This window comes from Lampetra planeri, chromosome 27, assembly GCF_965212315.1.
Source record: "Lampetra planeri chromosome 27, kcLamPlan1.2.h2, whole genome shotgun sequence".
Classification (NCBI taxonomy): Eukaryota; Metazoa; Chordata; class Hyperoartia; order Petromyzontiformes; family Petromyzontidae; genus Lampetra; species Lampetra planeri.
The window spans coordinates 4,709,415-4,853,593 of NC_136133.1; the positions used below are offsets into that span (position 1 = coordinate 4,709,415).

The 144,179-nt window shown below is 46.3% G+C and overlaps 2 protein-coding genes across 7 annotated transcripts; both read left to right on the top strand.

Annotated features, from left to right (window-relative positions):
* Nucleotides 1-29,801: 29,801 nt before the first annotated feature.
* Nucleotides 29,802-78,163, top strand: LOC144728055 (CUGBP Elav-like family member 1). 6 transcript variants are annotated; one of them, XM_078607283.1, is made up of 14 exons: nt 29,802-30,203; nt 56,039-56,251; nt 57,526-57,608; nt 58,196-58,244; nt 59,903-60,034; nt 60,545-60,624; nt 61,185-61,349; nt 62,505-62,571; nt 63,746-63,850; nt 66,833-66,940; nt 67,277-67,453; nt 70,066-70,209; nt 70,925-71,072; nt 77,240-78,163. In XM_078607283.1, exons 2-13 carry the CDS (start codon nt 56,068-56,070, stop codon nt 71,050-71,052), a joined length of 1,422 nt encoding a protein of 473 aa, XP_078463409.1. In that variant the 5' UTR covers nt 29,802-30,203; nt 56,039-56,067; the 3' UTR covers nt 71,053-71,072; nt 77,240-78,163. The 6 variants fall into 6 exon arrangements, with proteins under 6 accessions (XP_078463409.1, XP_078463414.1, XP_078463413.1 ...); XM_078607286.1 differs by lacking the exon at nt 29,802-30,203 and adding an exon at nt 30,705-30,798; XM_078607285.1 differs by lacking the exon at nt 29,802-30,203 and adding an exon at nt 31,301-31,404.
* Nucleotides 78,164-87,229: 9,066 nt separating this feature from the next.
* On the top strand, nt 87,230-113,863 carry LOC144728056 (C-Jun-amino-terminal kinase-interacting protein 1-like). The gene is made up of 12 exons (XM_078607290.1): nt 87,230-87,509; nt 97,332-97,437; nt 98,144-98,524; nt 99,119-99,200; nt 102,126-103,484; nt 104,472-104,541; nt 104,743-104,912; nt 107,001-107,110; nt 108,712-108,858; nt 109,563-109,633; nt 110,277-110,375; nt 113,328-113,863. Exons 1-12 carry the CDS (start codon nt 87,442-87,444, stop codon nt 113,398-113,400), a joined length of 2,736 nt encoding a protein of 911 aa, XP_078463416.1. The 5' UTR covers nt 87,230-87,441; the 3' UTR covers nt 113,401-113,863.
* The last annotated feature ends 30,316 nt before the right edge of the window (nt 113,864-144,179 follow it).

Sequence of the window (144,179 nt, forward strand, 5' to 3'; positions counted from 1 at the left end):
ACAAATAACTCAACCCATTTTTATTTTAACCAGGTAATGCCCACTGAGCTATGTAGCTCTTTTTCAGAAGCAACCTGGCCACAAATTAAAGCTCAACGAAGTGGCTTAACACGTACAAATTTATATCAGCCAAAAAGTATAAACGCATGTTGATTCTAAATGTGTGTGTGTGTGGGGGGGAGGGGGAAATCGGAGAACCCAGAGAAAAATCTATGCAACCACAGAGAGAGAGAGACACGCAAACTCCAAACAAGGCCCGATTAAGATTGTGTAGGCCCCTGGGCTGCAGGTACTGTGAGGCCCCCAGTAATATTTTCAAAAGGGAAACAAAGTTAAAGACAATTTTAATTTATTTTTACAAGGCTAACAACAAATAAAATTCACCATTCACGAACGAAACACTTTTCACTTAATCCGGTCCTGATTCCAAATTAACAACAGGCATCGGGATCGAACCCACAACCTCCTGTATATCTCGCCACCGTGGCGCCCTCCTTAAGGCTTCTCCTTAAAGAGCCTAAAGGAGCCTTAAGTCTCGGGCCTGGAACTTCAAAATGATGTCGTGGGCAAAACAATAAAACAACTATTTGGCACCTCTTCAAGGCAATGCTCTGGTAATAACACTGTCAAATGCGAGCATGTTATCTATCCATCATGGTATTTACGTGAGCCATTTTATGCATGCTTCACGAAGAATCGTCCGTGAAATCGGGTTAAAACCCATTAAAACAAAGTGCGCTCGTAAATTATAGTCGGCGGTGCCCCTCGAGAGAGAATTTTGCACCCCAGGCACCCACCCTGATTGCCACACCCTCGGTGACCAGGCCTGGACCAATCACTCGATCACTGCAGGTGCTGCTGCATTTAGTAAATCAGACCCCCCCCCCCAACCGCACCCGACTGGGCTGTCCTCGCGAGGGCCTAGAAACGGCTTGATTCCTACCCCAGTGTTGTCCAGAGGGGCACGTGGGCTTCCTGCCGCTCTCACCCCCCCCCCCACCTCGTTCACCACCATCCATAAGCTCCAGTGACTAGCCTAGTATCGAAAGGAAGAACGTTCCAGACGGCCGCAGAAGTGCATCTGACAGCGCACCTTACGTAGCCAACCGTGCAAATCGGAGGTGTAACGGGCGGACAACAAACTAAACACAAAAAGCAGTTGAAAATTAGTTTTCAATCGCTGTGATTTAAAAAGAGTTGGAGACTGCACTTTAACACCATGGGGCCTGATGCGCGTTTGGTGTTGTGAGAAGTGACCTTGTGGCCCACACAAAGTGCTTGCCACAGATGAACCACAACACCTTGCCGACCTCGTCAAGGAGGATAAACCATCATCACGCAAACTCCGGTCATCCTCGCAGCAGCAACGGCTTTTGGCTAAGCCATCGAACAAAGGCGGCGGTCACCGCATCGCGCGGCGCTTTCAGACGCGCTTCTGCGGCCTTCTGGAACGCTCTTCCTTCCGACATTAGGAAGCCACTGGAGCTGTTAAATCACCCAAACTGAAAACTCGCTTCTTTCGAACTGGCTTTTTTCTTATTAGTTCGTTGCCCTTTCCCCCGCACCTCCGATTAGCACGGTTGGCTACGTACGGTGCGAAAGAAGTTCAACGTGCACACTTACAATGCGTCGTAATACCTTCCCATTTCCACCACTGACGATAGAAGCTTTGGTGGATGAGGTGCTGTACTCTCACCTATCTCATCCGTAGAGCAGCCTGCAGCTGTCACCATGAATAGCCCTCCTCGCTCTCACCCACGTAGGATGGAGAGAGAGGCCAGGAGAGGGTTAGGGGAAGGGTCAATTTGAGATCAATGCACTGCTGGGAGGGAATTGTGCTCCGATCTTAATTAGTTATGAGCGCTACACAAGAAGCGGTTAAAACAACCGGATTTTGTCCCATTTTTTTTGGGCAAATTAAAAAAAAACATTTTCGTTTAACCACTCGGTCGGCCTGTTTTTATTTATTTCGATTTCAGATTAAATTTTCCCATTTGACAGTTTACATTTCCGTTGGAAGGATTAATTAACCATGAATGCAATGAAACGTTGCAATTTCGGTTCAGTGGTGAAACCACTGATCTATTTTTAACACGATAAAATTAAATATAATCATTTACCAAATACACTACAATACGGCACAACACAATGATTACATAATAATACATTTTCTAACGATGGTATAAAATAAATAAAAATGTACCATACAATGCGGCACGATATAATTACCTAGCACAACACTGCACGTGCATCGGAGAAGCATGTCAGTGGAGGCCGTAATTAAACACTTTTTTTTGGTCGTCCCGGTTGATGCTTCACGTGGGTTTTATTGTAGCGTGTGCGAGTTTTTTTGGGCCGCCACCTTTGCCTCTGTAGGCCAAGCACCCGCACGTGACTCTCAAGTCAGCACTTGGGCCTATTGTCGTGCAGTCACTCTGCAATGAAATTTCAACCCATTACCGGCATCGGATCTCGGTCACAATTCAATATCCTGCGGCCACCTGAGTACGGATGCCAATTCTTCCGAAGTGTCCGGGTCTTGCCACCCGGACTGGTGGCATCCCAGAGATAGGATGAGACCCCCCCCCCCCCCCCCCCAACGGGATTTGAACTTGCAGATTTCCAAATGTGAGACTCGCACTCATAGTGTGACCGAATGTTTGCACGTCTATTCCGCGTGGTTGCATGCTTCGTTAAATTTGTGGGCAAGGTCGCTTCTGAAAAATAAGCTGGGCTTTGCCTTGTAAGAGAAAACAATATAGTTGATTTTACTTTTTATATTTTTAAGGTCATTTGTTTGACCTCTCCTACGCTTGGCACTCGTGTTTTTGTTATTGCTTCTTGTTGTTGTAACCTTGTGACCCCGTGCCCCGACTGGACATCTGTAAAAAAAAATCAAGAGCTTTATAGCTCATCGGATTCCTCCAGTATAAATAAATATTCTGATTCTGAATTCATTTACATTTTACATGGCGACATTCGTGGAAACTGCATCTCAATACTTTGTCGGGCGTTCACAGCTTTTTTGCTTTTTTTCACACGGAGGAAACATTTGCCCGAGCGTCTTGTTGCAGCCCCATCGTGTGGCGTTCGGCCAGCTCCAAATACTCCCCCTAACTCACTGACTGGGACTGAGATCGCGTAATCGGTGGCGCATGACAAACGGGCGACTTCCGCGCATTTCCACATTTTCTCACCTCGAACCGCCAGCCCAGCGGCGGCGTTCGTCGTCAATATGCTCCCCCAATTTTTACAAAAAGTGCCAAATCGAGTGCGGCACACTCGCTGCTAATGCGTTTTGAGTAGGCGCTAGCGTGTCCACGACTCCGACATGCGTTGAGCTATTAACAACTCTAACCGCCCTGCTCAATGTGGATATGCGGGCATTGATTATCGGTGCAATAACGCCAATTCAAATCGATGATAGAGATATCTTTTTTTAAATTTGACAACAGCCCGGTATGAGAAATATGAAGGGATGGGGGGGCACATGAATTCCGGGGAAGGAAGCCAAAAAAGCAGTGCTCACGGGTTGGGGGAGGGGAGGGAGAGAAATGATCAACTATTCAACTAAACTCTTTTATTTTTATTTTACCAGGTAAGGCCCACTGAGCTTTGTAGCTTTTTTTCTCAGAAACCACCTGGCCACAGATGATAGCTCAACGAAGTGGGCTCATCACGTGGACATTTGTAGCAGACAAATGCTCTCAACGCGCTATGTTCATTCTCAATGTGGAGGGGGAAAAACCGGAGGACCCGGAGAAAAATCCACGCGACCACGAGGAGTGAAACACGCAAACTCCAAATATGCAGTAGAACCCCTCTTAACGGTGGTAATTGGTTGCACGAAAGTGCTTTGGCCGTTAAGTGAGTATAGGAAATACACGTTCAAGGCTCAATTCATTTCGATAGCATCCACAGTTACCATTTTTCACCCAAAAAACGTACTTTATAATATTTAAACAATGGATATTAATACATAAATATACTAACAACGTTCTAAACACATACTATTAAAATAAACATGGTTAATCAATGCATTAATTAATATGTACTGTGCCTACAACAGCCCATCGTTAACAGGGGAATGGTCGGTAAGCGAACACATTGGGCTCTACAGAGGCACTATACTACTATACACTACACTACTATACACTACACTACTATACACTACACTACTATACACTACACTACTATACACTACACTACTATACACTACACTACTATACACTACACTACTATACACTACACTACTATACACTACACTACTATACACTACACTACTATACACTACACTACTATACACTACACTACTATACACTACACTACTATACACTACACTACTATACACTACACTACTATACACTACACTACTATACACTACACTACTATACACTACACTACTATACACTACACTACTATACACTACACTACTATACACTACACTACTATACACTACACTACTATACACTACACTACTATACACTACACTACTATACACTACACTACTATACACTACACTACTATACACTACACTACTATACACTACACTACTATACACTACACTACTATACACTACACTACTATACACTACACTACTATACACTACACTACTATACACTACACTACTATACACTACACTACTATACACTACACTACTATACACTACACTACTATACACTACACTACTATACACTACACTACTATACACTACACTACTATACACTACACTACTATACACTACACTACTATACACTACACTACTATACACTACACTACTATACACTACACTACTATACACTACACTACTATACACTACACTACTATACACTACACTACTATACACTACACTACTATACACTACACTACTATACACTACACTACTATACACTACACTACTATACACTACACTACTATACACTACACTACTATACACTACACTACTATACACTACACTACTATACACTACACTACTATACACTACACTACTATACACTACACTACTATACACTACACCACTATACACTACACCACTATACACTACACCACTATACACTACACCACTATACACTACACCACTATACACTACACCACTATACACTACACCACTATACACTACACCACTATACACTACACCACTATACACTACACCACTATACACTACACCACTATACACTACACCACTATACACTACACCACTATACACTACACCACTATACACTACACCACTATACACTACACCACTATACACTACACCACTATACACTACACCACTATACACTACACCACTATACACTACACCACTATACACTACACCACTATACACTACACCACTATACACTACACTACTATACACTACACTACTATACACTACACTACTATACACTACACTACTATACACTACACTACTATACACTACACTACTATACACTACACATTGGGCTCTGTGGAGGCCCGTCGTTTAGCGATTAGTCGTTAACAGGGGCGGTCGTTCAGAGGAGTTCTACTGCACAGGCGTCAGGGTCGGCATTGAACCCACGACCTCCTGCATACCAGGCGGGGAAGATAACGTCACGCCACCCCACTAACGTGCAGCAGAGTGACACAGACAATGAAGCGGCACTCGGGGGGGGGGGGGGGGCATAACGAGTCACGACGCAGCCTTCCTACTAAACGCGTTCACCGCTTTTTTTGCGCGCGTGTCTTTTTGCCTCCCTAACCTTCTCTCTGGCGCGCACGCGCTCCCCGCCGCTCTATTGAAATCAAAAGGCGTGCTGCACAGAAGCCGGCAGTGGCTAATCATTTCTCATCATTAACTTCTTCGCCGAGCCGCGAGCAGAGATTTTTTCGCCAACCGGTGGAAAGATGTCATCCTTGTGCCCCCCAAAAAAACCGCCGCCCCCCACCAACTCCTCACCGCTGGCACTGCCCCCCCAAAATAATTGATCCGCGAGCCGCCACTGCTTGCTCCGTTTCCACCCGGGGTCGGGAAACCTGCAGACTCCGGGGCCGCAAGCGGTCTCTACAAGGACGGCTTCGTGACCGTTGTTTATTACGAAGCCACCACCGGCTCGCATTCGCGTGCGTTGTGCGGCTTTTTGGATATCGAGTTTTTTTTTTTCACCGAATTCCCCCCCCCAAAAAATTGGCTCTTCTTCTTATTGTTGTTACGTCGGTTGGCGACACCCCCTGGTTGCCATCAATCGGCCACCCTTCGGAGTGGGGCAACCGCGCCAGCCGCCCTGCCTGACGCCAACCTTCCTACAGCCACAGGACGCTCACGCTAACTCACTCGCTCGCTCGCTCGCTCGCTCCCGTTCCTCAGTGATCGTCAACGACAAATTCGAGCAAGAGGCATCCTGGACTCTCACCTCTTTCATTCACCGAGCAAGCGGCAGCCGGCGGATGACTGTATTTTTGTTTTACCAGGTAAGGCCCACTAAGCCATACAGAAATTTTTCAGAGCGACCTACGCCACGTTCATCGAAGTGGCTTCACATGTGAAAATGTATCGCAGCCAAATACTCTAAACGCGTGACGTTGATTCTAAATGTGGTGGGAAACAACGGAGGACCCGGAGAAAACCCACACGACCACGGGGAGAGAGACATGCAAATTCCAAATATACAGGTGTCAGCATCAGAATCAAACCCATGACCTCCTGTATACCAGGCGAGGTAGTTAACGTCTCGCCACCGTGACGTTCTCGCCTTGCCTTTGATCGCCAACTCGAACCCAAACTTGAACCTGATTCTCAGAATTCACAAACTGAGCAGCCTTGGTCTACCCCACCGTGTCTGCACGCGCCTCGCGTCACAGATCACACCTCCGGGACGTGTTTGTTCGTTATGGACTACCATCATCCAGTCCCTGAGAGGCAGCACACGTCAGCAGCAGCGGTGGGAAAATGTTGCCGGAATACGGACCCGAGGTATGGTGGCACTTCTGCTGAGAAACGCCAAACGTGTCTCTGGCCCCCTTGGGATGAAATCTCCACCTCTGCATCCTCCTCGAATCCAGACTCGGAATCAGAATCTTTATTTAGACTGGAGGAATCCGATCAGCCACAAAGCTCTTCTTCTTTTTACTACAGATGTCCAACAGGACCTGAGCACAGTAGAACTCCTCCTTAACGACGGTGATTGCTTCCATGAGACCCGTCGTGAAGCGATTTGGTCATTAAATGAGTATAGGAATTCTAGATTTGAAGCTTTCGTGACTGCAAGGATTCATATTCTTAGGTTTTTTCGGTAAAGTCACGTAGGTAAAACATCAAAATTAATGAAAATAAAATAAAATAAAAATCACGACGTTTCGGAGGCAACACAAGTCTCCGTCATCAGGAGGTCCCACCTGATGACGGAGACTTGTGTTGCCTCCGAAACGTCGTGATTTTTATTTATTTTATTTTCATTAATTTTGATGTTTTACCTACGTGACTTTACCGAAAAAACCTAAGAATATGAGTATAGGAAATCGACGTTAAAGGCTTAATTCGTTCCGAAACCATTGAAAGTTAACCACATTTTTTACCCAAAAAACGCACTTTGTAATATTTAAACAATGGATATTCATGGATAAAGATACTAACAAGATTGTTAACACATAAAATGAAAATAAACATGGTTAATCAATGCATTAATTAAAAGCCCGTGGAAATGGTGGGTAAGCGAACACAATGGGCTCTATGGAAGCCCAATGTGTTCACTACACTATACACTACACTATACACTACACTATACACTACTATACGCTACTATACACTACACTCTACACTACACTATACACTACACTATGCACTACTATACACTACACTTCTATACACTACACTATACACTACACTATACACTACTATACACTCTACTTTGCACTACTATACACTACTATACACTCTACAATACACTACTATACACTACACTATACACTACACATTGGGGTCTATGGAGGCCCGTCGTTAAGCAATTAGTCGTTAACAGGAGTGGTCGTTCAGAGCGGTCCAACTCTATTATAAGCCAGAATTCGTGAGGCGGGTAAGCTCGGAAAGATACCGATTTAAATAATTATTAATGATACTTTTCAAATAACTCCTCACATCCTCCCCCCCCAATTCATTTTAACTCGGACCAGAACACGGTTCGCGAGCTAATTAAACCGCCCGCGCCGGGATACGGAGCGTGGATTAATGATCACTTAGCACCCAAAGCGTTGAAGAGATAATTACATTAACAAAAAAATGTTATTCGTACGATCATTTGTGACGATAATGACGCTGCAACGTTCGCTGGGAACGCAATGCACGGGGGGGAGATGTGAGGCGAGCGAGCTGTTCACGTGTTGGGATGTCGTCGTCGTCGTCGTCATTGTTCCACTCTCCGTTTCACCTTCAAGAGCTGCCCGAGGTGCCCACATTCTCCAATCACCGCGCAAAAGTAGCAGCATGTGTGACCTTTCTTCACCTCGCGTGCCATCCTGAGCTGAACTTTGCGGTCACCTCTGCTGTGTTAGACGTTTTTGATAAATCGTGGCAAACCGATAATCATTTTTTTTTATAGATATGTGTGTTAAAAAAATTGCACGTGATAAATCGATAATGGCAACAAACAACAAAAAACGATATTAAAAACAAGACATACCACTTTCGAACAGACCGCGTGGCAGTAAGTTGAACTTATTTTGCACAATACGTAGCCCACCGTGCTGATTGGACGACACCTCATGCGGAAATGACCGCAGAAACCTGCTGAAATTATTCAGTCCCAGATTGCCGTTCGGCCGATGGGTTTTGTACAAGAAACACCCTTTTATTATTGTGCGGAGAGACAGGTACAGTATGTGGAGGAGATATATTCTCCACTAATGGAATTCATCTTTAACTCACCAAATCCCAAATGTGGGCAAAATGTACATCCCATGATTACAATATCTCTAACGACGCATCTGACACAGCAAAGGGACCTTGACATCACAATCACAACGAAGTAAACTATTTCCCCCCCCCAAAATAAGGAATAGTACAGACATCATCAACGCTCTGGTGACCAAGATTTTTAGACAAACTAAAACTAATCTATTTTATTTTATTTGACCAGGTAAGGTCCACTGAATGATATAGCTATCTGTCATAAGTGGCCTGGCTCTCACAAATGACAGCTCAACAAAGTGGCTTATCGTGTGGACATGTATAGCGGCAGCCAAATAATCTAAATGCACGTTGATTCTAAATGTGGATGGACAGAATCGGAGGACTCGGAGAAAAATCCACGTGACCACGGGGAGCACATGCAGGCGTCAGGGTCGGGATTGAAACCCATGACCTCCTGCATACACAGACGAGGTAGTTAACATCTCGCCACCGTGGCACCCTTCCCTATATGAATGCACAAAACACTTAATTGTACAACGCATTCTCGTGACAAGAAGGCGACTGACCACCAGTGAGCGAGCCCAACGACTGGGGTGAATTAGCGCATGCTGAATTATTAAACAACCTAGACCGCTTAAAATATAACCAGAAGTTCCATTCTGTCTCCACGTGAAAACACACATTTTTTTTTACTTAAAGTATGTTTTAGTCCATCAGCCTATTGGCTTTCCAGACCAATATTAGGGAGCACAAATTGGTTTAAGGGAACAATTTTTGAGCCACTATTCTTAGCTCACTAAAACCAGTCACTCAACATTCGATATCGGCTAGGACATGACCTCCGTGACATGACAGGCACGCGCTCTGTTTTCCAACATTTTTTTCCTGTTGTCCCGATTAATTTTCCAGCATACAAGCAGAGGAGGGAGTCGAGTTAACGGCGGAACAAAACACAGGCAATGTGGCCTTAATTCAAGATGTGACCCTTTGCTAATTGCCCGTTCCCATTTGAGGTTTGTTACGGACGTAAATAATAACCGTGCGGGTTCAAAATAAATCACTGGGCGGTGGTCACAACTGTGAGCGAATTGAGACATGCCAAAATGGGATGATGTTGTTTCTGTAACTCGTACATGGGGATACGCATGGTGAAACTATGAACTATTATTTTTTACTTAACGAGGAAAGGCCCACTAAGCTATACAGCTCTTTTTCAGAAGCGACCTGGTCACAAATGATATCTCAGCAAAGTGGCCCAACATTTAGACATTTATAGCACCAAAATGATCTCAATAATCTCAATGCATGTTTCTAAATGTGGAGGGAAAAACCAGAGGACCCGGAGAAAAAAATCCATGTGACCACGGGGAGAAAAACAAATATACAGGCGTTAGGGTTGGGATCGAACCCATCTCCTCCTGTATACCAGGCGAGGTAGTTAACATCTCACCACCGCAGCACCATTGCAATAACAGCACTCACTGCAAGGGTCGTGGCAATCGTAAACAATAATTAACTCAATTTTGCTTACGGCAAATGTCTTTTGCATTATCCATGACATTTTTTAAAAAGGTATTTATAATATGCACGGATGGTGGACCACTCATATGTTGTAACATTGCCACCTGATCTAGCGACACCCACTGCAGGATTCAGTTCCAATCCCCGCGGCCACCATGATAATTACTGCCAATGTAAAATAACCAGAACAATACTTTGAACCATCCGCTTCACAGTGAGTGGATGTTAAAGATCCCCTGACATCATAAACAAGAGTAGGTAATTGTGTACCAGCACCACGATCCAAATATTAAAAAAATTGCACCCCAAAATGAATTACTCAATTGTGATCGTACATAGCGTCCATCGCCCCCTACTGGCAGACCAATGCCCCGGGACCAGAGGTCGCAACCGGGTACCCGATACCCGGGTAGCCGTTTGCGACCCTGGTGCGGCCGGGTACGGGTACGGGTAAGGAATAAAAACCCGTTTGCGACCTCTGCCGTACAACGTATAACGACGCAATGCCCCGATCCACAAAATACGAAGGAGACATCGCAGCGACACCACCCCGCTGCTCCTGACGCGGTTATCATATCCGGCTTGACCACCTGAATGTGAAATTGTCGTTGTTGCTCTACACCAACATCAGCGACGCGAAAGAAGAAAATAGGAAAAAAAATTAACTCATCCTGCTCTCTTCAGCTCTCATCCAGTTGCACGAAATCAATTTGAACTCACTCACCCACTCACCCACCGCTCCAGCCAGCCACCATCTCACCCACTAATTCGCCCACTACCTCATTAACCCGTTCGTGCCCATGAGACGCAACGATTGCAAAATGTTTAAACTTGAAACCTGAACCGACAATTATGTGCTTACAATCAGTTTTGCATCGATGCAGCGCCACTCATAATACTACTAAGAATAATCACTTATTTATCCAGACAAGCCACACTAAGTCCGGAGACTCTTCTTTAGGACGGTCCTACATGAGGACGTTTGGCCATTACCAAGGAAATTGGTAATGGGAGCCCATGCAGAACAGGGGGAGAACATACACACTCCACACGGAGAGGTGCCATAGTTGGGAATTGAACCCAGGGCCCTGTTGTTGTGAGGGAGGAGCGTAACCACCACGGCTGCCCTTCCGCCTCAGCCTTTCTCGTACAATTAATCTCAATATTTAAAAATATATATATATATATATAACAAAATGTCTGTCTGTCGGTTGACCAAAACCTCAAATCGGTACAAAAAAAATAAGTACCCGGCTATTAATTTAATTTAAATATTCATAACCACAACCATCATCAGCATTATCATATTAATTACATTATTTTAACATGAGCAAACCATATATCATCACAAAGTGCAGACTGAAATATTGATCAAATAATGAAATTCCAGAGATGCATTGCCCTTTATTTTCATTACGTGAAAAACAAACAGCAATTATACCTCGGTTGTCTATCTTTATGTGTGGCAGGAGCGGTGGTGCAGCAGTTAACGCACTGCGCCACGAACCCGGCGACCAGAGTTCGATTCCCACCCACGGCCAACACCAGCTCCGTTTATCTGAACCGGTCCTGGGCCTCGTTCCCCTAGATCGACTCAACCTCAAATGAGTACCTGGTGCGGTGTTTAAAATCATCGTCACTGGAGAGACAAAGGCGGCCGGGCGTGGTGCTGGCCACTCACCCCCCTCGTGTGCCGTGCCGGCCTTGATAGGTGCTCGCTAAGAGCACTTGTCCCAACAGTCTGCTAAAGCTATACGGGGAATCTTTGTCTTTGTTTACATAACCGGGTCAAAATTGTGTGAGCCGTGTTCTCTCCTTTGTTGTCTAATGTTTTCCATTGGGCATATCTGTGTGTCTGTGTGTGTGGGGAGCGGTGGTGGAGCGGTTAGCGCGCTGTGCTTCAAACCCCGGCGACCCGAGTTCAATTCCCGCTCATAGCCAACACCGGTGACGATTATCTGAACCGGTCCTGGGCCTCCCCTAGGTCGACTCAGCCTCAAACGAGTACCTGGGTGCGGTGTGTAAACATCGCTACTGGGGAGACAAAGGCGGCCGGACGTGGTGCTGTCCACTCACCCCGTGGGGTGTGCCATGTCGGCCTTCATAGGTGCCACTCGCTAACATCACTTGCCCCAACAATCTGTTAAAGTATAATCTGTTAAAGGCCATACGGGGGCTCTTTGTCTTTGTGTGTGTGTCTCCCTCTGTGTCTACGCTGACTGATTGCTTCGTGGTTAACCTAGGGCCGCGTTCCTTCCTCTCACCGGTCCAACCCCAGCCGCTCCAACATTTTGCACGATTGCACTTGATTCAAATTCACGGTGACCTCGGTGACAGCACCCGATATAGCTCGACTCAACAAACGCCTCTTTGCTCCCTCTGAAACCAATGTTCGCCCGCTAACGGCACAACATCAAAACCCACGAGCGGCATTTTACATTGTGGAAATCTGAATTTCACCGGTGACCATCTTCAGCCGGCCAAAAATGCCTTTGACCGCGCGGCTCAACTAAAAAGCTACCCCGAATGAACAAGAGCCATTTGGCAGCATTTATTTTAATCATTATTATTACATAATTCCAATTAATGCCGGACAAAGCCTCCACCCCACCCCACCCACCCCCTCTCTCTCCGTACGCAAAAGAAAAATTGCAACGACAATTATCATTTATATTAACGCGCGCCCTTCATGCATCGCCAGCGGCTTCGCCGCCTCTGCAACAATCGAATGCAACGCATTCGAAGCCTTGGCCAAGTAGCCGCAGCGTCTCACCCCCCGGTATCGACATCGGCCCGGTGACACTTCACTGGCACGGGTGCAAGGGACACTCGCTCCTTGCCACGCGGTCGCGTCTTGCGAGCGAGCGAGCGAGCACCGCCACTCCGCGAAGCTCTCTTCCCAACCCGCTTGCCTTTGAAAGGGCGAACGTTGTCGGAGTCTACCATTCGCTTTCCCATCGAGTGGTGCAGTCCCAAACGAATGCTATTTTTACTCAGCCTACCCCGGAGGGGAGGGGGGGGGGTAGTGGTGGTGATGGTGGTGGGGGGGCGGGGGATGGCGGCAGGGCCGAGTCAATCGTGATCACGACGAGAGGAACTCGCAGATCTTACGCCCGATGCCGCCGTTTTTCACGACAGCCACGTTGCACATTTTGCCCCAGCGTAGCGGTACCGTTGTCGTAATTAATATTCTATGCAACGCAACTAAAGCGAGAGATATATTTATATATTTACAACAACAACAACAACAACAAAACATACACGATATTAATCTAATCGCTGCAACCCCCGTCCCACTCCCTCCCCCCGTACGCATTGCATCCAATATTGTGTATTGCTAATGGGGAGAAAACCGTGTATTCGCGTCTTCTGTTACCGTGATATAATTCCCTGCCATCGCCTTTGTCATCGCAAACTCTCATCATTTTTTTCCCACGATATATTGAAATTGCTCGTCACGTGTGTGTGTGTATTTTTAAAAAACATTATATATCATCATTACTCCATTGTCACCTTCCCTAGCCCTCCCACATCGTCACCACGACTTCCATGTGTTAATATGCAACGTTGAGCGCATCATCCACGTTCATCATTAACCGTTCTCGCGTAATCAGCATTCCGCAATCCTCTCGGTTATATTACCGAGAATAAATAATAATAATAATGTTCATTCATTATTCATAGCCTCAATCGTTCCCGAGTAAGTACACCATGCAGCAAACGCCGTGAACATCGTCATCATATCTGTTCACTACCGTCTATCGTTAACACCATTCGTATGCTCGCAAATTATCCACATGGAATACACAATGCACCATCATTATCTGCGGTATACCAAGCAACGTTGCAATTTTACATTTGCATATCATTCGGAGGGGCATTTCCCCCATTCCTAATCATTACACCCCACGATACCAGCATTTTCAGAATCCTGAAATATCATCCGAAATCAAATCACATTGTGTCCACTCGAATCATATCGGTTATTCATCTGAATCGTCGCAATGAAACAACAACCACCACCACCATCATCATCATCCCCGCCACCACCGTCGCCTCCATCACATACGAGCCCTGCCGTTGTGGTTGCCGTTATGGGGGAGGAAGGGAGCTCTTTGCCTGTGTTCGCCGTTAAAGGTGAGAAAACAAGACGCAATCCGCCCCTACGCTCTCCCAAGCACCAGTAAGCAGCACCAGCCAGCAGGCAGTAGCAGAATTATTCATTAGTATTTTTCTCTTGAACTTAAATATCTCGGGCAGATACAGCAGCCTTCTTCGTATGTCAAGTCATCAACGGGTAAGATAAAATAAAAACCCCACTATACCGTTAGCAGAACAAAACAACAAAAATACACCACACAGATATGACATTTTATTTTAAATGTGTTTTTCTCAATCCCAGGCACAATCCCGTAGCACTTATTTATTTATTTACGGGTCATTTTTCTTTTTTTTTCTTGCGACCACAAAAAAAAATCGTCTTGAAGCGCTCTCACCTGCAAGCGAAGATCAGCCTCGTCGCGAGTGATGACGAGATGATGCTGATGCTGGGTTTACTGTAAGATCGTGCTTGTATATTTGCGGTCACCGCTGCTGCTGCTGCTATTACTGCTGGCTGCTGTGTGCGCGCGCGCGTGTGTTAACCCACGACAGCGTTGTGCGTAATCTCCTCGGCGTGCAGGCGTCGCGGATGACGCTTCGCTCGGTGGCTCCGTCGCGTGCGTGCGCGCGCGCGCGCGGCCACCGGCGATCGAGTTTTACCGTAAATTCTCGACTAAAGGAGGCCGCCCTAAAATCCTACTTCATTTGTTTCTGTCACATCCTCCACCCCCCACCCCCATTATCCCCTCCTCCCCTCCCCCACCAGATGCCCCCCTACCCCGCCCCCCCTCCAATATTATTCGTGCTTCTCTCCGTTCTATCGTAATGGAGATCGGGGGCGACAAGCGGGTGGGGGGGGGCTGTTCCTTGTCTCTGTCTTTTGTTGTCGTTCGCTCGGGCCGCGTGACGGGGGAGCTGCTTTGCGCCACCCCCCCTCCTCCTCCTCCCCCCCCCCCCAGCGGTCGTTTTAACGCAGCCGGCTGCCGTATATTCTGTAAGCGAGGCGTACCGACCCGAACAAAAATACGGACAAAAGACTCTCTTCCCAGTCGATCATTATTGAGGGCGAGTTAAAACTGGGTGTTCGGAATTGGATGTCCGTCGGAGGTTGGGTCGAGGGGAGCTATTGATGTTGAATCTGGGATCATGCCTCAATCATCATCGTCGTCGTGATGGATGAATAATCATTGGCGTGGACACGTGGTCGTTAACGTCGACGTCGTCAGAATCATCATTGTTCGGAGTGTCAACAAATGAGCGTCCTTGGAGGCTGCTTGGCTCATCTCCGATACAGGCCCGAGCCAGTGGTCAGTGGCGGAATTACACATTGATATCATGGGAGCAGGGACGTGCGGGCAGGGGAGGCAGGGGAGGCAGAGCCTCTCACCTGTCATACTCCAATTAAAATAGCTGTTACGAAAAAAAATAGCTAAATAAAAAAAAATATTAAGATTTTTCCACTGATCTTTGTTATAAATGTCATTTCTGTACGATTCCAATCATTTTTTATAGTAAAAAAAATCGCCCAATTTGCGGAGCTCCGCTGCAAATACAGGAACAAACGAGAGGTGAGGCAGTGACGAGCTCAGCCTCCCCTCTGATTGCGCAACCCCTCAGTAACTGGATGGAGCGTGGGCAATCAGCGCGTGCCTGTTATTATCTCAGTATGTCACCCCTTTATTTAATGGCCTCGCCTTCCATACTCCAGGTAACTTATTTCACGTATGTGTATACAGATAATTAGGCTCGCTGGTCTCGTCATGAAACTGCAATGAAAGAGCACCAGGGGAGGCAGCTATCACATCTGCCTCACTGAGGGGGACGTGTCTAACACGCCCCCCTCAGTGAGGACACGCCCCCCTCCGTGAGACCACGCCCCCCTCAGTGTGTGAATCTGGCTCTGCCACTAGCCAGTGCCTCCCCAGCCATTGACCTCACCGCACGTCACTGCATGGGCAGTATGCTTATCTATTGGGGCAACCACTGTTGATTTATCCACAAAGTGGTACTCGTTTTATCGACCCAATAAGGATGATGGTCGGAGTCAACGCCTAACCAGGATTTTAACTCGCAACCTTCCGATTTCCAGCCGATCGCTCTGTCACTGAGCCATCTGGCCAGCCATCGTTATTGTTTAATACCACAAACAACAGCATAGCAACACGGCACTCTAATGACTGTCATAATGGCTCTGTGTCTATGACTAAAAGCAATATTGGCCATGTCAATATAATGAAAGTAACGCTATCTTCCTCTTAAAGAGCAGAAGAAAAAACAAACATGCGTATGGATTGACCTTGTTACGCTTTCCAGCACGTGCATTTGTACTCACAAGTACTGTACGATCCATACTTTATCTATATTAGTAGACTCTCGATAATCCAAACACATCGATTTCCCCCCGAAGATTCGGCCCACTAAGTGGATAGCAGAGCCACGCCAAATTAAAATAAAATAAAACTCCGCCCACTGTTGTAAAGATATTGCAACTACTGTACTGTAGAGTTGTTCTCCGTGTGCTCGTGCTTTGTGCGTCACTGCCAACCCAGCAGCAGCAGCACCGGCAAATAATTTGCTCAGCTCAGAAGAGCAAATGTCCTTGCCACGGGACACAACACAACACAGATACAAGGGGGTGTGATGATGCCCCCCCCCCCGCCATGGTCAAGAGTAACGGTGGAGTGGCAATCAAGGCAGGAGTCCCACCTGAGCGAGAGGGGGCGGCACCGGTCACCCGCATCGCGCGTCGCTTCGCGATGCGCCTCTGCGGCCGTCTGGAACGCTCTTGCTTCCGATATTGGGAAGCCACTCAGAGCTTTGCACTTTAAAAATCTGGATTGAAAACTGATTTCTTTAGAAGTGATGTTTGCGTTTGGTTTGTTGTCCTATCCCCGCCACCTCCAATCAGCACGGTTGGCTACGTACGGCGGGAAAGAAGTTTGAACGGACATACGTGATGGTGGTGATGATGTGGACCAATCAACTTCAAGGACAGTGCATACATTATCAGAGTTATGTTTTTTTGTTTGCATTATGACTGCAGGTATTGTGGTCTATGTAAACATGACTACTCGTAAAAAAAAGTTGTCAGTTTTATTGCCAGATTAAAGGGTAAAAAAACAATAATCATATTTTTTATTGGCAAATGAGGTTCCAATGGTGGTGGTGATGATGTTTATGGTAGTGATGATGAGGAAGTGGGGGATGTTGACGTTGATGGTGGTGATGGTGGTGGTGATGATTTTAATGATGCGGCCGTCTGGAACGCTCTTCCTTCCCCATATTAGGAAGCCACAGGGAGCTATGCACTGTTAAATCTAGATTTAAATAAAACTTACTTTAAAAATATGAAGTTTTAGATAATTAAATTGAGGGTCACAAGACATCTGGACCACTCCTGTACATATATACACCGAGCTGATGGAGTGACGTACAGTACTGTACTCGGCTGGTCAGACTCCGGCTCCGGAGCTCTCGATCCAGAGCAGAGTTTGCCGATTGTTTGCACGGATTCCGGAGCTCTCGATCCAGAGCAGAGTTTGCCGATTGTCTGTACGGTGCTCCGGAGCTCTCGATCCAGAACAGAGTTTGCCGATTGTCTGTACGGATTCCGGATCCCTCGATCCAGAACAGAGTTTGCCGATTGTCTGTACGGATTCCCGAGCCCTCGATCCAGAACAGAGTTTGCCGATTGTCTGTACGGATTCCGGAGCCCTGGATCCAGAAAAGAGTTTGCCGATTGTCTGTACGGATTCCGGAGCCCTGGATCCAGAACAGAGTTTGCCGATTGTCTGTACGGATTCCGGAGCCCTGGATCCAGAACAGAGTTTGCCGATTGTCTGCACGGAGCTCCAGAGCTCTAGATCCAGAACAGAGTTTGCCGATTGTCTGCACGGAGCCCTCGATTCAGAACAGAGTTTGCGATTGTCTGCACGGAGCTCCAGAGCGCTCGATCCAGAACAGAGTTTGCCGATTGTCTGCACGGAGCCCTCGATCCAGAACAGAGTTTGCCGATTGTCTGCACGGAGCTCCAGAGCTCTCGATCCAGAACAGAGTTTGCCGATCGTCTGTTCTGGACTCTAACGATCGAGGGTTTTTCCGTTAGAGTCAACTCAATCTCCTTCCGAAATTCCAGTTTTGGTCTCCTCCACATCCACTTACTGGATGCTTCCTTATTTGAAAACGGGTGTTCTCATCATCATCATCACGAGTCTGCTGGCTACGGACTCGTTATAGAAGACATTTACCGATGCCAAATGACCGGCACGATGACGTTTGGTCAAACTACCTCCCCTCCCTCCCCCAGTGACCTACATGGCGCGAGCAGCCCTTCATTCAGCAGTGGATTTACGAAGGGCCATAACGCTGCTTTGTAGCTCGGAGCAGGCATTGGAAGACGTACATTCCGAATTGTACATATTTACATAAGTGGAGTTCAATTGCGTTATTAGCGTGAATCAATGTCGCTTTGATTATTAAAATAAAATAGCATCCAATGCATTTGTTTTTTAGGTCGAGTTGTCCTTTAATTTTCAGCAAAATTGTTCGCGTAGACGGAAGAAGGAGGGGGGAGAGCCCCTGGCCCCCTTCCCATGCCGAGGTTCTCGTGCCAGAAACTGAACACCGGAGGTCGGAGAGGCATCGGCGTGCTCAGCCACGTCGGCACACTCACCACGAGAATGTTGCATTCATCCTGGAGAAAATCCGATGAGCTATGAAGCTCTTCGTTTTTTTTTTACGGATGTCCAGTAGGGGCGCCAGTGATGGAGTTACAACAACAAACGAGCAATTCCCCCCCCCCCCCCAAAAAAAAACACATTCCTGCGGAGGGAGCTGGTAGGAACGTTGGGTTGCTCGGTCAATGGCCAGGGTCAACGGCGGCGTGGTGTATTCCGTAAATATGCCCGACTGTGAGGGCGGGCACAAGCCGGCGTGAGTAGGTTAAACGTTGAGATGTATAAGGGGACCACGGGGTGACCAGCCCCTCCCCACCCAGCCCCACCCCTCCCACCCCCCACCCAGCCCCACCCTCCCCACCCAGGCCCTCCCCACCCTCCCCACCCTCCCCACCCAGCCCCTCCCCACCCTCCCCTCCCCACCCAGCCCCTCCCTCCCCACTCAGCCCCTCACTGCACGACGGACACAATAATCCCCTGTGGGCTGGTGTAACCAGGAGGTTCTTACCAGTATAACACGATATGAATGAAAGGTAAGCAAATCGCTAAAAATAAATACGTTAAATAGATTAAGTGTATCAGTTCAAATCGCATAAGTATACAAATAACCCAAAGCTTGGGTAAGGCAGCACAACCAAAGCAACAAACAAGCCCCGGACGAAGCCAAGGCAACACACAGCAGTAGTCCTTCAGTAAAAAATGTGCGCGTTGACATCGAACGACTGCGTCAATACGTGGGTTAGGGGATGAACGTCACAAATCGAATTTGCAAATGCAGTTGCAAGTGCATTGTGTAGCACACGTGCGAAGCGTGAACCGATCTCGACGGCAGGACCCGCAAAGGAGTCACGGCCATCTGGAGCTGCTGGCTGCATTGCAAAACCAGTTATCGGTTGAGCAAAGAAATGAAATCCGCTTGCAGGGAGAGAACGCATCCGGTGTTTGGTGGTGCGACTCATCCTTGCACTCTGGAGTTTATATATTGAACTATTATTGGTAGAAACCTCCTGGTTACACCAGCCCACAGGGGATTATTGTGTCCGTCCGTCCATCGTGCATCCAAAAATGGGAGGGGTGGGGCTGGGTGGAGAGGATGGGGTGGGGAGGGGCTGGGTGGGGAGGGTGGGGCTGGGTGGGGGGTGGGAGGGGTAGGGCTGGGGCTGGGTAGGGAGGGGCTGGTCACCCCGTGGTGCCCTTATAAAACTCAACGTTTAACCTACTCACGCCGGCCTGTGCCCGCCCTCACAGTCGGGCATATTTGCGGAATACACCACGCCGCCGTTGACCCTGGCCATTGACCGAGCAACCCAACGTTCCTACCAGCTCCCTCCGCAGGAATGTGTTTATTTACAGTCGCTTACCAGGTACGGCCTACTGAGATAGATGGCTTTTATTTCAGAAACGACCTGGCCGCAAATCATAGCTCAGCGAGGTGGCTTATCATTTTGTGGAGATTTATAGCAGCCAAATACTCAAAACGCGTGTTTCTAAATGTAGAGGGTAAGGCCCACTGACCCACTAAGTAGTTCTTTTTCATAAGCGACCTCGTCACAAATCACCGCTTAAACGAAGTGGCTTTTCATCGTGTGTAAATGCATAGCAGCCACATATTCCAAACGCGTGTTTCTAAATGTGGAGGGGTAAAACCGGAGAATCCCGAGACAAATCCAACGTGACCACGGGGAGAAAGAGAGAGACACGCGAAATCCATATACAGCCATCGCCGTGGTCGGGTTCGAACCCACGACCTCCTGTATACCAGGCGACGTAGTTAACATCTCATAGCCACCGTGGCATGCAGCTGTGCTGGCTCCTGCAATGTCTTGGGCCTCCAAGAGAGGAGTTCTGGTTCAACAAGCCGCTGCACGCCGGTGATTCTGAACCCCCGCCTCCACAATGAGCACGTGCTCATTTGATCCTTATGTTGGTAGCCCGGGGTGCCAAATAATACAAAATGGGCCGAGGCAATTAAAGATTTTATTTCTGGGACGCTATTTTTCCAGGGGTGTACTTCACTCCGCGACTGGGGTAACCAATCGATCCGAAATCAGTGCTACTCCGCGATGTCGAAACGCAGCGAGGACGATTGCGCCGAAACCCTGAACGCTCGCGGTACGCACCGTAGCGGTGGTGCATCGTGTACAGCTCGTCGAGATGAGTCGATCGCCGCATCGCCGACCATCAACAGACTAAAAAATGACCGCATCACGGACATTATGCGAGAGCCGGGGCGCTATGGACACCCCGGGGTACCGCCATACGGTTTATTGAGACACTGCAATTAATTCGTGTTGCGTTCGTGTCTTCACGCAACAGGAACAATAACAGCCGTCAGTCGCCACTAATTGGCGTTGACGCCACCCCGGCGATTGAGCCAGGCCTGGGGCACTCTGAGGCCACATCAAGTGTGGAAGGCTCACTGGCAGGAGTTCACGGGCCAAAGACAAAGATCCCCCGTATAGCCTTAACAGACTGTGGGGGCAAGTGCTGTTAGCGAGTAGCACCTATGAAGGTCGGCACGGACACACGAGGGAGTGGGTCAGGCCAGCACCACGCCCGGCCGCCTTTGTCTCCCGAGTGGCGATGTTTACGCACCAGGTACTCATTTGAGGCTTAGTCGACCCAGGGGAGGCCTAGAACCGATTTAGATAATCGTCACTGGGTGTTGGCGGTGAGCAGGAATCGAACTCGGGTCAGCGGATTAATAGCACAGCGCGCAAACGGCTCACACAGGAGTGTACGGGACACACGCAAAACCACAAACACACGCACGCGCGTTAACACTTTCGAGATGAGTTGGACATCGTCGGTAAGCTTGTCCACAGCATTCTGCAGGGGAAGTAATAATGTCTGTAGAGGAAATCAGGATGACATTTCCCGCAGAGTGCGCTGCTGTTGTTGCAGCAGAGAGCTTGTGCGAGATGCCACGCTCTCAAAGGTCAAGTATTGACTTCCCCCACTGCTGTCCCCGTTTCCCACTTAATCTCAAAAATCATGGGAAGGCACCAATAGGATTACTGAGACGGAAGACAAAGCGAACCTTAAAGGGAAGTGTCCCGATAAGACGGTAAGGTCATAGCTATCTGTAATAGAACTCGCCTTTTTGCCCGTCCATGGACGGGTGTATTGCAGTAAATCTGAAACTTGCAAGCGAAAAGCTGACCGCGACGTGATATATTCATTGCATCAATTCGTATGCCAATTTGTAAGGGCGCGGTGACACAGACTTATTTCATTAGAAGGTTATAATCCCTTGTTCATCAAGACGTCCTTTTTACTTTGATGTCTCAACAGCGTCACGGAGATCACGTGACGTGAGGGTTCTGCCTTTGTCGTGAGGGTTGTGAGTTGACGCCGAGGAGGGGGGAGGAGGCGCCTCACCCCCCCCCCCCCCCCATGTGGAGTGACGTCAGCCGCTAATTATGGGGGGGGGGGGGGTGTCCATTTGGAGGACGTCACTTGATCATGATTATTAATGATGGGGGCTGTTCGATGTGGCGTGACGTCACCTGCTCATGATTATTAATGAGGGGGGAGGGTGCTCCATGTGGAGTAACGTAACCTGTTCATGATTATTAATGAGGGGGCTGGTCGACGTGGAGTGACGTCACGAGCGTTGCACACAGACATTCTTGGCTCATTATAGTAGGTAATAATGGGGGGGGGGGGTGTCCATTTGGAGGACGTCACCTGCTCATGATTATTAATGAGGGGGCCTGGTCGACGCGGAGTGACGTCACGAACGTTAAGGACAGACATTCCTGGGTGATTATAGTAGGTATAGTGCAAAAAAATTACAATTATTTTCTGCTCAAATGAGCTTTGAGGCCTCTCTCCGGGCTCGTATCCTTGTTCACAGCCCTGTCGAGCCAGTGGTGGACATTCCACATTTCTATGGCGGGTAAGACAATCTCTACTGACCTTTCTCACAAAGTGGTATTCACTTTATCGACCCTGAAGCGATAAACCAGTTGAGTGAACCCTCAACCAGGATTGAATCTCACAGCGTTCCGATTGTGAGCCGCTTGCTCTATACCGCTGAGACACCTGGCCGGCGAAACGTTGAATTTTTGAAAATACGAATCAACTGTCAGGTACAGGTGGTAGAGTGCTCATAATGATAATAATATAATTTAAGGACTAGTGTAATCAGTAAAAGGTGGATAGGGTCGTGTAAGTATGAGACTTGCACTCCTTAGAATGGTGAGTGGGAGGATGGGTAGCAGGAGAATAGATGATCAAACACAAGAAAGCTAAAATGGCAATTGAATTGCCTTTTAACTATCCCTAGAACACAAATTGGAATCGGTGACAAAGCTCCCTTAACCTTGTAAATCTTCCTGAAAAAAATTAATATCCTTCAACAGACGATTAGTGCCAGATACAGCCATGCCATTTTGAATAAATTGCGGGTACATTTTTCGATTTGGGCAAAATTGGACCATGACGCCAGCACACAATGTCCTACTCTGGAGAATAACACCACGGGATCTTTAGCGTCCACCGTGACGCAGATGGTGCATTGTATTTGCGTAAAGACTACTTGACACACTTTTCTTGAGATGGCATTTTATTGAAAACACGTTCACTTGACGCAGACGGAGACCAGACCTGCAGCAGCCCCGAGTCTCCCACGCATCTCCCTCATATACGGACCAAGGCCACGCTCCCCTTCTCGATCCTTCTCCCTGACTCTAGACGCTCCCTCCACCGGGAGACTCTACCGTTCCCTTCCGGCACCTGACCACGCTCTCTTCTCGATTATTCCCGTAGCCACCAGTCCCTTCACACCCACAGCTGACACCCCAGTCAGTTCCTCCCGAAGCCACTAGTGAATTTGCACTGTCGGCTGACTCCCCTGTCGTTACCTCCCGTGGCCACTAGTCCACTCACACCGCATGTAGACTCTACTGTCATTACATTTGTACCGTGAATGCACCAGCATGAGTAATCAGGGCGGCCGCTGGATTCGATAAGTGATTCTTTGCAATGGGCCGAAGACTCTTAGTGCCAATGCACAGAGGGCTTTTTAGCTGGCCATCGGACAAAGACGGTCACTGCATCGCGTGCTTTCAGATGCCCTTCCACGGCCGTCTGGAACGCTCTTCCTTCCGATATTAGGAAACCGCTGGAGCCATGCACTTTTAACTCATCATCTAGATTGAAAACTCATTTCCTTCGAACTGCTTCTTGCGTTTAGTTCGTTGTCCGCCCCCCGCACCTCCGATTATCTCGGTTGGCTACGTACGGTGCGAAAGAAGTTCAACATGCATGGAATGTGCTGGAAGCTGTCGTTCCTTCCATGAAAGACGCCCGTGCGTGATTTATTTGTATTGTGGGGAAGCTGTTGCACGGCAGCTTCCAACACAGTTCTTGACAGAACGGGACCTTGAATCCAGTGGCAAGGAGATCGAGACAACTGGAAATATTGTTATGCTGCAACCTTCGTTCGCCTTTTACGGCCTTCGAGATCTCAGCGCCGTCTTCTTCCGCCGTTGATGACTTGTTAACCCATGGCTGGCGGCAGCTCGGCTTAGTCTAATGCTGGCCTATACTCGCCATGCCACAGCATCGTCAAAGGGTATACATGTGGCTTTTCAAGAGCAAAATCATTGCCATCTGCAGTACTGACCACACCCTGGTGGTGCTGTCGCTGCTGGGCCCACGACTGCACAATTCGTCAGGCTTGCACCCCCCCCCCATCTCCCACCCCCTTTCTTTTTTCGCAGCGAAACCTTCACAGAAGGTATTTCCACTATCCCCCACCTGCGTAGCAGTGCTGGGTAGCAGTGCAGCTCTGCTTCCAGTACCAGTGGCGGCTCCTGCAAAATCTCTCAGGGGGGGCAAATGTCTGGATGATTGATAAGGATAAGGTCCACCCATGCAATGGATAAATTAACAGCTTAAGCATGTAAAGGCAACTTCACTTCTTTAATATTAATGAAAAATAAAGTGACTCTTACAATACATCTTGTTTGTTTCTATACTCACTATTAAAACAAACCACTCAAGTTTCTTTTATTAAAGATTCCACTAGGTGGCGACAAATTATGTTGTTGGATGAAACGTGCTTACGTATGATGACGTAAGCACGTATGATGACGTAAACACGTTAGGGCGAGCCCTCCCGGAAGCCATAGAGAATGCATTGCAGCGCCCCCGTTCGAAAAAAAACATCTTTGAATGTAAGTCTATGGGGCCACTCGGGGCGATTCTCAGCTGGAGGGAAATCGTCCAAAAAGAGGCGGTACTCCACAGAACGTAGCATGACGCTGATTGGACTATATCCAGAGGCACAGTGACGGCTAGCGTGACTCTGTGGTTGAATGACATTGGTGGTGCGTCGCCCAATCGCCCTAATGAAGAAACCGCCCCTGTCCAGTACACACATGTGCCGTGCCAGCTGCTACTATACTCCCTAAGCGCATGCAACGTCGAAGAGACTCGTGAATTGGTCTGCAGGGATGCGTGGCGTGTATGGCCTGCGCCACTGTCCATAGGGCATGTGCTGCATAAAAAAAAAACCCAGATACAACCCTGAGTGCAAAACGAAAGGAGATATGTTCCTTTGCACTTCGCAGTAAGAGCTGCCTGCCTATCAGGTGCGTAGCGCAACCACGGTGCTTTAAAATTAAACAAATTATTCGGTGATGCTGCTGCTGCTGCTGGGTTGGCAGTGGTGCACAATTCATACAAAAAAAACCACCCATCAACACATTCCTCCATACCGCTGTGGCCTTACAAGGACACATTCATACATGACGTTTCAGGCAATGGTCCATCTTCATGATGCGTGGAGCAACGATGTGTGTGCTAGCGGTTAGCACGCTGCGCTAAGAACCTGGCGACCCGGGTTCGATTCCCGCTCACGGCCAACACCAGTGACGAGTATCTGAACCGGTGATTGACCTCCCCTAGGTTTACTCGGCCGCAAATGAGTACCTGGTGCGATGTGCTAACATCGCCACTTGGGAGACAAAGGCGGCCAGGCGTGGTGTTGGTCACCAACCCTTCTCGTGTGTCTCGCCGGCATTCATAGGTGCTCGCTAACAGCACTTGCTCCAACAGTCTGTTCAGGCTACACGAGCGATTCTTGTCTTTATTTTTGCGCTATGAAAAAGGACCGTTCCTCTTCTAGGGCCTCAGTGTGTTATTTATAAATTTGTTTCATTTTTGTTTTCTCTGTTCACGGAGCCTTTTAGTGCAACTACATGCAACACTCACGCGGTGTGCTGCGGACGGTAATTCACAAGCAGAGTGCATTCCATATTCTTTGGGTCTTTCGGTAAAGTCATGCAGTTAGGTTGAAAGAAAATAACAAAACAATTTTTTTGTTTGTTATTTTTTTGATATTTTATTTGAACCTATCTACGTGACTTTACCGAAAGACCCAAGAATATGAATTCCTGCAGTCACGAAACTTTAAGTCAAGAGTGCATTCCACTTGTTGACTTTAATCAGCTGCCTCTCCCAGGTGTAAGAACGATAGTGCAGCTTTTGAACTTAAAATATACACCAGCGAGCCCTAAGTAGTGTGTATGCAGTACAGGCACTTGTAAACTTTTTCTCATTGGTATACGCCAGCTCATGTGACCACGTGGGAAAAGCTAAGTGCAATCAGAAACTCTTTGTGCTTTAAAAAAATATATATACTTGTGCGTGTCAGGAGTAAAATAGTGATTTGATGCGTTTTAATATCCACTGTCCAGGTCCATCCAAAGTCGAAACCTCACATGGTTGAACAGAAAAAATTAATTGTACATTTTTCAGGTGATTTCCTTGTTTACTAGCAAGCATCCCAGTAAACATGCAAACGTTGGGCCGACGTTGACATCAAGCGACGTTGACCCATCGTTGTGAGTTCACTGAGACATTTGCATGGCTAAGGCAGCAAGTCGGCCAAAATTAACCCATCGCTGCTGACCTCCCTATGAGTCATAGATCGTCCTATATCAGTGCGGGATTCTCCTAGTAGCAAAAGTAGCTACATATGTTACGGGCCCCGCACTTTCAAGGGCCCCGCGATAATTGCTTTGAAGCTATTATCAATTCCGGTTCAGTGATTCTGCACTTGCTCTATTACTATAGTACTATACCGCCTTCAACTTTTATGAACGACTGGGTGTTTAAGGTGAGCGATTTGTCGTATTATCTGGCTGTATAGCATATGAAAAAATACAATTACTTTACTATGCAAGTAAAAAATGTGCCTTTTAATATTTACGTGTTTTTTTTTTATTTAGGGCCCCTTTATAACATATTCTACAGGCTCCGCACTCGCTTAATCCGGCACTGCCCTATATGCATGTGTTTACATCAGTCACCCCTGTCAGACCGTGACCATATAAGGTTCTGAATATGCGTGCGTGTGCGTTGCGTCCTATACAGGGATATAATCTGGAGAGTAAAGTCCATCGCAGAAGATGGAGAGATCTAATCAGCCGCTGTGCAGGTGCTCGTGTGGAGAATGTGTGATCACGGTGGCAGGAGGCTATAGGGGAGGCATTCATCCAGCAGTGGATTGTATCATTTCTAGATTTGAAGCTTTCGTGACTGCAAGGATTCATACTCTTAGTTCTTTCGGTAAAGTCACGTAGGTAAAAAATGAAATTAAAATTAATTTATTGTTTTATTTTTATTAATTTTAATTTCATTTTTTACCTACGTGACTTTACCGAAAGAACTAAGGGTATGGATTGTATCATGTCCGATGCGGATTGAGTTCACAGGACACATTGGTTAAACTCACGAGACGGAATGTGGTTACAACGCAAAACGGTACGTAAACGTGACGGTATTTTCCGGATTATAATACGCAACTTTTGCTTTAAAATACAGGTGGGGGGCTGGCTGGTTGGGGGAGGGGGGCGTAAGTGCGTCTTATAATCCGAAGCAATACGCCAAATGCTTCAAAGTTCACGTGACCCAAATAGGGCAGGAAAACATTTGACCGGATAGGAACTCCGATGAGTCTGTCTCTCGTTCTCTCTCTCTCTCTCGTGGCCAACCCGAAATAGTCATTAAGCAACGTGGCTCGCCCCGGATCACTCAGCGTGTCGCGGGCAATCACGTTTTGCACGGCGGAGCAAAAGAGCAAAACGCGCCCTCGCTGTCCTCGAATGGCACCCTGGAGCGAGGGGGTTAAAGGCGGCGCGAGATTTTGCATTTGCAACGCCACGTTTACTTTTTAACACCGAAATAATAACAAGAAAACAAAACGGAGAAGCAAGCCCCACCAGCGTATGCATTGCGCCTCCGTTAGGCAATCTCCAGATTCGTCGTTGAATGCACTCGTTTGATTCGTTTGGTTTTCCTGCTAGCTATGTAATCGCTCGTGATGAACAGCGGATTCCTCCAAGAATTAAAATGAAAGTTGCTTCTGATTGTGAGCTGTAGTCCCCCCCGCACCCCCTCCATATAGACCACCGCCTGTGTGTTGGAAAATAAACCCACAGCATTCACAATTTGAGGACTGAGAATAGGGTTTTACCCTTTTATCTGGCAAACAAAACAGGCGTTAAGTTGTTAAAACACCAAACTGAAACCTTTTACAAGGAATCATGTCTGCATTAACCACAATACTTGTGGTCAGAATGCAAACAAAAAACATAGTCTGATAATATATGCATTGTCTTTGAAACTGATAGGTCCACACGAGAGACAGCTTTCTTTTGAGCCTCGTCTCAAACGGTGTTAGACCAGAGGACGCCAAGAGGCGTACAATTTGAGTACTGTCGCGTTTCGCTGGTGACTACAACAAGCCTCATCAGGTGGTATTCCAGAATTGTGAAGGAATTGTGAAGCAGTCTTCCCCCCTCCCCGCTGAGGCTCCATCCCCTCCCCTCCCCCACCTCAGGCCCTTCCACACAGACCACACCCCCAACGAGCTGAGGCTCCACCCATCCCCACAGACCACGCCTCCCGCTAAGGCACCACCCCCTCATCCTTCAGCCACCCTCCGGACTTCCCCGCAGACCAACGCTATACGCCCCCTGCTCGCTGAGGTTCCCACCCTCCCCTCAGCCACCCTCCCCACAGACCACGCCCACCCGCTAAGGCTCCACCTCTCCCCGTCTGTTAGGCACCGCCCCACAGAACACGTCATGCCCCCACCCAGCTTGAAGCTCCATCCCCTCCCCATAAACCACGCCCCTCCCCACTAAGGCCCCTCCCCCCCACCTCAGGCCCTTCCCAATAGACCACTCCACTCCCCCACCTCAAGCCCCGCCCACAAACCACCCCCCTCCCCCACCTCAGGCCGTTCCCAATGGACCACTCCACTCCCCCACCCCCCTCCCCCACCTCAATCCCCGCCCACAAACCAACCCCTCCCCCACCTCAAGCCCTTCCCAATGGACCACGCCCCTCCCCCACCCCCCTCCCCCACCTCAAGCCCCGCCCACAAACCACCCCCTCCCCCACCTCAGGCCCTTCCTAATGGACCACGCCCCTCCCCCACCTCAAGCCCCGCCCACAAACCACCCCCCCACCTCAAGCCCCGCCCACAAACCACGCCACTCCCCCTTACCCCCTCCCCCACCTTAAGCCCCGCCCACAAACCACCCCCTCCCCCACCCACCTCAAGCCCCGCCCCCCGGCGCGTTCCCGCTCTCGGCACGTGCGCGCGCACCCCGGCCGCCATATTGGGAGGAGAGCGCGGCCCAGCGAGTTTGCGTTGAACACCCCCGACACCTGTTGCCGCCAAAACCCCCCCCCCACCACCACCACCAACCTCCTCGCTCTCTCTCTCTCTAACATCACAACATCACACGCAGGTCGCCTCAGACGAATTACACGTAAATTATTTGAGACGAGGGGAGGGGGGGGTTAAAGAGTAAAAAAAAAACTCGAAAAATAATTTCGCAGCGATCGAGCATCGTGAGGAGCTTTCGACCGATTCGACCACGAGGGTTTTTTTTCTTTTCTTATTTTGTTGCCCTCACACGCGGTCACCACCGTTGTTGCGGCGTTTCTCGTTTCTCCGCGTCCCCCCGGCTGCTGCCGGGTCTTTCCGCAACGCGCCCGGCGTTCCCCGTGCTTGGGTGAGTGTGAATTGCCCGGGCGAAGTGCGCAATTGGTTTGTGTTAATTGGGTAAACGTACCGTCTTGTAATGAATGTCGATCTTTGTTGCATGCTGCGGGGTTTTTTTTGTATACGCGATATGTGTACCCTGAGTGTGTGTGTGCGCGCCGATCTCGTTGGTTTTAAGAGGCACTCGAGGGGTCCTTTTTTAATGGAACTGCAAGTAGATCGTTCTGTGTCTCCGCGTTGTTCTAAAGCAACGTTAAATACTCAATTAATCGACGTAATTTGCTGCTCGATCGTTGCGTGTACTGCGATTATAGAAGACAAATTCAACACGGCCAGTCGAGCAAAAGACTAGTGCACAACGTGGCCCCCTCTGATCCAATGTTGGCCTCACCATCGGGGGAGGGGTATGAAAAGCAAGCCCTCAGTTGCACTATTTCACTTACATATACCACCCACCCCCAGTACCGTAATCGCCAGGCGTGTGCTAAGAAACCATTCGGCATCGTGTTGTTAAAAGTTTACACGGGTCATCTTGGCCGGACGGGAAACGCGACCTTGCCTAATGCTGCTGCCACTGCCGCGTGTAATTTCGCAAGCGCCATGTGGTAAGCGAGCCCTGGGCACAAGTTACCATCGCCACTTCCTTATCGCGAAACTCGGCTTTGTTGGCCGCGGAAAATACGTTTACTGTAACTTCGACACATTCCCCCACCTCCCCCCTTTGTTGCTGTGTCTGGCGACGTATTCGCTTACTACACATACTCATTGTTGATGTGTCCAGCCAAGAACTACACTTGTACACACGTGTGTTGCTGTGTCTGGCGACGTGTTCGTCACACACTCCTTGTTGCTGCCTAGAGACATTACTAACACTTCTACACAACTCCCTGTTGCAGTGACTAGCCACGTATTAGCTTACTACACATACTCATTGTTGATGTGTCCAGCCAAGTATTAACTACACTTTTACACATACACACGTGTGTTGCTGTGTCTGGCTACGTATTCGTCACACACTCCTTGTTGCTGCCTAGAGACATTACTAACACTTCTACACATACTCCTTGTTGCAGTGACTAGCCACATTACGTCTACACAACTACTCCCTGTTGCTGTGTCTAGCCACGTATTACTACACTTCTACACACACACACTGTGCTTGTTGTTGTGTCCAGAGAGCTTTTCTCCGCGGACTACTTGCTGCTGCCCAGGTGCGTATTTACCACACTTTTACACATGTTGCTGTGTGTAGGCACGTCTTGGGCACACTTGTGCACGTACTCCTTGCTGCTGTGTGTAGGCACATATTAACTAAACGTTTCCACACATTTCTCCATGCTGTCGTGTAGACACACTTCCACACCTGCTCCATGCTGTTTTTAGGCACGTGTGGACCTTTGTAACCGGTTGTATTTGAGTCTCATCCGAGGGGGGTGGTGCCTTCTTTGGTTTTCACCCACATGTAAGCCACTCCTTTTAAAACGGGCAATTGGAACATCCCAATGCACGAACCCTCCTGAAATGGGCCATCTGCCTCGGCGAGACTTTTCTGGATAGATAAATCACGTCACCTTGATGGATTTTGTGAAAATGGGCCTGTAGAATCCAATAAATATTCCCCTGGATTCCAAGACCTTCCTGAAAGGGAAAAGTCACCCGAACGTATGCCCGGTGTCAGGAATGTATATATAAAAAAATAGGTCACTAAAACTAATCATTTTATTTTATTTTACCAGGTAAGGCCCACTGACCGATATTTAATCTCTTTTTCAGAAGCACCCTGCCCATAAATGATAGCTCAACGAGAAGGGGCTTATCATGTGGACATTTAACGCACTCGCACCCACCGATTTATAAGACGGGGCACCTTAACTATTTGCTTAAATTTCAGTGGAAAATATATGCACTACTATCATCCACGTTTTCTTCTTTGCTGCTGCCAACTCAAACAACATGTTCGATTGTATGAAAGCAGTTAAGTAATACGCTTCACATCCTGTATCAGTGCTGTGCCGAACGGTGAAAATAACAGGCTGTGTAGAAACATAAGAGCGTTTACGACACGAGATGCAATTTTAATTTGCACGTTTACAACTAAAAACCTTTTTTGGACCGGTCAATTTAAACTGAGTTATGCACTCCCAGAAGCCCATGGCGCGGATGGGTTGTGTAGGAATTACATAAATATTTTGTTTTATTTGGAGACGGATATGTGGATGCATTGTTTGTTTTGTTATTTTTATTCTCCATAACGACGCTTATTATTTTGAGTGTGTAGGAATATATATTTTAGTTTGCCTCAAACTAGGACTCCATTATCGTAAAGATAGGGTGCTTCCCTATAACAGAATCAGAATATTGATTTATACTGGAGGAATCCTTTGAGCTATAAAGCTATTTTTGACAGATGTCCATAAAACACCATGATTGATTCAAGCAAACCTGACTGCCGATAAGACCACGATGTCGACACCAGCTGAGAGTTTGCTTGTCTTGAATCAATGCCACTGGAATTACTACGCACCCCCAGAAATGCCGTGGGGATGATGGGTTGTGTGGAGAGACGGATAGGCGAAAGTCTTGAGACGTTGCTTATATCCGGTCTAGGTGGCTTGGCAGTCGAGCGAGACTACAAAGAAATCCGAGTTCAAATCCTGATAGGGGTTTACATAGCCATATTGTTCCTTCTAGGTTATGAGTAGTATCACTTGGAGGGAGAGTTAACGGTGGTTGTCATATGGATATACTCGTTCCCGTCATGGGAACGTGGAACACCGCTGTAATGTCCATTTGAGAAAGACATCCCATGATCCTCTTCTCTCTCGACCATTTTAGGAAGAAAAGCGATAGACCGACACGTGTTTTATTCTCTGTTGTTGAAAAGCCCTGGCTTTATTGCAGTTTGACGTATTAGCGAGATAACCAAAGGATTAAACAGGTCAATGCAGTGTGTAATGTTATCCGTACTGTACATTCATCACTCGGCACCGGAGCTCACGACTAATCCTCTGGCCGAGAAAGGCCCTTTTCTCTTGTCTCGTTTTGGTTCCTGCGAATAAAAAAAATGTAGAAAAGCCACGTTCTTCCCTCATTAAAAGAACTATTCACAACCCCGTAATCCACAGTTGGATGGATGCCTCGCATCTCCATTGGCAAGTGTTTCACCATACTTCGCTGCTCTAGTCACTGTAAGTTGTTGAATGGAGGCCCAGAAACTGTTTCAGATATTACCAGCCACTGATGGTAGCCATGGCCAGGATTCAAACGGCTATGGTGGCGAGATGTTTAACTACTTCGCCTGATAAACAGAAGGCATTGGGTTCGATTCCGACGCCTGCTGTGTATATTTGGAGTTGGCATGTCTCTCCATGGTCGCGTGGATTTGTTTCCGGGTTCTCCGGTTTTTCCGTCTACCTTTAGAAACATCCGTTTTAGAGTATTTAGCTGCTACAAATGTTCACGATGATAAGCCACTTCGTTGAGCTATCCTTTGAGAGAGCCAGGTCGCTTAATAAAAATAGCGATATAGCTCAGTGGGCCTTTCCTGTTGAAATATAAAATAGTTTTAGCCTCACAGCACAGTACACTAACCACGGTGCCACCGCTCCAACACTTATTGTTATTATTGTCTACACATACGTAATTGACCGTGCTTAACCTTTCCTTAACTCTGCCTGAATACATTAGTGTATTGAGTGGTTTATTTGGGTACATGCAGTACAGTATGTGATTCTTTAGCGCATCTTCGTGTTTATATGTATGATTTTGTAAACTGGTAATCGTTTATAGCTCTAATTATAACACTATGGCATGTTGCCTACATTGTACGGTGTGTTGTTAAAAGGCACCACAGCATATCGTGTTGCTGGGAGTGTCGGTTGTACTGCAATTGGCTAATGGGGAAACCCGTCCATATGCGCTTCAACTTCTGTGGGGGTGCTGCCAACGTCGTTGATATCACTGTTGGAGTGTGTGAAGCCAGCATTACCTTCTAAGAGTAACCTCAATAATTCAAGTGGTACCGCAATAACCTGAAACTCGGGAGACATCGTCTGGCGGTGACGATGGATTGTTGCTTCCACGTTTTCAGAAACGTTTATCCCAAATGTAAAATAATCTACATCGAGGCATTAATTCGTAGTTGTGGTTTTATTATAATATGCCGCCCGTGAATTTTGACTAACTACAAACCTAGACATTCAATGTTGGTCATTATGGAAATGGTATTACAATAGTTTAGAATCAGAAAATGTATTTATCCCGGAGGAATTCGATAAGCTATAAAGCGGGTAAGAACGTTACAACAACAAACAATACAAAAACATGATAGTGCAAAGTACAATAAAGGTAAACAAATCGCCCAAATACAACGAAAACATCCCCATCCTACCAGGCAAAGCCTACTGAGGTATTAACTTATATTTCACAAGCAACCTGGCCACAAATGATAGCTCAACAAAGTGGCCCATCATTTGGACATTTATAGCACAAGTTATCTAAATAATCTGAATGCATGATTTTAAATGTGGAGGACAAAAACCGGAGGAGTCGGAGAAAAATCCACGCGACCACGGGGAGAGCATGCAAACTCCAAATATACAGGCGTCAGAGATAGGTATGAATATAATCTGGTATTAAATCACTGCCTATTAACAGTGTAGACCAGGGGTCGGCAACCTACGGCTCCGGAGCCGCATGCGGCTCTTTACGGGCTGCTTCTTGACGATATGTACGTATGTACAGTATGTACTCAGATGCATTGCGGCTCTTGAAATACTGAATTTTGTACCGAATTGGAAAGAAATGGCTCTTGTTATTTTGGTTGCCGACCCCTGGTGTAGACAATACCGTAGGTGTAACGGGTTTACAATGCGCGGAAATAACTTTACTTGTACAAGTACAACTGTATGCGTGTAAGTGGCATAACCTGACCATTAATCATATACTAACACGTGCAGACAATTTTTTTTTACTCAATGCATTCCCTGCACGCTAAATGCCTTTGAATGCATTACATATGTATATACATATCCTTAATGTCTATTTTTGCAAACAACTTTTTATAGTTTTTAAAGGCCCCTTATTACAATCAGAAGTAAATTGGGAAAACCCGATAATGGGTCGCACGCTAAAACTTGTGAGAGTCTGCGACAGAGCCAATCCACCCCACACTCGCTTCAGAACCAATTTGGCAGTAACCCTTGCGGGCTTGTGTACCCACAATGTGCTGCTCCTCGCCGTTTGACATGGATGCGTGCAGGGGAACATATTTTATTTAAGCGTAGCATATGTTTACGTGGCTAAAAGAGCCCATGGGTTTGACGCAATGGAAAATGTATTTTTACATACATAGTTCAACCACCGCCGCTGTCGACTATCATTTTCTTACCAGAGGTTCCATAAACTACAGTGTAGTGCCATTGTAATAGACATGCATATTAACAATGAGGCATTAAAAAAATAGGCTTGATTCAAAACCTAGGATGAGAAGCATTCCAGTAGGTGAGTGCATTGCTCACGATTTCCTCCTATCATGGATTTCAGTACAGTCACGCATGTATGATGCCAGTTTTACTGTGGTTAAAATAAGCTATGCTGCTGCTGTTTAAAAAAAAATCAGCCCTTTCTCAATTCACCGTTGGATTAAGGTCTCCCCATGACTCTCCTGCCGTATCATACTATGGTTAAGTGGGCTACCTCGATAGGGCCTGTACAGTAATGCTAGTTAGTGGTGATGAAGGCTCCACGTGATTCGTCTATGACCAAATTAATAACTGTTCGGAATGCACCTCAGTCTTTTTTACATTTTTGAAGTCGTGCAGGGGTTCAGCCTTTATTACTTTGGTAACCAGCATACACAAATATATTTTATAGGCCTCGGCTTTGTGGTGAGGAGGAATGTAATATCCTTTTCGTACTCCGTACTATGCTTCCCACCTTAAACCTATACAGACCAGTGTGGTGAAGTATGGTCATTTAAACCTACAATGCGTTGAGGCCCTCATTCAGCAATGTATTGACTGTACATTTACATACAATAATGCTACCTCATTAGGGATGTTTGATTATTTACAGAATTTTAATGTTTTGCTGCTAACTCGGAAGGAAGTTGCAAAAGCTTAAATTTGCATAAGCTCTATAGAATTAAGATGGTGAGTTAGCAGTTTAATTTCTAAACGAGAAAACATGCTCGCTTTGTCTGGTATGTTTATTGGACGAAAAATTCTGCTTTATTTTAATTTTGATATGCTTTTGATTAATTTCATCAAACGGAAACCCTTTTTGTGGATAACCAAATTTTCAGTAATCAAATCTTTGGTCATAGAAACGTGCAAGATGATGGGCAGTGGCGCTGGGTAAGAGGGGTGTTGTGGAGATTTCCTATCGCACGTGTGCCAATTTTGTAATCACAAAACGTGTGTCATGGCTGTTTTCCACAGCCGGTAGCAACTGTGCTTGTTCAGTTTGGGACATCAAGCATAGTTTGCTCACCAAGCCTGCATTGGTTCCCATGGCAGCATGGCCCCCTGATTTCTGGATCTGTTCAGGCATAAACAGCAGCAGCTAAACTGTGTAGCCTTGAGGCTGAAGCGTCCGTCCACCTTTCGTAGAAACATACAAGTCCATGCTGTGGCGATTGGGATCCAAGTGTTGCCTTCACTGAGCTCAGCCAGGCACCACAGTGGTGAGACGTTAATTACCTCACCTGGTATAGAGGAGGTCGTGGGTTCGATCCTGATCTCTGACGCCTGTATTTTCAGAGTTTGCATGTTTTTCCCGTAGTCACGTGGCTTTTTCTCCGGGTCCTCATGTTTTTCCATCCACATTTAAAAACATACGTTTAGAATACTTGGCTGTTATAAATTTCCACATGATAAGCCACTTTGTTGAGCTATCATTTATGGCCAGGTCGCTTCTAATAAAAAGAGCTATATGGGCCTTACCTCCTAAAATATATTTTTTAATAGTTTAGTTTAATACGTTTTACGGGGGAAACCATATGGGTTCATCTGTCCGCTACACAGCTTTAGCAGCGCGTGTTCCAGGGTAGCAGCGGGGTTCTATCCACACCAGGGGTCGGCAAGAAAACATAACAAGAGGAGCCATTTTTTAGTTTATAATTCGGCCAACAGCTCAACGTTTCAAGAGCCGCAATGCAACGCGAACGCGAGACGGTGGTCGTGAATGATTAGCGTTGTGAAGCAAAATAGCGTCACCAATCACTCCTCCGGAGCCGCAGGTTGCCTGACCCTCCCCCAACCACCCCGATCCATACGATGTTGGCCAAGGAGTTGTTAGTTGCCGAATCGTCGCGCCAAAGAAGTCGTCGCACTTAGTCGACAATGTCCAATGCTGTGTACAGCCGGCCCCCCCTAGTTTTTGTTTGGCGTGACGTGCTTTTAGCATCGCACACGCAGGTGGTGGATCCTTCGGTTGTGGCAAAAGTGATGGCTAATTTCTTGTTGATGCTCTGCACGGTTCGGATTGCAGATGTGCAAAGTTGTATTTGCGTGTGCCGTGAATGGAGGGGGCCTTGCATGAATTAATGTTGCTCAACGGCTATATTGCTTTGCATACTCAAAATAGCTGTGCATATTATTGTCGGGATGCAGAGGACCATGCGAATGGTGTTGGGATCTGAAAACATTACTGGGTTGCACTCGAGTGCCTAACATGTGGTAGCATCGTGCGTAGCTTTGAACCTTTCAATTTTTGCAGTACCTGTTCCTTGAGTTGGCTCTCACAGTTGCAGCAATTTTCATAACTTAACCACAGCATGGGGCAGCAATAGCCCGATTTTTGTCTCCGCCCCCTTTTACATCATTTTATGAATGCGTCGTCGCTTTATTATTAACACCGCTACCTGATCTGCGTCGCCTCAAACCCACACTCTGACAGCATCGTCCATCCTTTCTCGTTATCCATCGCCTATCCACCTCCACCTACCATGGACACGAACTTCTTTGCATCGCGCATAGAGAAATGTACTATACTGTAGAGTACAATATATTATGTACGTACAGTATTTTGGTGATTGTTTCTAGTGCACTGTCTTATTGTACCCTGTATAATTTGTCCATTTTTACTGCTGTACACTAGTGTTGAGTACAGTATTTTTTGTAATTTAATATTTAATGTTGTGGGTATGCCTAGGATGAAGATGCGCGCATGAACAGAGCTTCACCACACCCTCCGCTGTATTTGTTTATTGCGCGCGTAAAAAAACTGCTTTGATTTAACGTCGTTTGGATATCCGTCATCGCTTCTTTCAGGAACGCATCCCCTGCGTAAACTGGGGCATTAATGTTATTGGAATTATTTTTAAATGCCGTCACGTTTTTGAACATGCTCTGAGGTTTAGGGCACATGTTTTTCGCTTAAAGTTTACATTCAAATAACATTTCTATAATTTTTTTATTGTTACATTGCATTAAACGCATTGTGGAATTCAGACTGTTGAACTAACCCAAGGCACTTGGCTTGTATGTTGAACTACTTTCGCACTGTACGTAGCCAACCGTGCTAATCAGAGGTGTCGGTGAGAGTGATTTGGAGATGAACAAACATTTTTAAGAATGGACGTCAAATGTACTTCGTGGGACACTTCAGCCAACTTTGGAAGTTGGCAGACTGCATATTTGTCATCCTTAGGAATGTTTTCCATGAATAGCATTTGTAGATTGACCATCGCACCATGCCTGTATTTATCTGTGGGCCACACATGAGTGATCCCATGTTTAAGTGGTGAAAAATGCTTGGAGGGAGTGGTAGTGTAGCGGTGAGCGCACTGCGCTACAAACCCGGCGACCCGAGTTCGATTCCCGCTCATTACCAACACCAGCGATGATTATTTGAATTCGTCCTGGGCCTCCACTAGGTCGGTCTCAAATGAGTACCTGGTGCGGTATATAAACATCACCGCTGAGGAGACAAAGGTGGCCCGGCATGGTGCTGACCACCCACCCCCTCGTGTGCCGTGCCGACCTTCATAGGTGCTCGCTAACAGCACTTGCCCCTACAGTCTGTTCAGGCCATACGGGGGTTTTTGTCTTTGTTAACATACCTAACTAGGTCAAAATTGTGTAGCCGTGTTCTCCTTTCTTGCCCACAAATCTAGTGTCCAATCCCAGTAGGCAACATCTTCCACCAGCCAGTGTGGTAAACAATATATACATCTTTTATGCTTTAGAAATGTTCATGTTAGTAAAGGGTTTGTTGGGCATATCTTATGTGAATTGTTTTTTCATGTGTGTCTTTATTGTTTTCCGTGATGTTAATACATTTAACAAGGTCATTTGGCCGAGTTATGTTCGTGACAATCCTGAAACCATTTAATTGTGACTGACCCTGTGACATTTACAACTAGTTCTGGGATCGTCCCGTGTGAAATGTGCTGGCACTTACGCGCGTGATCTCCTCCACCATGGGTACTACTCGGCGTGCCACCACAGACCCATTCTTTTGATTGTTTCCTCAATTTCAGGCTGATTGTTCTGCTTCATGTCGTAAGATAAAAATAGGTTGAGGAAATCTGGCAGAAGCCCGCATCTCTCCATGAAGGAACGGTCCAAAAGGAGATATTGTAAAACAGGCTTTGGTTATCTTCAAGTTACTCGAAGTCTAGTGTTCGTCATTGGAAGGTCCACGTGCCACCGGCGGCCACTGCTGCCCTTTAGTGCGGCCCATGACATTTGGCACCCCAACAATACACAAATGTGAAACGCCCCTTGCAGATGGTGTGGTGGCCCTCACGCTGATGTCGTATCTAGATTTGAAGCTTTCGTGATTGCAAGGATTCATATTCTTAGGTTTTTTTCGGTAAAGTCATGTAGGTAAAAAATAAAAGTAAAATAAAATAAAAATCACGACGTTTCGGAGGCAACACAAGCTTCCACCTGAAGACGGAAGCTTGTTGCCTCCGAAACGTCGTGATTTTTATTTTTTTTATTTTACTTTTATTAATTTACATTTTTTACCTATGTGACTTTACCGAAAAAACCTAAGAATGTGATGTCGTATCGGCGAAAATGGGGCCCCCCTCTGAAGATGAGCAAAGAACACTGCTCTAGTCTAACCTGGTGTCAGTACTATGACTAGGTAATATAAAGTAATGCAGGTGGTGTGGCAGCTCTCTCACACTGATGCCTTATCGGCGAAAGAGGCCCTCCTCTGATAATTAGTAAACAACAATTCTCGAAATCTTTACTTAAAACTTTTGGACTGCTAGTAATTCATATTCTTGGGTCTTACGGTAAAGTCACATAGATTGGTTCAAAGATGATAACAAAAAACTACAACGTTTTGATCGCGGCACAAGCGGTCGTCTTCAGGAAAAGGGGGGTTAGCTTCCAAGGCAAACTGTTTTACCCCCCTTTCCCTGAAGACGACCGCTTGTGTTGCGATCGAAACGTCGTAGTTTTTTGTTATTAAATCCTTTATATTAAGTTCGCTTGCGTGCTTGCGTGCTTGCTTGCTTGCTTGCGTGCTTGCTTGCTTGCTTAGGACCGTGCAAATCTTTCGCTCGTTTTTTAACCCACTTCCCGTGATCCAATCGAGCTGACATTTTCCACACAGACTCGTTGTGACAGACAATTAATGTTCGTGAAAAAAATTCCCAAAATTGTACACTTTTTAGGCAAAAAAAAAATACTTTACATATATTCAAATATAACTCATTCATCGCTTTGGCTGAACGTCACAGTATAAGAGCCCAGAGCGTAACCCCTCCACAGGCCGTGGCGGAGTAGCGCAGTTGGTAGCGCCCTCGCTTCCCATGCCAAAGGTCGCGGGATCGATCCCCGCGTCCTCCACAGGCGAATATATTTTTAAATCCTTTATATTAAGTTCGCTGCCACGCATATAAAGGATTTATAGTGAAAAACTTTGTTTTTACGGGTTATACTTATTTTTGTTATTTTCTTTTAACCTATCTGCATGACTTTACTGAAAGACCCAAGAATAACAATGCTCTAGGCTAACCTGGTGTCGGTACTATGACTAGGCAATATAAATGAATGCAGCTATTATTGACTTTAAAATGTTGTCCTCGTATAATAAACATGCAGCGCTGTACTGTATATAAAGCAAAATGCTAAAACAACCCATTTTCCATCTGTACTGACTCTTGCATAGAGTTTTATTTTATTTTACGACTATAAATACATTTAAATTAGATTGAGTATTGCAAGATATTACATTGTTAAAATATTACAAATGAGTACTGTTTCATGTATTTATTGAATTAGCCTTGAAAAAAATGAATATATTGGCTACTTAACTAAAATAACATTATGCTCTTCTTTCACGCGATGGTCACGGTGACTGCTGCAAGAGGTCCACGTTGAATGTCGAACCAGAGTCAATGTGTAAAAGAGATACGAAATCTACAGCAATGAATAGAATTTCGAAATTCATTAAATCTACAATTTAGAATGTGGAACACAATGCACAAGCTCCTGCAGCAATGATTTTTATTGGACCTAACATTGCCCCAAGTCCTACTGTGTTGTCAACTACGCGTAATTTTCTGTATGGCTCCAGGCTGTACACAAAGCCCTTTCTTTGGGCTGTGTGTTAGCCTATAGGCAAGTGTATTTAGCATCCCTGGCTTGAAGTCCTTAAGACATTGATCTCACTGGCCTTGAACTATACAGTTGAGAATAGTCTGACCATTTTCTGACAGTAAAAAGAAACCCAATGCTTGATGCAGATGTTCATTTAAATAAACTTGTCGATTAGGAAGTTTAAGTGTTTCATGAAATCGAAGTGAAGTGGTTGTAAAGCCGCAATACGTTACTGTCACGTGTTGCCTCGGGCCATATATGATCTTTGAGCTGTCCATTACTATATGGTTATGGTTGGAGAAGTGAGTTTTGTCTTTGGCCTTGACCACTCATTTTCATGTTTAAGAACATAATGTTGTACCTCTGTTCTTCATTCTAAGCAATTTATTGATGAGTGTTTGTGGGTGGTAACAGCTTAACCTGGTAGGTTGATATTGAGTTAATTATGGAGCTTGTGATGTTTAGCGCTGTTTTAAAATTGTTTCATTTGTATGGTATTTCGCACTGTAAGCCCAACGTGCTAATCGGAGGTGCGATATGCATGCTTATGTACACGTTTTATTTTACATGCATGGCCACATTGATTAACCTGATTAGGTAAGATTTGAAATGTGAAAACTAAAGTGATATAGTGAAAACAACGCAACATTTGCATAGTCCACCTTTTAAATTGGCATTGTTTAGGTATAAGCGTTGGATTAATGTTGCTTATACAATCGTGTCCTCAAATTAAACCTTAGTACAAAAAGAGAATTCCAAACCTCTCGGTGTAAGGCGATATCATGAAGATTAGTCACCCAAGTGTGAAAGTGATATGGTCTCTTGTGCATTGCTGCACGAGCTTGTGCACGTGGTCCAAAAATACTTGGGGCTTTTCACTTTGCTTAATGGTTTGGTTATTGACATGTACTCATTATATTTTGTTATGCGTATACGCTTGATATCTTTTGTTTCATTAGCATATGCGATGAAAGCAAAGGGTAAGTTTGGCCAAACATTTGTCCAATGCTTAGCCAGGCTTAAATGGCCTTCTGATATGAGTTTCAGCTCAAGTTATCTTAAATAATTCGTCCTCCAAGAGGCTTGCAATACACTGCTTATAATTGGACATATGTAATGATGTGTTTCATGAGGCTACTCTTAATTTGGAAAGTTTTCATTCAACCAACCCCTGACCCGAAATCTGTCAGTGACTGGATGCAAGCATTGCATGCCATCATAGTTTTATCCCTTGTACCTCCATGCATACATTTTGCCTGGGACCCTGCACAGGTAGACAACAGCCCACAATCATCGCAAAGCAAAACAAGATATTTTAGAGCCGTTTGAATCTCTCGTGCACGCTTTTGTATGTCAGCCAGTTCGAAGTGTTGCATGAGCAGGTGGGTAGGTGATGCAATGTGACATGCCAATTCAGCTCAGCTGTATTGTGCATCGTCCAAAATGACTTGCGTGTTTTATATTCTGAAGTTTAAGGGCTCTGATGGCTAGAAGATGTTAACTATCTTGCCTGGTATGCAGGAGGTCGCAGGTTCAATCCCGACCCTGTGAAGCCTGCTGTATATTTGGAGTTGCGTTTCTATATCCCAGTGGTCGTGTAGATTTTATGTCAGGTTTTCCCCTCCACATTTAGAAACATGCGTTCAGAGTATTTGGCTGTTTCCACACGTGATGAGCCACTTGGTTGAGCTGTCATTTGTAATAGCCAGGCCGCTTCTGAAATATACCGATATAGCTCGGTGGGCATTACCTGGTAAAATTTAAATAGATTATAGTTTAGTTTTTCGACTACCTGTAGCCTAAGTCATGGCAGGAGTTTGTAAGTGGGTGCTTAATACTTTTTATTTGCATGTGTTAATACATGAGCTCGAGTAACTTTCGCACCTAATTTATACGTGAATGCGCATTGTGTTATTGGTTTAACATATCTGATAGTATCTTCAGTTCCTCGTGCAATATGTGGTGCATTATTTGAGGCAAAATAAATGGCATAGCCCACATGTTTCAACGTTGTTCTCTGCAAGAGCAGTATTTTCATCATAGAGAATGAACGCTAAAATGTAATATGCATTTAAAGTAAATATTTTTTAATGCAAAATAGTAAAACTATCATTTGTTTCCCTATCCGAAATATGTATTATATACCATCAGAGCTTGTTATTACGCAATTCCAAAAGTGGCTAGTTTGTCTTTGTGATACAATTTTCGTGTTGACTTCACATATTAAGCAGAAACGAAGTTAAACATTTTAAAACACCTGCCACCAATTAAATTGGAGACGTCTAATTGTAACGGTCCATTTCAAAGAGTTTTAAGTATATGCCAGAAAGGCAATTGGAGAAATGTAAACACATGAATGTGTGCACAATAAGAATATTTGCACAGTACGGGGTAAAGGGAATGGTGTGTTGCAGTGGTGCAGCAGTTTGTGCATTTGAACTACGAACCTAGCGACCCGAGTTGGAATCCGCAGTGGTTTGTGCAGGTTACAGCCACGTGCAAAATATGAATGTCATGTTTTACAATTCTGTTATTCAAGCGTGTTTATGCCAAATGCTACAAAAAATATTGTAATGTTTGTTTCTATAAGTGGGCATTACTCTTCCAGTAGGGGATGATGTTGGCATTAATAATTCGGGATTCATTTGTTAAAATTTGGAGCAATTCGTGATGCTGCAACGGATAACGTCACAGCAGCTTGAATTTGCAACTGATGCACATGGCATGTATTTTATAGTTAATATGCCCAAAATAAAAAAAATCAATTTTTTATTTTACCAGGTAAGGACCACTAGCTATATAGCTTTTTTTTACAGAAGCGCCCTGGCTATCACAAATGATAGCTCAACACAGTGGCTTATCACGTGGAAATTTTTCGCAGCAAAATACCCTAAACAAATTTCAGATAAGAGAAAATGTCGTATAATTGAGTCCCTGTTGCGGCATACTGGTCGGTGACCTGTCATAGCTTGAGCTGAGCAGTTCAAACCAGTCACTCTAAACCGTATGTTGTGAGTGCTCATAACAACATGTTATTACATTCCATCAGAGTTGTTCCACACTTCTTGCCTTTGCAACCACGATGCTGTATCATTTGTGAAATATGCCTGTTCCCAAGTGCATTTTGTCTTGTGCCGTCATATATTTCTTGCAGCTGCATTGTATATTTTCAACACACGTCTGCTTCACCTATATGCAACTTGAAAGCGCTTGCGACTGCCTAGAATGTTACGCGACATCCCTCGCCGTATTTGCATGCAACTCGCCCTGTGACAAACCAAGCAGTACAGTAAAAATTGTTGCGTGCAGCCATAAATATCTGTAACCCTGTGCAACAGCCAGTCACATCCCCAAGTGAACTACAACAACGGTGTTTATTCGACTCTCTTCGCCAGAGGTCGCAAACGGGTTTTGATTCCTTTCCCGTACCCGTACCCGGCCGCACCAGGGTCGCAAACGGGTACCCGTACCCGGCCGTACCCTACCCGTACCCGGCTGGGTACGGGTAGGGTACGGGTATCGGGTACCTGATTGCGGCCTCTGGGATGAAGCCATGTTGCAGGCGCGGGTGGGTTGATTCTAGGAACTTGAATTGTGAGAAGAGACAAGACGTTGGGAAATGAGTGAAACGGTTACTCACCAGTGACTCACGGCCTACCTGTACCCGGCCGCACCAGGGTCGCATACGGGTACCCTTACCCAGCCGGGTACCCGTACCCAACCGGGTACCCGTACCCAGCCGTTTATGGGTAGCCGGGTATCGGGTAGGGTACGGGTATCGGGTACCCGGTTGCGACCTCTGCCCTTCGCCCCATGAAAGAAATGTGTTAAGTTTTATGCGGTGTTGCGAGTGCTCATATATTTATTTTATTTCACATTACAAATGTGTATTTAAAAAATGTTTTCGTATAATTAAATACTCTTGTCAATTCACCGTACCATTTCAAGGGACACGAAACCAAACCCTAGCTGCAAAAAAAGCACAACCCACTTGTATCAGCATATGCATGCATGTATGTATGTTGAACTTCTTTGGCACCATACTTAGCCAACTGTGCCAAGCGGAGGTGTAAATTTTCGTGTATAATCTGACTTCAAGATGTTGGCAGGTAACTGTTTTTTTATGGTTTAGCATGCGCTGTTTAAAAAAAAAATAATACCCGAGTGTGTGGGCAGGGACTTTATACTGCTTTTTTCATGGATGAGCATGTAATTAAAATTCTGCGTACAACAGGTCTCCTGCTCAATGAGTAGCGCTGCAGTTGCTTAAGCACGTTGTTGAATTGTGTGGTTTAGAATTACTTTCTTTACCTTATCTATCTATATATAAAAAAGGACTTTTGTATTTTTTGGGGGGGGGGGAGGGCACGCAATAATGGATATATTTTGCACAGCAAGTGAGCTGTGACGTCACATCTATGATGTCGCCCGCATGCGGAAGCGTTACGCAGTGTGCCTGCTGATGTCACGTACCCCCCCCAACCCTCAGTGGGGGGAACGGTAGTGTAGTGGTTAGCGCGCTGCACTACAAACCCGGTGACCCGAGTTCGATTCCCGCTCACGGCCACCACCGGTGACGATTATTTGAACTGGTCCTAGGCCTCCCCTAGGTCGACTGAGCCTCAAACAAGTAACTGGTGTGGTGTGTTAACATCGCCACTGGGGAGACAAAGGCTGCCGGGCGTGGTGTTATAAAGAGCGCTGACAATTTCCAACAAAGGAAGTGTTTTATGCTTCACTTTTTTGGTCAGTACACCGGAGCATACTAAGTACACTGCCCTCTGGCACATATATGGATTGAACTATATTTTTTAATATCAGGTTGTCAACCGATAAGCATTATCAACAACCTCATAGAGGTCAGCGGATTGTGAAGAATGCCCATAATGAAATTAAACCCATCGAAGTGTGACAGTTCAATCAAAACCACAAGCTATGAACACGCACGTATCAAAATATAATTTGTGCATTTTCAGTTGTGCCTTGGAAAGTGGCTCGATAGTGTATGGATTGAAGCCCTGTACTGTATTTCGTGGGCATGTAACAAGTCGTCTGTTCTCATGGACCATTCTCACGTACGTGTAAGCTTAGGAATCGATTTTCATCAAGTCGATGAATTGTTACTTGCCAATGAGTGTGTAGCACAGTCGGCGGTTGTATCGCTGAAAAATGTCTGACGGTCTCCGGGATTGTAGAAGTAAATCGTAATAAATGGCTCCCCACAGAACACTTTCCTATAGACACCAGCAGCCGTTATCTGTCCACTGCTGGACCGAAGACGCTGTCACGGTCCTACGATGCATTGGTCCTTCGAGCATGTGCATGTGAGCTGATTGTATGTGTGTAGGTGTGTGAGATTGAGTTGTGGGGAGCGGTAGTGCAGCGGTTAGCGCCCTGCGCTAACCTCCCCCCCCCCGCTCACGGCCATCACCGGTGACGGTTATCTGAACCGGTGATTGGCCTCCCCTAGGTTTACTCGGCCTCAAATGAATACCTTGTGCGGTGTGTAGATGTTGCCACTGGGGAGACAAAGGTGGTCTGGCGTGGTGCTGACCACACCACCCTTCTCGTGTGTCATGCCGGCCTTCCTCGGTGCTCGATCGCAGCATTTTCCCCAAAAGTCCGCTGAGGCTATATGGGGTTTTTTATTTTGAGAATGCGTTGACACATCCACTTGAATGGTTGGGGACTGAGACGTGACGGTTTGTTCTGGTCTGGCTAAAGAAACAAAGCCCCTCCCTCTCCCTCCTCAAGGGAGCAAAGGGGGCGGTGCTAGAGCCCACAACTGTGTTGTTGAAGTGATGAATGTTGAACTTCTTTTGCACCGTACGTAGCCAAACATAATAGTTTTTTTTGGGTTGGATCGTGTGAATATAAAGTTGTCGTTAAACTCGCCACCACCCGACAGCCAATTAGCAAGGTTTGTCACGTGAACAAAACGTGCCAATTCTTTACTTCTACAGCACACAGGTGTGTTGGAGAGTAAACTCACAACATTTACAATTCGAGTGACGTTTTTCTGGTAATTACGACCAGCCTCATCTGGCGACAGCCAGAGTTGCTAATCGGTTTTTTGGTTTTCTGGTTGCCTGGCCCAAGGATGCTATTCACGTGTGATTGTAGTTGGGAGCGTGACCGCCTTTGACAACGGGGCTTAAAGCAAGCACAATAGCCGTGTTTTCACACATACACCAATGTGCCTAAAGAATACTGGTTTTATTCACCTTGTGTAACCTGCTAAAGACATGGATCAAATACTTGTACATTGACAATGGAAATTAAATTTTCATATCCGTTGAGTGGAGCAATGGAATCGGCTCGTGTGCAGATGCTGGATGGATTGTTGCATTTGCAGGATCATGAGAAAGGGTGTGGCGGTTTGTGGAGGCTTTCATCCAGCAGTGGATTGATAATGAATTGATGATGAAAGTTGATGGGAAAGGTGCAGTATTTTGCTGCAGATTGTTGGGCTCAACCCTCTTGAGTCTTAAAGTAGGGCGTACAAATAACTGCATATGTATTTTATGCTTAAGGAATGAGTACTTTATTAAAGGTTTATGTGATAGGTTATTTGTTAAATTTAAAAACAGAAACACATTCCTGCGGAGGGAGCTGGTAGTAACGTTTGGTTGCTCGGTCAATGGCCAGGGTCAACGGCGGCGTGGTGTATTCCGCAAATATGCCCGACTGTGAGGGCGGGCACAAGCTGGCGGGCACAAGCCGGCGTGAGTAGGTTACACATTGAGTTTTATAAGGGCACCACGGGGTGACCAGCCCATCCCCACCCAGCCCCACCCCTCCCACCCCCCACCCAGCCCTACCCTCCCCACCCAGCCCCACCCAGCCCCTCTCCATCCTCCCCACCCAGCCCCACCCCTCCTACCCCCCACCCAGCCCCACCCTCCCCACCCAGCCCCTCCCCACCCAGCCCCTCCCCACCCATTTTTGGATGCAGGATGGATGGACACAATAATCCTCTTTAGGCTGGTGTAACCAGGAGGTTCCTACCAGTATTAACAACAAACGTGTAAAGGGTACGCATATGATACCAATGACCAGATTGCCGTGGGATGGATCTTATCCAGTAGTGTATCAACAAAGGGCTGTACATGAGTAAGTGTGAACATATGCCCCCGATATTGTTTCCAGACAAGTAGTCCCAAGCTTTTGAGTGTTATTCACAAAATTAAGAATTATTTTCCATTAACTCATTGTGTATGGTGCCATGCAAACATAACCATACGACATCCTGTGAACATACAGTGCAAATTATCGAGAGCAAAACAGATGTGGGTGGGCAACGAGTTATTACATACACATTATATCGTGCTGGAATGAAATGCAGGGATTCCTCTACTTATGAAAACTCATCTTGCGAGCTTTCAGAGATATACGAACAAACCTGTCCGTATGTCCAGTTGCCTGTTCAGACCGAGGTTCGTAAATTCAACCACCACGCAATAGATGGCGGTGGTGGCGACATCTACATCTGCAGAACATGAAGAACCAGTGACATCTACAGGAGATTATACAGCTTTTAAAAAAGCCATTTCCCCATGTTTAGTGTACGTGTTTTGAATCGACAGGAGTACAGTTGGAACAAATCAACTTACAACCTCTGGATTTAACTCGTTCGTAAGTAGAGGAGTGCCTGTACTGCATTCCTGGGAACCATGACAATGATCTCAGATTCATACATTCACTAGATATCCTACAGGCCCGGGGTAGAGTTCCCATTTTATATATAGCCGGCTAATAAGAGCAGATGGCACTTTCAAAACTGCCCCATACATGTATTTAAGGTTAATGGTAAACTTTTAGTATTCATGGCTTAATTTACAGTATTTATACTACCATGCTGCTATGCTGCATAACTGGTTAATTGATAACAAGAAACATTTGTAATTATAATTCTTAATGGAAACTTAAATGTGCAATACTTTATGTATTGCAAATAGCTATGTTTGTGGCACTAACATCCTGATGTCTAAATGTAAATTTTTTAGCTGCATATGGTAACATTTATGAATTGACTATCAATACCGATTAGAAACATTAAAATCCAAAGTAATCTGGAATGAGTAATTCAGATATCTGAACAGTTCAGATGTGATGGGTTACCACGCCATTTCCAAGGGGATGTTGGTTTTGGTCAACTCCCATTTGTGATTAATGCGTCCCCTGCTGGCCGCTGTCAGATAGGTTCTAACCGTGCAGATAAACGTGCTTTTAATTTATAATGGGATTGTGATATGCTTTATTTTACACTTTTAGTTTGAAGTTGGGAACTTTTTTGGTTAGAAATGAATTTGCAATTTAAGGGTAGTTGTGTTTGTGGTTAGTGTACGGCAACAGGATTGATAAACAACACTTTTCACGAAAATGGTTGGCTAAGTGGGCATCTGTTTTTTGTTATTATGTTGGTGGGCATTTTGGCATTGGCAGCATCCTGATAAACATATGTTTTATACCAATGTGACTTTACCGAAAGAACCAAAGAGTGTGGATTCCTGCAGTCACGAAAGCTTCAAATTAAAACTAATTCAGTTCAGGTCAATCGAAAATGATGTGAGTACCAATGTGTTTTTAAACTGGAAAGTCGACCTCTATGTAGCAAATACATGGTGCAAAACATAATTTCATTTTAGTGGAACAACAAACATGAGAAGGTTCCATTTATAATTGTGTTGAATTCATGGATTTAGCAAAGGCAGTAGATGTACAAAGACATCCCTTATTGAATGCAGAGAGACAGTGAGGCAACCTGCCCACCATACTGTATATACAGTCTACATGGTCAGCAGATCTCACAACCTTGGCTTATGGTGAGCCCAGGAAACTACACGCATTATAGCCACGTGGAAGCTCCAGGTAGTCACTGGAGCTGTGCACTTTAACACATTCCTGCGGAGGGAGCTGGTAGGAACGTTGGGTTGCTCGGTCAATGGCCAGGGTCAACGGTGGCGTGGTGTATTCCGTAAATATTGCCCGACTGTGAGGGTGGGCACAAGCCGGCGTGAGTAGGTTAAACGTTGAGTTTTATAAGGGCACCACGGGGTGACAAACCCCACCCCTCCCACCCCCCACCCAGCCCCTCTCCTCCCCACCCCTCCCACCCCCCACCCAGCCCCTCCCCTCCCCACCCAGCCCCTCCACACCCAGCCCCTCCCCACCCTCCCCTCTCCACCCAGCCCTCCCTCCCCACCCACCCAGGCCTGCAAGACGGACACAATAATTCCCTGTGGGCTGGTGTAACCAGGAGGTTCCTACCAGTAAAATCTAGATTGAAAGATAATTTCTTTAGATCTGTTTTTTGTTTGCTTAGTTCGTTGCCCTTCCTCCACACCTCCGATTTGGATGGTTTGGCTATGCACTGGGCGAAGGAAGTTCAATATACATACACACAATTACTATTACGTGTGTAGCACCACTTAAAAAATTACTGAGCTGTGCAGATCTTACCTCATCCTGTCACGAGTTTCATTCCTCCTTTCCTCACCTTTGGCACATGAGTTTTCAGCACCACTAGTGCAGAACAAATTCCAGTCATTACTCGTCAAGCCATATTTGAACCCAGGACCCCAGAGGTGACTGCTTAGTAGTCTGATACCGAGTATTGGCATGCAGCGCACTCAGGCTGGCCATTTATGTTTACAGCATGTGATTGCAATATATTTGAAAAACCATGTGTTGGATTTAATAGGCCTTTTGCATGTCTTTTGTCCAACTAACCCCACAGAAATTTGTGTAATTGGATTTGTTTTTGCTCTGCTGTCTAATCTTTTAAAAAGTTTTGGGCATAAATGTATACGTTTGTGCGACTGGTAAGTTTTATTTCCCATTTGTTTTACAGCCCATGTGTTCTCTGCTGTCCGTGCTTCCGCCTCAGATTGATGATGAATACGGCGCGTTACAAATCTTGGATTGGATTGTTTGAAAAAAGCAACATAAAAAAAGCATAATTACTCGCAAAAGCTGCAGTGCCCCCCCAGCATCATTACATATTGCAAAGTCTTCGAGTACATTGTGATTCCTGGGTGTTGACTCAATGTTAGCCTTGTGACCTCCCAGTGAAAGGTGCTTTAGAAGTGTCAACTATTGTTATTATTTTTATTATATTTTACTCAAAGACATTTTAAAGTGGGCTCTCGTGCCAGTTCCATTCACTCAGGCGTAGATTGTGGAAGTGCATGAGTGCAAATATTTTACAACTTCTCTAGTAAGCTGAGGCTTATAAAAAGCAATAAAAGATTAGTTGTTAATCTGACTTTTTTAATTAATGTTTTTCGATTGCTCGTGATAGGTGATGAATTGATTGAGTGCAACTAACTCTTTACCTTTTGAATATTTTATTAGATGGGATAGTACTCTTGGCTTATCGTTCAGGAAGTGACATTTTGTCTCACCCTTTACTGCCCATGCTTTGGCTCAGAATGTGGATCCCAACTGTCTTAATTAATGGAGCACCTTTTCTGCTTATTCCTCTTTTTAAATCCTTTATATTAAGTTCGCTTGCTTGCTTGCGTGCGTGCTTGCTTGCTTGCTTATGACCGTGCAAATCTTTCGGTCGTTTTTTAACCCACTTCCCGTGATCCAATCGAGCTGACATTTTGCACACAGACTCGTTGTGCGTGACAATTAATTTTGTGAAAATTTTTTCCCACAAAATTTACACTGTTTAGGGAAAACAATTAATTATTTAATTACCAATTGCTTAATACTGGCAGACAATCATCTGACCCATAGGTGGCAGCCATCTCAAGCCAGAGGACGAGAGGACTCTAGCCGCCACGCATATAAAGGATTTAGAGTGAAAAACTTTGTTTTTACGGGTTAATTTTTTCCCTTCTCTCAGTCGTCGCATGGCGGCTGACGGTTAGAACTGGACAAGCTTCCCCTGTCTCTGGTTAAGGCAATCACTTCCTTCTAGACCTATGTCTATTTTCATTAAGTGCCACCCCCCCCTTTCTGTATATGACGTTAGTCCATCTCTTTTGGTCCCACATGTGTGTGCAAGGCCATGAATAGGAATTGGATGTCTTCCTAATCGAATGGGTTTTATTTAACGTCCTAGATAGTTACATTTCAGCTCGTTCCCCATGTCTTATTATTTTCATAATGAAATGATAGATGTGTAAGAAGTGTTATTTCTTGAGTACACTTTTTACAATTACTGTTTTCACTTTTTCAAAGTTATATTTAACCTGATATATCTGGATATGGTGGTTTTTCCCATCAAGGATAATGTATTTGGTGATCAATTATGGCTATATGATCATCGTTACCCATGTAAGTTATAGTTCATTGAAGGAAATTTGCCCCAAAATGACACTATGTTGTTAACTTTTGGTTATCACTTTCATTTGTAGCAATGTTGAGAGAGCAGCCTTATTTAATGTAAATTTGTATCCAAAATGTATGTAATTTTTGTAATTTTTCAGTTTTCCGTTTTACTTGGGCTTAAAAAAAATCACACGTTAATCCACTGAAACAAACATCTATATGCTGTAAATTTTAGGCACATAATTGTATTGGTTAATGTGCAAAATTGGCCGTTTGATCCTGCTTTATTTTGGATTATTAGAATCGTACAATTGTCCCTACATTGTTATTGTTTAATTGTAGCTTGAGTACCACAAAGGAAATGTAAAAAAGGTTAATGGACCTTATTAAGGATTTTCGGACATGCGAGTGTTAATGGTGGGGTAGGAGCCGGTTTGGTAATGTGGTGGTTAAGCCCACATTCGTGGCAGGTGGTGGAAGTGTGCTCCAGGAAAATCTTCAGCAGGGTTGGCTGTCACAGTAAAACCTCTTGGGACTGGATGAATGTGTGCTTGGAAAGGCCAATTAATGTGATATATTCTATTGTACTCTCTTACAAAATAACCTCTACCGACTTATCCCCCATTATCTCAAATCAAGAAAATTTTAATGAAGCACAAGCAAAAATACATTACAAAAAAATGGAGGCCTTTGTACAATAAAGTTTGACTTATAGGGGATGCTTTGAATATTCCACACGGTAAGTTTTTTTCACATATATATTTGGGCAAACACTTGAGCACGTGACATAATGAATGCGTTACAGGGGGTTAGTGTCCAGCATTAGCCATGTGGGAGGTGCAAGGAAGCTGGTGTGTAGGGGTGCATGGCATGATTGCACGGTAGCAGCTTGGGCATTTAAGGGATGATGTTGTGCATTAGTTGCATGGCGGGGGGACTGGAAGGATGGTTAGGATTTGGAGGAGCGGTGACTCATGCTGGCTAGTGTGTGTCCTTGTTTTTATGTTTGTGTGGCTATTGTGTGTGTGTGTGAGCCTGTGCAAATTATCGCTCTGGATTGGTTTGGGTCACACTTGTCAGGAGCCGATAAAATATTCGGTTTGGGGAGAGAATAACAATTCTGCTCTAGTGCAGGACTGATTTATGACCAATAAAAAGTTTTAAAATGTCTATCGATTGTAGTACTATTCAATGTAAGACGTGATTACAATATACGGTGTATAATGTATTAAAACTGTAGTTTGGCGATTGTGTTGCCATATATGTTAATGCTGTAAAAATGTGCTTAAAGAAACCAAGCGTAGATTATAAAGTAATAGAATGTGTACTTTTGAATGGAAATGTATGTGCATTTCGACTTTTTTTTATTCTTTAAATATTTTTCTAAGCCTTGTTTCTCTCTTGTGTCGAACGGAAGTCCATAAATTGAGCAAGTCCTTGTCGCCCTGGTGAGGTTAATGAACTCACTGCCCCTGGAGTGATGAGATGCGGTTTATGCTGGCTTGATACTTCCCACAAATGTGCAATGAGCAAATGCCAAGGGGGGGTGACCTTTTCTTCCTGACCTTTCCCTGCCTCTGTAACTGCTGCCTTATCACGCCTTTGAGTTATATAGCAGTCGTCCATTTTTTTCTGCAACAGGTGTTGTAGTAACCATAGTTATCCAAAGTATGAACGTTGCTTTCCTTTGGGGTGTATTAAATACACTCGACAATGCATGCGTGCAAAATTTTTAGCTCCCCCCCCCCCACCCCTAAATCGGCCACAATTCCAGAATATAATTACGAAATTGGTCATCTCCACAAACTGTAGGCTCTCGAAGACAATTTAACACGTAGGCTTTCGCGACCAATATTATATCCATTAGAGGTTTTTTTTGGGTTCGATCGCATAAATATTAATGTGTCGTTAAAACTGCCACCGCCCGACAGCCAATTAGTGAGGTTTGTCACGTAAACAAAACATGCCAATTAGTTACTAGTTCAGCATACTGGTGTGCTGGAGAGTAAACCCACATTTTCAATTCTAGTATGACGTTTAGCCGGTAATGACAACTCACCTCATCAGGCGAACATAAACCGAGAGCGCTAAGATGTTTTGTTACCATGGTGCCCGCTTGTCCTTAGTAGTAAAGGCCTTTTACCGCCAACCGTTTAATCACAATGCTTTTATTGATGAGTGTGGCTTGCCCACACGAGCATTAAGACCTTTAGCTCTACAAAGTGTTGCATTTGAAGCACTTTAATTTAATGAACTGATAATAGGTCACGTGTAAATAATTGATCAATACTTCTCAACCCCATTTAGCTTGGCAATAACTGTATCCCATCTCTGGTATACTGCTGTGAAGGATTAGCACTGAGGAAAGGTAAAAATGTAGTTTTATGCATTGGTTGTCCTTGTGTATTGTAAATTTGCTCACAGCTATGCAGAGAGCATGATGGAGGGACAATTACATTTGTGGTTTATTTTAGTTATTAATTTCCGAGATGTATTGCCTTTGTATCTTCATAGAGCGTCGCAGTAATCATGTTTTCTCCACTGCTGAATGAAAGTCTTCCCATGTCCTTTTGCGAATATTAATTAATTTTAATTGCATTTTCCGAGGCAATTTGTGCCGATTTCTTTAACATTTTTGGAGACTTATGTTATTCCAACTATTGTGTGCACGTGTGTGTGCCCGCAGCATAATCACTAGTGTAGCGCGCTGCTCTACTAACCCACCGGGCGACCTGAGTTCGATTCCTGCTCACGGTCAACACCAGTGACGATTATCTAAACCGGTCATGGGCCTCCCCTAGGTCGACTCAGCCTCAATTAGTACCTGGTATGGTGTGTAAACATTACCACTGGGGAGAAAAAGGTGGCTGGGCGTGGTGCTGGCCATCCCCCACCCCCTCGTGTTCCATGCCGGCCTTCATAGGTGCTTACTAACAGCACTTGCCCCAACGGTCTGTTAAAGCTATACGGCGGATCTTTGTCTTTGTTTTGCCCGCAGCATAATCAAGGTTTTGGAGGAAGAGCGTTATGATGAATGGGGGATCCTTGGAAACACGGGGCCATCTTGACCCAGACGCCATCAAGATGTTCGTCGGGCAGATCCCTCGCTCGTGGGGCGAATCTGAGCTCCGTGAACTGTTCGAGCAGTTTGGAGCCGTGCACGAGGTGAACGTGCTACGCGACCGGACACAGACTCCGGCTGTCAGCAGAGGTTCGTTTTGTTGCTGCTGTTGTGCGCCTGTGAGCTCTTCGTGGAAATGCTTCGTATGATTATGATAATAACAACGCGGTGGACACTTCCTGAAAAGTGCCGTGTTCAGCGAAAAATGCATTGAGCGCAAAAAAAAATTCCCCCCACGTATATAATGAACGCGCGGTAAGGTGGAACGAAAAATAACTGAGGGTACGCTGCCGCCGCATTTCCGTATCATTCCGCTCAACCGCGCAGTTCGAAAAAGTAGTTTCGTTGTCGACCACATGGAAAACCGCCCTATAACGAGGTGCGTGTTCCTCGTTTTAACTGGCGCGTTGTCCAAACAGTGTTGCCGAATGGAAGAACACTCTGCATATTATTTTAGTCTGGGGGGGGGGGTGGACATGGCGGGGGGACCCCCTATTGACAGCCCCATTGGTACCTGGTGGACACAGCATTGGTCTGCCAGTAGGGGGTCGATGTTGCTTTCTTGGTTTTCCATTTCAGCAATTTGTATTTAGTTTTTCCAAATTTGACTAATTTTGACCGTCACTGGCTATTTGGTGTCTGCTGTGAAGCAAGCGGAACGTCGTTTTACATTTAATACACCCACAATATTAACCGGGTCGGCTTGAAATGTGGACATGAATTCTTCTGTAGAATTGATCAATTTAGGTGATTGGTGCCCATCCTATAATTGGTCTCTAATTTTAGAGAAATAAAAACAATATCTTACTTATCTACTCTCCATAAGTTTCCCCAGTTGCCTTACCAATTCAGTGCTATTAATCTATTGACCCAAATGCATTATCAACTGTTGGTAAAATTGTGGCTTTGCTCTCCAGCACACCGGTGTGCTGTACTGGTAAAGAATTGGCATGTTCTGTTTACGTGACAAACCTTACTAATTGACTGTTGGGTGGTGGTGGGTTTAACGACACATTTATATATTTACGCGATATAACCCAAAAAAGCCTGTTAAGGATATAAACTGTTTCACCAGATATAAGTCTAAATTTGTGCACACACTTTACTTGGCCTATGTTTTCAGTACTCTGTAGAAAGAGGATAGTGTGTAAATATTTTTTACTTGGTTCATGCAAGTGATAGAAAACACATGTTTAAAATAATTCCTGAAAAATATCTGGACAAAAAACACGTGGAAGAGAATATAAATATTTAAATATTACATCTATTAGAAACACACTTTTCATGTCTACATGAGCGAGCTAGTTGTATGCTCTTCATGTCCGCTGTTGGTATAAGGCGTTATGCATGTTACCAATGCACAGGTTGCTGCTTCGTCACGTATTGCACCCGCAAAGCTGCACTTGAAGCCCAGAGCTCCCTGCACAACATCAAGACTCTGCCTGGGGTCAGTAATCCTGGTCCTCAACCTTGGTCATGACCTTTTATTTTGCCCTGCCTTGCCATGTTTTTTTTCTGATTCATAAACCAAGTGATCATTTTAAAGGGAAATTATGTTACAGATTTCCAATCTCAAACATTGCTTTATACGTTACACTTCGATTTTTCGTTTAACACTTTCCAATTAAGGTTGAAAGTGTTAATCCATCAGCTCTTCTTGCCTGATGTGGCTGGTCACAGTAACTCTTGTAAGTTCCCATGTAAATATGTGGTTAGTATAAACTATTAAGGACTTGTCCTTTATAAAAGGGTTGGCGTAGACATGGATTGAAAAAAAGTAATCCTTAATTACACGGACCTCTTCGACCATGAGTGACATCATACTCCGTGATTGATGAAGTCGCATGCTGATGATGATGAGTTTCTTGGGCCTTCCCTGGTCCTGTCTCAGTCCTCTTACCCGGGGGAGGCTTGGTAACTTGGTCACGGAAACAATGTAAGGGAGGCACTAGACCTGGATTGCATTTGATTAAAATTAACCAGTTATTTATTTGCATGTGTGATGCCATCTAATTTTAAAATTGTGTTTTTCAGATGTATCATCCTATACAGATGAAGCCAGCCGACAGCGAAAAATCCAGTGGTAAGACCCTACGGAGAAGACAATTTTTTATATAGTCAGTTTAAACAATAATGCTTTTGATAAGCGTATATATTTTACCTGAAAAGGTGTGAGCAATTTTTTGAATTAGTTGGAAATCGTTTGAACGCAAACACATGTTTACCTCCTGCTTGGGCCATTGCAGTGATCGTTGTAATGATTCTGAGTACAGCATTGGCCTACAGCTGCTCATTGTGGAAAACATTTCATGCTATTATCATCAAGTATGTTTTAAATTGCGTATAGAAGCACAATTGCGTGATGTCGGTTATGAGAACTGCAGTAAATTTACTTGAATGTATCTATAAGTGATGACGCCAACCCATTTGGGCACCATACTAGCTGAAATTGAGCACATTACATGATTTTCCTCAAATAATGCTGAGAACATGGGTGAATCAGAATCTTTATTTCTTTTTTTTAGAACAGTTTTTTTGTGTTTAGTTTGTCCATCCCCTGCACCTCGAATAAGCGCGGTTAGCGACGTATGGTTTGAAAGAAGGTCTACATATGTAGTGATCCAATCACAAACGAAAATGCTCACCCAACGTTATGGACACAGCGTGCATGACACGGACAGTCAGGAAGTAAAACAAGTCCTCTGATGTTTACACCATTGGAACTTCCTTTGCCAGTAGCAAAATATGATAATTATTTTTTTACCGTTTTATCTGGCAACAAAACTGGCACCAAAAAAAAGTGTCAGTTTTGTTGCCAAATAAAAGGGTAAAAAACCAATTATCAAGGCCTCTGGTGTTTGAACGGGCCTGAAAGGGGATTGGTAAGAGGCAGGGAATTGAAGGGATTGGAGGAGAAATACGAATGGAAAGAGTGAAAAACTGAGTGATTAACAGGTTGAACGGTTGTAATCCGTTAGAAGAAATGGTAGGTTGAAGGGAATGCAGGTCAAGAAACCTTTGGGAATGGGGCATGACGAGTATATAAAGGGGAAGCGAGAGAGTTCGGGACGCTTGGAGTGAACGGAATCCTTGAACACTGGCTCGTGCTGGAAGTAATAAAGACTCCTATTGTAGTGACATTGAAGGGCTCGCTTCGGTGAGTAGCACCGGTTGCTGGCAGTGAAGGGCATCTGAGGATACAGCGGCCGGTCTGCCAGTAGGGCACGTGATGGGCACGGATGAAGGGTAAAGGTGACAGAGGGGACACGTGGGGCAGAGCCCAGAACCTTCTAGTCGGTTCCAGAAGGGGGCCTTTCCGAGGGCGGAGCCAGACCACACTGGGGAGGATAAAAGGGAGGCCCTGACGCTGGGTCGGGGCTGCTGCGGTTTGGGAATGGAGCCCGTCGTCCACGAAGTCTTCGTCCTCCTCGTCGGTGTTGGGTCGGGCAGCGTGTCGGCTGTCTTGACCCGGATATAGTTATCCCCTATACTGTGGAAAGTGTAGAATAAATGTGTATGCCTCCTATTAGTGTCTCCGAAGTGACTCGCTACAATGACTCGCTACACTAATTAATCACTACTGTGTCGGATGTCACTACACATATATACATTAATATTGGAGTAATCCGATGAGCTATAACGCTCTTTTTCACAGATGGTTCAGGAGGGGTGGGGGTAAGAAGGTTATCGAGTTGTGTGGGTAGAAGCCCGTCTCATGCTTATTTTTTGGTCTGTACGCAGTGGAGGAAAGAAAGCTGTTCATCGGAATGCTGTCCAAGCAGCTGAGTGAAGCCGATGTGCGTGTGATATTTTCCCCTTTTGGACAAATCGAGGAGTGCCGTGTTCTGCGGGGAACAGATGGACAGAGCAAGGGTAACCTCTACAGTTTTACACGGACACAAAAGCACACGTAAAAAAAACTATCTTTTTAAGGCGCGTTTTGGAGAAGTTGCTGGATGACGTCCCTTCATGGGTCACTGTCCTTGTCAGTAATCCATTTAACATTGAGTTGAATTGATTGTCATAATTGCCCGTGTAATTGCTGCGCAAAATTAGGCATGTAACAATTGTCCTCCCTCGCCCCCCCCCCCTCCCACGTCCCCCCAAACCAGATTTGATGAATTGTCAGTGTTAGGGATTGCAGTTGAATTTCAGAATTAATTATTATTTTTAAACCGTTTTTAAATGTCATTAACCTGCATGTGTTATCTAATACACGTTCCACTTTGTGCAAATGTCTAACCATTGGCGTTAAGTTGAATCATTGCATCCATAGGAAGACTAAAGTTGTCGCTATTGTCGACGATGTGATTGTTTTAAGATTTTTTTAATGACAACTTTTTCTAGTTTTTCAACAAAGAAATACTTGATTTGTCTTTTCAGGGTGTGGCTTCATTACATTTGCAACACGAATGATGGCTCAAAACGCAATCAAGAGCATGCATCATTCCCAAACTATGGAGGTAAAACAAGGGTGTTGTAACTTGATTTGAAGCTTTCGTGACTGCAGACACATGCTCTGTGTCTATGTTGTGTGTCTCTGTGTCTCTATCTGCTTGTGTGTCGGTCTGTCTCTGTGTCTGTTTTGTCTCTCTCAAATTTAGTTCTACCTAATGACGACTGCTTGTGTTGCAATCGAAATGCGTATTCTATTATTTAATTTATTTTCTTTCTACTTGACTTTACCGAAAGAACCAAAGAGTAAGAGTGTTTTAATTATCGGAGTGGCAATGCAGTTTTATTGACGATGCGGTGACTGGAGTTTTAAAGGCTTTGTTTGCATCTAGGATTGAACATTTAAAATTTTTACTTTTTTCCCCAAAAATAAGTCAATTTCTTCACCACTGCAGCAATTAAATATTAAAATGTTTGCCAAAGTAATAAGGCTCGTAGAACTTTCATTCTCTTAGGCAGAGTTGAAAGTATTTCCACTATTGAAATGTGAGCAGTATTTACTTGGTTGTGTGTTATGTTCTTCACGCCTGGTGTAGGCCGCCGTAATTGATGCACGTAGCGTTCACAGGGTTGCTCGTCGGCCGTGGTGGTGAAGTTTGCCGACACTCAAAAGGACAAGGAGCAGCGCAAGCTTCAGACCCAGCTGCAGCAGCTGCAGCAGCTGAACGCTGCCGCCACCAGCTGGGGCAGTCTCGGAGGAGGACTTGCCACTTTGAACCCTCAGTACCTTGCTGTAAGATTCTTTCAGTTTCGTTCTTGTGATCAGAAAAATGCTATCCTTCGCCTGTATGAAAGATGCTCTTCGTCTAGGAAGGCCTCACTGAGTTATCAAGTTTGTGTTTTTTTTTCTCAAGAATCCTGCATTGGGATTTTTGGTCAATTCCATAAATGCACCATGGTGGCTGTTTAACTACCTCGCCTGGTACACAGGAGGTCGTGGGTTCTATCCCAACTCTGACGCTTGTATATTTGGAGTTTGCGTGTGTCTCCCCGTGGTTCTGTGCGTTTTTTCTGGGTCCACCGGTTTTTCCCTCCACATTTAAAAGTGATATATGTTTAGAGTACTTGGCTGCTATACTTTTTCACGTGATAAATAACTTTGTTCGTCTATCATTTGTGGTATATAGCTCAGTGCTGAAATAATTTTATATATTTTCATCGTTTTTAAGAGCGTTTTGCATATGGGAGGAAATTAAACGATGGGTGAACGACATCACAGACACAACAAACGACAACTCGTGCATGCACACCGGGGCATGGCGGCCACCAAAACCTGGGCATTGGCAGCGTCCCAGGAAAAGTCTGGCAACAGAATAGAAATGCCAACCCAGTCCTCAATCCCGACAGCTGACCTAATCACGACCACCCACCCTCACCAAGTTCTTCATCAACCCCGTTTCACCACCAACATCATTAGCAGCTGCTCATCATAAACGGAGAGAGTTAACGAACCCTTTCGGTTGTCGAGAATCGTTGCCACAGTTCCATTGGGTCATTCATTGTAGCACAATAGCCACATTTTTTTAGTTGTAAAAAAGTACTGCTTTTATTCATTTAAAAAAAACATTTAGCTTTCCATAAATAAGCATTTGTCACTACAGAGTAATTACATTTTCACGCAAAATCTCGTTGGTGGTCGTCATCACGGTCCATCTCATCGGATGATGACTGCTCCATTTTTGTCGGCCCAGTGTGTTCTGGGTCCTTCTTTTGATGGCTGAGTCAACCACACTTTGGCGCCAAAGGCGCAGTGTCTAACTTTACATTGTGGATCCACCCCGAGGACACTGGTTTGGGAGTGGCGGTGTGCTATTAACACTGCTGCTCATGGGGCCCACCGTAATTTTACCAACCGACCCCCCCCCCCCCCCCCCCTTGTCGTCCACAGCTACTGCAGCAGGCTTCCTCTGCGGGTGGAATGAGCAGTGCCTACGGTGGCATGCCTCAGGTCTCAGGTCAGCCTCGGTGCAAAAATACACGTGTGCTGAGTGTTGGATGGCTTGCGCGTGTGCAGTCTGTTGTTTATAATCATTGGTGAGCTTTCTGAAACGTTCTCATGACAGCAGATTTGGGGCCCCACCAACCCCCTTTTTTCCCACAAGTCAAGTATTTTGACTGCAGCAAGGAGATTATATCCATCATTAGTTTATAATTTTGTGCTTCCTACCAGCACCGTGGGCCTAAATAAACACGTTATAAAGAGGTGAGGTCGGGAGGCAATCTGGTGGACAGTCGCATATCCAGTTAAATTTTAAGTCCAACACTTTGCATTCAATACTTGTGTCTGCAAATAAACATTCGCTTTGGCATTCTTACAAAACTTGGAAGGTAGGAATGTACGTTCGTGCGCACATAGCCACGTTATTGTGTTCATCTCGGGGTTTGGAAGTGGCAAAGCTTGCTCTTCCTACCAAAGGGGTGGATCTTCTGTCATCCATGCCTTTGCTTTCGATCCACATTCCAATCTCCCCCCCCCCCCTTGCCTCAGTAATTGTCCCATCCCCATCCTTCCCCAGCCCTAATTGTTCATAACGCTAATCTGCATTCATATAAATGTACAGATGTATATAATGCGCTGTCAACTGTACGTTGAGCTCTACATGTTGGTGGGGAATTTCTCTTGTGGTTATGATCTTCATGTTGTGGTAAAAATGTTTAAGGTGATGGAACCTCAGTTATTAAGAGTAATAATTTTCTCAGTGTTGGATACATTTGTCGTTTTGTTAGTGTGCATATTGTGTGGTTTCTTGAGCAGGTGACCGTACACATGTATGCCATGACTTCGTTAAAATTGGTGTTGTGGATTTTGTAACTTCTGCTCTTAATCTTTATTTGTATTTATTATTTTATCTACAAATTGATTAATTTATCCCATGATTTTTTTTTATTTGGGCCACTGGAGTAAACCTTTACATTTGTTTTTTGCATCTCTTACACTGGGCTTTTAATGGCTTTTATTTTATTTAACTCCCAACTGAGCGAATGTTGGAAGTATAAATTACATTTTCTTTTGTTTACATTTTCCTGCACTCATGCTCCACATTGCTTTAGTGGGGGGGGTGGGTGGGGGTGCATGATTTGGCTGTGTAGGTTTCGCTGCATGTGGTTACGTTGCATATGCATTTGCAGGCCTGAACTCTGTGCAATTAGCCACGTTGGCGGCCATGGTAGGCATGGGCCACTCATCGCAAAGCACCCTCGGGTCACAAAGCAGCTTGTCAGCCTACAGCCCAAGTGAGAGACTTTGCTCATGAATACACCATTATCTTGGATCCAGTTTTGACACCATTAACAAAAATAATTGCTGTTAAAACCACTCCCACTTTGATGTAAAAGTGGGAACACTTCTGCTTGGTCACAATGCTAGCCACTGGGAAATGTTACATGTAACCAATGTTTATTTTTACCGCAGCGGTTTTGTAATTTCTGCGGGGAGTTACTAAAAGCACTCGTTCTGATGTATAGTGCACAATTAATGACACTGACATAATAATTCATAAAAGTAAACCACTGTGGGCCTATGTTCCAAGGTTGAATAAAACATTGATCTCTCACCAAATTTGAGCTTAGCTTCTGCTTGCTGCCTCTGTTTACATACAGCCTGTGAACTTGGTAAGGGCGGAACACTTTGGCCTGCATACTGACCGAAACGACTTTTGAGCCTATTGCAAAATGCAAACGCCTGTCGAAATTGCGGCACCTAAAACTCTGGAACTCGTTGCCCTTCGAGGTCAGGACTTCTGAGACACAAATCTTCAAATCCAGACTAAAAATGTATCTGTTTAAAATGGTATGCTCTAGTTACTTACAACATCTTTATCACTTTTTCACTTGGTTGTTAACTATTTTCCGCCTTCCCATGCATAGCGTCCTGAGAACGATTGTTTTAATGCGAAATGTATACTTGCAGGCACTGCCTTGTGATTTTACGATACATTGTAAGCCACTAACGTTGAAATTGGTTTTACAAATAGTCCACGTGTTTTTAAGACTTGCTTTGAACTCGGTGATAAACTATGCTTAACCCCCTTTAATCTCTGTTCTTGGTATATAATCAAACCAACCCATGATTCATACTTCAATATGAATGCTCAGACTACAGTTTCAAGCCGTTCCTTTTATGTTTTTGTGCAGTTTTATTTAACAATTATTCTGCTGCCAGAGTCTATCGTGCAGAGAAGCTCTACTGTCACATGAATCCTCGTAATTGTAGTACTGACACCGTTTGATTGGTAACAGTTCCACATTCAGATTCTGATGGGTTTCCTTTTCTCAATCAATCTTGTGCCTGCCCCTAGTTACGTAAGTTTTAACCGAGAGATGTTTTTCTAACGGTGGTCATTGGTACAATCCTCAAGAAGACTTGAATGCCCATCTGATAGCCCACCACCCAGAAATCTTAAGTTTAAAACAGGCTCCCCCCACCAGTGCATCATCACAATACTGTATTTTTGTCACGTGACCCTGGTGCCACCATCTTGGGTTTTCAGATTCTGGGCCATGTGCCCAGAAGCCTTTTGTTGTAAGCTTTTGTGGGGTCTGCGGGACCCTGTGAGCAGTGCATGGTATGGGGTCTTCCTACTCGAAGAGAGTCTTTTGCTGGTTGCCGCAGCAGGGGCTGTATATTATGCTGGCTGAAGAAATATTGCCGCCCCCCCCCCCCCCCGTATTACTCATGGCCTTAGCTGACAAGCTAAACATGCCTGCACGTATGTGGACGTGCAAGGGTCACTCTCAAAATAAGTGACCGCCCCCCCCAACTGCACTCCCTGTGCTTTCTCTGTTGCGGTATTGAGCACGCTTGAGAGGTGTGTGTACCTCATGGTGCACTTACCAGCACTGCAGATCGGGACAAGCGGTGGCGAGACGCCTCAAATTTCGGCACAAAAAGCGGCAGTCCACTTTGGAGATGGCAACAACTCAACGGCGGCTAGCGGCAAGAAAGGAAACGAGTAGACGCCATCAGGAGGAAGCGAATGCTACCAAGAGGTGGGGGGGGGGGTCAGGTTCAACCCATCAGAATGAACCGGCACGTCCAGGATGTATAAGCAGCCCGAGATCTGGCAATTTAATTGTTTCTCATTTTCCCATCGTTATATTTGAAGCCGTTCTTGCGACTCTACATTCTGAACCTTGTTAGAGCCCTGTTTTTTATTTTAAATGAGGGAGCATTCTGAACTGTCTGGGCAAATCTTTGTGCTGTGTATGGTGAGAGAAAATGGGGCATCATCCAGCTTTGAAGCAGCTTTTTTACTCCAGGTTAAGGAATTAATGCGTGAGATGTAAAAACCAAAGTTTTTGCTGGGATGGCCACTTGTAATCCTCATTTGATCAGAGCTATTCCCTGTGTATCCTGGGCAAGTACAGCTGCTTTTGTCCCTTTTGTAAAGGTATGGAATGGCAAAGTGAGTACTCCACACACATGTGCAAAGTGGTCCTGCACTTTTAATTAAATTACTAAGATTAGAATGAGTTTCAATTTGCCATTTATCTAGCTCTCTTGTGGGCTTGTTCACAGTTTATAGTTTTTTCGAGGATTCTGACTGGCTGGTTGTTATAAAAATGCAGCCTTACGATTTAAGTTAAACCCTCAAGTCTCGTGTACAGCTGTCAACCTGCTAATTCCAACCTACCCTGAAAAACTGGCTTCTGGATTTAGTTGACTCAGGATGGTTTGGAGGGTCTTTTGATTATCTATTTGTTGGTTTCACGAGTTGTTTTTTTTGCAAATTTTAATTTTTTCAGGGATTTAGATAATACTGAGTTCAGGTTACCTTGGATATGGTGTTACTGAAGATGGTGGCTCCATTATAATGTGACAGTGCCATTGTGTATTGTGACGATTCCCCAGGGGAGCCTACACTTCTTGTTCTTGGGCACCAGATGTATTCAACTATTCTTGAGGAGTGGGTCAAATGGCATCTTAAGAATACTCGGCTTCACACGATCCTAAAGCTGTGGTATGCCATTTTGTCTTATGGCTTAGTATTTAGTCTATCACCGGTGTTCTTAAAGTTCGAATTGTTTGTGCAATCGTAGGTGACTGACTGAAAGTGTACCATTTTTGTACTGCAGATTTTTAAGCAAGTTTTTTTTCTAAGTGTCGACTCAGTACTTTACATGGGTATCAGTTCCCTGAGTCATCCAGAAAGCCCCTTTTTAGCACTTTGATGTCACTCATCTAGCCCCTGTTGTTGCTCTTGACACTTTTCCCAGTGGGAAGTTCCTCAAGCCCCTCAGCAGCTGTGACCCCAATGTCATCACTGGGTGCCCTGCAGAGCCTCTCGGGTGTCTCCTCTGGCCTCGGCATGGGCTCACTTGCTGGTGAAATATTTTTCTTTGATAGATGCTCCCGTCATAAATCTTGTCAACACACGGGCGCTTGCCCTCGTCATTTTTCCCGACACACCGACTGATGTTTTTTTTTTATTATGACTTGTGTATGGTTATCTCCCTCAATGCATTGTTTAATTGTTCAACAGCCAATATATCCTGGTCCCAAGTATTAAATATCTATTTCCTTTGTGTGCATGCTTGCACATGCTTTAATTTGTACGTACTTCCACATTCTTGTGTGTGTGTGTGTCGGTAAACATTAGTGTTTGCGTGCATGGATACGTACGTGTGCAATGTTGTTCGTCTCCACATATGCAAACGCAGGTATGGGATCCCTGAACGGTGGCCTTGCCAATGGCTCGGGCAGCACGATGGATGCCCTGTCGCAGGCCTACTCTGGCATGCAGCACTACACGGCTGCCGCCCTGCCCAACCTCTATGGCCAGAGCTCATTAATGCAGCAACAGCAGCAGCATTCAGCCATGGGCAGCCAGAAAGAAGGTGAGTGGTTCCAGCATGAGTGGCCACGTGAACACACTTGCACACAAGCCTGATCAAAAACCAAGAGGCCCTTTCTTTTTTTTTGCAAACATACAGAGGTGATTTAAAGCTTTCGTGACTGCGGGGATTCATATTCGTGGTTCTTTCGGTGAAGTCACGTAGAAGGGAAATAATAAAATAATATTGAGGTTTTTTTTTATTGTTTCCCTTCTACGTGACTTTACCGACAGAACCAAGAATATACAGAGGTGATTCGTAATGCTTGGGAATTAAAGGCGCAACCTAGAAAATAATGTGTTTTATTTTGTAGGGGCATATCTGGTTTGCATACCTTGTGCTGTATATTACTAAGAAAAATATACTTTATTGCCTGATAGGCCGAGGCTGAAACATGCTGCAATCTGAACCTCATCTTAGTGAAACAAGACTAAAAACACGTGATAAAATGTACAGTTGACAACATTTTTCAAGTGAAAACCTGTGCCCTCTGGGATACGTTTGGCAAATGTAAGCTTTTTGCTGTTGTATTGCATCTTAAAACAATATTTGCCATGCTGCTCTGTTTAACATAGTCTTCAACACTGAATACATGTCCGTGACTTTACCGAAAGACCCAAAGAATATAGCTTCATCAGGTGACAGGAGGGGCTTGCATAATGCACATGCATAATGGATGTTGATTACCATATAAATAACCCACATCGCTCAAGAAGTGATCCCAGGTGATGCCATAACATTTATCCCTCTATTTAAGGAACAAAACAGGAGGATTTATCCACAAATCAGGCTGTCGCCTGATGAAGATAGTTATAATTACTGGCGAAACGTCATACTGGGATTGTAAATGTTGTGGCTTTGCTCTCCAACACACCGGTGTGCTGTACTAGTAACGAATTGGCATGTTTTGTTTACGTGTCAAACCTTATTGATTGGCTGTCGGGTGGTGGCAGGTTTATCGGCACATTTAAATATTTACACCATCTAACCCAAAAAACCTCTATGTTGGATGATATTGGTCGTGAAAGCCTACGTGTTAAACTAATGTTTCGTTTGTTAATGTGGCATTGCTTCAATATTTGAAGAAAGTTGCGCACTGAACTTTATAGTAATGGAAACATGCAAGCCTGTAAATATATCCACTTCCATGGGGGGACATTTTTTAATAGACTTGCCAATGTTTATGCACCAACATTCACAAGGCCCTTGGAAACCCAGCTCTATCATGATGGTTAATGCATCATGGGAATGCGATATGTCCATTTTAAAACGAATTAGTTGCTTCTGGTTTACAACACAGTTGTGCATTAGAGCCATTAAACTCAATGAGGGTCCCTTGCTTTCATAATGAATCTAGTTTTGACCAGACTTGCCTGAGTAGCTCAGCCAGGGAGCCCAGCAAGGGATACAGGCAAGGCAACGCCCCTGCACAGCCAAAGACGAAAACCAATAACTTGTCGTTACATATAAAGAGAGATTTAAAGTAAGCAACTGAGGATAGATTAATAGCCAAGGTAACTAACGGGACTGATTGGTTTCTGGCGGCATCTGCAGCATTACAATATTCTGCCTTCTGCGCTTGATTCCTCACTTTCATTTCCTTAAATCGGTGTTCTTCACTAATTTTCAGAGAGGGGGGGGGGGGTTAAAAGAAGCGACAGCGTGATTGAGCACAAGGAGTAGAATGGACAGAGAGATAGCAAAGATTGAGAACGTCGAGCGCGAGAAGGCGACGTAGAAAGATACGGGAGAGGCAAAATGTGTTGGGGGCAAAACCATGTATGCCCTGCCCCTCTAGGCGCCACCCTTTGCTGCTTAGGGCCCTGCCTGTGGGCTGAACTTTCGAACTTCTTTCGCACCATACGTAGCCAACTTTGCTAATCAGAGGAGAAGTATCGACAGGGCCGTAGAGGCGGGTCTTACATAGTCGAGGTGAAAAGTGATATATAGATATTTACTGAGGGTCTTGGCATCTCATGGAACAAGGGTAATGATGGATATGGGAGATGTTGCACAGGTGGGAGTTCCTGCAGAGCTGAGATGTTGAAGCAGAACAAGAGCTTGGGGTTAATAATAATTCCAAGGCCTAGAGTACTAATTTCTAGTGCGATCCCAGTTTTATGATGGAAGTATTAAGATGGAAACTAATTACTATTCGAATTGCACGGTTTTACATTTGTAATTAAGGATAATTTTACATAAAGTGCCCTTGCTTTGAAGAAATATGCCTTTTGAATGAAATAAAGTTGAATTGGTTGAGCTAAGTATTATCTGGCACTGAAGAAATGGAGGCATTCATGTAGCTGGTGATGTGAATTATTTTATAGTGCTGACAGTGATTAATGAGTTTGAACAGTACATCATGATGGCAAAGGACCAGGTTTGTGTAGTGAAGTGACAAAATCATGACTTAATGATCCTTTACCAGTTATGTATGATGTATATATCATTTTGTAAATAACTCTACATTGATAAAAAAAAATGTTTTGGAATGTCTCTCTTTCAGACTTACGTCCTATAAGTTTCTCAATCGTGTGCAAATCTTGCAGTTATCGCGATGACCGTCGGCTTATTGGTGGTGCATTGTTGTATCGGTTTTCATTTGTGTGTTTCAGGTCCTGAGGGAGCCAACCTGTTCATCTACCACTTACCCCAGGAGTTTGGGGATCAGGACCTCATGCAGACGTTCATGCCGTTTGGCTCTGTTGTCTCCTCCAAGGTGTTCGTGGACAAGCAGACAAACCTCAGCAAGTGCTTTGGTGGGTTTCCTCACATTTATTTGAATGTGCGTTACTCTATGCATTGGGGATCGGGAGTATATTGGTTAGCGGACTGTACTATGAGCCCCGTGACCCGAGTTCGATTCTAGCTTGCAGCCAATATAACTGAACCAGTTCTGGGCCTTCCTTCAGTCGACTTGGCCTTAAACGAGGATCTTGTGTGGTGTATAAACATCAGCATTGGCGACCGGGTGTGGTGCTGGTCACCCCCCGTTCCCCTCGTGTGCCTTACCGACCTTAAGAGGTGCCCGCTAATGGCACTTGCTCCAAGCAGCCTGCTGAAGGCTTTGAGGGTAATCTTGATCTTTGTCTTTTGTATGTAGACTTCAGTATTTTTTCATGATTTTTTTCACGTGTTTGTTCTACATCTGCAGTCGGTGGTTTTGTTTTTGTTGGCGATTCTACCCCCCTGAATCCTGGCTTACAGAAGTATAACTTTAAGAGGTTTAACTGTAGGTTAGTACTGTTGACTGATATCTACTTTACAAGAATGGTGGTGTTTTAGCAGGAAAACATTTCAAATGAGGCGAAAAATTACAACAAAGCATCAGGGTGCCAAGCATTTAAATACTTCGCGTATATTCAAGTTTTCATGACGGAGACATTGAATCTAAATGCTTATCTGCATTCGTTTATTCATTGTAAATTTTTAGCTGTACCCTTTTTGTTAACCACGCGTGCGTATTTTTAACAGGTTTTGTGAGCTACGATAATCCAATCTCGGCTCAAGCTGCCATCCAAGCCATGAACGGCTTTCAGATTGGCACCAAGCGTCTCAAAGTACAGCTCAAGCGCTCCAAGAATGACAGCAAGCCCTACTGACGGGGCATGTGCTTGCCCGGGTAAGTGTGCTCAGCACCTTTGGCGCCACGGTGGCGAGTTGTTAACTACCTCGCCTGGTATACAGGAGGTCGTGGGTTCGATTCTGACCCTGACACCTCCTATATTTGGAGTTTGCATGTTCTCCCTGTGGTCGCGTGGATTTTTCTCCGGGTCTTCCGGTATTTCCCCTCCACATTTAGAATCAACATGCGTTTTGGGTATTTCGCTGCTCTAAGTTTCCACGTGATAAGTCACTTCGTTGAGCTATCGTTTGTGGCCAGGTCGCTTCTTAAGAAGAGCTTTTTAGCTCAGTGGGCCTTACCTGGTAAAAAAAAAAACAGTTTATAAACTTGGTGCCAAAACCGTTGCGTGCACATTGTCACAACAACAAAACTTTAGTTAAAAAAAAAAGATTGATTATAAATTGGAGTGGCTGGGAAAAAAACATTTGAGCAAAACAATGCCAAAAGATTGCATTTAAATGTTTATAATGGTTTATTTTAACTCTTCATCTGGGTAATGGTGGAAATTTACTGTGCGGCCTGCTGACTGTTGACACAACACAATATTTAATTTTCAACTTAAAAAGACCACAATTTGTGCACGTCATCATTGACACAAAGTTTATCAAAACTATATTTGTTCTGAATTGTTTACAAACAAAGTAAAGCATTCCTGATTTGTGACCTTTAAAATCATAATTAGGTTTTACTTGAAGATTATGGGTGTAAGATGATAGTGGAGTGCTTTGTGCATTTTTCAAATGGCTTAATGACTGAATTTCCACCTTATAGAAACGATGCATCCCAGAAAGTAATTATGTACCATTTATTTAGGCATTGTCCTTGCAGCTCTGTTGCAAGAAAAATGTTTTGTTAGGACCAGGGTGTCCAAAACCTCAGTACTTGTAACCCCCGCTAACGCTGCTCCTTTCAGCATTTACCAATTTACTCCCCACTGAAATATAAATTAACTCTTTCCACATGCTGCACACACCCGATTATTTTTAAACGCAGCATACGCGACGCGCTACCCACACGTTAATTGCTTAATGCCGCCTGCGTTAAAAGAGCTGATTTGAGACGAAGATTGAGATCCCCGCGGCGCATACACAGCATTGACTCCTTAGCGCGTCATGTGGGATTTCTTTCACAATAGTCGGGAACGTGCAGCATGGAGCGAATTAATTTGCGTTTAAAATTGGCGGTAAATTTTTTAACGTCTGGAAAGACGTAGCGTGTGGTGGATCCTCCCGAGGACTGGGAGTTTGGGAAATCGTGCGTGAGGGTTTATTTTCCGCCTTCATATCCTTACCCCCAATGTGACCACAAGAAGGCGCTGTGGCGATGCTCCGGGAAGTCTCATTTTGTAGCTCTGAGAACTTGCCTCATTGTTGAAGCTCCTTGAAGACCTCTATACATTTCATTGTGAGGAAAAGAAACTGAGACATTGGGAGGGGGCAATGCTTTATTGAAAATTGTCAAGACTCCCCAAAGTATATTTCGAGTAGCCACATAGAATTCGCAATGTGAAAGGGCTCCCAGTGGTCTTGGTTGGGTCAAATTTCGATGACCTCTACATCTGGTGGAATAGGAGATCAGATTGAGCAAACATTTTGATCGTAGCCTCCCTTGCTGACTCACAACAAAGATGTGAGTCAAATTTCATGGAACTCGGGGTTCACGAAATATATTCTTGGTTGATTTGGTGTGGAGTGACCTCGATGGGACATGCCTTTTGATAATATCCCCTGATTGAAAAATATGCACAATTAAAAACTAGTAATTTGAAAATGTTTGGAAAATATATCCGCTTTTCAAATTGTTGACTCTTTCAAAAGCGATTGCAGCACTGCGTTTTGAATGATCATATGAGTGGCAACCTATGAATCAAAAATCTTGATGAAGAAATTTGCCTTTTTGCACTAGCTACAAGATGGATTTTTATTTATTAAGGGTAATAATGCCCACTAAAGCCCTTCTCTCCTAAGTTATATTATGGACATACTAACTGAAAGCCAAAGCATTAGTTAATTTAATTTTTGGTTTAACACGTAGACTTTCGCAACCAATATCATCCATAATAGAGGTTTTTTGGGTTAGATCGCGTAAATATATAAATGTGTCGTTAAAACTCGACCCAATCACTTGATGACCGGTTTCGTGGAACCATTTGCCATTGTTGAGCGGGATTCTACTGTATTGGAATGTTTTGCCAATACCATTCATCAGTTTGGAATGCAGGACAAAACCAAGGGTAACCGGCAAATCCCACAACACTCAGCCTCCGTTTCGACAAGATACACGAATTAAAATATTGTGTTTGCAATATGCTTGGCCACGTTTCTGCCCAAGCCTACGATCTCCCCCCCCCCCCCATATTCCTAGGCAGTCCCCACCCCAAGCCAGGCTCAAAACCTGCTATGCATTCTAGATCTGACGTGATTGGATGCATTAAGCACAATGTGGGTTATGTGCGACCGAATTGTGTTTTAACCCCCTCGTTTGTAGAATAATGTAAAAAAAAGCAAAGCAAGCTAAATATGGGTAACCCATGAAGACTCGCTTGTATAGCTTTGTTGACATGACACTTCCATAGGAGATTACTTGGTTTGTCTTGGATGCATATCAGTCTTGGGCGATGGGTTTCAAAACACGCTTTTATCACTTTATAGTTTATTCTTTCAACCGTTACATTCCAGTTCTCTTCTTTGTACGCTCAAATAAAGAAATGTCAATTGTAGAACCTTGCGTACAGCAGTTTCGCTATCGCAGAGAATTGATACTGGCCTCTGAAAGGATGCACCACGATTTTATTTAAGTAATAATGCTGTTTTATAATGAACTTAAAACTGCGCTCACATTGTGGTTAATGAAATGATCAACATTATACGCACATTGAACAGTAGATGGCAGACTTATACGAAAAGTTGTATTTCAGCTTGATACATCGCAAATTAAAATGAATTTGCACTTGTAACACATACGGCAATGCGCACATAATATGAACTCGGAAGCAGCACAAGTGCAAACAAATATTAAATACCTGATCGGGTGCCTGGCCAGAACTGAAGCCTGGTAGTAAAGTGTTTACGTGCAATAGAATGAGAGATTCAGTCGTAAGACAATATGAAGAAGCACTTGGTGAGGCAAGGGGTTGGTCCGAGAGAAATTCAAATGAGACAGAACAGGTGCAGCGACACGAGCTAAGTTGCGTGTTAGAAAAGAACAAATATAATTAAAACTAAGTTGCAATGCAGGACAGGTATGTGAGCAGTCAAATAGTGTTTAAAAACGAACATGGTTTCAGCTGGAGCCATTTATGAACTCAGAATTTGGAGCACCCCAAGTGATAACAAGGTTGATCTGGGGAAGGCTTTATAGTTGGTGTCACCACAAACTAATTGGTACTACAAAGCAAGTACTGTACCCTCCAGATTTTTTTTTAGGCAACAGCAACACCATTGCATGATTCCAGTGAGTATCATTAAAATGCTGCGATCAATTTGTGACCGCGGGGCATTTGAAAATGGATGCATTCTTAAAAGTATAAAAATTTGTTTAATGAAACGCTTGTGAATTGAACACCGTCAATGACTTTCCATGTTAAATTGTGCTTATTTTTCTTATCTGGGGAATTGATAGATCATGATAATATCACTCGCATCACCAAAGCAGCACCACTGATCAGCACGGTTGGCTACGTATGGTGCAAAAGACGTTCAACATACATAGAAAGCATAGACGTAGGGGGAAGCATTTAAATAAGATTCTTATGTAAATATTTAAATGTAGGCATGGCTTACCAGCCCAGCCATAATGGCACTGCTGTGTTGTCACACTGGGACAGTGTTGGATGTACCAATGTTTGCATAAAGCCCTGCCCTTTGGTAATATATGGTGGATGATTTTAAGTTGGCATGTTGGACGAGTAGGGTGTTTGGTGATGCAGTGTTAGTGTGCCCGCTACCTACTCCAAATCTGAATCGATTAACCCTTTCCCTTTCTGAGACGTCTGCAAGTTGCAGGGTGGGTGTCCCGTTCACTGCTGAATCTCGGAATGTGCAAGCTGTATGCGTTAATTTTATTTAGAGAGGTGTAGCGCCGTTGTTTTTAAAGACATTGTACTCACGGCAGAGAACTGTAGTGACACGACCTCCCGCATGGCCTTGTGGGAGCCTCGGTCTTCAGGTCCGATAGTCTTTTTTTTCCCGATTCCATTCGTCATTGGAACAGACAAGTACGTCATTGAAATGGGATGGGAAGAAAAGCTAATGATGTACATGTACGTCAATCGGAATGGGAAACGTTAAAATTCTGAACTCTCAATTGCCAACCAGTCTCTAAGCTGGGAGGGTAATTCCTGTATAGCAAAAATGTGCAGAAGTGGTATCAGAAGCTTACATGGCAAGCTGATAGTGCAGTACAACAGCACTCGTTACACACTTCTGTAGCTTTGTTTCTGTGGAATCGCATTGTTCTTGAAAGTGTGTCTGTAAAATAAGCGTAGCTTTCGTTGAAGTATAAGTGATGACACTGAGGAGTGGAAATTGGTGGTGGAAGGCTGCTTTGTACATACAAAATGGTAAATCCATTTGAGGTCTGGATTTACCAACACAATGAAGCAGGTTTGCACGTTTAAAGCCGTGATTTAATTATTTTAATTCACACGTTAAGCATTGCAACCGTGTCTGTTGTTAAATGCTGCATATTGTTAGAATTAAATTGTGTTGGTTTGGACAGACTGATCAATCATTAAAGGTGATGAATTGTCTGGTTGTTTAAATATATGCTTCCCGTTCCAGCGATTACATGACTGACACTTGGCATGCACATGTGTACATAACGTACATATTTTTACCCGTATTGTATTACAGTTTTGTCTTTAAACAGTGGGAAATGTTTGCACGATAAAATAGTTTATAAGTTGGTAACAGTTGTGTTGTATTTAGATATTGTGCCAGATTATTTGATAGTTGAAAAGAGGAATGACTGATTTCGATAGCATGTTCTTCAAAGAAATCTGCAACGCAACAAAGATTATTTTATTCCCTGTGGATGTTTGGTTTACCGTGTTGCTTTTTTTAAATCGATGGATTATTGTTTAATGAGGTGCATATCAGGTAAAAAAACATGAGCTCTTGTAAAAATAATTCACCATTTCATGAATTGTGTCAACTTTGCGGTATTGGATGTTAACAAGTTATAATTGGCCCCATTTCGTCGATGCCCTGTTCACCTCTAAATGAATGTTTTTTTGTAACAGTTTTTCTTCATGGCAGTGTGCTTTTTAACTTTGTTCCTAATTGATTGGTATGCTAAAGTATTTGCAGTAATGCTCATGATCACGTAAAAAAGGGATACTTGAAAGTTGTGCAGGGATGCCGTTGTAAAGTGACGCTTGCGATATGACACGGTGCATGAAAGCAGGATATCGTTTGTACAGCCTTGATTTATTTTCAGCACCCATAAACATTGCTGCAGGGACACGTGGCCTGCTGAGAAATGCCATCTCGGCGCTGCCCAGTTGGATTTAATACAGCGACAGGATATCGCGTTATTAACATCACCCCGACAACTTTTTTTGTGCGCCTCAATGTTCCCCGCTGCAACAGGAGAGGCAGTGTCCTTCCAGAAGGGCAAGTTGTTTAGCGGTGGTGATTGCTTTGAGATGGAACCTCGTATATTCAACCCAAATTAACGTTTTCAAATGTGCTTGTTGAAAGATTTGACACAAATGCCACCAGTGCTGTGTTAACTTTCTTTGTGACTCGGCTGGAAGATGGCTATGCCTGAATTTTGTTTCGAAGATGGGCTTCCCCCAAATATAAGCTTACGGAGTAGCACAAAGCTATTAGATGAAATTCAAAGCCGCACAAGATGAGCACTCGTAATAAAAGATAACATTCCAAACTTAAGTTTAAAGTATATCCTTACTAAAGTGGAATGTGCCTTTTTAAACCACTATACATTGCAGTTCTAATAAAGTGAAACGATTCTACTTGGTTGTGGCAGTCCAAAATATTACGTTTTTTGTGTGGTTTTTTTCATTGTCGCTAGTCAACTCCTGCAACGGCTCACTGCCAGGTCGTACCCGTTGAGTGTTTTAATTTCTTGTTGTGTCGTTGCTTTTGTTTCCACGTAACAAATTCCCCCCCCCCCCCTGTTTTTTCTCTTTTCCTGTGCAGTTTTTTTCTTCTAGATGTTGGTTGTGCCGTTAACAATCGTGTCGGTGTGACCATGTGACGTCCTCCAGCCAATCAGTCATCGTCCCGTCCCTGTCCGCTCACCTCTGATCTCCGTTCCATCGTGCTTTGGTTACGTATTTTAAGGTGTTTTTTTATATATATCGTTTAATTTCGTTACACATACAACATGAACTTCATTTTGACTGCCTTGGAATACTCGCTGGCCATCACTTGTGCCAATACAAATGTTTAAAGATGCCCATGCTTGCATTCTGCGTAAAGTGGCAACTGTATTTGCCGTAGCAACAGTACCTGCCAGGATTGTCTGTGTGATCTGCCACGTGGTTTTTTTTGTTTGCTATTTGTTCCATTTGAGCCCAATTATTCACAAAAAGGTTGTCCCATAAACCTGGTCTTTATAATGAGTGACATGCATGGAAGTTTTAATTATTATTTTTTTATCATGAAACCACCTGTAACTAGATGTGCAAATTTGTCCCCCAAAATACATGACTACCAACTCGCAACGTTTTTCTACATTTGGCACCGTGACTCGCATTATGTATAAAATACAACATTGTACAAAGGCAAAATATATGGGATGTTGAAGAAGATTGTCCTCTGAATTTAACCGCACTAGACTCTCCATTAATTGCACCTAATAGGGACAGTTTGTGTGGATGAACACGTTTTTATGGTTAATTGACTTAAGTGAAATCAAGATTTTCTTGAAGCAGACAGGGAGGAGGGAGGGTTGGGTATTCTGGGCAACGGCTGCACAAAGTAAAGGGCTGAGGAGAAGTGACGTTTCCTTTTTTTGAGTGTCTTGCAGAATAAAATTTAACTCGGCTTGACTGAAGTGCAGTTCATCGAGAGTCTACTGTATTTTGTCACGATTTTTCCTCAATAAATGTTGCTCTCTTCTGTGCTTGTTTAATGTGCCGTGACCTCTGCGGCCTCTGCTAGTCAATTTAGTACATGCCATGTCAGTGGAATCTCGATGCTTTCAATTGGGCGGTACTTTTCGTTTGTGTTGTGCATTTGTGCTCTGCAAAATGACGTAACTTCACCTTTGCGCAAACTTCACCTTTGCGCACGACCAACACGCGTTGGGAACGCGTGTAGAAGAAATCCCTCCAAAACGTGTTTTGTGCACGTGTGTTTGACAGCCAAGTTGTTTTAAAAAAAAAAAATCTATAAATGGCCCACTTAAACGCATCATATTTTGACCTGAAAGATACAATTAGAAACCGTCAACATATTAACGTTGGAGTAAATACCTTCATATATATTTTTTAGCAATTCACTCTTTATTTGGACACCGTAAGTTGCTGCCATCTGAAAGTTGTCTTTGTTGGTGTCTACTGACCAGTTACCTGGTCAGTTTATTTAATGGGAGAATCGAGCATGTGTATGTTGGTATTGTAATGGCCGAGTATAATATACGAATGGAACAAAAAAAGCGACAATGGTTCAGTCATGTTTGTGCTCCCATGTCATAGTTCGTGAGCTTGGATTCATTTCTCGTGGTTGCCTGTCAGTTTTCCCATGACTCGGGTAAATATATTTTGCACGGTGACTAAAGCTATCGCTGGACACCGTTTTTATCACATGTTGAGTGAAAGCAGGCATTGCAATTTAAAATTTGATACTTTCAAAAGAGCTTTCGTTTCGTCATTCACTTTGCCAACGTTTTTTTTGTCCCAAAGACCCCGTGTGAAAAGGGCCAAGGTTCCCCCTTATTTCTGGGTTAATTAGCATTTGACTTTTCTTTACAGTCATAAATTCTTTTGCGGTGCGTTTGTGCAAACCTTTTGTACCGAAGCAAGAAAATAATTTAAACATTTCTCGTGGCCATCACCTGCTAGGCTTTCGATCAGTTTGGTAACACGTAGAAAGTTCGTGTGCTTGGACCGAATTTGGCCGATCATTGCAAACGTTGTCTTTGGGAAGCACGTACTGACGGCAGGCCTCCAGTGTGTGTGTTACCTTGTGGTCTGGTGACTTCAACACATGGTTACAATTCAGTTGCGTAAAAGACACAGGCTCCTGTTACCACCTTGGCAGTATTGACTACCATAATTTGGAGAAGTCCAATGTTTCCACTTAAACTTGAGTGGACGCAAGTAAATTAAATTGAGTTTCATGGTTAAGAAGACCGGTTGACTGCTATTCTTTTGGAAGTTATTAGTGACTGAATTGGGGCCTTCTGTTGTGAGAATCCTGAAAACACTGTTTATACGCACGTATTATTTTCTGGCCATCACTGTTTTGATTGTCTTGATATCCTGTGAAAAATGATGGTTTATAGGCTGAAGGAACTGCAGCTTTAAACGTTAACGTTGATGCGAAGCAGTTGCGCTTTTGGAGGCATTGAATGTTTCTTATGCTAAAGACGCTGCATTGGTAAGTCATTCCCTAACCCAAGTCTTTTGTTTGCTTTACCTGTAGAATTTTATGTTTTTTTTGTATTGGTTCCTCATGATTATTTTTTCAATGTTTTGAATTGTGGGCCAATTGAGTTGTTTTCATTGTAATTTTCTATAGTTTTTTTACTTTCGCCACAAAGCATCTGAGTCCCAAAACCACGCCCCAAGGACTCTTGATGATAGGAATGTGAGGATCAGAAGTTTGTTAACATTTTTGCCTTGCGTGATACTTTAACATGAAATATGTTTATTAAGAAATGCTTTACAAAACACAGCGAGCCAGGCAACAGCCTGTGGGTTAGACGTGTTTTGTCATCTCATTCAGTGACATTAACGTTGATGTTATGGATCTAATTGTTTTAGTCGACGCACTGAGTTTTTTTTCTGAAATGTTTAATATTTTCTTTATTTTTTTACCTTTTCGTTTTGTGTCCATCCTATGCGATGTATAATGCAGGGTTTGAAGGGGGTGGATCTCAAACGCTGTCACACGTTAAACTTAATATTTTCAGGGACCGTTTTGGCATTGGTGGAGAAAGCAAAGTTCACCATTCACAATAAGTGTCACTGATAAGAGAAATATATTTTAGAGACTTGCCTTAATGTTACTGTGCAAGTTCACCGCAGCGGCAACTTTTTCATACCGTTTACTAACATTCTTCCTCGTGAAAAAGTTTAGTGAGCTGTGTTTTTGGATAGCGTATCAGTCTCGTAGGGCCCCCTCTACTCTGGTCTCCCTATTCTTAAGGCCACAATCCACGCCATTTACTTGACCTGTTATTGTAGTTAACGTCCTTTGGTCGTGTAAATGCTAGTACCCGTAGTACGAGCGTTTTCGAATTGATACGAATTGCTCTCGCCGTGAGATGGCAATCGTACTCCAGTCGCCCCCGCTAAAAGAGAGTCTCGGGCAGTCAATTGGCTACAGCTTTTTTTGGGTTAGATCGCGTAAATATAAATGCGTCATTAAACCCGCCACCACCCGACACAGCCAATTAGTAAGGTTTGTCATGGTAAAAAAACATACCAATTCGTTACTTGTAGAGCACACCGGTCTGTTTGGAGAGTAAACCCACAACATTTACAATTCGAGTACTTTACTGTGACTTTACACTCCAACGAATTGGCACGTTTTGCTTACCTTACTTATTGGTTATGTCGGGTGGTAGTGGGTTTATCGACGCATTTATTTACGCGATCTAACCTAAAAAACACCTCGTGGATAATATTGGTCGCGAAAGACCTACTGCGTGTTCAAGTCATTCAGGTTTCGTGCGGTTTTTTAAGATGCACGGTCAAGAAAACCATTCCCACGTATATCTTTTGGGGAAGGGCTTTACACTCGTGGGTGAGCTACACCGGTGCACAATGCCACATACTCTGCATTGGTTTCCCAGTATCTTTAACTCCTAGCTTACATTCACTGGTGCTATTTTTTTGCACACTAAATTCCTGTATCGGACAATGACAGTAAAATAATTTCTCATCCATGCCCTATGTCCAGTACAAATGTTGAAAATCACTGGACCCCTCCCAGTTGGCCAAGATCGGGTCCCCCCCCCACTTTTTTTTACCATGATGATAAGGTGAAAATTAATAAAACATTGAGCGCCTATTAAAATGCAACCTTAAATTTTAAGTTTGCATCGATTACTATAGCTCCAGGTAAGCTTTTTCTTTTTGCAAGCGGGGTGACCTATTGTGGGCCATGACAATTAAGGGAAATATTCTTATAAATGCATGATGGACCATGATGAAAGGTGAAAATGAGCTGTAGAGAGACTGGACAATTAGCAATCGGAGACGTTATTTGTGTATAGGATGACTGTATAAGAACTTTGTATTTTGCAAACTCATGAATTTGACTTATTAAGTACAGGTTTCCCTCGCTTTATGCAGTAGATGCGTTCCAAAATAAAAAGGGGGGGGGCAAAATTAAAACGCAAGAGACAGCTTGCATGCCCGAGGAGTAGCGGGCAATGCAGTACGCAAACAATCCTGTCGTACGTCTGGCCGGTGAGTGAATTCCAACCACTTGAACAGCAAATTTTACGGTAGAAATGGGTTTGCCACATACATGCAGCGTGAAATCGCACAAACCGGAAGCCGCGTAAAGCGAAGGGAAACAGTCGATTAGAGAGGGACATCGCCTCCCAATAATTTCTAGCCATGCTGTTCTTACAAGTTCACTTGAAGGAGTGAAGCCCCATCCACTTGTACACGGGAGTATCTTTGTGCATTGGCCAATGACGGTTCTGGGGATGTAAGTCCGAAAGCGTTCTGGAAAAGAAACCACCATTGTCACAACGCTAAATGTATTTTATTCCTTTAAACAGTTGACGAAAGGGAATGCATTTTAGCATGGCGTGTAGTGCATTATATAACCACGGATCCATTTAATAATAATGTACAGATATTTGAAATCCATTATTGCTATGTTTGTTATGGCGATCGTTTGACCATACGTTGCCAGGCTTGGACAGTGCTGGTTTTTGTGGAGAGGGGGGGGGGATGCCCCAGGACTGCTTGTATTGGGGGTGGGGTATTCTAGTTTTATAGCATCAATATTAGCATTGCACCAATATCAGAATTGCACCAATTTAATGCTGGCCTCAAATGTGTTTTTGTACAATTTCATTACGTTCTTCCAGTTAAGACTTCAAAGGTGTTTTTTTTTAATTAACTATTACATTATTTTCAATAGCCCAACCACCACCCAAAATTTAGCCACCATCGGGTAAAATACGGAGGGCTGGGGGGGGAGTTGCGAGTGGACGTTTTTTGGAGGCGAGTGAAAATGCCAATGAAGGAATTTGTATACATCGATACGGTACGTATGTTGCAAGCCTGATTTCTTTTGTTTGTGCTTTTTAACAAATCAAAATATTTAAAATGGGATTTGTCTAAGAAATGCGGTATTGCCAGTACGCTTTTGTTATCTTTTTTTGCTGCACAAGTTTATCTCGCATTGACACGCAAATTTGCAAAAATCAAAACTAACTTTTCTACAAATAACGCCACCACGTAAACCACCGCCGCCTCCCATCGACTCCTTCCAATTTAACATTGAACTTTTTTTAGAACAATTCCGTATTTTATTTGGATATGTTCCTTAAAGAGATGTACCGAATCTCCTTAAACCTTGACAGAAGTGTGGCATTAAATAATTTATAGATTTCATTTTTCCCCCCCTTGCCTGTCATACTCAAAGTTTATGTTGATAGTGCTTCAAACTTCTGTGCGCCTTTTGGTCCTACTACTCTCAGATTGCAAACATGTGGCTCTCCTCTCGGAGCCCAAACGCAAGATGTTCCCCCGAAAATTTCAAGACGCGTACTTTGATTTAAGAGTGTAAGCTGTTGAGCTCAGACATGCTTAGGATTTGAGTAGATATAATCGCTTGCTTGTGTGTCCTATTGCTTTCTTTTTTTGCGTTGGTGCCAACAAGATCCACGTGATCTGTCTAATGGTTTAGTACGTCAGGCATTTAAGATTGCAGGTCATAGCCACAGGGTTGGTGTGCAGATCTTTTGTTCTGTTATCGATGTGTTTTTAATTTGAGGATTAGTATATTTAATGTTTTGGAAGACCGAAATTTCTGTCCTTATTTTGAACTGAAAGCGATGCATGTCTTAACAGGTCATAATGTATCGAATTACCATTGCTTAAGAATTAAACATTGTTCTGACGTCTATACTCAAGGAAAAGTCTCCCCCTATTTATACCCGATCATAAATTGTCCATAAGTAACAAAGCATTGGCTTTTAAAATTACTACGATGTAATTATAAGCCCCTTGCCTTGACCACTGAAATTAAATCTCGTTTATATTAAAATCAAGACTTTACATTTTAAGCAAAACAGGTTCCAAGCGATTGAATAGCAAGGTACTAAGAAATCTACTGTATACATGAAAATGCGTTTTTTCCTGCATTGTGCATCTTTGTTGATTGTTATATTCCAACCACCAACCTTCATCCCATTCCCCCAAACCTTTCCTTTCACTTAAATAACGTCGGTTTTGTGTGTACGATTTGTTATTTGGAAGAAGGAAAAAAACTTTAAAGAAATAAACGTCAAACTTGTGTAGTTTGCTAGCTTGTCCTTCGGTCTGTGCGGGTTGCCTCGTTTGTCTCTTTTTCGCTTTGATGGCTTTTCACAAAAGTGTTGTGTGTGTGTGCAAAAACACCCGTAACTCGAATTTTGACCACGCGATAGTGCAATCACCTGAAACAAATCCATAGCTATGTACGTGTGTGTGCACAAATACAAATATAGCCCCCGTTTAGCCTAAACAGACTTGTAGGGGAAAGTGCTGTTAGCGAGCACCTATTGAAGGTCGGCACTGCACACGAGAGGGTGGGTGGCCAGGACCACTCCCGGTCGCCTTCGTCTCCCCCAGTGGCAATGTTTACACACCGCACTAGCTACTCATTTGAGTCTGAGTCGACTTAGTGGAGCCTCAGGACCGATTCACGCACTCGTCACTGGTGTTGGCCGTGGACGGGAATATAACTGGAGCGGCTGGGTTCGTAGTGCGGCGCGCTACGTACCCGGCAATGATGCAAAAATCGGACGTTTGTGCACAAACATTTATACCGTAGTGATTAAAGTGATTTTCAACTGCAGTAAATGTGATGGTCTCAGGCCAGTGACTAATTACTGCACTAAAGGAGAGATGAAAAATGCCAAACCGAAGATCGGAACTTCCGTACAACCATCGGTAAATAGAATGAGAATAAATCCTAAAACTGCGAAGTTAATTAAGGCATAATCAATGGTGGGAGCATGGAAGCGTCTAAAAGGACTTAACAAATCGTAACCCTGAGAGAAATATGAAACCATAATACTTGATACGGAATTCTAAAACTGTAGTCACTTTATACGCACATCTACATTATGAAAAATGAAATGTTGCAGGCAAATACTAATTTCTCATAGTTTGTGCTATGAAGAAGAGATTGCCCAAAACGTCACCTATTAAATACATTTTCTTTCGATTTAAGGTCAGTGTTAGTGACGGAATGTGACCTTTTTCTGAGATGCGAATGACGTTCTGGTTATTTGATATAAGGCGGGTTGGTTTTGGGTTGGCTCTGGAGTAATAGCAATGTTGGTGGCAACCGCTGGGAACCGTGATTCATCTGGATTCAACTCGACACATTCGTCCGTTCCACCGCCTTCGAAAGCAAATAATAGCTGCCCTGTGTCGAGCATTGGCTTTTATTGCAAAGAAAAAAAAATGTTCTGAATGCTCTTTGCCCGAAACGTCGCCCGTTCTATATTTCCGTCGACGTATTCGCCGAGTTTTACAATAAGAGGACAGAGACTCTTCTACTTAGGAACATTCAGAGATACGAACTAACATGGCCGTATGTCCAGTTGCCTGTTCGGACCGAGAGTCGCAAGTTCAACCGCGGCGCAATAATAAATAGATGGCGGTGGTGGCATCTACATCTGCAGAACGTGAGGAATTAATGACATCTACAGGATATTATACAACTATTGAAGGGATTCCCCGTGTTTGGTGTGCATGCCGAACAACATGTTTGGAATCGACAGGAGTAAAGTTGGACTTGAACAAATCGACTTACGAACAGACCTCTGGAACCTAACTCGTTTATAAGTCGAGTCCCTGTATCTATGATCTTAGGCCAGTCAGTAATGACCGCACTGCACTAAACAATGAATGGCAGTCTATTCCCGTCTCCGCGAAATTCCATATCGGGATGTTGCTACTACTGCCAATATTGCTGTGTGTAATCCTAATCGATTGCGGGTAATCGAATTTGGCAGATATTGAGAATACGTTTTTTTTTATCTTGGAGAAATCAAATTAAATGTGAAGCTCTTTTTCACTTATGTTCAGTAGAGGCATGGGTTCAGAAAGTTAAAGACCAAATAGTGTCTAAAAAATATCTAACTATAAATAAATATTCTAAAACGAAGTTTTTTTTTAACCAAATAAGGCCTACCGAGCTATAGAGCTCTTTTTTTCAGAAGACTATCACAAATGATAGCTCAACGAAGTGGCTTTTCATCCCGTGCAAATTTATTGCAGCCGCGGCACACAATGGCTTGCACTCGCCACAGAGCATCTGTAACGTTGTGTAGCAGCCTTTATTAGTTATTACACTCGCGGTAATAATCGGGGTGGCCGCTGGCTTCGAGCCGTGAACGTCTTACAGCAAGCGGCGAACGCCCTCCCGGTTCGGCCACTTGACCGCCAGAGGGCTTTTAAAGCCGTGCCAGCACCACCCCTTGGGAAGAAACCAAAAATCAGCAGCTGCTCATCAGGTAGAGGCACCGCTTGGGATTTCTGGCGTGGCTGTTTGCACCCCAACCAACCCACTCATCCCACTACCCCGCTCACCCCACCACCCGGCTCACCCCACCACCGCACTCACCCCACCACCCCACTCACCCCGCTCACCCCACCACCCCACTCACCCCACCAACCCACTCACCCCACCATCGCACTCACCCCACCACCCCGCTCACCCCGCTCACCCCACCACCCCGCTCATCCCACCACCCCGCTCACCCCACCCACCCCGCTCACCCCACCCACCCCCCTCACCCCACGACACCACTCACCCCACCTCCCCACTCACCCCACCATCCCACCACCCCACTCACCCCACCATCCCACTCACCCAACTCACCCCACCCACCCCGCTCACCCCACGACACCACTCACCCCACCACCCCGCTCACCCCACCACCCCATCCACCCCATCCACCCCACTCACCCCACTCATACCCCACTCACCCCACCACCCCACTCATCCCGCTCACCCCACCACCCCGCTCACCCCACCACCCCGCTCACCCCATCACCCCGCTCACCCCACCCACCCCGCTCACCCCACGACACCACTCACCCCACCTCCCCACTCACCCCACCCACCCCGCTCACCCCACGACACCACTCACCCCACCACCCCGCTCACCCCACCACCCCATCCACCCCATCCACCCCACTCACCCCACCCACCCACCCCACTCACCCCACCCACCCCACTCATCCCACTACCCCACTCATCCCACTACCCCACTCACCCCACCACCCCACTCATCCCGCTCACCCCACCACCCCGCTCACCCCACCACCCCGCTCACCCCACCACCCCGCTCACCCCATCACCCCGCTCACCCCACCCACCCCGCTCACCCCACCGACACCACTCACCCCACCACCTCGCTCACCCCACTCGCCCCACCACCCCAACCGCCGAACCAACGCGCAGTGACGCGCGCGCGCTCCAACGTTGCGGGCCCGTAGGCTGGTAACGTCAACGGCGTCGCGCGCCGTGGCTCTGTGGGAGAACCGCGCACGCGCACGCACGCACGCGCTCGCACGCACGCGCGTCGTTTGCGTCGCTGCGTCAGTGCGTGCGGGATGATAACGGGCGTGGTTGCAATATCGAGGCGCGCAGTGTGATGACAAGCGGCGCAGGCGATTTTCGTTCCTAGTGGTTTAGAAGGCCTCCTCCCCCCCCCTCCCCCCGGTGGCTTTAGATGAAAAATATTTATTGAGAACAAAATTCCGTCCGTGTTATTTATGTGCGTATACGTACCGTGAAATAATAATTATGACTGCGAACAACAACAGCAAGGACGGCGGCGACGACGTGATGCAAGAATCGCAGCTGCATCGTGGAAGACGGCTATAGTCGGGGACGTGTACAAGCAGAATAAGATTGGATTTTTCTCTTCCCCCCCGCCCACCCACCTTTCTCTTCCATTGTGGTTAGAATTTAATTATCTCGGGATGGAATTGACAGAGATGAGCTCGCCTTTGGTGGCTTTGAATCATCATCCCTCGCCAGCAAAACACAGGTACGTGCATCTCAACAACAACAACAACGGATGTTGTCGATACACACGTTACAACAAATATATGTGCGATTTCCTACAAATCACCCCACGCCCCACACTCGGCAAATCATGTCGCGGTTTTTCCCACAGTTTCACGTGGCTGGCTATTATTATAACATCGCACACAAGGACTCCTCCCAATTAAGCGTCGTGGGGGTTTTGACCGACGATACTGTTATTTGTGGCTGATACAAAAAAAAAATCTCTCCCAGCCACATTGGCAGCTTGTCCTCTGGATTGCAGGGAATGGGATTGTAGGGAAGCCATTGAAGAGGCTCCACAATTGGTGAACGCCGGGCATTGATGTGGCTGTACGTCTCTGTGCGTGTACGCGCCGATCACATCGTTGCCGGGGAACTGCGTCGTTTCATTGGCCAATCATACTACCCATGAAATAAGCAGTCGTACACAAAAAACAACGGAAGCCCCGTTCACGTTTAGGATTAATGATGGACCAGATACACATTTCATTTCGCTTGGGACGAGGGCGGGATGCGCTATTGCGCATGCGCGCGGAGGGGAGGGATTAGGGTTGGGGAGGGATGGTGAGTTGGGATGGATGATGGAAGTAGTGGAGGGGTAAGCACGTGCCTTTATTATTAAACAGGGTTCGCCCACAGAATAATACATTTTGATGTATAATTTTATTTTACCGGGTAAGGCCCACTGAGCTGTATAGTTGATCTTTTAATAGAGCGACCTGGCCACAATTGATGGCCTTAACGAGAAGTGTTTTTTGTGGAAATCTATAGCAGTCACCTAATGCAGTCCTCGAAACGCACGTTGATTCGAAATGTGGAGGGGAAAACCGGACGACTCGGAGAAAAATCCACGCCACCACGGGGAGAGAGACACGCGATTCTCCAAATATACAGCAGGCGTTGGGGTCAGGATCGAACCCAGGACCTCCTGCATATCAGGCGAGGTAGTTAAGATCTGTCAACCGTGATGATGATGATGATAGAGAGAGAGACCTCGCAAACTCCAAATATACAGCAGGCGTCAGGGTCGGGATCGAACATACGACCTCCTGCATACTCGGCGTGGTATTTAAGATCTCCTAGCCCCACCGTATTTTCCGGATTATAAGACGCACTCCACCTACCATTTTTTTTGAGTGAGTGGTGTTGCATCCTGTAATCCATTAGTTGTGCGTGACCAGATTTGTATAAGCTTAATGACACGGACAGCCATTTCGGCGTGCATCGTTCTTTCCGCAGCATCTCATAGTCCAGAGAAGGTGGATAAATAGTCGTGTTAGTTGTTCGTCCGTTTCTCAGTCCGCTCGTCCTGGTGAGGGTCGTGGCGGCAGCAGCGTGTTGAGTAGTGGTGCTCCAGACCTCCCTTTCCCTGGCGACAGACTCCAGCACGACGACACTATACACTACACTATACACTACACACTACTACACTATACACTACACTATACACTACACACTACTACACTATACACTACACACTACTACACTATACACTACACTATACACTACACACTACTACACTATACACTACACTATACACTACACACTACTACACTACACTATTACACTATACACTACACTATACACTACACTATACACTACTACACTACACACTACTACACTATACACTACTACACTACACTATTACACTATACACTACACTATACACTACACTATACACTACTACACTATTACACTATACACTACACTACACACTACTACACTACACTATACACTACTACACTACACTATTACACTATTACACTATACACTACACTATACACTACTACACTACTACACTACACTATACACTACACTATACACTACTACACTAATACACTACACTATACACTACACTATACACTACACTATACACTACTACACTACACACTACTACACTATACACTACACTATACACTACTACACTATACACTACACTATACACTACACACTACTACACTATACACTACACTATACACTACACTATACACTACTACACTACACACTACTACACTATACACTACACTATACACTACTAAACACTACACTATACACTACTACACTATACACTACTACACTACACTATTACACTACTACACTATACACTACTACACTATACACTACACTATACACTACTACACTATACACTACTACACTATACACTACACTATACACTACTACACTACACACTACTACACTATACACTACACTATACACTACACACTACTACACTATACACTACTACACTATACACTACTACACTACACTATTACACTATACACTACACTATACACTATACACTACTACACTACTACACTATACACTACACTATACACTACTACACTACACTATTACACTATACACTACACTATACACTACTAAACACTACACTATACACTACACTATACACTACACACTACTACACTATACACTACACTATACACTACTACACTACACTATTACACTATACACTACACTATACACTACTATACACTACACTATACACTACTACACTACTACACTACACTATACACTACTACACTACACTATTACACTATACACTACACTATACACTACTAAACACTACACTATACACTACAACACTACACACTACTACACTATACACTACACTATACACTACTACACTACACTATTACACTATACACTACACTATACACTACTAAACACTACACTATACACTACTACACTACACACTACTACACTATACACTACACTATACACTACTACACTACACTATTACACTATACACTACACTATACACTACTACACTACACTATTACACTATACACTACACTATACACTACTACACTACACTATTACACTATACACTACTAAACACTACACTATACACTACTACACTATACACTACTACACTATACACTACTACACTATACACTACAACACTATACACTACTACACTATACACTACTATACACTACGAGACTACTATACACTAGACACTACTATACTATACACTACTATACATTACTACACTATACACTACTACACTATACACTACTACACTATATACTATACACTGCACTATGCACTACTATACACTACTACACTACAACAGGATACACTACACTACTACACTACTATACACTACACTATACACTACTAGACTACTATACACTACTACACTATACACTACACTATACACTACTATACACTACACTATACACTACTATACACTACACTATAGACTACTATACACTACTAGACTACTATACACTACACTATACACTACACTATACACTACTATACACTACACTATAGACTACTATACACTACTAGACTACTATACACTACACTATACACTACACTATACACTACTATACACTACACTATAGACTACTATACACTACTAGACTACTATACACTACACTACTATATACAAGTCTGTAGCTCTTCCTGGGGAATTCCCAGGAGCTCGCAGGCGAGTCGAGCGATATAGCCCCCGGGGTCTTCGCCCAGTGGGACGTTGCTGCTGCTGCTGCTGCCCGGTAGAGTTCCAGGGGGAGTCTACGGGGGGAGGGGGCATCCTCACTGGGTGCCCGAGGCACCTCAACGGCTCCTCTCGGTCCGGAGAAGCAGCGGCTTCGACTCCGAGGCTCTCCCGGATCACCGAGCTCCTCACTCGAGGAGGTGGGGACGCGATCTTGAGTCTTAAGGTAACCTCGCCTGGTGCCCCGAGGCTTCTCTCGACTCTGGAGGATCGAGGGTTCCTCCCCCCCCCCCCGCCTGCATTTTTTGAGTTATTTTTATTTTGCCAATATTGATTTTTTTCAATTGGCCGCTTTCCTTCCATCCACGCGGGAGAATAAAGGTCAGACAATAGTCCACGCAAGATGGCTGACTGTGCTGCAAAGCCCGCTGGGTCACCTCGCAGCCCAAGAGGGGTTTGGGAATTTCAGTCATCGTGACGTGGATCACCAACCCTTGATTCCCACCAAATGTGTGCGTCACCAGGCACGCACGTGTGTGTTTGTGTGTACCTGGTGCGGTGCGGTGTAAACATCGCCACTGGGGAGACAAAGGCGGTCGGGCGTGGAGCTGGCCACCCCACCCCCTCGTGTGCCGTGCCGTCCTTCATAGATGCTCGCTAACAGCACTTGCCCCAACAGTCTGTTACAGGCTAAAAGGGTAACATTTGTCTTTGTACATTACTGTATATGACAACATCTTCCATGTGGAGTGAGTTCAACTGAGTCGCAGACGTACTCTTGGAGGCAACACATTTATTAACACCAACACACGCAGTAACTGCCCCTTAACAGGATAACAACATATGGTGGTGACCACCAGGCTAACCACACTAATTACAACGTAACTGCTACTAAGCTCGGGTCCAGGTCCACGTGTTGGAGACTCGGTAGAACGTAGAACATAGACGAAGGTTTCTTCAGAATGAACAACAACGCCGGTCCCTCTGGCGGACCCAGCTTATATTCTCTGCGGCGTGGCTGGCTCCGCCCTTGGCCACGCCCACCTTCCAGAATCCTCGGGCAGGATCTGGACCCGACCACGTGACCACCCCTAGCCCCCACTCGGGGTCCCTGTGTAGACTTAACCGGTCACGTGTCCCCTCGGGTCAACCAGAGTGCCATGGCCTTTACTAACCTTATTCCTACGGCCAGCACTCCCACACCCTGTCCTGTAGGGGCTGGCACTGCACGCCAAGCGTGGTGCCATCCGGCGCTATCCATCAGTGCTCACCAGGCCCCTCTAGGGTCGGTACTACACCCACACCGCTGTGGTGTCCGCGATGTCGCTACATCGCACGCCGTGCCTCTCTCGGGCCGGCACTACACAGTGACATCCCACGATGTCACTACACATGCAACTGGGAAGACTGAGAAATATGTCTCGGTTTGGCAACCCTGGATAGGTTGCCAGGTTGTCTTACAGAGGGCGAGATGCGAGAATGCTGTACGTTAATAAGGCGATGCAAAGATTTGAGCGTTTTTCGCTCATCAGCTGTCACATTCAATAATCATATTCGTGAAACAACATCGTAAAGTGTGCGGTAGAAGCCCTCTTAACGACATAATTGGTTCCATGAGACCGGTCGGTCAGTGATTTGGTCGTTAAGCGAGTATGGTAAATACACGTTAAAGGCTTAATTCGTTCCGATAGCATCGAAAGTTACAATTTTTCGCACGAAAACATCGTACTTTATCATATTTAAACAATGGATATTAACACATAAAGATACTAACAACATTATAAACACATACTATTAAAATAAACCTGGTGAATCAATGTATTAATGAACATGTACTGTACCTATAACAGCCCGTCGTTAACCGTGGAATGGTCGGTAAGCGAACACATTTGGCTCAACGGAGGCACTACAATACTATACACTACACTATACACTACTATACACTACACTACTATACACTACACTATACACTACCATACACTACACTACTATACACTACACTACTATACACTACACTATACACTACACTACTATACACTATACTACTATACCACACTATACACTACACTATACACTACACTACTATACACTACTATACACTAAACTACTATAAACTACACTATACACTACACTACTATACATTACACCACTATACACTACACTACTATACACTACACTATACACTACACTACTATACACTATACAGCTATACACTACACCACTATACACTACACTACTATACACTACACTATACACTACACATTGGGCTCTATGGATGCCCGTCGTTAAGCGATTCGTCGTTCACAGGGGCGGTCGTTTAGACGGGTTCTACTGTACTAGCCATCGGTGTAGTGACATCACGCATTCCGCCCAAAAACAGTCACAGAAAACCGTGATTTCACAGTGACACAGTAAATCCACGGATTTCACAGTGACATATTTAATCATCTGGCTGGTGGTGCCAATGATGCCAGGTCAGAAGGTAATTTTTTTATTTCACAGCTTTCAAATCCGGTACAAGCCATCAAAGTTAAACATTCATTGCAACGTATTGACTCGTTTTACTGATGCTCACATTTGATAATCCGACTAGTTTGCATTCTGCTGGACATGTGTTAAAAAATTAACCCGTAAAAACAAGTTTTTCACTATAAATCCTTTATATGCGTGGCATCGGTTTTATTTTATTATTCATTTCTGTTTTTCTTGAGTAAGAGTTTCATTTTTATCACATTAGTATTTTAAATTAAATATGAAAAAAAATGTTTCCTAAAAAGTGGAACATTTTTCCCGAAAATAAATTGTCACGCACAACGAGTCTGTGTGCAAAATGGCAGCTCGATTGGATCACGTGAAGTGGGTTAAAAAACGACCGAAAGATATGCACGGTCGTAAGCGCGCAAGCAAGCAAGCAAGTGAACTTAATATAAAGGATTAAAAATAAAGCTTTATAGCTAATCGGATTCCTCCAGGATAAATCAATATCCAAATTCTGACTCCTTTGCATTCCTGCAATGCCACCTGCAGCAAGTTGGAACTGAGCATTTACAAACTCATGAATACTCATTGTTTAAACTTTCATTTGGCCACGTTAGACTGTGCAGATAATAATAATGATAACGTGCTAATGGTCGTGGGTTGTTAACCCACGCGAGATAATAATGGTACTGTGCATGCGACTGCGATATCCGATGTGTCACAACATTGTGATGGGTCGCGTGATACGATGTGATACGTCGGCAACGTCTCCGATTGTGTGTGCCGAGTTTTGTTTGCTTGATTGTGCTTGTGCGCCACTGCCAATGCAGCAGCAGTAGCAGCAGCAGCACCAGCAGTAGCACCAGCAGTAGCAGTAGGAGCAGCAGCAGGAGCAGCAGCACCAGCAGTAGCAGCAGCAGTAGCAGCAGTAGCAGCAGCAGTAGCAGCAGCAGCACCAGCAGTAGCAGCAGCAGCAGTAGCAGCAGCAGTAGCAGCAGCACCAGCAATAGCAGTAGCACCGGCAGCATCAGCAGCAGCACCAGCAGCATCAACAGCAGTAGTAGCAGCATCAGTAGCAGCAGCAGGGAGCAGCAGCACCAGCAGTAGCAGCACCAGCAGTAGCAGCAGCAGTAGCAGCACCAGCAATAGCAGTAGCAGCAGTAATAGCAGCAGCACCACCACCAATAGCAGCATCAGCAGCAGTAGCAGCATCAATACCAGCAGCATCATCAACAGCAGTAATATGAGCAGCAGCAGCACCGGTAGCAGCAGCAGCAACAGCAGTAACAGCAGTAGCAGCAGCAGTACCAACACCAGCAGTAGCAGCAGCAGCAGCACCAGCAACACGAGCAGCAGCAGCACCAGCAACACGAGCAGCAGCAACAGCAGCAGTAGCAGCAGCAGTTGTAGCACCAACAGTAGCAGCACCAATATCAGCACCAGCAGTAGCAGCAGTAACAGCACCAGCAGTAGCAACATGAGCAGTAGCAGGAGTAGTAGCAGCAGCAGTAGCGTCAGCACCAGCAACACGAGCAGTAGCAGCAGCAGCAGCAGTAGCGTCAGCACCAGCAACAGCAACATGAGCAGTAGCAGCATCAGTAACAGCAGTAGCAGCAGCGTTGCTGCCGAGTATTGAGTTTACGTTTTTGACCGGCGTGCCTGCTGCTACTGCTGCTGCCGCTGCTGCTGCTGTTGTTGGGTCTTCTCACGAAGAGAAGCAATGGTAGGAGGAGAAATTGAGACGCCATGAGGAGAAGCGAGCCACTGGTAAAATCAGCAGCAGCGCATCGATCGGGCACATTGGCTTCCCGCTTTATGGGGCATCGTTAATAATGCAGGGAGGAGGGGGTGTGGGGGTGGGAGTGGATGAGATGGCTTGGAAAGGTTTCAAACCCGATAATGGAAATTGGGTCCGGTTTTCCCGTTTGCATTTTGGTTGTACAACGTGCGGCCACGTGTGACATTGTCGACAAACGGTGAACGCGCGTATTAATAACGCGTCGCTGCGCGCCGTACATCGTAGTGCGATTGTCGAGATGTGAAGCGACTGAATGTGACCCCACTTGGCAAATAGTGAGGACGCGTGCACTTTGAGGTACGGAATGAAAATGACTCGTGGTCCAATTGCTTCGACAGCACGAGACCGCGTCGTCCTTCCCTCTCGCTCCTCCGACGAGCACGCTTGGCTAAGTTCATGTTCAAGTCCATTTATTAGGTGTAGCCCTGTGAGCCATTCGGCTCTTGAATCGGGTGCAACCACAACAATCAAAAAACATGAACAAAAAACATCTTAAAGTGAATATGTGACGAAGTGCAAACAGAAAATCCAAGAAAAGACAGCAAAATATTGCAGAAAAAACACCGTACACCAACGCTGTGTGCAATAATCCCAGTGGGATGCAAGTCAAACAACCAACAACAACCACAAGACAACTTAGATTAAGGCCATCAAGAAGTTCACCGTGCACACATACGGCACAACAACGAAACTGCACTGCTGGAATTACGCACTCGCCCACAAGGCCCTGGATGGTTGATGGGATGTGTAAAAGTAACAAAAAAATATTTGTGATTTTAGTTTTTGTTTTTTTTGCACGTGGAGGGACAGATTTGTGGAGGCGCGTGTCGTCTGCTGAATCATCTCGGGACTCATGTCTCCGCACTGAAGCGGCGCATGATCATTGTGGTGCCGTGCGCGTTGAGGTGCCTCAGAAGGGAGTCGGGATTTTGTCGATGATCGCTCTGCAAGTGGGGGGGGGGCACGCGGGTCAGAGAGAGGAGTTGAGATGCACGTGGGGCAACGGCGCAAAAACGTTTATTATGAACAGATTCAGACACTTCATGGGGGGGGGGGGGGGTGGGCGTCAGTCATCAGTCGGAGGCGGAGGAGGAGGAGACGAAAAGATACTTCAACCTGGACCTGAAGAGCAGAAATTGTCTCCGCTGTGTGGATGGCTGTATGGTGGAGAGGCGGGGGCAGGGGGGGGGGCTGAATTACAGATATAGGGGCAAGGAAGGATCTTGAAGAGGAGGAGAGACCTTCGATTGAGGAGGTTGACTGGAGGTTTTAACAGGAGAAGGGGGTTGACTGGAGGTTTTAACAGGAGAAGGAGGTTGACTGGAGGTTTTAACAGGAGAAGACCACGCTTTCCCACCTGATGATGGACGGAGAGGAGAGAGAGATCACGCGAACTCCAAATATACAACGTGCACCGTCAAGGTCTGGGATCGAACCCACGACCTCCTGCATACCAGGCGAGGGAGATAACATCTCCCTTTCCACAGCATCGTGTCCTTGTGACAGTGACTTGCCCCAAGCGCGACTATTCACTACAGGCTCTTGCCAAGCATTCAAGAAGCATTTGTCACCAGCGGAATGTGTCTTGGATGAGACTCGAGGGCATTTTCCGATGCGATAAAGAGAGGTTTGCATGCGATCGCTCGTGGCTTGGTGTCACTTTAATCCCCATGTCTGTGTCTGCGGTGGAGCGGCGGGCGTAGCGGTTCGCGGGCCACGCTACGAACCCGGCGACCCGAGTTCCATTGCTGCCCGCAGCCGCCACCAACAGCGGCGACGATCATCTGAACCGCTTATGGGCCTCCCCTAGGTCGGCTTTGTCTCAAATGTAAAAGCTGGTTCGGTGCGCAGACCGCCATTAGGGAGACAAACGTGGCACGGCGTGGTGGCTGGCCATTCACCTCTTCGTGCGCCGTGCCGGCCTTCACTTGCCCCCCCCAAAAGTCTGTTGAGGCTACACGGGGTGAACTTCGTGTTTGCACTGCGTGCATGCGTGCCGCGAAATGTTTCGTGTTGAACGTCGCCGCTGCGTCTTGTGTGCTGTGTGCGCGCCGCAGACTGGCTCACGAACTCAGCCTGGATGAGTTTGAGGACGATGACCTTTCCGAGATCGCAAAGGACTGTGGGATGGGAACGCACTACCGTGGCAACTGCTATCACGCGGTAGGTCCACTTCGCGCTGACCCTGTTCCCTTCCCTCGGTCGCGTGCGCGCTCTGGGTGAGCGTAAATTATAGATGAAAGATGTTGTCAGAGTCAAGAAATGCAGTTCACGCCTTCAGAGAATGATTGTTAAGCAAACAACAACATTTTTTTCGCGAGTGTTTTAGGTTATTTCGAATGACCACCTGTTGAAATTAAACATTACAGACACGGTATAGAGGAAATGCAAGATGTTCTCTCGCGTATACAACCCATTCACAATTTTCACCGATGTCTGTAAATCTTGTGTCTGTGGAGGTTTCTTAGACAATACTGTGATCTTCCAATTATTCTTGTAAAAGACATTTTTTAAAAAATATCCGCTTGGGCAGAAGCATTTCAGGTTCGTTACCCATTTGGAATAAAAATATACCCCTGAGTATTTCCCCTCGATTCATCATCGATGTTCAGGGATAGGCAGCGTAATGGCTTGATAGAATTTTTGTCGTTAAGAACCCTCCGCCACCCAACAGACGAACAAATCGCCCGCCGACCGGTACAAGTGTTCACACGATAAGCCACTTCGTTGAGCTGTCGTTCGTGATGGCCACGTCGCTTCTGAAAAAGAGCCACAGAGCTCAAGTGGGAAGCATAATTTTTTTGTCGTTTATAGTTTTAGTTTTAAATCGTCTTTGTGTCCTGGGGGGGCCGGGGTGGGTGGTGCGCAGGCGGCGGACATCGTCACGGCGGGCGGCTCCATCCACGCCGAGATGCTGCAGCTGGACATGATCGACGACGTCGCGTCGGCCACCGTCGCGTCGGGGACGGCGCCGGCAGACGACGACGGCGACGACGGCGGCGGCGGTGGAGACGGCCGAACGGCGTCGCCCCCGGCGCCCGCCGGAGGCTCCGGTAGAGACGCTCGACGGGACGCAGCGGCGGCGACGGCGCCGATGGCCGCGGCGGTGGCCAAGGCGGCCAGGGCGGGCGAGCTGCCTTGGGGGCCGGGCGGCGAGGGAGCGCGGCCGCTCCCGACGCGCACGCTCCGGCGGCCCACCTCGCTCGACCTTTTCCCGCGCCACGCCACCTCGCCGCCCCCCGTCACGCAGGTAGCGGACGCGTCAGCAAGCGGGAATAGCGGCGGTTGGCTACGTACGGCGCGAAAGAAGTTGAGCGTGCGTGTGTTGGTAGTGTGGGGGGGGGGGGGTCGAGTTAGACGAGCGGTTTGTTGGCGATTTCCCCCCACCACCCCACCACCCCCGGCTGCTGTCACATTAGCGGTGGCTGCACGAGCGGCAGCGGGCGAACACGCGCCGCGTGCTTCGTCAGCGGCGTCGAAATGAGAAAGTGAATAAGGGGCGACGTTTCTGGTCGTTGGCGCTTCCGAGCAAAATGCGTCCGTGCGACGGAGTAGGGCCGTTGCCCGAAACGTCACCTATTTGTTTATTTTCCCATGAAAGGCCACAGCAGTGCTGTTGACGAGCTTGTTGAGTTTCACGTGCGGGAATGTGGAATTCCCACCACTGGCTCTGCGAGGGCTGTGGACAGGAGATGAGCGGCAGTGCCTCTACCGGACGCGAATCGTGCCTGAGGTTGCATTTTGTGATTTCAAATGTCTTTTACTGCAGCGACGAATAGCTAGTCAACGCTCATTGTAATGTGTCCCTGTGATTATTGTGATTGTTTTGCGATCTGGTTCTTAGGACTGCCTTAACAACAATCCCATTGTTAAGAAAGACAGCTGGCAGGAGCGGATCACAAGGGTGGGCACGCCTCCACGCACCGGTGAGCTCGCTCGTGGGGCGCGACAGTGGCAGGAAGTTGTGGGTTCGATCCCGACCCTGACGCCTGCTGCTGTATATTTGGAGTTTGCGTCTCTCTCATTATCATCATCACGGTGGCTAGGAGATGTTAACTACCTCGCCTGGTGTACAGGAGGTCGTGGGTTCGATCCCGACCCCTGACGCCTGCTGCTGTATATTTGGAGTTTGCGTCTCTCTCATTATCATCATCACTGTGGCTAGGAGTTGTTAACTACCTCGCCTGGTGTACAGGAGGGTGTGGGTTCGATCCCGACCCTGACGCCTGCTGCTGTATATTTGGAGTTTGCGTCTCTCTCATTATCATCATCACGGTGGCTAGGAGTTGTTAACTACCTCGCCTGGTGTACAGGAGGGTGTGGGTTCGATCCCGACCCTGACGCCTGCTGCTGTATATTTGGAGTTTGCGTCTCTCTCATTATCATCATCACGGTGGCTAGGAGTTGTTAACTACCTCGCCTGGTGTACAGGAGGTTGTGGGTTCGATCCCGACCCCTGACGCCTAATGTATATTTGGAGTTTGCGTCTCTCTCATCATCATCATCACGGTGGCTCGGAGATGTTAACTACCTCGCCTGGTGTACAGGAGGTTGTGGGTTCGATCCCGACCCCTGACGCCTAATGTATATTTGGAGTTTGCGTCTCTCTCATCATCATCATCACGGTGGCTCGGAGATGTTAACTACCTCGCCTGGTGTACAGGAGGTTGTGGGTTCGATCCCGACCCCTGACGCCTGCTGCTGTATATTTGGAGTTTGCGCGTCTCTCTCTCCCTGTCTCTCCCCGTGGTCGTGCGGATTTTTCTCCGGTCCCTCAGGTTTTCCCCGCAACATTTATAAACACGCGCCGAGAGTATTTGGCTCCTGTAAAATATCGGGCTGCTAACTTGTACACTTTTTGAGGATCACATCACACCTGTACCCCTGTCCTTTCACCGACTCCCTGTCTGTACCCGTATTGATTTCAAGATTCTCTTGCTGGTATTCAAGGCTTTAAATGGACTTGCTCCTCCTGACATCCATGACTTCCTTCAGCCACGAATATTCCATCAAGATCATCAAGATTCTCGGATTGTGCATTGCCCACCGTCACCACGGCCGAGGCTTCACACTTGGGGGGTGACGGTGCCTTGGCAATTGCGGCACCTGAACTCTGAAACTCGTTGCCCTTCAAGGTCAGGACTTCCGATAAACTGCAAATCTTCAAATCCAGACTGAAAACGTATCTGTTTAAAATGGTTTTCTCTCTTTCGTTATTTTCAAACGTCTTTTTCACTTCTCCTTTCCCAGGCTGTTGTTAAACTATTTTCTCCTTCCCATGCATAGTGCCACTGAGAACGCAATTATTATTATTATTACGTGATAAGCCACTTCGTTGAGCAGAAATGTAATATTACACGTGGTGACATTTAGCCAATAAAAAAATCACCCACGATTGATCTTCGTACTTTTGCGAGATTTGCCGCTCGCGCATCTTGAGTGCGCGAGTTGCTCTTAACCGTCGGATCGATGTGTTGCCAGATGCCTAGGGGGGTGAACAGAGCCTGTAGGGATGCACATCGGAGTGGCTCCCGGAGGTGGTTTGTCGTTTGCGTCATCTTACAGTTGCCTTCTCTTGACATGGTGCAGTGCTCCGGTGACCGAAGGAATTCCGAGTGGAATTATTCCAAAAGGAATTCTTCGAAGAGGAATTTTAAGACGAGTTTCAAGATGAATTATTCCGTGAAGATTTTTTTCAAGAGGAACTTTAAGAGGAATTCTAAGAGGAATTTTAAGAGGAATTCCATGAAGATTTATTTCCAGAGGAACTTGAAGAGGAATCTAAAGAGGAATTCCAAGAGGAATTCCAAGCGGACAAGCGGTATAACATTTGATTTAAACAGTGGTGGAAATGTGCCATCGTGCGACGGTGTGGCCATGCCCGGCACTTCCCACAACATCACACGCGTATTGGGCCCCAAAGCGTAGAGCAAAGCCTCCGCCTCTTCATCCGCTCCATGTCCCCTGGCCCTCTCCCTTCTCTGCATGTGCTGTGAAGAAGGGACATCCCCCGCTCCTGCCCTCCGCTCCCCGCCACCCATAAACGTCACCTACCGCATATATACACACTCTTCCTTTTTAAGTCCACGGTGTCTGTCGCCGAATCCGTCGAGGTTTTTTTTCTCTCTCACTTGACGGGTTCCCACGCTGCGGCAGGAGCTCCGAGCGTTTCCGCACGGCGAGCGATTGCTCATCTCAGCGTGGATGGAGCCGACCGCCGTGCCGTCGTTCGCCGCCTGCGTGTGCCACCCACCCGCCCAACCGCCCCCCCCCCCCCCCCCCGTAGCTCTTTTTTTTTATCAGAAGCGAGCTGGCCACCGCGAAATGACAGCCCGACGAAGTGGCTTATCACCGCGTGGACATTTTATATCGGCAGGCGAATTACTCTAAACGCGAGTTTCAAACGGACTCGGAGAGACTCACTTAGACCACAGAGACGTGGTGGGGGGGGGGGCACTAAAACGCCGAATCGGCGGTGTGTGTCTGTGTGCGTGTGTGCGTGTGTGGAGCGGTAGTGTCGCAGTTAGCGCTACACTGCTCTATGAACCCGGCGACCCGAGTTCGATTCCCGCTCACGGCCAACACCAGTGACGATTATCTGAACCGGTCCTGGGCCTCCCCTAGGTCGACTCAGCCTCAAATGAGCTACCTGTTGCGGTGTGTAAACATCGCCACTGGGGAGACAAAGGCGGTCGGGCGTGGTGCTGGCCACCCACCCACTCGTGTGCCGTTCCGGCCTTCATAGGTGCTCGCTAACAGCACTTGCCCCTACAGTCTGCTACAGGCTATACGGGAAAACTTTGACTTTGTTTTGTGTGTGCGTGCGTGCTCTCGTGCATTGCCATCCGCAGGGCCGCAGACCCCCCCGCGCGACGAGGTGGAGATCCCCCTGACGCCGCTCAAGAGCGACGGCGCCCCGACGGCTCCGGCGGGCGCGGCGCTCGGCTACTCGAAATCTTCCTCCTCCTCGTCCTCCTCATCCTCCTCATCCTCCTCCTCATTGTCCTCCTCCTCGTCCTCCTCGTCGTCGTCGGCGCAGGCGACGGCGCCGCCGCCGTCGTCGTCGTTCTCCGCGATGACGGCGGCGACGATGGCGACGATGGCGGCGATGATGGCGAGCACCATCGAGGAGGGCGAGGAGAGCGCCGAGCAGGAGTCGGACGACGTCTCCGAGCTGCCCGGCGGGCGATGCGACGGCCGCGGCTCCCCGGGCCCCCAGCGGATGTCCGTCAGCTCGGACCACGACGTGCGGCCGGGCGATGAGGCCTCGGCGCAGCAGCAGCAGCAGCAGCAGCCGGGGCATCCCACGTCGTCGGCGAGCGAAGCGGCCGCGGAAATGAGCGCGGTGACGACGGCGGCGGCGGCGGCGGCGGCGAGGAGGAGCCGCCTGCGCCTGCTGTCCGACCTGGAGGTGACGCGCTGCTCCCTGCCGATGAGGGCGAGCCTGTCGAGCGACGTCGGGGCCTCCGATTCGGGCACCGCGGGAGCGAGCGTCGGCCACGCGAAAAAACGCGGCGGCGGCGGCGTTGACGGCGAAGACGGCGACGATGCCGGCTACGGCGGCTACGGCGGCTACGGCGGCTACGACAATGGCGCCGACGATGACGACGACGTTCTGTTCTTCCCGCCGTCGGCCGTGCAGCGCGTGTCGATCGACAGCGAGGGCCCGCGCTCGTACCACGCCGTCAAGTACACCCTGGTCGTGGACGAGGGCACGCAGCTCGAGCTCGTCGGCGGGGAGTTCCGACGCAGCGAGTCGTGCCCCAGCGACGAGGACGACGACGACGAGGTGGGGGGCGGCGACGACGAGGACCGCGCGGCCTGCGGGAAGGATGACGATCGGAGCATCGGGTCGCTGACCCTCTACGACAACCTGAGGTCGCCCTTCGAGCCGGACTCGGCCTTCGACCCCGACTCGATGTTCGACCCCGACTCGGCCTTCGACCCGGTCGACCTGGACACGACCTTCGACAACGAAGCGGAGCCCACCTTCGGTCGCCACCTCGACCTCGACCCCGACCTGGAGCTCGAGCTGGACCTCGACCCCGAGGGGCCGCCCTTCGACCCGGCCGTGGGCGAGGAGTACGAGGAGGTGACGCGCGACTCCCTCTGCCTGTCGAGCCACGCCACTCCGGAGCCCGTCGGGGAGGTGGTGACCTTCACGCGCAAGTTCCTCAACGTGTTTCTGAGCGGCACGGCGCGCTCTTGCAGTGAGTCGCTTGCCTTTTTTTGTTCATCCTTCCGACGGCGTATAGCGGTTAAGAAATGAACATGTAGTAAATTAAAAATAAATGTATTGTTTATATTGTGATGAAAAAACACAAGATGGTTCCTGGGTAGAGGGAACAGAAAAAACGCTGGGGGGGGGGGGGGAGGGGGGACAGGGGAGAGGACTTTGGGCGCTTTAGAATAATCCGATCGTAGGGGGTGTCACGGTTCGATGCCCTGACCTGTGGGGGTCTTCATAAGGCGGCGGTGGGGTGGAGAGAAAGGGAGTGGGGAGGAGGATGGGTATTTTTACGTATATTCCATTCATTTAAAACAAAGCCGCATTGAGAGTTGAGCGGCTGCTATTTTTTGCGGCGTTCAAAGATGGACAGAATCGGAATCGGAGTCTTTATTTATCCTGGAGAAATCCGACGAGCTGTGAAGCTCTTTTTCACACATGTCCAGTCGGGGGGCACGGGGTCAGAAGGTCACAACGACAATGCACTATGGTATTTATCTTTGAACACCCAGAATTATAATTATTGGACGACCTCACGTTCATCACGACTACACACGTGGGGTGCAAATGATACGAACTGACCGTAGCAATCCATTGAAATTGGACATCATGGCGTAGCTCATTGATGGAAAGTTCAAAGACAAACCACAGTCGTGCAAGTGTGGCCATGCGACCCAAGCTATGGGCCACACAGTAAAGCCACTATGGCCTTGGGCTCCTTCGATGGAGGAGAACGAACAGAAAAACGACACCAACTCTCGATCTCCCGAAGCCCTCTTGTCGTGGCCAGCAAACCTCGGCATTTGGCATGCAGCTCCTGAACATGTTGCCACACACGCAAGTTTAGAACGCTGTCTCGACTCCGATAGAACCTGCGTAATTCATAGTTTGACGTGCACCGGACTTCAAACCGTTGTGTTTCAGCGGCAAATGTGTTTCTGATATCGGCGTTTTGTATTTTTTTTCTCAGGGTCATTTGGATTCTTCTCGTGTACCATCGATGGTATTTGGAGAGAACAAACCCACAGAGCCGTGCACAAGTGAGCATGCTCGATACGTCTTCTTACTGAAATACCGACATCGCGTGGAACTCGCCCAACCCCATCGGCGCCGAGCCGGAGGTTGCAATTCCACCAACCCCGACGGAATTGGAGGTCACAACCGTCGTTGAAGTCCATTTCATTGATCCCCCGGAGTGAATGACTGCGTTTAAGAGTCCTCGTGCGCGCGCTCCGTGGCAGGTTCCAGCCCAGGCACGTGGACGAGCTGGAGCTGGATTCGGACGACCCCGTGTTTGTCGAGGTGCGATCGGCCGACGGCTGGCTGACGGGGTACAACATGCGCACGGGCGAACGCGGCATCTTCCCCTCGCTCTACACGCAGAGGGTTCACAAGGAGCCGGAGCTACTGCGTAAGACCTTCCCAGCGGCCATTTTGTTTTTATAGACTCAACACTGCCCATTGACTCAACACTGTCCATAGACTCAACACTGCCCGTAGACTCAACACTGCCCATAGACTCAACACTGCCCATACACTCAACACTGCCCCTAGACTCAACACTGCCCGTAGACACAACACTCCCCGTAGACTCAACACTGCCCATAGACTCAACACTGCCCCTAGACTCAACACTGCCCATAGACTCAACACTGCCCATAGACTCAACACTGCCCAGAGACTCAACACTGCCCATTGACTGAGCACTGCCCATAGACTCAACACTGCCCATAGACTCAATACTGCCCCTAGACTCAACACTGCCCAAAGACTCAACAATGTCCATAGACCCACACTGCCCATTGACTCAACACTGCCCATAGACTCAACACTGCCCATAGACTCAACACTGCCCCTAGACTCAACACCGCCCAAAGACTCAACAATGTCCATAGACTCAACACTGCCCATAGACTCAACACTGCCCATAGACTCAGCACTGCCCCTAGACTCAACACCGCCCAAAGACTCAACAATGTCCATAGACTCAACACTGCCCATAGACTCAACACTGCCCCTAGACTCAACACTGCCCATAGACTCAACACTGCCCATAGACTCAACACTGCCCATAGACTCAACACTGCCCATAGACTCAACACTGCCCAAAGACTCAACAATGTCCATAGACCCACACTGCCCATAGACTCAACACTACCCATAGACTCAACACTGCCCATAGACTCAACACTGCCCATAGACCCACACTGCCCATAGACTCAACACTACCCATAGACTCAACACTACCCATCGACTCAACACTGCCCATAGACTCAACACTGCCCATAGACTCAACACTGCCCATAGACTCAACACTGCCCATAGACTCAACACTGCCCATAGACTCAACACTGCCCATAGACTCAACACTGCCCAAAGACTCAACAATGTCCATAGACCCACACTGCCCATAGACTCAACATTGCCCATAGACTCAACACTGCCCATAGACTCAACACTGCCCATAGACTCAACACTGCCCATAGACTCAACACTGCCCAAAGACTCAACAATGTCCATAGACCCACACTGCCCATAGACTCAACACTACCCATAGACTCAACACTGCCCATAGACTTCAACAATGTCCGTAGACCCACACTGCCCATAGACTCAACACTGCCCATAGACTCAACACTGCCCATAGACTCAACACTGCCCATAGACTCAACACTGCCCATAGACTCAACACTGCCCATAGACTCAACACTGCCCATAGACTCAACACTGCCCATAGACTCAACACTGCCCATAGACTCAACACTGCCCATAGACTCAACACTGCCCATAGACTCAACACTGCCCATAGACTCAACACTGCCCATAGACTCAACACTGCCCATAGACTCAACACTGCCCATAGACTCAACACTGCCCATAGACTCAACACTGCCCCTGTACATGAAGTATTCTCCCTCCTTCACCTCCTTCCTTTCCTTTCTTAAAGCCTCACCTCTTCTCCGACGCCCATTCCCTTCCTCTTCCCTCGCCCTCTCCACTCCACTCCGTCCCTCTCCTGCCCTTTTGTGATCCCCAAGTTCCCCTCTAGGACTGTCACCCGTTTCCCCGGCCCTTGAAGCATGCCACCTGCCATCCAAATTGTTTTAACGATGCAACCGGGTTTTTTTTTAATATTGTTAAGCGCCTTGAGTAAAGGCGCTCCTTAAAAATGAGATAAGGGGATTTATTTTTTTGTTTCTTTGGGGATATTAGCGACACTGCCGCAGTGGTTGTTATGCTGTGGCTTGCGCTATAGTGTGTGTGTGTAATTGAGTCGTGTGTATATGTGTGTGTAATTGAGCCGTGTGTGTGTGTGTAATTGAGCTGTGTGTAATTGAGCCCTGTGTGTGTGTGTATATTTGAGCTGTGTGTGTGTGTGATTGAGTCGTGTGTATGTGCGCAATTGAGCCATGTCTGTGTGTGTAATTGAACCGTGTGTGTAATTGAGCTGTGTGTGTATGTGTGTGTGATTGAGCCGTGTTTGTGTGTGGCCTCCCAGCTCATAAGAAGCGGAGGGATTGGTTTGAGATCTTTGACCTCCAATTCCTGGGCTCGGTGGAGGTTCCTCATCACCAGGGCAACGACGTCCTCTATGCAGCCATGCAGAAGGTGACTGTTCGTCATCGTTGGTTTCTCCCTTGTCGTCATCGGCATTATCGATGTGTTTCTCACACTCTCATGTAAACCTGATCTCAAAACGAATTGATTTGCATATTTGGTTGTAGATGTAGCGGTTGTAGTCGCCATGGATACACGCCCACGCCGTCTGCTTTACGTTGAACGTTGAAGATCACGTGACATCATTCGTACCAGAGGTCGCAAACGGGTTTTGATTCCTTACCCGTACCCGTACCCGTACCCGTACCCGGCCACACCAGGGTCGCAAACGGGTACCCGTACCCGTACCCGGCCGGGTACGGGTACCCGTTCCCTACCCGTACCCGTACCCTACCCGAAATGAGTGACAAACGGTTACTCACCGGTGACTCACGGCCTACCCGTACCCGTACCGGGTCGCAAACGGGTACGGGTAGCCGGGTATCGGGTAGGGTATGGGTATCGGGTACCCTGTTGCGACCTCTGATTCGTACCGAATAGGCCAGGGTGGGCTGGCATCCTGCTAACGAATTTGCCAAATTCAAAGAATACCCGTGCAAGGTTACTCAATGGGGATTACACACAGCATCATGGGTCCCTGCTGGCAGAATGATTCCCACTTGCAGGCCAGCTGTCGAGTCACATTTGTTGCCGCACAGGGGCAGCTGCCACGGGGGATGCCCACCGGATTGTCGGAGACGAGATGCGATGTCGGGCGCCTTGGATTGCCGAAGCATTGGAGTGTCAATAAAATCACGAGAATATTATTGTCATTATGTAGACTGTAGAGCGCTATTTTTTTGCTACCTTTCATCATCAAGGGAGATTGTCAACATCATTCATGTCTATGGTGTCTGTTGCCTTACTCCAATTATCGCCACGGTGGTGAGATGTTAACTCCCTCGCCCAATGTGCAGGAGGACGTGGGTTCAATCCCGACCCTGATGCCTGCTGCTGTGTATATATATCCCTGTGGTCGGGTGGATTTTCCTCTGGGTCCTCCGGTTTTTCCATCCACATTTATCATCGACATGCGCTCAGAGTACTCGCCTGCTCTACATTTCCACGTGACAATCCACTTCGTCGAGCTATCATTTGTGATAGCCAGGTCCCGTCTGAAAACGAGCTGCTATTCAGCTCAGTGGGCCTTACCCGGTAAAATAAAAATAGTTTGTAACAAAACTCCCATCGATTTAAAGTTTTCGTGACTGCAGGGATTCATCTTCTTGGTTCTTTCGGTAAAGTCACGTAGAATGTAAATAATAAAAATAAAACATGATTAAATAATTCTCACGACGTTTCGGCCACAACGCAAGCAGCCGTCCTCAGGTGGAGAACAGGTCTGTCGAGAAGACAGAGTCTGAATGACAGACCTGTTCTCCACCTTTGGGACGGCTGCTTGCGTTGTGGCCGAAACGTCGTGAGAATTATTTTATGAAGTTTTATTTTTATTATTTTATTATTTACATTCTACGTGACTTTACCGAAAGAACCAAGAAGAAGAAAAAACTCCCATCGTTAACATTCCAAAAACCCACCCTATGGCATGCCGGTTGCTACCAACGTCGTATCTTGTGGCCTCCCGTTTTGGACCTCTCTCTGACGACCGCCAGGTGGCTTCCAGCCGTCGCGCGGTCGCCGGACTCAAGCCGACGTTGCCGTGCTCGTTGGAGGTGGGCGCGCGAGGGCTCCGCCTCACGGTGACCGGCACCCGGCACGCACCGGCCCCGCAGCGCAACGGCTTCCACAAACACAAGCCGGTAAAAGGGGCGCCCAGCGGTCCTTCACCTCGACGCGGCGCGCAGCGTGGCCAAGTAGCGGCTCGATTTCATCGCTCAAGGCGAACCGCAGGGAGGCTGTCTCGGTGCGGTGATCATCGTCATCGAACACAGACGGTCGCCGCCACGGTGGCTAGGAGATGTTAACTACCTCGACCGGTATACAGGAGGTCGTGGGTTCGATCCCAACCCTGACACCTGCTGCTGTAAATTTGGAGTTTGCGTCTCTCTCTCTCTCTCCGTGGTGAGATGTTAACTATCTCGCCGGGTATGCAGGAGGTCGTGGGTTCGATCCAGACCCTGACGCCTGCTGCTGTATATTTGCAGTTTGCGTGTCTCTCTCTCTTTCGGTGGTCGCATGGATTTTTATCTGGGTCCTCCGGTTTTTCCCTCCACATTTAGAATCGACGTGCGTTGAGAGCATAACGAATAAATACCGGTCGCGAAAGCCTGCGACGCGTTAAATAGGCCGCGTTCGCTCATTCGTTCGCCGCATGACGACTTCATTCGCCGGCCGTGTTGGGGTGGAGGAGGGGTGCACGACACGACATTTTATACTCGCGCGGCGATCCGACCCCAAACAAGGAAATCGAGTACGAAACGCAACCGTCGCCAGCGCCGCCGCCGCCGTTGTTGTTGTTTTGCTTGCACGCGATAGACTCGCGCGGCGTGCGTGTCCCTTGCAGATCAAGAACTTCAGCCACTTTTTCCAGCTGAAGAATATTTCCTTCTGTGGTTTCCACCCCAAAAACCCATGGTAAGCAGGTGTACGTGTGCACATGCATAGCCCTAAACAATTACAGGACAATATCTAGATTGTGATAGAGGGCTTTCACATGGTCTTCGAGATCTCAACGGCCAACACCGGTGATGATTATTTGAACCGGTGCTGGGCATCCCCTAAGTCGGCTCAGCCTCAAATGAATGCCAATATGTAAACATGGCCACTGGGGAGACAAAGGCGACCGGGCGTTATGCTGGCCACCCACCCACCTCGTGTGCTGTGCCAGCCCTCATAGGTGCTACTCTCTAACAGCACTTGCCCCAACAGTCTGTAAAGGCTATCAGGGAGGGGGGGGGGAATTTTTTTATCTTTTGTGTCGCCACTGCTGCTTGTCAGTTTCCAGGGAAACCGCGTAGGGGGGGGGAAATCCTTTCGTGTGTCAGGGGCCAAAACGTGGAGTGGTTGGCGTTAGTTTTTCGTTGCGAAGCTGAATGCGGAATATTGGCACGAGACGATTGCGTAGTGCCACACATTTCAAGGATTGTTAAAGGGAATGCTCCCGGCTGACACGTGATTGATGAAATTAATCACGCGGTCGTATTTGGATTGATCGCTGGGAAAAATGCGCGCAAAGGAATTGAACGTACCACATGCTTTGTGTGCGTTTCTTGCGCAGCTACTTTGGGTTCATCTGCAAGCACCCAACGGACGGCAGGTTTGCGTGCCACGTGCTCCTCTCCACTCAGTCCACCAAGCCCATCGCAGACTGCTTCGGGTAAGAGACATACACACTGCACTCTGCGTCGCAGGCCTCTCATCGGGGTTCGGTGAGTTGTAAAGGGGCGAGACGTCGAGAGGCAAAGGATGGGTCTCGTTTGCGAGGGCGACCTGGGGCAGTCGTCGGCTACGTGCGGCCTAGGCGGAGGTGGCTTCGAACGTGGTCGCCTGGAATCCAGCAGCGCTATATTGCACTATATACTACACTACTATACATTACACTATACACTACTACACTATACACTACACTACTTTACACTACTACACTATACACTACTATACAGTACACTATACACTACTACACACTACAATATACACTACTATACACTACTACACTACACTATACGCTACTATACACAGACTCCAGCTCTTCCTGGAGAATTCCCAGGCATTCCCAGGCCAGCCGAGCGACATCGTCCCTGCCAGCGTGTCCTGGGGCCGGCCCCGGGGTCTTCGCCATCGATGTGAATGGTCTCAATGTTATGTTTGATAAGGAAAAGAAAATGAGATTTATTAAATTGCAGTATATAAAAGCCGTTCAGTATTGTGTTGTTACGTTAATAGTAAATTCAATGTATCAAGCGCCCTTAAACCGTGTGCTTGTTTACAAACGTTGAAGACGCTTGTATTTATCATGGGACCATTTTGCCCATATCAAAGTATGAAAAATAATAGGTTCATATAGGCCAATCGGTTTCAAAGACAATGCGTATATTACCAGAGTTTGGTTGCATGTTCACTACAAGTACTCTGTGTGGTTAATGCAAACGTGATTCCTTGCAAATAGTATCTATTTGGTGTCTGAACGTCTTAACACCTGTTTTACTGCCAGAAATGGTAAAACGTATTCTTATTTTTTCATACTTTGATCATTGGCAAACAGGTTCCATATAGCTGCTCACCCGATGATATCAATGCTCTGACACGTGCATTGTCTTTGGGCTGTTCACCTTTTGGCGTTGATGTCTGTTCTGACACTGGTGGGTGAGCCAACGCCATAACGAACAAGGCTGTATTCTCTGATGTAGGCCACTTTCACAGACAATGCATATACTATCAGAGTGTGTATGTGTACCACCAGCACGTGTGGTTAATGCGGACTTGATTCCTTGCGAAAGGATATCTATTTGGTGTCCGAACATCTGAGACTAGGCTCTAAGGAAAGCTGTCTCGGGTGTGGACCAATCAACTTCAAGGACAGTGCATATCATTGCCAGAGTTGTGTTTTTTGTTTGCATTATGACTGCAGGTATTGTGGTCTATGCAAACATGACTCCTTGTAAAAAAGGTATCAGTTTTGTTGCCAGATAGAAGGGTAAAAAAACAATTATCATATTTTTTACTGGCAAATGAGGTTCCAATGGTGTAAACCTCCCGTTTTATTGCGAGAAGAAGTAAAACCCGATTCTTATTTTTCATCCGCTTGTATTTCCATGCAGTCCTTCAGTGTAAATCACTCTAAACGTCTCTCTGTAATATTGTCAAGAACTCCCAGAGGAACAGCTGCCACGTGCTGTTAAATGTCAACGTGTCGTCGTGTCTCTTTGCTCAGACGAGCCTTGTGAATGTTAATGCCCCTTGACGACACGAGGCGGTGCTATTTTGTTAAGGCGGCAGCCCATGCCTCAACATTTTAACTCGGAAAAAATGTACCCGTAAAAACAAAGTTTTTCACTATAAATCCTTTATATGCGTGGCATCGGTTTTATTTTATTATTCATTTCTGTTTTTCTTGAGTAAGAGTTTCATTTTTATCACATTGGTATTTTAAATTAAATATGAAACAAAAAAATTCCTAAAAAGTGGAAAATTTTGGAATTTTTTTTCTCACGAAAATAAATTGTCACGCACAACGAGTCTGTGTGCAAAATGTCAGCTCGATTGAATCACGGGAAGTGGGTTAAAAACGACCGAAAGATTTGCACGGTCGTAAGCGCGCAAGCAAGCAAGCAAGTGAACTTAATATAAAGGATTTAAAAATACTCACGGCGCCTATTTCTGCGTAGTATTCTAACATATTCTTGGTTCTTTCGGTAAAGTCACGTAGAAGGGAAATAATTAACTAATAATAATTTCACATAATAAAATCATTATCACGACGTTTTGGCCACAACGCAAGCAGCCGTCCTCAGGTGAAGACCAAGTCTGTCGGGGAGACAGCGTCTGAATGAAACACCACCAAGCTTGGAGCGTATATTTAATCTGGGTTGGAAGGGGGGAAGGGCGCCTTGACAAAATAATTTGCATATCAAGAGGAATTTTATTATTTTATTATTTCCCTTCTACGTGACTTAACCGAAAGAACCAAGAAGATGTATCCCTACAGTCACGAAAGCTTTAAATCGAGTATTCTAACAGTTTAATGTTTTCTCTCTTCGTAAAAAAAAAACGTTCCAACGGTGGAATTGTTAATTGCGCGCGTCGTAAGCGAGAGAACGGGGCTGATCGGTGGTGGCTTTGCTGCACGTGGCTGTCTGTGATCCGGCACTGTGGATGGCGGCAGCAGCAGCGAGGTGGTGGGGGGGTTGGTGGATCACCGCTGCACACAGATGTTGTGAAACTCCCTTTCCCGCGGGCGTCGAGAACGAGCCCACACCCTGGCTCGCTAGGGGAGGGGGGATTTAAAAAAAAAACGTGCGACTCCACTTGTTCCACGGTTACGGTATCGAGCGTTGCTCCCTCGCACGCGTGGGTTTTCCACCCGCGCAGATTACACCTTCTAATTATACGGAGGGCACCAGGGCTTTGGGGAGGCATTCAGAGCCGGCCTACCCTGTAGCGCCCCCCCCCCCGCTCGTCTGTGGCTCCTCCTGGCATCTCTGAGTTGTCCGCTCTCTACGCGAGCGAGCGTTGTGCGGCGGTGGCGGCGCACAGTGTTGCACGTTGAAATTGTTCATCACTTGTATCGCCAAAGACTTAATTGTGTGCTTGTCTTTGCTTTGTGTTGCAGGAAAGCTTTTCAGCAGTTTTACCACGACTGCATGGATTACAACTGCCCGGTTGAAGATATTTTTCTGGAATGAAGTTACGTAACGGTGTACTACCTGTGTGCAGTGCACTTATATCACCAGTGCACGAGTTTTCTCCTAAGTAAGCCCAATTCGTGTATGCATTCATGTATTCATACGTGTGTAATTTAAGTTATTTATGCGAGGTATGTACGGCAATCGTGGCGCGTGTTTACCAGTCACAGCGGCAAAGAAGGTGTCATTGTGCATCGACAGATTATTTTATTTCACAATCAGGGAATATCGAGGACCTCGCTATACTAGCGTGCGGATGTCTGCACACACCACCACATGTGCAGCCATATCAGAATACCTTTTTGGTGAATTTGATATTTTTACAGTGGGACATTTCACACCAAATCTGTACACGCCTGTGTGGAACTCCTCAGCTTGGTGAGGTGACCAATGACCTTTGACTCTTCACAAGGCAGGATTTGAGGAGCGATTTGCAGTGTACGAACACGTGGTACTGGCATGCAAGGGGAGGTGGAATTCAATGATATTAGAGGGGACCGCCCGGTGGAAGTGGGTGGGGCGAGTGGGTGGGGTGAAGGGGGGGGAGTGGGTGAGGCAAGGGGGTAAGTGGGTGGGGCAAGGGGGTAAGTGGGTGGGGCAAAGGGGAAAGTGGGTGGGGCAAGGGGAGGAAGTGGGTTGGGCAAAGGGTGGAAGTGGGTGGGGCAAGGGGGTAAGTGGGTGGGGCAAAGGGGAAAGTGGGTGGAGCAAGGGGAGGAAGTGGGTGGGGCAAAGGGAGGAAGTGGGTGGGGCAAGGGGAGGAAGTGGATGGGGCAAATGGGGGGGGGGGAGTCGATATGGCAAGGCTTCCGGGAAGTGAGTGGGGAAAGGGGAGGAAGTGGGTGGGGCAAAGGGAGGAAGTGGGTAGGGCAAAGGGAGGAAGTGGGTGGGGCAAAGGGAGGAAGTGGGTAGGGCAAGGGGAGGAAGTGGGTGGGGCAAAGGGAGGAAGTGGGTGGGGCAAAGGGAGGAAGTGGGTGGGGCAAAGGGAGGAAGTGGGTGGGGCAAAGGGGAAAGTGGGTGGGGCAAGGGGAGGAAGTGGATGGGGCAAAGGGAGGAAGTGGGTAGGGCAAGGGGAGGAAGTGGGTGGGGCAAAGGGAGGAAGTGGGTGGGGCAAAGGGAGGAAGTGGGTGGGGCAAAGGGAGGAAGTGGGTAGGGCAAGGGGCATACTTGGACTGGGGTAGGAGGGACAGATAGTGATGGTGAAAACACAAGCGATCTGGAGAGACTAGGCACAGAGAATAAGGGCACAGAGTAAGGGAATCAACAGAGCATCTAGCCCAGCTAACAGATTGCTGTGATATGCTGCCCAGTGTGATTGCAGCTGAACTCATAAACTCTTCAGTCATTGAAAGCTTCAGGAATCTACAGCGCCTGTAATCCAGCACTGTCAAGGCGAGGGTTTGTGGATCGTGCAAACGTCGTGAAACTCCCTTCCTGTGGGCGTCAAATTGCCATATTCTGGCTCGCCATCAGAAGGCAGTACAGCAAGTGGATTCATCGCCATCTATTATCATCTGTATGGGGATCGAGTATGACCCCGTCGCACAAGGCGTGGGTTTTCTCTGGGTGCTCCGGTTTCTTCCACACTTGTATAATAATAATGATGATGATAAACACAACTCGTCAATAATTGGCTGAAAACCATCTTTAAAAAAAAACTCAATGCAGCAGCAGGAGCTTCCTGCAAAAGAGTCTCTGTGACTCAGTCGCACCTCCGATTAGCACAGTTGGCTACGTACGGTGCGAAAGAAGTTCAACATACATACATAGAAATATATATACACCTTAACACGCATGCTGATGAATTTAACAAGAGTTATAGAAACTAAATATGCGTCTATGGAACAAACAGCACACTGGTGAAGCGGCAGCTACACGCGTATTTGTGCACTGTGACGGCACTGATGTTACTGTGACGTCACAGTAATGGCACCGATGTCACAATGACGTCGCTGTGACGTCACGCGTACGCGTGCGGCAGCCGCGCACATTTCCCGGCAGGCGGTGGCATTTTGAACGCCGCCACTCGTCAGAATCATAATCTTTTATACTGGAGGAATCCGATGAGCTGTGAAGCTCTTTTTCACAGATGTGCGGTACACTTCCCGTGACGTCGCAACACCGGGTAAAGAGTTTTTCTTTTTTTTTAAATACCTGAGTTTTGAAATTCTGTCGGTTGTCGGGGTGACGAGCCACCACAGGCGTCGCGCCACCGATGGCCACCCGCGGCCTCCTCGTTGCCGCTAGATCCTCTCGCCAATCCGCCCTCTTCGATGCCACCACCTCTTCATCCCGAACGGTGTCTTGTCACATTCTATTGCGAAATGTCTTAAGTACTCTTAGTTCTTTCGGTAAAGTTACGTAGGTAAAAAATGAAATTAAAATAAAAAAATAAAAAATTATAAAATCACGACGTTTCGGAGGCAACACAAGTCTCCGTCATCAGGTGGGACCGTCACAGCCAGATTTGCCGAAAGAACTAAGAGTATGAATCCCTGCAGTCACGAAAGCTTCAAATCTAGAATTAAATGTCTTAAGTGTTTTTTTTTTTACAATATCCAGCATAGGAGGCGTCGGAAGAAGCTTGGTTTGATTTGTTTTTTCTTTGCCAAAGCCTTCGTCTTGAACTCGGAACAGTTATTACAGTTTCTGTACAAAGCACAAATTCGGCCGAAGTTGGGAATCCTGCTGCTTTAGTTTGTTGTCCTTCCCCCGCACCTCCCGACTAGCACGGTTGGCTACGTGCGGTGCGAAAGAAGCTCAACATCACACACAATTGCGTACGTGCATGCTTTCCATATCTGTGGTGGAGCACTTCGTTCCATACCTCACTGCTGCACCGGATAGAATTCAACTCAAGAAAGCAGTCAGCCAGGGTGACTGATGATCCAGCACTGACCGATCCACCCCAGAGGAGTCACTCGCTCCGTGCTGATCGGTCTCCTCCGTAACACTCTCCTATCACGACTGTCGCCGTGGGGCTTCACCCGTCCATTCCTCCACCCACGTTGATCACCGCTCTGTCTCATCCACAACAACACTTCCCTGTATTCTTGGTTCTTTTTTTTCACACCTGATGATGATTGCTTGTGTTGCAGTCGAAACGTCGTGAGAATTTCTATTGTTTTATATTAATATTATTTTATTATTGTATTATTTCCCTTCTACGTGACTTTACTGAAAGAACCAAGAATATGAATCCCTGCAGTCACGAAAGCTTTAAATCGAAATTCAATATTTCCCTGCTTCTTCCCTTGTGCCGCTGCACTCCGGGACTCGGCCCCATCATCCCTCACCGGGGAGGCGGGGAGGGTCGATAAAATAAGCACCACTTTTTGCGAGAAAAGTCAACGGTGGCTAAAAACCTACGGAGAGACTCATACCCCCGCCATGGGAATGGGGACTTTCCAACAGTGACTCGTGGCTGAAAAAAAAACCTCAACGATCATTCCATCCGAAAATCACTTTTAACCTTGACGTTGATGTTGACCCAGTAAACATGGAACGTTGGGCCAACGTCTAAAAACCGACACTGACCCAACGGTGCACGTTTACTTGACAGGTAGGAATTGTTCTCTGGAGTGCAGTACTTGTCACAGCATTGTGTTACACGACACGCACAACCATTGCCGTTCAATTAAAACGCCACTTTTTAGCGCCGTTATTCCGCTAGCCATTCGGCCGCGTCACATTGGGGGGGTTTGCGTTACGCTCGATTCGCGATGCCTCTCCGGCGGTCGACGTTCCGACGCAGCAGGAGGGTATGTTTTCAGAGTGGCCCCGAGTGGAGACGCGATTCGGCGGCGCGTGCCAATCGTGGCCCCCGCAGCAGCTCTGAACAAGGCAGGAGGACGCGTCGCGCCCACCGCTTCCCGGTTCCCAAAAAACAAAAAATCACAGAAGTACCTGCGAACTGGGAATCTGTGTGTCTCCCCAACCCCCCCCCCCCCGCTTTGTATAGAGGTATTTACCCGCTCTAACCCAAAAAAACCTCTTAGAAATAATATTGGTCGCGAGAGGCCTACTACTACTACGTGTTAAACTCAAATGTCCAAATGTCGCGCCTACGTTTCCGCGATCTTGCAGAAGGGGGTGTGAGTCGCCCCATTGCCGTCTTGTGCACGCATGGAGGCTACATCGTCGTCGTCATCAATCGCGCAACCGCTCAACATACTTTAAGCTATTGTGTGAATTTGGCGACCACCGATAATCTAATTGACGGTGCTGCTGCGGCTGCTTTGGAAGTGGTGCGCAAAGCACAAGCAACAATGGCACAACAACAACAACAAAAACTCAACACATTCGTCAATAACACTGCCTTGAACAGAAACAACAATAATATATATAATATCATCGGCGACGTTTCGGCCAATAAAGCTCATGCAACAGCTGACCTCCTTGTTCGAATGTCCAGGGTCACCCAGAGGTGGGAAATTTGTTACGCAAAAAGAGGGCCCCACAAAGAGCAGACCTTACTCATTTGCTGCTCGTGAATCTATCTGGGCTATAGTGTCAGCGGCGTAGGATTGGGGACACGGTCGTTTGTTAGGAAGGCATCTAAATAGATATGGCACCCGAGACACGGATACGTGCGCATGCGCGGCAATGGGGAACGAAGGACGAGAGGGAAGTGGCAAAGAAAAATAACGAGCTGGGTAAATAAAAAAAGAAGGAAATCGACAGAGCAAAAGATCGGGCTGCATATTAAATGATGGGAGAGATTTAAGGAAGGTGTACCGAGAGATCTTATCGTGGGCCTCGGCAATATCAAGCGCATGAGCTCATTTTCTTGGTTCTTTCGGTAAAGTCACGTAGAATGGAAATAATAAAATAATAAAAATAAAACATAATAAGATAATTCTCACGACGTTTCGGCCACAACGCAAGCAGCCGTCCTCAGGTGGAGAACAGGTCTGTCGAGAAGGCAGAGTCTGAATGAGACACCTGTTCTCCACCTGAGGACGGCTGCTTGCATTGTGGCCGAAACGTCGTGAGAATTATTTTATTATGTTTTATTTTTATTATTTATTATTTCCATTCTACGTGACTTTACCGAAAGAACCAAGAAGATGAATCCCTGCAGTCACGAAAGCTTTAAATCGAAATTTAAGCGCTTGAGCTCTTTCGTTTTTGCCGCCGAGTCGTGCAAGAGCAGTGGGCAACAGATGGCAGGGCCACGCGGAGGTTCCATTAAGGCCTAAAGCTATTCGGATATATTTTAATTTACTGCGTAAGGCCCACTGAGCGAAACACCTCTTTTTTCAGGAGCGACCTGGCCTCAACGAAAGTGGCTTATCGTGTGGACATTTATAGCAGCCAAATACTCTTAAGCGCGTGCTTCTAAATGTGGAGGGAAAAACCGGAGGACCCCGAGAAAGATCCACGTGACCACGGGGAGAGAGACACTGCAAACTCCAAATACACAGCAGCAGGCGTCACGGCTAGGATCGAAACCACAACCTCCTGTATACCAGGCGAGGTAGTTAACATCTCACCACCGTGGCGCGCCCTTGGGTTCCGTGTGTCTGCTAAATTCTCGAGTATCAATCGCTCACACCGGTAGAGCTCGGCTCAATGACACGTTCCTCGATAACACCGCGGCCTCGAAAAAACCCCATAGAACTGGGGCGATGTTTGGGGCAATGGTCCTTTTGCATCGCAAATAAATCCTGCAAATCACTGGGCTGCCCCAGAATGCTGTGATGCGCCCACATTTGGAGTAATGTGCCGGTCAGCACTTAAACAAATCGTGCGTAACAAAAAATAAAAAAAACAATTGCTTGCTTTTCAACGTTCCAGTTTTTCTAATGAACCAAATAAACTTGCCAAATTTTCCCACGTGACAACATTAATTGATGGGCTTCTGTCCGTCGGGTGGTGGAGGGTTATTAGTTGAAAATTGGCATTCTACACAACACAGTGGTCGAACCCAAAAGGAACGAGAGTAATTATGCGATCCACATGCTGGCAGAGTGGGGAATATTTAAACCTGGCCTATCGCCCCCAGTTTTTGGAAAACTCCGGGAGAAGAAATGTCAGTCGGGACGTGAAATGGGCCTAAGCCTAACCCTCGGGATTTCGGAACGATTCACATGCGGCTCATATCTCTGACAGTGCAGGCTGATGGATACACCATCGTGTACATGGCAAGGGCCCATGTCTACTGTCGCGGAAAGTTTACATCTTCCCGAGGCAGATATGTTAAAACGTTTCTACAAAAAAAGGTTCATGACGAAGGAACCTCGCCTGGATAGAGCAACGCGAGTTCAATTTAGTTGCAATTCACATCCTGGACAAAATATTTCAACCCTGCTGATGGATCCGAGGTGTGGGGAGGGGGAGTCTAGGTCTAAATTGTGGCTTAAATAGGAAGGTGCAAACCCACATTTTCGGGAGTAAAGTGATGCGGTTGAACTGTTGTGAGATGGAGAGCAGAGGGAATAGGACGTAGAGTATGGCACAGATAAAAGTGAACACAGGGACAGGAACGGGCAGAGGGAGCAGACAAGAAAGAGAAGCAGAAGGAGGAACAGGTGTAGACAAGCCAAACAGCAGCAGCAGCAGCAGCAGCAATAAAGTGTGCTCTTAATATCTTGTGTCTTAAAGAGCCAGACTGAAACATCCCAACGCATGATCCGCCTGAAATCCATCTTAACTTGGGGAATCCTCTACGTGTGTAGTGTTGAACACGGAGGCACACACTTGACTTGGAGGCAACACGTTTATTACACAGCCCAACGGCACTAACCACATAAACGTGCACACTCTAGACCCTAACAGGGTAATGACACTACTTTAACCGGGTAACTACATAACCGGGTCAGTCAGTCACAGCCTGACTGACCCACGATGCCGAGCGGAGACCGAAGATTCGTGAGACGTGGCGCCGAGGGTTGATTCCAGAGAACAGTCAAGAACGCTCCCTGGACTGCCCCTTTACGCTCCTGGGCGTGGCCTCGCTCTGCCTTCGACCACGCCCCCTTCGAGACCTTTCCCGAAGGATCTCGACCGAGCACCACGTGTCCCTCAAACCCCCTCGGGCCACCCTCACTACCCTGTCCCGGTCACGTGCCCTCTTGGGTTCACCGAGACGACCATGTCCTGACTTGCCCTATCTCAGGCCGTCACCAGGACTATGTCCTCTAGGCAGAGGTCGCAATCGGGTACCCGATACCCGTACCCTACCCGATACCCGGCTACTCGTACCCGGCCGGGTATCGAGTACGGGTAGGGTACCCGTACCCGGCCAGGTACGGGTAGCCGTTTGCGACCCTGGTGCGGCCGAGTACGGGTACGGGTAAGGAATCAAAACCCGTTTGCGACCTCTGCCCCTCGGGCCTGCTCGAATGTCGTACTCACTCTGGCCCCAGAGAGAGGTTCCATGTGCACAGTAGCACTCTTATGACAGTGCCTGGTGCTAACACCATAGTGACACCCTTAACGTCGTTACAAGTGTATACAATGCATGCCATTCTTCTTATTCTCAGTGTCGTAGGAGACCGGTGGTGGTGGTGGTGGGGGAGTTCCGCCGCTTTATTGGGCACTAACCCTACCTCACTGGATGTGCCGTGGTCCCCACCTTGTTTGCTTCTCGGCACTGCTATGGGCTGGCAACACGATGCCGTCGAGCCCAGAGGCCCTCGCTGCTCGATTAGAGTCACTTTGCTCGGATCTCTGCGGGGGAGGTGGGGGGGCAAATAAAACACATCCCTGCGGAGGGAGCTGGTAGGAACGTTGGATTGCTCGGTCAATGGCCAGGGTCAACGGCGGCGTGGTATTCCGCAAGTATGCCCGACTGTGAGGGCGGGCACAAGCCGGCGTGAGTAGGTTAAACGTTGAGTTTTATAAGGGCAACACGGGGTGACCAGCCCCTCCCCACTCAGCCCCACCCCTCCCACCCCCACCCAGCCCCACCCTCCCCAGCCAGCCCCTCCCCACCCTCCCCACCCGGCCCCTCCCCACCCAGCCCCTTCCTGCACGACGGACACAATAATCCCCTGTGGGCTGGTGTAACCAGGAGGTTCCTACCAGTATAAGCCACATCTGGCTTATGTTTTTTGTTTACACATCTCCCAGATATCGACGACAAGACGCAAAAGTGGATTGTACTCTGGGACACATTTACCCATCTCTCTCTGTCTCTGCTTGCCACGTGACGACACGTTTCCGGTGTTTAAGAAGTCGAACGGCGGTTTTACAAACAAAAAAGTTGCCCACATTCAGATCTGCAATGAGATTTGTGCTTTGAGTTCGCTCTTGCGTCCGCGGCTTTTGTCTTCAACTTGGGAAGAAGGGCAAGGGGGAGGCTGATTTTGTTTGTTAATGATGATCCCCGCAGAAGCTGCATGTGAATCAACCCGAGACGAGAGGCTGCGATAGTATATGAGCATGAGCTGTATTGACGGTGTGTATAACAGTAGGTAACTTCTTGAAACTGGCTGACTTCTGCCCGGTCTCATCTCGGTCCGTACGTTTCAATTGTGTATGCAGTTGTATATCTCTGGCCGTTGCTTCATATCGATGCCCTTCTTCGTTGAAAATGCTCATCAATTCCATTTCACCAACTCTGGAGTCCGATATCTTTTCATCAAATGTGAACGTTCAATGCGCACCCGTAATTTAAGACTTGAAAACCAATTTTTGTTGTCCGGTTGGAATCAATTATTATTATTTGCTTTTATCAGTTCTTGATTTTATTTGAATTTAGAGTATCGTCATGGAATTTGTTCTTATCAGTTTTCTGTTTCGCAAAGATTTTAGCTCTACTAGTGAGCGTCGTTTTAATGTTTTACGTTTACAGCGCTTTGAGATACTTCAATATGAAAGGCGCTTTATGAAATAGAGATGATTATGTCGATGGGTGAGTAACTCACCTGCGCAGGGAAGGAAGGATGTTGTGTTCTAAACTTTAATCACCGTCGCAGCTCCTGGCTTTGACACTCCTCCTCCCATCAGAGCATCACCAACAGCCCCATGTGCACATGAGTGGAAACTATAAAGACGCAAGCCACGGTAGTGCGATTGTGGCCATAAACCTAATCTACGGACCGCATCGTAAAGGAGGGCTGAACGATTTGGGGAAAAGATCTAATTGCGATTTTTCTGACAGATATTGCGATTTGATTTGCGATTAAATTTGTTTAAGTCAAGCTTCAGTTCAATATTCACTGTGTAATAGATTTAAAACATGTGATGAAGCATTACCACATGATACTATCAAAATATGAACTGCTCTATATATTCTAATGCAAGGATGAGAACTTAAAAGATATGAAATGCTTCCAACATGTATTTATTAAAATGTTTTAATTGAAATAGAACAATCAAACATAGAACAATTATTAAGTTAAATGAATAAAGTTATAATAATAATAGAAAATAAAACAATCCCAATAAGAAAGCAATAGGACTTTTCAAATCGCAAAAAATCGCAGCCTTTGTGATTTTCTAATCGCATTGTTTCAAATTGCGATTTCGATGTGAAATCGATTAATCGTTCAGCCATATCGTAAACCACTGCAGTCTACGCTCCTTCTATGGGGGAGGAGGTGTAGGAGGGATAGTAAAACGACACGAACTCTCAACTCATGAAGCCATCTCGTCGTGGCTCGCAGTGGACCTCGACATTGGCATCGAGTTCCTGAACCGAATTCGCTGCTGACGTACACGGCGACAGAACAGAATCATTTTAATGATTCATCTTTTTGGTTCTTTCGGCAAAGTCACGTAGAAGGGAAGTAACAAAATAATAAAAATAAAACATAATAAAATAATTCTCACGACGTTTCGGCCACAACGCAAGCAGCCGTCCTCAGGTGAAGACCAGGTCTGTCGGGGAGACAGCGTCTGAATGTTATTTTATTACTTCCCTTCTACGTGACTTTACTAAAAGAACCAAGAAGATGAATCCCTGCAGTCACGAAAGCTTTAAATCGACATTTCAAGGATGCTTGGTGATAAAGCCACGGCGCTGCAACGTGACCCAGAGACGGTAGCGTTGGGTTTAACTCCCCTCGTATGAACGGTGGGATTTCTCCGGGGTTACTCCAGTGTTTTCTTTCTCCACGATTAAGTACGGTCGGCTTTGTACGGCGCGAAAGAAGTTCAACGTACATACGATATTCAGTGTGCGTACATACAAGTCAAACACTCACGAATGGCATTGGCCGAATATCTCCAACACAGGAGCCCTCCTGAATAAGAGTCGTAGAAAATCAGCGAGGCTTAATAGAGAATTAGAGATTCAGTGAGGATTTCAATAATTGGCATAGTTACTACTAATACTCAACGTGAGATCATCACTGTTTTCTTAGCTTGAACACTGGTGCGTTGTTAATAATGGCCACTCGGCTCACATTGCCTCGATTTTGACGTAAGGGTAACCAAACGTACTTATTGTACCCATCCCACATTCTCATAGCCGTACTAATCAGTTCAAACGGATGGGATGGATACTGGTGTTGACTGCGGTGGCGAGATATTAACTACCTCGCCTGGCATGCAGGAGGTTGTGGGTTCGATCCCGACTCTGACACCCGCTGTATATTTGGAGTTTGCACGTTCTCTCTCTCCCCGTGGTCGCGTCGATTTTTTTTATCCTGGTCCTCCAGTGGGTTTTCTCTCCACACTTAGAAACGTGCTTTTACAGTATTTGGCTGCTATAAATTTCCACGTGATAAGCCACTTCGTTGAGTTATCATCTGTGGCCAGGTCGCTTCTGAAAAATAACTATATTGCTCGGTGGGCTTTACCTGGTCAAATAAAAAAAATAGTTGATAGTTTAGACAAAAAAAAATCACTGGTATGCACAGATGAATGCCTTCTTTGGACCGTGACTCTCTATAAATGTATTAGACGCGGGCGGGTTCTGCTTGCGTGCGCTCTCAAAAGCCACAGAAGTACGATCGCCACTAGCGTCAAATAAATATTCGGCACCGTTCGTCGCAGCTCCGAAAAATGTCATCCTAACCAACACTCTTCCTCGTGTCCATAAAATATATATATACGCCTGTAAAATAACCTAATCGAAAATGCTAAATTCAAGTACAGGGACTCCTCTACCTACGAACATTCGACTTACGAAGTTTCAGAGATACGAACAAACCTGTCCGTATGTCCAGTTAACTGGTCGGTCAGAGAGTCGTAAGTTCAACCGCCGTGCAATAGATGGCGGTGGTGGCATCTACATCTGCAGAACGTGAAGAACCAGTGGCATCTACATCTGCAGAACGTGAAGAACCAATGCAAACTACATCTGCAGAACGTGAAGAACCAATGGCATCTACATCTGCAGAACGTGAAGAACCAGTGGCATCTACATCTACAGGAGATTATACAACTTGTAAAGCCATTCCCAGTGTTTCGTGTGCATGCCGTACAACGTGTTTGGAATCGACGGGAGTAAAGTTGGACTTACGAACAAATCGACATATGAACATACCTCTGGAACGGAACTCGTTCGTAAGTAGAGGAGTTCCTGTACATCCCTTTTGGTAACCAGATTGTCTTCAGTTTAATCAGCGCTGGTTTGCTTAAATTTACATGTAAACCGTTGAAATGGAATTAGCATCGGCAATCCAGTGTATACAAAGAAAAAACCGTTGTTCATTATTTTCATTATTTTTGAAAGTATGATTATGTTATTCTTAGGTTTTTTCGGTAAAGTCACGTAGGTAAAACATCAAAATTAATGAAAATAAAATAAAACAAAAATCACGACGTTTCGAAGGCAACACAAGTCTCCGTCATCAGGTGGGACCGTCACAGCCGAAAATATGATTATGTTCACATTTCAATGTCATTGTAAATTTGGACCAGGACAGAAGTTTGCTCACGCTTGCTTAACATTGTTAAAATCAATCTTCATTCGACACAGGGTGGTGGTGGTGTGAATGACACCACATTCGTGCAACTTTGAATCCGCGCGCGCGTGCAGAGTGAACAAGCGGCCCCTGCGTTTCCTCCACGTTTCCCGGGGGGCACTTTTTGTGTTTCGTCCGACATCGCGTTCGAGCCGGGAAAGCCAGTTGGTGACCGAGGAGGAGGAGGAAGGTGGGGTATGGTCGTTGAAAAGTTGTCGTTGCGGTTTGATGTAGAAGGCTTCGTTGAAGAGTCCCTCCCGGCTTGATGTATGACGCTATCGAGGCTGTGCATTACGGTGGGTTTCCATAAATGCTCCCCAGCTCTTCCAGATTGCAGAGAGGATCCGTCTTTAATTCTCGTCGGTTAATTTTCCGTGTGTTTAAAACAAAACAACAACAACAACACAAAACCCCCACAATTATAAAAAATAATAATTACGGAACATGCCATTGAACATGCCAAAATAGCTCTTCAAGTGGATTTTATTTTTAATTTCAATTATTATTTTCAAATATATATTTCACCCGTAAGTGAGAAGGAGGAGGAAAAGTAATTACTTGCTCAAACGTTTTGAACATATCCAAGGAAGCTTGCGTTACAGCTGTAATTATTCACTCTGCCCTCGGGTTTTCTCATGGATCTGGAAGAGCTGGACACACACTGTATGCGAACGCTCGTTGCTGTTTTAGTGGTTCAAATAAAGGCCTTCCTTTCTACACACAAGGTTTGGAGAGATATATATTTTCTTCCAATGAGGTGACATCGTTTTTCTTCACACGAATGTTTAGAAACCACCTACTCTCACGAGGACACGTAACTTTTTATTTTACCAGGTAAGGCCCACTGAACTACATAGATTTTTTTTTCAGAAGCGACCTGGCCACAAATGATAGTTCAGCGAAGTGGCCTATCATGTGGACATTTATCGCGGCCAAATACTCGAAGTGCGTGTGCACTATAAATGTGGAGGGAAAACCCGGAGGTCTTGGAGGAAAATCCACGCGACCACGGAGAGAGAGACGCAAACTCCAAATATACAGCAGGCATCAGAGTCGGGATTGAACCCACGACCTCCTATATACCAGGCGAGATATTTCACATCTCACCACCGTGGCGAGAAGGGAGGTACGTAGACCTTATTGTGTATTATGGCATCATTGGCACTGTCAGTGATGAATGCCCTCTTGAGGTTGAATACTAATAGACCCTGCAGCCAGAAGTTCTACCTCCACCATTATGATGTTCTCAAACGAAAGGAAACAACTTGCTTTCGGGAAATGCAAAAACATTGATATTCTACGCATGTGGCCAATGACTATATATTTATTTTTAAAAACCAATTTCATGGTTTCGCGAATAATAAACAGTTGCCGAAATCATCCGACCATGCATTATTCACGAGTATATTTATTGTCATCTAGTGCCTGTGCACAATTCAAATGCTGCCGTGAAAAAAAACAAAAAAGTGACGTCACGCATAATGACGAGGACGGTGACCAGTTGTGAGAACACGAACGAGATTCATAAATATTGATCATGTCCTGTAAGAAACACATTGTTCATATTCACCATCTATACACACATAATATAGAGAAACTTCGTCACGATTCCAGAGGGCAAGAAGCCCCCGTAGTTGTCCACTGCTCATGCCGTCATTTCTTTCTACGTTCCTCTGCTGTCTTGTGCCATGTGCCCAAGTAGTGCCCATCTTTGTGGCAACGACCTCTTATGATGTCGCCGTCGTCGTCAAGCCGTTCTCTGTGAGGTCTTCCTCTCTTTGCGGTTCCTCACATTTTTCCAAACATCACACTTTTCATTTTCCTGTTGTCCATTCTACACGTGTGTCCACGTAGTGCCAGTTTCCAGAGGTGTGGACTCGAGTCATGTGACTTGGACTCGAGTCAGACTCGAGTCATGAATTTGATGACTTGCGACTCGACTTGGACTTGCATAACAATGACTTTGTCCCACCTATGAGATGTGGACTCGAGTCATGTGACTTGGACTCGAGTCAGACTCGAGTCATGAATTTGATGACTTGCGACTCGACTTGGACTTGCATAACAATGACTTTGTCCCACCTCTGCCAGTTTCCATCACTTCCTGCACCGTCAGGTCTTCGTCTACTATGTGCAACATTTTTTCTAACTTCTACGTTGGTTGCTCTTTGGGTCCAGTTTAGATCCGACCCTGACGCCTGCTGCATATTTGGAGTTTGCGTGTCTTTTTCCCCGTGGTCGCGTGGATTTTTCTCCGCGTCCTCCAGTGTTTCCCTCCACATTTATAATGATCGACATCACACGTTTCGAGTATTTGGCTCGAATACATTTCCACACGATGATAAGCCACTTCGTCGAGCTATCATTTGTGGCCAGGTCACTTCTTAAAAAATAGAGCTATGAAACTCATTGGGCCTTACCAGTTAAAAACACATTCTTGTAGAGGGAGCTGATAGGAACGTTGGGTTGCTCGGTCAATGGCCAGGGTCAACGGCGGCGTGGTGTTTTCCTCAAATATGGCCGACTGTGAGGGCGGGCACAAGCCGGCGTGAGTAGGTTAAACGTTGAGTTTTATAAGGGCACCACGGGGTGACCAGCCCCTCTCCACGCAGCCCCACCCCTCCCACCCCCACCCAGCCCCACCCCCACCCAGCCCCTCCCCACCCTCCCCACCCAGCCCCTCCCCACCCTCCCCTCCCAGCCCCTCCCCACCCTCAGCCTCCCCACCCAGCCCCACCATCCCCACCCAGCCCCTCCCCACCCCACCCACCCAGCCCCTCCCTCCCCACCCAGCCCCTCCCTGCACAACGGACACAATAATCCCCTGTGGGTTGGTGTAACCAGGAGGTTCCTACCAGTATAAAACTAAATAGATGCAGTATCTTTCCGTACCAATACATTTCGAATTCCACCGTGTCAGTGAGACTTAATTCATATTTTTGTCTCACAGCTCCCACCCAGTGAGGGTTTTCTGGTCACAACAGCCCAAGGGCCTATGGTGTTGACAATGACCTCTGTGTGACCTATTCGGCAATACTTACAACTTTTTGACCAATTAAATCATTTATATTTTGGAAACGTCTTGGACATTTCAGATGTTGTTATACTTTCCATTTTTTTATATTTGGCTGTATAAAAGTTTACTAGCAATCACAATGTGAAATGACGGTGATTTTTATCGCAGGGGTTTTGCATTTGTTAATGAACTGGACTCATTTAATTTGCGGAGTGAAGGCCATTCACCGTTTAACAGTTTTTTTTTTATACCAACAGCAAGTCTCGTGAGTTGTGTCTCTGGCGAGTTGTGTGGCTGGCGAGTGTCCATTGGAAAGACTCGGCAGTAATTCGACGCTTTCAGTTTGCTAGATTCATATGGCGATGCTGGCATCCAGCTGGCTAATAACTTGAATAAATGACCTCAAGGCTTCCTTAACTTTACTCAGATGCAAGGCTGAAATAATCATCATCACATTGTTTTTTTCGAGCAAACCAAAGCATCGTCTCAGCCTGCAGTACCCCACTGAGCTTTATCTCGGCAATGCCCTTGTGCTGGAGGACGTCAGATAAGAGATGTTTATCGGTTTATCCTGTAAGTAGTTTTAAGCCCTTGAGCACACCCTAAGTCGTATTTGCATGCTGCCCCGTGTGACGTCCGCCTTGTTAATTGCCTTCGCGAGTGGGCTGCTCGATGTCGTGCAACGCAGATTTGATACAACCAGCGCACCTTACTCACAGTTGTTACCAACCCCCGTGTTTTATGATGTGAACTTGCATCACCAACAGTGACGATGTAAAACGACATTATCAGTGGTGTAGTAATTACATTATCAGTGGCGTAGTGACTACATTATCAGTGGTGTAGCAATTACATTATCAGTGGCGTAGTGACTACATTATCAGTGGTGTAGTAATTAAATTATCAGTGGCGTAGTAAACTACATTATCAATGGCGTAGTAAACTACATTTTCGTTGGCGTAGTAACGACATTATCAGTTCAGAGGGTGCGGCAATCGGTCAAGTGGTGTCCACCATATTTTATTTGTCTCGCTCAGTCGCACCAAGACAATTCTATATCCGCGGCTCCTCTTGTCCGATTCACGTCGTCGTCACGCTCACGGTCTCGAACATTTAACGCTGTAGGGGGCGCTCCTCCTTCACGGAATGCAGCCCACTACAGCTCCGTAGTAGTAGTAGTACCTATTTTGCAATATAATTGGGGCGTATCTAATTACATCCATATCGCAGAAACGGAGTTGTATGTGAAAGCAATTTTGATTAACAAAAAAATAAATTCAAACCGCGTTTTAAATAAGTTATTGTTGTTTTCTTAAACTGTTGTTGAAAAAAATCTCATGGTCGCGGTTGCCAAGGGGGGCCCAAGTCGTAGCTTTGGTCACCAGGGGGGTGGGGGGCAAGGCACCCCCCCGCCTGTCCCCCACGCTAGCTACGCGACTGCATTATCGACAAGACAATCCCTTTCATCTGTTTAGTCAATATGGGAAGGAATCTGGTGTCTGACGTCTCCCCTGTGTTGGCTGACCCGGTTGCACCAAAGCTCTTTGAAAATGACGACGTGACCCGTGACGGAGCTTTGTAGCGTCACAATACATCGCTGACCTCGTCGAGGAGCATAAAGCATCACCGCCACGCGACACTCCGGCGATCATCCTCGCGGCAGCCGCGGCTTTTGGCTAAGCCATCGAACGGTGGTCACCGCGGCGCTTTCGGATGCGCTTCTGCGGCCGTCTGGAACGCTCTTCCCTCCGACGTTAGGAAGCCGCTGGAGCTTTGCACTTTTAAATCATCGTCTAGATGGGAAACTTTCTTGAGTGATGCTTTTGTGTTCAGTTTGTTGTCATTCCCCCGCACCTCCGATTGGCACGGTTGACCTACGTACGGCGCGAAACAAGTTCAACGTACGACATACAGATGAGCATGAAGGCGGCGGTACTCATATCCTGTTCATAGCCCCGAGCCCAGCGGTGGGAATTCCACATTCCTATGTCGGGATGAGGGGGGGGGGGGTCTATCCATAGTACAACCACTGTTGACTTCCCCCCACAAACGTCCACTCATTTTTATCTACCCCGAACGTGTGATGGGCTGAGTCAACCCCCCGCATCTATGAACCGAACCTCCGCAGCCTTTCCGCTTTGCCCTACCGCTGACCGACCTGGGCATAGACAATCAATATTTGAACGAGACTTTATCGACCCCACTGATGGACGAAGGCCTTCCCGCGCCGTGCCATCTCAGAAGTCTCCCAGTACAGACAAAACTAAACCCACGGTTGCTGAGCCCCAGCTGCGAGCGAATTGGGCGCCATGGTGGCGAGGAGATGTTAACTACCTCGGCTGGTATACAGGAGGTCGTGGGTTCGATCCCGAACCTGACGCCTGCTGTATAATTGGAGTTTGCGATGTCTTTCTGTTCTGTTCATCATCACTGTGGCGAGATGTTAACTACCTCGGCTGGTATACAGGAGGTCGTGGGTTCGATCCCGAACCTGACGCCTGCTGTATAATTTGAGTTTGCGATGTCTTTCTGTTCTGTTCATCATCACTGTGGCGAGATGTTAACTAATTCGGCTGGTATACAGGAGGTTGTGGGTTCGATCCCGAACCTGACGCCTGCTGTATAATTGGAGTTTGCGATGTCTTTCTGTTCTGTTCATCATCACTGTGGCGAGATGTTAACTACCTCGGCTGGTATACAGGAGGTTGTAGGTTCGATCCCGAACCTGACGCCTGCTGTATAATTTGAGTTTGCGATGTCTTTCTGTTCTGTTCATCATCACTGTGGCGAGATGTTAACTACCTCGGCTGGTATACAGGAGGTCGTGGGTTCGATCCCGAACCTGACGCCTGCTGTATAATTGGAGTTTGCGATGTCTTTCTGTTCTGTTCATCATCACTGTGGCGAGATGTTAACTACCTCGGCTGGTATACAGGAGTTCGTGGGTTCGATCCCGTCCCTGACGCCTGCTGTATATTTGGAGTTTGTGATGTCTCTCTCTCTCTTTCATCATCATCACGGTGGCTAGGAGATGTTAACTACCTCACCCGGTAAGCAGGAGATCGTGGGTTCGATCCCAACCCTGACGCCTGCTGCATTATTGGAATTTTCCAGTCCTCCCCGTGGTAGCGTGGATTTTTCTCCGGGTCCTCCGGTTTTTTCCCTCCACATTTAGAAACGCGCTTAGAGTATTTGGCTGCTGTAAATGTCCACGTGATTGGCCCATTTGGTCGAACTATCATTCGTGATAGCCAAGTCGTTTCTGAAAAAGGGCTACATAGCTCAGTGGGGCCTTACCTCGTCAAATAAAAAAACGTAGTTTAGTATAGTAATTGGGTTTTACCCTTTCAACTGGTACAAAACTGACACCTTTATACAAGGCATCATGTTTGCAATAACCACAACACAAGCAGTCAAAATGCAAACAAAAAGAAACAACTCTGATGATGATAATGATATGCACTGTCCTTAAAGTTGATTGGTCCACACCCGAGACAGCTTTCTTTAGAGCCTAGTCTCCATTGGTGTTGGACCAGATGACGCCAAAAGGCGTACAACTCAAAGACAGCGCACTATCAGAGTATTGGGAGCTCGGGGTAAGCATTTACACTATGAGACCTCCTTTACCAGTGGCAAAATATAGTAATAGGTTTTTACCCTTTCAACTGGTGCAAAACTGACACCTTTATACACCAAAACTAACACCTTTATACGTAGTTTAGTAGTTTAAATAGTTTAATTGCAACAGCTCCTCTCATCAGCTCCACGGGCAGCCACAGGAGGGCGCGATTTGATCCAGAGCTCACGCGGACCCGTGACGCCTGCCCCTGAGATAACACTGTGTGGGTACATTTCGATTAAAGCTTTCGTGACTGCAGGGATTCATATTCTTGGTTCGTTCGGTAAAGTAATGTGGAAGGGGAATAAAAAAAAATAGAAAAATAAAATATTATTGTTTTATAATTTTTTTTTATTTTATTATTTCCCTTCTTCGTGACTTTACCGAAAGAACCAAGAATACTGCGTGGGTAGTAAGTGTTATTTTATAATTGCTTATGCCTCAAACGTATAAAAAATGGCTTTTATTCCCCACAAACTTTGCTTTTGTGACCAGGACAACGATATTTTGAAATGTACCTATTTTCGATGGGAAAACGTGTGCGTTTGTGTCTTTCGTTCACATAAAGTCCCGGTCACAAAAGCAAAGTTTGTGGGGAATAATAGCCATTTCCTATAGTTTTGAGGCATAAGCAATTAGAAAAAAACACTTATTACCCAGGAACGAAAATCGTGTTACATAGTGTAATGAATACCCATCAAACCGGTAACCGGCTCACAGTTGTCCATCTCTATATCACGGCTGCCTGTCAAATCGACCTCTGTCCTCTCTGTACACAATATTTCACTGGTCAATGTTTTTTTCATCATCTGAAGGTACGACCATCAGGAGTTCCCGAAGAACTGCATTGCGATCCTCACGTCTTCGGCAACCACCAAAATTCCATTCAATTGAGCAAACGTGACCGGCCGACTGATCGCAGCACCGACACGGAGGTGGACAACTTTTACGGCGGTTTTTATTCGTTCTGTGACTCATCAGCACCGGCGCAGTCACCGACGTGAATGGCAAACCGATGGGCAAAACTGCACAAAACAGCGGCAGACCTCGCCGTTGACATCTGCAGCCCAACAAATCGCGCCGCCGTCATCCACGACAAGAAAATAATAGCAAGTCGATGTTTCCCTCCTCCCCCCCCCCTGGTTCACAGCACCACGTTGCTGTTGCGGCTGCTAAGCAAAGAAAGGACCACACTGTGGCGTTGTCAACGCTGAAGTGGCACAACAGCGCGCACACAACGCAACACACACAGCAACGTTCAATGCGCATCGGTGCTGCCTGCTGCTGCGTCCCGTTAACGTGACGGATGATTTAACGGCGGCTGCATGTTGGCAATCGTCGATTTGTTAACGCCGTTGCGCGTCCCTTTGTGCATCTCACTGCCGCCGCCGTTCTTGTGAATTGCACGCTGCCTCTCATGGACGAGCGTTCAGATAAGGCGTTATTAAAGAGCATCTTCCTTCGCTTACAACAATGACGAGTCAAAACTCGTCTTTTTAAAAAAAAACTTCGGGGAGAGGCACACCGGGATGACGTACACGGCGCTCCAAAACCCCTCGCTCAAAACCGAGCGTAGCAGCAAGCCGCTTTACTGATTTCCATCGGCGGCTCTGAGCTCAGTGATGGAGATGCCACATTCACTTGCCGGGGGTCGATCTGTCTGCAGGGCAGCACGGTTGAATTCGCACGATGCAGTTTGCGCACTTTATCAGCTGCGCAGGGGGCGATAGTTCAGCGCAACAACGGTCCCAACATGAAAATTCTCGACGTTGACCTTTTTCAATATTTTTTTCACTGACAGCAAATCATCGTGCTTTGATATTGTATCCAAGAGAAACCGCATCACATTTTTATATATGTATTTTTTTGGTGGCGGGGGGGTCTTTGAACGCCGACTTTATACCGACTGTGGCTATCAACGTCAGGATGTCTGCAACTCTGGTAGATCAGCGCAACCCTCCGTGCTAGAGAGCAGCGCGCGGAAGCATATCTCACCGAAACACTTCCGAGATCCTTTCACGTGACCTCAAATCCACGCACACAATATATCGTGTAGGGCAGTGCAGAGGTCGCAACCGGGTACCCGATACCCGTACCCTACCCGATACCCGGCTACCCGTACCCGGCCGGGTACGGGTAGCCGTTTGCGACCCTGGTGCGGCCGGGTACGGGTACGGGTAAGGAATCAAAACCTGTTTGCGACCTCTAGGGCAGTGGTTCTCAACCTAGGGGTGCAACCACGCCACCACCTGGGGGTGTGCGAGATGCCCTTTCTGGGGGTGCGAGACGTGGGCCAGATTTTTTTTAAGGTGAATCATCGAATACACAAATTAAGCACGGGCACGTAAGTTCACCTCACATTGCTTCATCAAACTCCCTCTGTATTTGTTAACATTGTGAAAAACAAGTATAACCCGTAAAAACAAAGTTTTTCACTATAAATCCTTTATATGCGTGGCGGCTAGAGTCATCTCGTCCTCTAGCTTGAGATGGCTGCCACCTAGGGGTCAGATGATTGCATGGCACCATTAAGCAATTGGTAATTAAATATAATATTTTTGTCCTAAAAAGTGTAAAATTTAGGGAAAATTTTTTCACGAACATTAATTGTCACGCACAACGAGTCTGTGTGCAAAATGTCAGCTCGATTGCATCACGGGAAGTGGGTTAACAAACGACCGAAAGATTTGCACGGTCGTAAGCAAGCAAGCAAGCGCGCAAGTGAACTTAATATAAAGGATTTAAAATAAATCGCTGTCGCCTGGTACGCAGGAGGTCGTGGTGGGTTCGATCCCGGACCCAATCACGATGCCTGTTGCGTCTATGGAGTTCGCCAATTTCTCACTCTCCACACTGGCGGGTGGTCGCGTGGGCGTTTTCTGTGTTCCTCCGAGTTTTTTCCTTCCACTTGTAGAAACGTGCGTTTAGATGATTTGGCTGCGACTCTGAACTCCCACGTGTGATGATATGAGCCGCTTTGATGAGATATCGTGCGTGCCCAGGTCGTCTCTGAGAACGAGTTAAGAACCTGGTAAAGTTAATTAAAAATAGCTGAGTTTACAGAGCAAAGCCTACTTAGATGTTTGACGTAAAACTTTGGTTCTTTTGGTAAAGTCACGTAGACAGAAAAAAATTGAATATAAATAAAAATAATAAAAATAATAATAAAAAAGAAAGTGATTTTTTTTTAATAAACACAAATGTAGACAGCAGCTACTGTGTCTACTGGATACATTAGTGGTTTATTTTTTATTTTTATTCACATTATATTTATTCTATCTACGTGACTACCGAAAGAACCAAGAGTACAAAGCCCACTTAGCCACCACTTTCACATTATTACTGAAGTCGCCCACCTTGCAAGATGATGGCAGCAGGGTTGAATCTATCGAAGTCAAGAGCGGAAGGCTTTGCTATCTAATGGCATTTAAGTAAAATAAATTGTATTGCTTTGTGTTCTGAATAACACCACGCATTTAATGTGGTGAAGTGACATATTGGGTTTGTAATGGTAGTATGGGGGGGGTGGTTTGGGTGGCAAAATAGTTCCTCTACCGAGACTTTGCAATTGTTATAATTGTGAGCTGACGTTTCCACAAGAGACACGTGAACAGTTGAAATGCCAACTTTATATTAACACCGAAATTAGCATCTATAAAAGTGTTGTCCCCCCCCCCTTCACATCACGGCATCTTTTCGTTATTTTTTTCTGAGCACGTAATTGCATTTGATGAATTGCCAATTAATTGGTTGTTTACAAACACTTTAATAAAGCAATTACAACAATAAAAATAACCCACTCGGATATTTCATTTGCATATCTTTATGTAATGCGATACTAATCTTCATATATTGATATATTACACGTATTAGATTGGATTATAGGTTTATAGGGGCGATGCGATATTCCAGCATTCACTTCACCATTGCGTACGTCACGTGTCCAACGGTAAATTGCCTCATTGGTATTAATGGACATCACGCGTTTCACATTTACTATTTAAAGATGAGTAATGAGCTCATTAACATTCATACCAGCAACACCCATAATTGGTTGTCATTAAAGGCATTGGACACACATGTAGTGGGTTCCACAGAGGCACACACTCGAACTTGGAGACAACACGTATAACCACTTGAACAGATAACAATATAGGGAGGTAACCACCACGGGTAACTACATAACCACTCGACGGGATAACCATATACTCGGACCAGGTCAGCTAACTCCCTGCCTGGCCCACGATTCCGTGCATGAAGCCCGAAGACCGAAGACTTAGCCGGCGGATTCCACCTTCAGAGACGAACAGCCAAGGTCGCTCTCGGGACTCGGCCTTTATAGGCTGCGTTCGAGGCCAGGCTCCGCCCTTGACCACGCCCCCTTCCAGATCCTTCTCGGAGACTCTGGGCCCCACATCACGTGTCCCTCTCACCTCCGCCTTTGGCCCTCGTTACTACCTCATCCGGTCACGTGCCTTCTCTGGTTCACGCAGCCTACCATGCACCCGATTCAAGAGCCGAATGGCTCACAGGGCTATACCTAATAAATGAACTTGAACTTGAAACTTGATGTCCTCACCCGACCTCTCTCTCTCGCTGTCATCCGAACTATGCCCCCTAGGGGCCCCTCCGTTCCGTACTCATCCCGGTGCCAGAGAGAGACTCCACACCTACAGTTACCGCTCTTCTCTCGGTGCTAGCGCTACACCGCACAGACACTGCAACAACAACCGCCATTCGCCACTAAGTGGCGGTGACGTCACCACGACGCTTGTGCCAGGCCATGTGCACCTTGAGGCTACCACGTGAAGTGTCGAACGCCCGCTGGCAGGAGGTCACGGGGCAGACCCAGGTGCCACCGGTCAACTGACTGAGATGACACTGCACACGCCACGACACACACACAAATATTCCTGGTAAGAATACGCAAGAAGCGATGATTTTGAGAATGATTTCCAGGAGGCACTGTATGCGGTGTAAACATCTCCTTGATGGACTCTGAATGCGTGACGTTGATTATTCTAAATGTGGATGGAAAAACCGGAGGACCCGGAGAAAAATCCACGCGGCCACGGGGAGAGAGAGAGAGAGAGACGCAGACTCCAAAATATACAGCAGCAGGCGTCAGTGTCGAGATCGAACCCACGAACCTCCTGTATACCAGGCGAGGTCGCTAACATCTCGCCACACACACTGCGCGACTGACGTTACTTGCACAAATTGGCACTCATCTGACCGCTGCCTAATCCACCGGGCAGCTATCCCCCTACACCTTCAGAAGGAAACAAACAACGAGGCTAACACCGATTGGTGTGGCACATCAGCACTGCCGATTTGGGGACAGCCTTTTCAGACGACGCGGTCCCTACTTTCCGGTGGGCAGATCGCCTATTTCGCCACGAATTAACGCCGGCAGGGCCACGAAGTTTGCTGAAAGACGACGGATCGCCATCGTAATGACGACGTTTAAGAGTCGGGTGGCAGCGGAGATGAAAGCCCCCCCGTTGGATTATACACTCTTTTAATTTTTTGCCGTTTTCACCCTCTCCGTCGTAGAGACTTCAAAAACGAACGGCAAAAACGCGTGGGTGCACCTGAAAGAGCAGGAAAGAAGGAAAATAAATCAATGTTCAAACGGAGCACAATTTACTCGGCGTGACGCGGGGAGAAAATAATCGCCGGGCGTTGCCGTGGAGAATGCACGCAGGAGAGAATACTCCTCACACAATGCGCCTCCTTCACACGCGCGCACACACACGCACGCATCATATAAAATCCGTCTCTTAACTAGAATGTAAGACGTATTTCGACGCTTATTGATTACGTTGAGTTGTTTATTAATGTACGTGTATACATTGTTGTTGTTGTTGCTGCTGCGTCAAACACGAATCCCATAGTGTACACAGAAAGAGAGTCCTTGCCTGTAAGGTTGGCTGTGCATTTTGTTCAGGGCCCATTAGAATTGTCATTTGTCTCTCGTTTGATGTCAACATTTGAGTGGTAAAAAGGATGCCTTTGTCGACGGAGAGCGTGGGATTAGTATGTGAAACGTGCCACGTTTAATTTGCTTGTGATGTTCATATATATAATGTGCGCGTAACGAGTTTTAAGGCTTCAAACCTGAACAAAAATGTTTTATTCTTAGCGGGTGCGGTGCACGTTGCTATGGGTACCCGTGTTGGCCTTGATGCTCGAGTCGAGTGCAAGCGCTTCATTTTGTCTCCTTAATTTTAATTCGGGACGTTTTTTTAAAAAATGAAATATTATTATTTATACATTATTATAATGGCAACATAAACACTTTGCGAGTGGGGAAAAAACACGTTTGATAAGAATCGAGCGAATTGACTTTGTTTTTATGTTTCAAAAAACATAGTGAGACTCTTTGAAGTGGACCCATATCAAAATATTCTCTTTATTATACAGCATGGAATATATATATTGGTGTGCAATTTTGATCCGCCAATTTCCTGCAATACACACAACCAGTATATATACAAATACTGTTTCTTGGAATTTCTCTCACTTGATACAGCTATCGTGCTGTGACGGTTCCACCTGAAGACGGAAACTTGTGTTGCCTCCGAAACGTCGTGATTTTTATTTTATTTTTATTTTACTTGTATTAATTTTAATTTTTTACCTACGTGACTTTACCGAAAAAACCTAAGAATATACACACACTCCCCTTCACACACACACACATAACATCTGTTGGCAAGAGTCTAGATGGTGACAGCATCATCATCATCATTCTTTATCAATAATCGTGATCATCATCATCATCATCATATTATCATCCATCATCACATCTTTAATCCGATATTAATCGCCGTTTTCTATTCACTATCGGATGAGGTTATTCCCAACGGCATTTCCCAACTGCCACGGTGAATCTCCCTCCCTGCACATGAACCGAGCTGGCCTTGACTTTCATTCCACCGTCGGACTCAAGCCACGGGGTTTTACATGCGGAGGTGGGTGGTGAAGCGTGGGTGGTGGTGGTGGTGGCGGCGGTGGTGGCGACCTTCCATCGTGACGTCTTGTTGCCTGGAATCAAAACCTGTCCTTTGTTTCTTCTAGATTTGAAGCTTTCATGACTGCAAGGATTCATATTCTTAGGTTTTTTCGGTAAAGTCACGTAGGTAAAAAATTAAAATTAATAAAAGTAAAATAAAAATAAAATAAAAATCACGACGTTTCCACCTGAAGACGGAAGCTTGTGTTGCCTCCGAAACGTCGTGATTTTTATTTTATTTTTATTTTACTTTTATTAATTTACATTTTTTTACCTATGTGACTTTACCGAAAAAACCTAAGAATACAAAACCTGTCCGCCCAAACCTTTGCGTCGTCCGCGATTCCTCGTGGAGTGGAGTTGGTGGGTGGCTGGGTGCGGCGGTCACCCGGGGGGCAACGTTGAGTCGTGGTGACCCTCCACTACCCGTCAAAGTGCTTCCCCCGCACCTCCGATGAGCACGGTTGGCTACGTACGGTGCCAAAGGGGCCGTCCATAAATGACGTCACGCGATTTTGGACGATTTTTGACCCCCCCCCCCCTCGTCACACGGCGTCATAAAAAGTCAGACCCCCCGCTCAAATATGACGTCACAAAGCTCTGCCCCCCCCCAAAAAAAATAAAACACACTTCAAATCGCTTTAAACTATTGTCATTGTAGTGCGTATTTAGTGTGGCGCTGCACTCTGATGTTGTAGGAGAAAACATTTAATAAAACGTCTATTAATTAAGTAGAACGTGTTGTCTATATTAATTTAAGGTTGCGCATTTTGATGTGACGTCACATTTCTCAACCCCCCCCCCCTCGTCCCACATCGTCACAAATGTCTAACCCCCCCCCCAGGTGCGTGACGTCATTTATGGACGGCCCCAAAGAAGCTCAACGCACGGCTTGTTCTGCTATAACGTGGTAGTAGTTGCGTTCCCGAAGAACGCCGCCTTATGGAAACATCGCGTGATTATGAATTCAGAATTATTTTGGTTATGTAGGGATAAAGCGCAGGTCCGCGATAGCGCGTGAGATGACTACGCAGGCTGAACAAAGACTGAGGCGCGTGAGTAGCGTCTAGAAGCATCCAGCAGCATCCCAGACAGCCCACACGCCGTTGAGGGCGTGGGCACGGTGTGTGTTGGCAGAGCGGAGGAACTAGGGCAAGGGTCATGGAGGACCCCGTCTGGAGGCCCCTGGAATCTGCTAGGAGGTTCGAAAAAGGAGGCGTGGCCAGGGTGGAGCCAGGCCGCGCTGGGAGCATAAAAGGAACCGATAGCGGGGAGCTCGAGGCTGCCGGTTCTGGGAGTGGACTCGTCTCGTCGTCACTGAACGTCTCCGCTAGATGTTGCGCTACAAGAAAGTAGTTTACACCATTGGAACCTCATTTGCCAGTAAAAAATATAATAATTATTTTTTTACCCTTCCATCTGGCAACAAAACTGACAACTTTTTTACAAGGAGTCATGTTTACATAGATCACAACACCTGCAGTCATAATGCAAACAAAAAACATAACTCTGGTAATGTGCACTGTCCTTGAAGTTGATTGGTCCACTCCCGAGACAGCTTTCCTTAGAGCCTAGTCTCACATGGGTTGGACCAAATGACACCAAAAGGCGCACAACTCAAAGACAATGCACCATCAGAGTATGAGAGCTCGGGGTAAGCATTTACACCATGCAAACATGACTCCTTGTAAAAAAGTTGTCAGTTTTGTTGCCAGATGGAAGGGTAAAAAAACAATTATCAAGATAGTAGTTGGCTGTCTCAGTCAGCGCGGTCATTGTTAGACTGCTGGTGTTGTGTACAGGCCCTAGGCTCAGCGCCTGTGGAGAGTGTGCGGACGAGATCGTGGAAGTTGTTTAAGAAAGAAAGTGCCTCCTACAAACCAAGTCTCGAAATCAATGACACTACACATGGAAAGGCGGAAAATAGTTGTTATTAACATCAACCCGGGGAAAAAAGAAGTGACGACGACGTTAGAAATTAACTAATTATAGAGATAGAAAAGCCCACTTTCAACGGATGTGTTTTGAGTCGAGATCGTGTTACTCAAACAGTCGGAGGGACGCGTGCATGACACGTGGAAGGCACGGATGTGTGAAGGGGGCTTACATTTCTCGTGTCAATTTTGCCGAGACGCCTCTGATAGGCGCTGTTCGATCAATTGATTTTCACGCACACACACAAATACACAAATACACACACAAATACACACACACAAATACACACACAAATACACACACACACACACAAATACACACACACACACACAAATACACACACACACACAAACACACACGCACAAATACACCTACGGTGTGAGCTGTCGCAGCAACTGCTGTGTATATATCGAAGAGAGACAATGATGCGGAGCATGTTACGTGCGGGCATGGTACGTGACCCCACCGGTGAATGAACGCTTGCTCCCTAAGTCCTTCCCCCACGGTCAACCCGGCACTCATCACTCCGGTAAGGAGCCGTACACGACCTCTCGCGCTGCGCGGCTCGTGTGTTTTTCCCTCCGTTGCAAAATTCTCCAATCATGGACCGTATTCACTTTTAGTGCGTGTTTAAAACAACAACAATGTAGTGACATAGAATGGTCACTACTGTGTCGGCCTGTACGAGGGCTGGGGGCCCCAAGGGGGTGCCTGGGGGGTCACGTGGTGGAGGGATCCGGACCTTCCCAGAGGTGGGGGAAGTGAGGCGTGTCCTGGGAAGGGAGGCGTGGCCTGGAGAGAGCCAGCCACGCCGGGGCGGAGCCAGCCACGCCAAAGCAGATGTAAGCGTGGTGTGAACGCAGAGCGAGGCTGTTGTACTGTACTCCGAAGTGAAGACATCATCGGTCGTCAAGTCCCGAGTCGTCGTCCTGGGCCAGGCAGGCCGTTGCCTGCCTGGTCCAGTCTGTGTCGCGTTCCAGAGTGTTAGTGAGTTGAGGAAGGTGGTCACCACCTCATGTACAGCGTTATATTATTTACCGTTTAATAAATAGTGTTGCCTCCATGCTGCGTGTGTGTGCACCTAATTCGGACCTACTACAACAATAAGAACGATACTCAACACATTCGGCAATAACGTGCACCGCAGCCTTTAAAAAATAACATATATAGTAGGTGACGCGAAGAAAGGCCATTGGCCCGAAACGTCGTCTTTCGTTTACATTTAAGGCCACAGTGGTATGGACGAATGTGTGGAGGTGTTGTTGTTATTTGTGCTTTTGCACCACCATTACTTAAATAATGATGATAGACTTGTTCACTTGATGATGACGGCAGTGAAAACGACATTCGCGCTCAATTTATTCGATACATTGGCCACGTATGAAGACTCTCTTTGTAAACGTAACAAGGCTGTCGGGTGGTGGGTGGTTATAACGGCAATAATTGTGGCATAAAACCACGACTACCACCGCCGCTACTGCCACCACGTGGCCTAACAAACAAATAACTAGTTAGGGATCGTAATAGTGCGCTGAATGCAAGGCCGTAATTATCATATATATTCAAATATGCTCAAAATGTCCCCACCTCCAATATATTGCTATCAAATAGATTTCTGTTCATATGATTGTGGTTATGGTTGTACTTTATAAATCCCTAATCTCCGCCATTACTTGCAATGAAACAAGAGAAGGTAAAAAAGAAAAAAACAGAGCAATGTAATACAATACACTATTAGACATTATTGTAAAAAAATAACTAAAAAGTCAATCCCACGTGTTAGTGATTCTTTTTTATATTTTAGTCAGGAAATTCGTTTTCAAATTTAAATTTTTTTTCTGGGGGGGGGGGACCCCCAGACCCCCTGGAAGATTTGATCCCACCCAATGTTGACTCCATGGCTACGGCCTTGGCTGAATGAAAAGTGCCGCCGAGTCGGATGTCCAATATCCCCTCGTTATTCGCGAGCGTGCGATGCGCGATTTTAGCTTTTCGCGAATCGCATCTGGAACTCAACACGACTGCATCGAGAGAGAGAGAGACAGAAAGTGACGCGATGAAGTGATGAGAAATATCATTGGTCATGTTCATGTATTTAACATCTTATCTAGCTATGTTTTTCAATGTAATTCATTCAAGAGAAAGGTTTTCCGGCAGGCCAATATCATTATCCGCGACATGTGCTGTTCACGAACGTATCCCTCGCCGAGAATAACGAGGGAACGCTGCACATAAATTAATGATTTGCCCTCACGCCGACTCGAGGAGGGGCCGTCGAATGTGCGGACGCACAGCAGCAGCATCAGCAGCAGCAGCAGCGATGGTTTCTAGCCGGCACTTTGTGCCACCGCCACGCAATGCCTCTGCACGCCAAAGCGCCGCGTGTATAATCTGGTGGGGGGTGCATGCACGCGCGCGTACGTGCGCGTGCATCTGTGTGTGCACGTGCGCGTGGATTGCATCTTGCGCGCAGAGGAGCGAGTGGGTGGCGTGGGGCGTGCACAGAGAGGAGTGTGCGTCTGTGTGTCTGTACGTGTCTGTGTGTGTGTCTGTGTGTCTGTGTGTGTCTTTGGGGAGCGGTAGTGTAGCGGTTAGCGCGCTGCGCTATGAACCTGGCGACCCGGGTTCGATTCCCGCTCACGGCTAACACCAGTGACGATTATCTAAACCGGTCCCGGTCCTGGGCCTGCCCTAGGTCGACTCAGCCTTAAATGAGTACCTGGTGCGGTGTGAAAACATCGCCACTAGGGAGACAAAGGCGGTCGGGCGTGGTGCTGGCCACCCACCCCCTCGTGTACCGTTCCCGCCTTCATAGGTGCTCGCTAACAGCACTTGCCCCTACAGTATGTTAAGGCTAGACGGAGGATCTTTGTCTTGTGTGTGTCTATGTGTGTGTCGGGGAGCGGTGGTGTAGCGGTTAGCGCGTTGCTCTACGAACCTAGCGACCCCGGTTCGATTCTCGCTCACTGCCAACACCGGTGACGATTATCTGAACCGGTCCTGGGCATCCCCTAGGTCGACTCAGCCTCAAATAAGTACCCGGCGCGGTGTGTGAACAGCGACACTTCGGGAGACAAAGGCGGCCGGGCGTGGTTCTGGCCACCCGATTCTCCCCCCACCTACCCCCCTTGTGTGCCTTGCCGGCCTTTATATGTGTTACTTGCTCACAGCACTTGCCCCAATAGTCTCTCAAGGCTATAGGGGGATCTTTGTCTTTTGTGTCGGCACTGCTGCTTGTCAGTTTCCAGGGAAACCGCGTGCGGGGGGGGGATCCTTTCGTGTGTCAGGGGCTAAAACGTGGAGTGGTTGGCGTTGGGTTTTCGTTGCGAAGCT

Excerpts from the sequence above, each read along its gene's own strand:
- LOC144728055 (XM_078607283.1), top strand. The coding sequence starts at position 56,068 with ATGATGAATGGGGGATCCTTGGAAACACGGGGCCATCTTGACCCAGAC. Across the intron at positions 56,252-57,525 it reads GACTCCGGCTGTCAGCAGAG|GTTGCTGCTTCGTCACGTAT; the intron begins GTTCGTTTTGTT and ends ACCAATGCACAG. Across the intron at positions 66,941-67,276 it reads CGGCATGGGCTCACTTGCTG|GTATGGGATCCCTGAACGGT; the intron begins GTGAAATATTTT and ends ATGCAAACGCAG.
- LOC144728056 (XM_078607290.1), top strand. The coding sequence starts at position 87,442 with ATGGAATTGACAGAGATGAGCTCGCCTTTGGTGGCTTTGAATCATCAT. Across the intron at positions 87,510-97,331 it reads CCCTCGCCAGCAAAACACAG|ACTGGCTCACGAACTCAGCC; the intron begins GTACGTGCATCT and ends TGCGCGCCGCAG. Across the intron at positions 103,485-104,471 it reads CGGCACGGCGCGCTCTTGCA|GGTCATTTGGATTCTTCTCG; the intron begins GTGAGTCGCTTG and ends TTTTTTTCTCAG.